The 114,686-nt window shown below is 36.0% G+C and overlaps 6 protein-coding genes across 10 annotated transcripts; 2 read left to right on the top strand and 4 right to left on the bottom strand.

Annotated features, from left to right (window-relative positions):
* Positions 1–4,333: 4,333 nt before the first annotated feature.
* On the top strand, positions 4,334–41,477 carry Znf214 (zinc finger protein 214). 5 transcript variants are annotated; one of them, XM_063256649.1, is made up of 5 exons: positions 4,334–4,763; positions 11,456–11,537; positions 23,249–23,395; positions 24,766–26,133; positions 27,785–41,477. In XM_063256649.1, the coding sequence occupies exons 1-5, from the start codon at positions 4,752–4,754 to the stop codon at positions 28,027–28,029; spliced, it is 1,854 nt and encodes a 617-aa protein (XP_063112719.1). In that variant the 5' UTR covers positions 4,334–4,751; the 3' UTR covers positions 28,030–41,477. The 5 variants fall into 5 exon arrangements, with proteins under 5 accessions (XP_063112719.1, XP_063112716.1, XP_063112717.1 ...); XM_063256646.1 differs by lacking the exon at positions 27,785–41,477 and having other exon boundaries at positions 4,337–4,763; positions 24,766–27,548; XM_063256647.1 differs by lacking the exons at positions 4,334–4,763; positions 27,785–41,477 and adding an exon at positions 9,944–10,143 and having other exon boundaries at positions 24,766–27,548.
* Positions 40,911–53,038, bottom strand: Znf215 (zinc finger protein 215). The gene is made up of 6 exons (XM_063256650.1): positions 52,620–53,038; positions 49,658–50,239; positions 48,713–48,798; positions 47,028–47,160; positions 46,522–46,596; positions 40,911–41,803 (listed from the first exon to the last, which is right to left on the bottom strand). The coding sequence occupies exons 2-6, from the start codon at positions 50,055–50,057 to the stop codon at positions 40,911–40,913; spliced, it is 1,587 nt and encodes a 528-aa protein (XP_063112720.1). The 5' UTR covers positions 50,058–50,239; positions 52,620–53,038.
* Positions 53,039–58,703: 5,665 nt separating this feature from the next.
* On the bottom strand, positions 58,704–59,636 carry LOC100715189 (olfactory receptor 2D3). The gene has a single exon (XM_003462442.4). It carries the CDS (start codon positions 59,634–59,636, stop codon positions 58,704–58,706), a length of 933 nt encoding a protein of 310 aa, XP_003462490.3.
* Positions 59,637–83,918: 24,282 nt separating this feature from the next.
* Positions 83,919–85,118, top strand: LOC100715470 (olfactory receptor 2D2). The gene has a single exon (XM_013144096.3). It carries the CDS (start codon positions 84,070–84,072, stop codon positions 85,015–85,017), a length of 948 nt encoding a protein of 315 aa, XP_012999550.3. The 5' UTR covers positions 83,919–84,069; the 3' UTR covers positions 85,018–85,118.
* Positions 85,119–88,702: 3,584 nt separating this feature from the next.
* Positions 88,703–89,650, bottom strand: LOC100724892 (olfactory receptor 10A4). Its single transcript, XM_003462466.1, has one exon. It carries the CDS (start codon positions 89,648–89,650, stop codon positions 88,703–88,705), a length of 948 nt encoding a protein of 315 aa, XP_003462514.1.
* Positions 89,651–100,221: 10,571 nt separating this feature from the next.
* On the bottom strand, positions 100,222–101,175 carry LOC100715751 (olfactory receptor 10A2-like). Its single transcript, XM_003462443.1, has one exon. It carries the CDS (start codon positions 101,173–101,175, stop codon positions 100,222–100,224), a length of 954 nt encoding a protein of 317 aa, XP_003462491.1.
* Between the last annotated feature and the right edge of the window lie 13,511 nt (positions 101,176–114,686).

Here is a 114,686-nt window from a genome sequence, read left to right as displayed (position 1 = left end):
GCAAATCCTGATGGAAATAACATGGTTTGCTCCTTATTGCCCTATTATTTAAAAAAATTTTGCTTTGCTTCTTATCATTTGTAGCAAAATTTAACTTTTTGGTCATTCTCATTTTAAAGTGACAATAAATATAAAAATGCTAGTCTCCTAAATGTCTACAAACAAAAAACTGTCTCAGAACATTTAAAGATCACGCCTCATTTCTGCAGCTAGAAAAACACTATTTCTCATAAACTAATCTAATAAGATACTAAGTTGAAAATATAATCTCTATCTTATTTTATTGTTCCTGTTGACCTGCTTGAGGGGTCAGCAAGGGGGATTTTCATGGGTGATGTCCCAATGTTAAAAAATGCACATGTGCAGGACATCAGAAACAACAGTAGGCATGGAGCAGAGCAGAGAGCACAAGAGCAAGAGCTGTCAGTGTCTTTAATGTATACTTCATATACAAGTTGTTATCTCATGTTTACATTCTGACATAGTGCATGCAGGTTTACCTGTGCCAAGTCGTGGTTACATACTATATTCCATTGTGCACCTGTGCTAGACAAGCACGGTCAAGTCCTCAGGTGTCCATACATGCCCTTGAGCTTTGAAGTCATCTGTTTCCTCACAGTCCCATAAGAAAAATTGAATCCATATTTATAGTATTTCACCTATTTTCTGATTATATATATTTAAGTAAATCATGAATGTAAAAAGAATACAGTACAAATGAGCATAGTAAGTTGAAAGAACAAGGCCAGCACGGCTAACATGGGATGAAGAGGAAGAATAATAGAATATGAGATCTGAAAGCTCAGAGAGAAAATGAGAAAAATGAGGAGAGTTTATAAAAGGCCATATAGGTTACTACAAGTACTTTGGCTTTGACTGTAAACTAGCAAGCCAATTAAGGGCTTCAAGCAAATTAATAATCATAATTATGTTTTAAGAGAATCATTATGGATAGTGATCGAGTACATGGGAGGAAGGCAATGGTAAATGTAGACCAGAAACGTAGACCAGTTGAAAGAGTGTAACTAACTTCATGTGAGATAAAATGATGGCCAGAGCAAGGCTCCTAGCAGTGAAAGTGTAAATTGGTCCTGCTGTGGATATTTAGGGTAGAACTGCAAGAATCTGCTGATGGAGCACATAAGGGATCTAAAAAAGGAAGAAAAAGAAGCAATCAAAAATGAGTCCAACATACTGATGTAGAAAAATGGACAAGTGAGATGGAGGAGATTGTGAGACAAGCAAGTTTGAGAGGAGTCTCAGCACATTTTTGGACATGCTAAATCTGAGATGTTGAAGATTCCAAAGGAGTCTAGAACTAGAATTTAAGTCTGAACTGGAGATGCAAGCTTTGGAGTTACTAGCCTATAGATGGAATCTAAAGATAAGGGAGAAGAGTAGATGACATGAACGTTTAAACCAGATACAGAGGCAAATACCTCTAATCTGAGCACTGAAGAAGCCTAAGGCAGGAAGATTGTACATCTGAGTGTTTCCTGGGCAATTTAGCAAGATCCTGTCTCAAAATTTAAAAGATAAGTAAATAAAAAGACTGGGGATGTTGCTCAGTAATTGTAGAGTGTCCCCAGATTTGATTTCTAGTATGACAAAAGAAAGAAAAAATGCCAAGTCTCATTCCTGAGCCCTTCTACTGTTTCTTTCTTTCTTTCTTTTTTTTTTTTTTTTGTCTTTTTTGAGACAGGGTCTCACTGTGCAGTTAAGGCTGGCTCTAAGCTCAGTTTGTAGCACAGGCTGGTCTCAAGCTTGCAACAACCCTCTTGCCTCAGCTCCCAAGTGCTGGGATTATAGGTATGTGCCATCATACCTGGCTGCACTACTGTTTAGAAGACACAGGGTGGGAATGTGACAGGAAACTGAGTTAGATAGAAATATTATAGACACACAGGGCTGGGCTCTTGAAGGAGCCAGTGCAAGAAGACCAAATCCCTTGCAAATGTGGGGGAGACAGACACCTCTGCTGTGGGCCAGACCTCAAGACAAAAGATCAAACAAATACACCCAAATCCTAAATAGGCCTCTGTCACTCTGAGGAAGCCAGGAATCAGCATCCCAAACCCCTGCAAGAGAAATCGCTATTCTTTAAGCAAGCCTCCTTGCTGCATGACTCACTTCCCCATTTGTTCCTGATTTAATCAATTTTAACTGAGTAATTAATCTTACTGGTTGACCATAGTTCTGTTCTGCCTCATGCCTGCTTGCCTTGTGAATTTCCATGTTTTCCCCTCTTTAGACCTTCCTGGCTTTGTAACTTTACTCTATAAAAGTCCCTAGAAAAGACAATCTGGCAACCCACTTGGGTCTCCTTCTGTCTTTCTCTCAGACAGAAGCTTTCTTTCTCTCAATAAATATATTCTGCTCTTAACCTCCATTGTTCCTAAAATTCATTCTTTGATTTTAGAGAACATGAACTCATACTGGACACATAGTAGGTTGGAAGTTTCATTCCCCTATATTAGGAAGAGCAGTAAAAGTGTTTTTAAGAGCCTGAAAATGAATGTTTAGAAATGAAAACCCAGTATATTGTGTCTAAACATCCAAGAGAAGAAAGTATATCAAGAGAGATAAATTGTACCCAATACTGCTGACAGAACAAGGTAAGACTGAAACTACCTACTGAATTTAGCAGCATAGAGGTTATTCATGATTTTTAAAAATTCATTTGAGTGGAATGGTGGGGAGAAATCTAATTGGAATAGGTTCAAGGAAGACTAAAAGGAGGAAAATTTGATATACCAGTCTACTTTTTTCAAGAAGCTTGGCTTAAAAAGAAGAGAAATGAGATGGTTGCCAGTGAGGGAAATGGGACTGCTACAGAATAAATATATCTGCCCCAGAAGTCACATATTGAAAGCCAACTCCCAACGTGATGGCATTAGGATCTGGAGTCTCTGAAAGGCGTAAAGACTGCAAAACATCACAACACACAAGAGTAATGCCCTTATCAAGAGGGCTCAGTAAGTTCAATGTGAGAATCCAAGGAGAAGTTAGCTGTTTATGAACCCGGGAGTGAGTTTTCATCAGATAGAATCTGTAAATGTTTTAAACTTGGACTTCGTCCCCAGAACCCTGAGAGGTAAGTTTCTGTTATGTGTAAACCACAGAGTTTATGTGATTTTGTTATAGCAGCCCAAAGACCCAGCCCTCAATAGGCCCTAAACAAAATTGTTTTTTTTTTTTTTTTTTTTTAAAGAGAACAGCACACTTGATTATTGATGGTGAAGATCTAGTAGAGAGGAAAGGAATGTTACAGGAGACAGGTGTTCTTAGAGTTAGGTTGGCATGTGACAGGAATAGGTGTAATCTAGTAACTAGGCAGGCTCCTTAACTAGGAGCACAGCTTTTTATCCTACACTAAAAAATAAACTAAATGGATGCTGATGCAAGTAGGTGTGTGAATGCATTACGAACAGTAGGAAGGTGTGGGGGATTTTCTTTGATTGTTTTCTCGAGGCAATTAAAAATACTTTAACCAACTAGGGACAGGAATGACAAAGCAGATAATTTTTGTAAATGTTTTGTGGATGTGAAAATATCATCTGTATTCTAGAGATACTTTTTAAATATATTTTCAAATCCATAATATTAATTATACTTTTTATCTATTACTTTTCAATGCTCTTACATTAATTCTGAGACAAATGTATTGAGTTTTCTCAGATTACGTTTATCAAGTTCTTAAATTTGTCTTTGCTGTATATATTTAGCATAATTGATGCTATTCTTTATAAACTGTGCCTCTTATCAGTAAGTAAAACTCATTCTTTCATTATTAATATTCATTAGTTGAAGTTTTTGGTCTTTTTTGATTGCCTAATACTTTTTAAAACATCTTACATATTTTGTAAATAAGATCAGTCTGGATTTTGGTGCTTGATTCAGGCTATTTCTCTTTCTATAGAAGTCATTCCTTTCACATTTACTGTAATGGCTAATAATTTGTCACATTCTTTATACTTCAGCTTGATTATTTTATATCAAGAGTTTCTCTGTTTCCTCTCTCATAATTTTTTGTGGGGTATTATTAGAGACACTTTCACAGTATCAGTTATTGGGGACCCCTGCCATGAGTCTCTAGTCTCCTGCCAAGTGTTACAGGTGGCAAGAAAGAATAAGAGACAAATAGGGGAAAACAGAGATCTTGGATGACCTGTTGTTCACAGGGAAAGAAAACCACAGAGGCACCTGAGCCTTGCATTACAAGGTTACACCTGAGTGAAGGACAATGGGTGAAGGGCAGTGGGTGTTTCTGGGAACAGTAATAGAGACTGCTACTGTGGGCTAGTATGAAGAACAAAGCCTTCTTACAAGGACAAGAAGACAGGGAGGCAATAAAGAAACTGTAGTTTCCCCAAGTGCCTTATCAGTCTTCAGCAGGTCAGGTCAGCAGCTTTACAGCTTCCAGCTGTGACCAGAAAAGACCAGGGAGTTTCCTGAGTTCCAATCTGGTTCAAAGAACAGGACAAGGACAAGCCTGGAGGTCCCCTAGACTCAATTTATAACCTCTGGTCCCCAACAGGGTATCTGTTTTTTTTTTTTTATTTTATTTATTTATTTACTTTTTTTTTTGGTCTTTTTGTTTTTATCGGTACCAGAGTTCGAACTTAACGACTGTTGCTTGCAAGGCAGGCACTTATGCCACTGAGCTAAATCCCCAGCCCCAGGGTATCTGTTTTTGGTTCGTTTATTATCCTTTCTTAAAGTGTTTCTTCAGATTAGAGAGACCTCGAGTGATGCAGACTTCGGTGAGTCCTTACAACTCTTTAAATACTTTGCACCATGATAGGTGATTTTATTTTGGCTGATGGATTGGAACCCATTTACTATACTAGACTATATTGTTATGGAACATATTCCTGACTTCCAGCATTACAAAAGAGAATTCCAATGTCATTTTAAAATAACTTACCTTTTCTGCCTGAAAGCTGATCTTTATATCTAGTGTTCTTTTACTCATCTAGGCTGAAATGTAGTGAACCTGCAGATTCAGGCCAGTGGACTATTTCCATTATTATTCGTTTCTTATCTTGTCAATCCTCCTCCTCCCCCTCTTTTTTGTTTTCCTTTTGGAACTTCTGTGTCTGTATGCTAGATTTCACAGACTATGTTTTATACCTTTTCTCTTCTTGATTTCCATTTCTATCTTTTTTTCTCTATAGTTTGGGATGTATCTTTAAATCATATAGCCTATGTTTTGGGTCAAAAGGGGCAGTATATTCTTTTAATTCAATTGCTAAAATGCTTTAGCTATGTAGAATTAATTTAACTCCAAAAAGTCTTGTTTATACTATGCTTGGTGGCTCCTTTTTGTTATTCATACTGTTGCAGGCAGCTGGGTTAGTTAGAAATATTATAGACAGTGAGACAAGGCTAGGTCCTCAATGGAGCCAGTGCAGATATCTGGCAACTGCGGGGCAGACAGACACCTTCTGCTGTGGGTCAGGCCTCAAGATAAAGGATCAAACAAATGCATCCACATCCTAGGGACTGATATTCTAATTAGTTCCCAATTACCCTGGAGTCACTATCCCATCCCCCTAGGGGAAAGGTCACAACTCCAAGAATGCCCCCTTCCTACGTGACTTGCTTCTGCATTTGTCCCTAATGTAATCAATTTTACCTGAAGTATTAATCTTATTGGCTGACTATAGTTATGTCCCACCTTATGCCCATCTGCTTTATGAGTTCCAGTCTTCCCCTGCCTTAAACCCATGGTTTTACTCTATGAAAGTCCCTGGAAAAGACAGTCCTGAGCAACTTGCTCAGGTCCCCTTTGTTTCTAACAGAAGCTTTCTTTCTCTCAATAAATATATTGTACTCTTCACCTCCATTGTTCTTAAAATTCATTGTTTGATTTTAGAGAACATGAGCTCGCGGATATAATAGGTTGGGAGTTTCATTCCCCCATATCAATACTATCCTGTGCCCTACAGCATTTATAGGAAACTCAGATGTACATTTTGTCTTTCTGACAACTGTATCCTCTTAGGCACCCCTCCCCCAAATCAGGTCTGCTTAATGAAGATTTTAAGTGGCAGCAGTTCCACATTTAGGAGGAAAACAAACAGCTCTCTATCTCTCTCGGCCATTGAATAGGAGCACAAAGCTGCCCACTTTCCTATGGAGACAATTGGATCAACCCTCTTGCTCTCTACTTTCTGTGATCTCTCAAACTCCACTCAGGGACAGTTGCCATACATAGTCACCTTCTTCTTGATCTCACAAAAGTCAAGGAATACCAATTTGTGCAGCAATCCTAAGGGGTCAACAGGTCTGAGGCCAAGGCTTTTTTCAAAAACACCATGATGGAGCTTTCTCAGATCTAGGTTCTTGTGATGTTTTCCATGTTTACGTCCAGTTCACAGGAAAGAGGTTGGTGAGGAGTTCCACACCAGGTTTCTTTCTTTTTTTTTTTAATCAGGTTTTTTTCTAATGTCTTCTAGTTATATATATATATATATTTTTTTTTTTTGATATATATATGTCCGGAACGAGTTCATGTTTTTTAAAATTGAAAAATGAATTTTAGGAATAATGGAGGTGAAGAGCAGAAATATTTATTGAGAGAAAAAAAGCTTCTGTCTGACAGAGAGACAGAAGGGGTCCTGAGTGGTGGTAGAACTGTGGGGAACCGGCGGTGGCTGAAAAGATAAGAAGTATGAAATATAAATGACCTTTATTTTGAGAATTCTGGGAGAGACCCCCCAACCCCCCTAGGGGTGCGCCATCTCCACTCCAGGTCAGGGCGCTCTCTCCGTGGAACACGTGGAGTGAGGCACATAAGTACCCTCGGCCTGGGGTGGCACCTAGGGGGCATTAGGGATGCACAGGTAGCCCATTGGTGTTTGTTTGGCGCCAGAGGTAGATTCCTAAGGGGGAGATAGAAGCTCCGGCTACAGTGTCTGGCCTGCGCCAAAACCCTTTCAAGTGGGTTGTCAGGGACTCTGTGTTTTGTAGGGATTTTTGTAGAGTAACCATGAGGTGAGGTGGGTCTAAAATTGGGGAAAACTGGGAACTCACAAGGTAGAGGGGCATGAAGTGGGACAGAGCTATGGTCAACCAGTAAGTTTGTTCAGGTAAAGTTGACCAAATCAGGGACAAATGGGGAAGCAAGTCATGTAGCAAGCAAGCATTCTTTATGGATCAGTGACTCTTCCTATAAGAGGTTGGAATGGTGACTCCTGGTTTCTCCAGGTGATCCAGATTTAATCCCTAAGGATTATATTTAAGGGTGTGGTTGCATTTGTTTTGTGTTCTGTCCTGAAATCTGGCCTACAGCAAGAGGTGTGTGTCTCCCCCAAGGTCATCAGACATTGGTCCTCTGTGCCCACTACTTCCAGGGTCTACGCCTGTCTGACTGCCTACAATATTTCTAACTAGCTCAGCTGCCTGTAACACTAATACTTAGATTTTTCTCTACAAAACCTGATTTAAGAGAAGCTGACAGCTTCGATCAGGGAGAACTCAGTCAAGTAGCCTTTACTGAGGATCTCCCCGTCCCCCACCACATTTTACACATATCTTTGACAGCCTCTTTTTCTATGATGGACTTTATGAAATGGGAGACTCATCTTTAAAATTTTTATTTATTTATTTACAATAAGCAATTATTTCCTTGGCCTGATATGTTTGACTTCATTATGAAAGAACCTGAAGCTGACAGGATACATAGATTTCCACCAACAGGAAGAAGCTTTTTCATTAACAGAGATGAAATGTCATATCTGAGTACGAGAGCCCTGCTCCCCACCCCACTCCACCCCACCCCTTAAAAAAAAAAGAAACCAGTTAAACTCCATGAATTACTAAAAGTCATCCCTCCAAACATTTCTAATTAGCAGCTGCAGTGGATGGAAAAAAAAAAAAAAGGAGGGAAGCAGCTGTCCATCATTTAGCAATCCTGTCTGTGTGTGTGAGACCAGGGGACAAGAGTGAGAATCCTGGATGTGTGGAAAGTGTAGATAATCTACCTGCCCTCATACCTGCCCCCTCCACATGAAAGTGGGAGAGTCATTTATATTTATATTAAAAAGCCCTGACTTTTCCCAGTTTCTGACCTTAGTATAGAAATGACATTATTAGGTATATGGTTGCAAAGACATTAAAAATTATTCTTAATTAGAATTCACTTAAAGCAAAATCTCAGGTTTCACTTCTCCCTTAAAATGAGTATTAAAAACTGAAAACCCTGTTATGATTCTTATATCCTGATACCAAATAATGGAGTCTCAAAGCACAGTATTTGAGATGAAGAAGTCAAACAGCTAATACCTAATATCTTTTTGGGCCAGAAGTATCTAAATTAAGTGGATGACCACTAATATTCTGTGGGTTGGAAGCAGAGTGTAGGGCTGTCCACCTCCCATGTCCATTCTACTGGTGAATGTCTGTGCATTCAGCACTTTACCAACTGCATTGACTTATCTACATTGAAAAACCTTCATCTTATAATCAAGAAGATAGAGGTAAAATTTTAAATTACTTGCCTAACCCACCATGTGACTGACAAAACATCTATAAAGTTTTGTCAGACAAGACTTCATTTGTTAAAATATTAAGTCATTGTCTCTGAATATTCAAGCCAGGAAAAGGCCCATAAATAATAATTTTCCAAATGTGGTTTGAGAGTCTAAGAAATTCAAGCGCTTATTTTGTGGTGGGGCTCAGGCAGACACACTCTGAGTTATTCACCTCTATTAAACATTCAACTGTAAATATAAACTTAACATTTAAAGTGCTTCCTATGTGTCAAGGAGCTACTTGAGCACTTATGCACTAACATTTAATTCTAACATGTGAAATATTGTTATGCTATTAGTAGACTACTGTTATTATTACTATTAACCTAACACAAGTTATGTGATTAAGGTTAAGTGATTCAGCCAAGGTCACATCAATAATAAGCGATGTATTCATATTAGAATCTAGAGATCTTTGCTTTTAACTACCCTACCAAAGCTTCCTTGCCTAATACTAGTTAGGACACTTCTGATACTGTAGTAGTTTGATGGACAGGGCTTAAGGGAACAGAAACATTTTCCTAATACAAAACAGTGGACTATGTAACAACTGAAAGCTCTTCAAACGCTCTGCTTTCTCAGGTCGCCAAGGAAGGGCTTGTTTACACTGCTTCACCTCTGCTTTACCTACACTCCAATCTTGAGTTTAAAAGCAATGTTAGCTACAGTCAGGACTATTAGGGTATCCATTCTGCCAAACGCACGGGATAGCAAGCCCAACTATACTTCGCCAAACAAAGGTGATCCTACAACAGGTGTTTCCTCGGCTTCTGGTGGAGAGATTTTATATCTGTAGTTCCAGAACTCTCTGAAGCCAGTTACTTCTTTTCTTGGGCTTTCTCTTCTTCTTCTTCTTTTTTTTTTTTTTTTTTTTGGTACCAAGGATCAGGACCTCACGTTTGCCAGGCAGCTGCTTGTGCCCCTGAGCTAAATACCCTGCCCTTCCCAGATTTCTTATCCACGCCCCCTCCCCCAGGCCCTAAACCCGTTAAACTTTTACATAGCCTTTTATTGTAATAAGATTTTTTTGTATGTCTTTGTCTTTAATTTAAACGTTCTCCACGTTCTTGGAACAGCGCTTACAGAGATGGCCTTAAACAGGATGGTGGCCACACCTGCAATCTCAGATTGGAAGGCTGAGGCAGGAGGGTTGCAGCGAGTTCGAGAGCAGTCTGGACTACAAAATAAATTGAAGGCCAGCCTGAACTGATTTTTTTAGAGACAGGCCAGCCTGTCTCTAAAAAACAAAAACAAAAACAAAAAAACCCAAAACCCAAAACCCATTTGTCATCCAAGGCGTTGAAGCGCCCGGAGGCCCGCCCTCCGACGAGGAAAGAAGGATTCGGGACATTTGGCCAATCAGGAGCCACGTCCTGCGGCGCTGTCGTTCCCCCGCCCCGCCCCTCCCACCCCCTCGGACACGCCCCCAAGTGTCTCAGTGCAGTGTAGTTCTGGGACTCCTTTTTGGGTCCAAGGGGCTGCGGTTCTTGTATTGTTTGGGCCGAGTGTGTAGTGTTGTTCCGGTGTCCCCTTCAAGGCTCGAAAGGCCGTGTGAGAAGCGGACCAGGACGGGCAAAGCTGCGAGTCAAGTGAAGGCGGTAGGAAAGTGAGTGGGCTCTAGAGAGGCGATTGCGGCTTAGAAATCCCTGTTCTCCGCGGAGGCGGGTCTCTCGCAGCCGCGTTCCCTGTGAAGGCGGAGGGTAGGGGGCAGAAGTGGGCTGAGTCCCAGGGCCTCCCAGGTGTTTGACTGGGAGACGTTGGATCCGACCGGGGACCTGGACGCTCACAGGAGGCCGCGCAGTGCTGGCGCTGAGCTCCTGTTCCTTGAGAGCTGTTCTTGCGCGAGTGTCCAGTACTACGACCTGCTACCCCGCGTCGGAATCCGACCTGTCTTGCGCATTAACGAATTTTTTTGGAAAGGGAACTTTTACTTTTTTCCAAGGACCTACCAGCATTCAGCAAGGACAGACCTGGATGGCAAAGGCCCATGTTCACACTTTATGGCTGAGGAAACAGACGTTGGAAGGTGTAGGAGTTTGGTCGTTAAAGTCCAACAAATGGTTGATAGTTGAGATTGTTCAGGCCCTGCGATCTTTATCCAGAAATTAGGTACAGCTGTGATAGTAAATCCAGTATTTTGCTGTAAGTGGAGGAGGGGAGTGGGATTATTTTCTCCTTAAATTTATTAAAATATAAGAAAAACTGTAAGAATAGAAACCACTTAAATTGTTGTTTACATTTTGATATTGTTATATGTGTAAATGAAGTCACTGATTTTAAATTAATAAAACCATGGGGCTTAGAAGGATTTAATTACATAGAAAAAAATCTGAATCCTTAGAAGAGTCAAATTGAAATCAAATTATTTTCGTGTGTCTTAGTTACTTTTTTACTTGTTGAGACAAAATACCTGATACCCAAAGTTAGGGAAGGAAAGGTTTGCTTTTTAGTTTTCGGGGGTTTTAGTTTATACTCAGTTGGCTGCTAGGCAGCGTTGCAGGTTAGCCCTTCATGGCCGCCTGCAAACAGGAAAAGCGAAAGCAAAACTGAAACAGAAAGACCCTCCTTCTTCCCGGCTGTAACACTGGCTCCACCCTTGGGCGGGTGAAACAGGTCCTGTCAATCTGAGCGCTAGAGGATGAACCAATCACAAACGCCAGATTCCGCAGCATCCAAAATTACTGGAGGCCTGGAGTCTGGATGGCAAAGGAATATACGATCTATAACAAACGCCTTGAAGAGTTGTATTCCTTGAAGTTTCCAGAGAATCAGAAATAAGTTACAAAGTGCTAGTGCTCATAGCTCTTCTATCTAATTGCTGAAGGGGAGCAGGAGATTTGGAGTCATTCACTTAGTGTGTGAGAAATTTAGTGAGGTTAGGAATTAAAAGTCATGCTTTTTTTTTTTATTTTCAACAGGCTCAGTATTGCACCACTCCCCCAAAAGAGGAGCACAAAGGAGAAAGGAATGCACACTCCTTTTCTGTTGATCTGATCTGTGGTGAGTAGGATTATCTTTTTCTCATTTATAATGTGCTCTGACTTCTTTATCAGTAGGTAGGTAGTGGAAGTGGCAGTGAAGACAGATGGATCAGGCTGCATAGAACATGCTCCTCTGTTGGAGAACAACAACCAGGCCACCTTTCCAGCATGCCCCTGGCTTCTATTTACTCAGTTACTGAAATCTGCAGTGCATATAATTCTTACTGTTCTTGGTGTTCTGAGGTAAAATTTAAGAACGTCTCCACGTTGAGTAATACAGCGTATGAGATTAATAATTTCCTAACCCACAATACACAGTGTGCCTCTGTGGATTCTAAATTAAAAAATTTTTTTTAACTGGGGATCAAACTCATGACTTCACACTTGCCAGGCAGGTACTTGTGCTGCTGCCCTGTATCCCCAGCCCTGCTGTGCCTCTGTGGAAGAGTGCTTGCTTAGCCTGTGCAAGAACCTGGATTTGATCCCTAGCACCACAAAAAACAAAACAAAACAAAAAGAATTTGAGGACATTAGTTGTAGGGAAGTGTAAGTAATGTTTAAAGTGAAGTGGAGGGGTATTCATTTTTGATGTCTTAGTTGCTCCTTTACACTACCAGGAGTCCCTATCACATCAAGCAAAGGCACCTATTATTGACATTTCTGTGTGTTTGTACTCTTTTGTCTAATACTTAGTGTATGTCCATACTTACTAATCCGATTATGCACTAATATGTGTGTATACATGTATGTATATATACTGTATGTCCATGTATATGCATAAGTTTGTTTATGCATACATAAAACATGTATTATAATATTTTTACATGTGTATGTATATAAATTGACTTGTGAAAAATAGGTCATGAGGGCAGGTAGTATTTTCAGATATATAGAACTGTATCTTGTATGTAGTAAGCAATGAGTAAATATTTGTTAAATATGAATGGCTGTTATTTGTATAATTTTTTTCTTGTTACATATAATTCACACTTTTACAACCATTTTTGGTAGCATGCGTTTTTAGGACTAGTTCCATTTTAGGCATATATCATTCTTTAAATTTTCTTTTATTGAGGAAAATTTAAGTATTTCCTGTTATAAACAACTTCTAGTAAATATTCAGTTTCTTAAGATATACTCTGAGAAATGGAAAAACAATGGATATAAATATTTTAGGCTTCTGAAAACTTAAGTTCTTTTTGGGAAATATTACATGAACTTCCAACTCCTATGACAATTGGAAATACCTGCTTTCTCTAAAACTTTACTAGCATTTGGTATTTCAAAAAAATTTGCCTTCATCGTAATCTCCCTTACTCTTTATTAAAATTGATCTTGTTTTACTTAGACTATCTGCATTCTTTTTTGATGAATTACCTATTGACATAATACATCACTGTTAATGGACTAAACTTTTAGTTTTCATTTGGTACTCTTTTATGTTTTTTGTATGCTATAAACATCTTTCTGAATTTGCCACTTGCCTTTTACTTTTAAGGGTTTCTTTAAGTAATTTTTAAATTTATGTAAAACAAAATACTGCTTCTTGCTTCATCAAATGTAAAACATAAAATTTCATTCTCATTTTTTATATTTTCAAGTGTCTTAAAACATAATTCTTAAATCTAAATTTATTTTAATGTGAGAAATGACAGACTATAACTTTTTTTTTCTTCCTAGTTACTGAATTTTTCTAGTAACATCTCCACTGATGATGGTATTTTCATATTCAAAATTACCAAACTTTTTATATTTACATAGCTACAACATAGATCACTTTTGAGGCTGCCTTATTTCCTAATCCATTTCTCAGTTCTTAACATTGGTATTTTTATTGTTTCTTACGTGTAGTGCATTTCATGGGCAGTAAGGGGGAATGTAGTGTGTCTTTTTTTACTCTGGTGAGGATGAAGAAAAGAAGGAAAGTAGATTATATGTTGGAAATACTCCTCAAAGTGATGTGATGATTTCTATTTTGGAAAAAATGAAGTAAAAGTTACATGTAATAAAGTTTTGACATTGAATATACTGTCAGTATGTTTTATCAGAGTAGACTATTAGTCAAAATATAAAATCAGGTATCAAGTTTGTTGCCTATGCTTGTTTCATGTCTACCACTTCTTGGTTGTGAGAACTAGACTGAGTATTTAAGCAGTTCCTCATACTTCAAATGAGAAAGCCTACTATTTATGGCTATGGTTAAATGAGATCATACATGTAAAAAAATACTTAGCATATTGTAGAGGTTGATTACTATTTAAAATTTTAAACTATATCCAATATAACTTTTTAGTCACTATGACATAAAAATCAATACCAAGAATCTAGCTTTTCTTCATAAAATTTATATCCATTTATCTCAACATCATTAATTAAACAAGCCCACAAATTTGACATCATCTTTTACCATGTTTAAAATTCTATGTCTTGAATTTGTTTCTGGGTTTTTCATCTTTTTTGTTGATATTTAGTCCTATGTCAAACCTATGGTATAGTTACAGAGGCTTTATTAGTTGTTTTTTTTTTTTTTTTTTTTGTCTTTTTCCTTTTTGTCGGTACCAGGGATCGAACTCACGACTGCCTGCTTGCAAGGCAGGCGCTTATGCCGCTGAGCTAAATCCCCAGCCCTGAGGCTTTATTAGTTTTAACATACCATTTTTATGGCTCATATTTAGATGTCTTCCAAAGCCTCATATGTTTATGCATGGGATTAAGGGTATATGGTACTGAATTAGCCCACTAATTGGTTTATCATAGTTGTGGTGTGGATAATTGGAAGGCATACCCTGGATATGGGTGATACCACCCAAAAGGCTTGTAACCTGGATAGAATATAAAGGGACAGAAAGAAGGCAGGGGATTGGTACTTCCTGCCTCCTGTTTGCTCTACCATGGGCTATTTCTTCTCTGTGATGCCTCTCTGCCATGCTACCCTGCCTTGGAGCCAGCCAACCATGAATTGAAACCTCTACAAACTGTGAGCCAAAATAAACATTTCATTTAACTTGTAGGTGTCAGATATTTTGTCTCAGCAATGAGAAGACCCCATTAGTGTAGTCTCCTCTTTTTATTACTATTTCACAATTTTCTTTTTCTCACAAAAAGTAGTTAGAAATCAGTTTGTGATCTTTTCAACTCTTGTATCAAAAATCTTGTTAATATCTTAATTGAATCACATTGAAAGTGAGATTTAGTATATATCATTTATAAATGATTAGCAATATATTCTTGTTACTGGATTTCATGTTAATTATAATTTTATTGTGATGTGTTACGTATATGCAAAAGTATATGAAAACATTCATGTACAATTTAAAATACAGTAATAACACGGATGCTCCTCCATCTACACCAGTATTCCTACCCTTTCTGGAGGAGGAGCAGTCAGTATATTAAATGTCACATTAATTCCTTAGATTTTTTTTTTCCTATAGTTTTGACTTACCAAGCCTGCATTTCCAAACAGAGTTGGTTTATACTTTTGAACATTGTACAAATGGGATCATTGAATCCATTTTTCTGTAAATGGCTTTGTTTGCATGTTAGATTTTTATAATGCGTACATGTTGATTCATCTAGCTATAGATCATTTTTACTACTCTGTACTACTTCATGGTATGAGTAACAATTTATCCATTTTAGTGTTGTTGGACCTTTTGGATTATTTCCAGCTTTTAACTATTACAACAATTTTACATGCTGTTTGGGACAACTGTGTAAGCTTCTGAGAATCTAGCTTTAATAGTAAAATTTCATAGATATTCATTTACCTTACAATTGCCAATAGTTTTTAGCTGATTTTCTTGGTTTTCCCAAATCTATACTTACACCCTTAACAGATAATCTTGCTTAATTGTATTGATGTACACTTTAACATTGGTGGTTTAAAACACTGAATTTCTCTTTGTTAGAAAAAAAAATTAGAGGGCTGGAGGTTTAGCTCAGCAGCATAAGCGCCTGCCTTGGAAGCAGGCAGTCGTGATTTCGCTCCTGGTACCGATAAAAAGGAAAAAGACAAAAAAAAAAAAAAAAAAAAAATTAGTGTTTGTGTGAATGGAAGGTTAAAAATAACAGTGAAACTGTAGTGATTATTTAGAAGTGGTTTTAATTTTTAATTCTATTTTAGTATTTATAAATTTATAAATTTATTGTTAGTAAGACAAATTAAACTCATTAGTATGCATTTCTTTGTTTGTTTGTTTGCTTTTTGAGACAGGGTCTCACTATATAGTTTTCAGGCTGCCCCTGAACTCAACTGTGTAACCCAGGCTGGCCTTGAACTCTTGGCAATCCTCCTGCCTCAGTCTTCCTGCAGTGCTGGGATTACAGGCTTGTGCAACCACACCCGGCTTTATTTTGTTTATTTTTAGCTAGTGTGTATTTCAAGGAAATTCATAAATCTTTGTTAAAATAACAAAGTAAAAATCAAATTGTTTTATTTTCAATTTTTTTGTGATATGAGATACTAGTGAGTTCACTTATTTTCCATACAGATACTAACTTTTCTTATTTATAACCCTGTAATTTGGGTTTCTGAGCATCCCACATTTTTTATTTATATATTATTTTGTATGTATAAAATGCATTTATTGTTAAAAGTTTTAAATTTTGTAAATATTTAAACTACTGCATATTAAAAAAGCACTAATTTTCTGATTCTTGAGTTCTTATTACTAATATTTTGTTAATAATTGTAAAATTGTAAAATTATACAAGGTGGTATATTTTGAATCTTTAAATGTTCTAGTACACCTTTTGTTTTGCATTAACATTTTGATGGTTTATGGGAATCTTAATTTTTTAATCATTTTTATTTTTTTGTCTTTTTTAGACGGTCTCTCTATGCAGTTCAGGCTGGCCTTGAGTTCACTTTGTAGCCTAGGCTGGTCTCAAATTTGCAACAATCCTCCTGCCTCAGCCTTCTGAGTACTGGGATTAGAGAGCATGAGCTACCACGCCCAGCCATTTTGATTTTTATATGAATTTGAGATATTTATGAAGAATCCCTACCATAAATATTCTACTATAATTGAAAATGTTTTTTCTATAATTATTTTGCTTTTATTTTAAAGAGAATAAAAAAACTCAATTTAAAAAATACAGAATTTCAAAACTAGATAATAGGATTAACAGTGGCTATTATATTGCATATTGTTGTCTTTAAAACAATGGCTCAGATTACCAAATATATGCTTTAAATCTATTTAAAGCAAGGTTTTGGGAGTATGGCCATTTTGCTTCTTCCTATGTATGAGCAAGGAGTATCTTTCCATTTTCTGAAATCTTTGATTTCTTTTTTCAGAGTCCAGTAATTTTCAATGTATAGCTCTTTTACTTCCTTTGTTAGATCAATTCCTAAGTATTTCATTTATGTATAGATCTTTTACTTCCTTTGTTAGATCAATTCCTAAGTATTTCATTTATTTGGATGTTATTTTGAGGGTATAGTTTCCATAATTTCTTTCTCAGTGAGTTTCTTGTGTACAGGAATGCATTTGATTTTTGAGTTCTGACTTCTGTCTAGCTACTACTGAATTTGGTTATTAAATCTAGAGGCCTTTTGTTGGAGTTTTTGAGGTCTTCTATGTAGAGTATCATGTTATCTGCAAATAACTTCTTCCTTTCCTATCCTTATTGCTTGTATTTCTCTTTCCTGTCTAATTGCTCTGGCAAATGTTTCTAAAACTGTTAAATAAGAGTGGTGCCAATGGACATCCTTGTCTTGTTCCTGATTTTAGAGTGAAAGCTTTCCATTTTTGTCCATTTAGTATGATGTTGGCTGCTGTTTTGTCATAGATGGCTTTTACCAGATTAAGGTAAAGGCCATCTTTTCCCATTTTCTGTAGGGTTTTTAGAGAAGTCCAACATGAATGAGTGTTGGACTTTATCAAAAGCTTTTTCTGCATCTGTTGAGATGACCATGTGATTTTAGGCTTTGGCTCTGTTAATATGTTTATTGTTTTGCATATGTCGACCCATCCCTGCATCTCTGGGATGAATCCCACTTTGTTATGGTGTACAATCTTCTGGATGATTTGCTATATTGTTTGCTAGTATTTTATTGAGGATTTTTGCATCTAAGTTCATTAGGGAGATTGGCTTGGAATTCTGCTTTTGGTTGGGTCGTTTTCTGCTTTTGGTATAAGGTAATTAATACTTGCCTCCAACAATGAATTAGTGAGAATTGCTTTCCTTTCAATTTCATTAAAGAGTTGGAGGAGTATAAGTGTTAAAACTGTTCCAGATTTTTTTTTGTGTAGAATTCAGCTATACATCTATCAGGACTTGGGCTTTTCTTTGTTGGTAAGTGTTTAATTGCATTTTCAAATTCATTAACTGATATGGGGTATTAAGGATTTTTATTCTATATCTTCCTGATCCACCATTGGTAATTCATGTTTCCAGGAATCTGTTCATTTCTTCTGGGTTTTCCATCCAATGAGAGTAAAAAATTTCAAAGTATGTATTGATGACCTTCTGAATTTCCACAGGATTTGTAGTGATTTCACCCTTTTTATTTATTTCATGAATTTGAGTTTTTTCTTTCTTTTTTTGGATAAGGTTGGCTAAGAATCTTTATCAATTTTATTTATTTCAAAAATTTTATTTCTTTTTTCAAAGAATCAACTATTTCATTAATTCTTTATATTGTTTTCTTAGTCTAAATTGCGTTAACGTGTGCTCTGATCTTTATAATTCTTTGGGCTTAGGGTTTGACCTTCTCTTCATTTTTCTAGTGACTTGAGGTGCTGCATTAGGTTCTTTGTGTTTGTTCTGTATTTGCAAAAATTCATTGCTATCAGTGTCCCTCTGAGGACTTTTCTTTGCATCCTACAGGTTCCTGTAAGTCATATTTGCATTTTTGTTTGATTGTAGATATCGTTTAATTTCTTGTGTAATTCTGTGACTCACTGGTTGATAAGGAGCGTGTTGTTTAATTTCTATGTGTTTATGGAGTTTCTGTGGTTTCTTTTGTCATTAATTTCCAATTTCATGCACTGGTTAGATAATATGCACGAGATAATTTAACTCCTTTGCATTTACTTAAGTATGTTCTATGGGATAGTGTATGGTCTATTTTAGAGAATGTCCCTTGTGTAGCTGAGAAGAATGTGTATTGTGATGTTGGGTGGAACACTCTTGTTATTTTCTTGCTGCTTTTTTTGTCTAGTTGATCTATTTCTTTGTGACAGTAGAGTATTAAGGTCCCCTGTTACAACTGTGTTATTGCTTATCTGATTTTTCATGTCTGTTAATATTTGTCTTACATAGTTGGGTGCTCCTGTGTTTGGTGCTTATATATTTATGATTGCCATATCTTCTTCTTGAATTTTTCCCCTAACAAGTATGTAGCGATCTTTATCTCTTGTGATCATTCTTGGTTTGAATTTCACATTGTCTGCAAATAGAATAGCTACCCTTGCTTTTTTCTGGGTTCTTGTTACATGGAGTATTGTTTTCCATCCTTTGACTTTGGCTGTGAATTTCCTTTTGTGTTAAATGTGTTTTTTTTTTAATGCAGCATATTGTTTGATTTTGTTTCTTGGTCCACTCTGCCAGGCTGTTACTTTTGATTGGTTGAAATAAGGCCATTTACATTAGTGGTTATAACTGATACATATTTGCTTGTCTTTGTTGTCTTATCTTCATGTTGTTGGTTCCCTACTTTTCTCCTGTTCAGTTGCTTGCCCTGCTTGGTGGTTTCTTTCAGTTTTTGAATTGTCATTTTTATCTCTTTCAACAAGTATCTTTCAGTATCTTTGTATGGTTGGTTTGGTGGTCATGAATTTCTTCAGTTGTTCTTTGTCATGGAAATATAATTTCTCCATTAATTTTGAAAGATAGTTTTATATATAGTACATCAGACAGGGTTCAAAGTCGTTTACTTTTAGGGCTTGAAATACTTCATGCTCTTCTGGACTTGAGGGTTTGAGTTGAGAAGTTGGCCATGATTCTAATGGGCTTTCTTTTATAGATGGTCTATTTTCTCTAACAGCTTTTAATCTGTTTTGTGCTGAATCTCTGGGATCTTGATTATTGTATGTCATGGTGTAGATTTATTTTGGTTATGGCTGTTGGGAGAGTTCTCTATGTCTCAGTTATCTGTATGTCAGATTCTGTTCTCATGTTTGAGAAATTTTCTGCTATTACTTCTGCAAATAGTTTTTTCTTTTTTGTCATTTGTGTTGACTCCTGCTTTTTCATTGACACCTATCATTCTTATATTGTTTTTATTTGCATTATCTTATAGATATTCAATTATTATTTCCTGGTTCCTTACTTTTTTACTTCCCTCTTTTTTTCTTTTGTTATGTACTTCAGTCTGGTCTTGTTATGTACTTCAGTCTGGTATTGATCTCACTTTGTAGCCCAAGATGATCTTCCTGCCTTGGCCTCTGGAATGCTGGAATTACAGGCATGCACCATCACATCTGGCTCATTAGTTTTAAGATATCTTTCTTTTCCTATCACTAGGTGCAATTCTGTCTTGAGAGTTTCAAAGTCTATCTTTAGTTTTGCTCTAGTGGTTTTTCTAGTTTTCAATAGAATTTTTAATTTCCTGAATATCTGCATGTTTCATGCATTCTATTTCTATCCTATGTTGTTTATTCAAGGTTTCCATTGCTTTCCTGTGAACCTCTTTTTTTTTTAATCTGTGGGGTTTTTTTAGACATGCTCAGCAATTCTTTCATTATGGTTGTGGTTTCTTTCTTTTTTTTTTTTTTTTTTTGTCTTTTTGAGACAGGGTCTTGAAGATCAGTTGGGCTGATCTTCAACTTTTTGTAGCCCTGGTTGATCTCAAACTCCCAGTGATCCTCTTGCATCAGCCCCATGAGTGATGTGATTTGGTTCCTTTTTTTAATCTGAGACATTATTTCTGATCTGATTTCCTCAACAGCCGCATAGAGCTGATTCTTTACTTCTGTTGCTGTCATTTCTGAAATTTCATGTGTGTGGTTTCCTAGTTCTTCTGTATCTTTGCCTACTGGACTTTTCTGGATGGGCTGGAGGTATGAGACTGCATTTTGCTTCTTCATCTTGACATTTTGTGGCTCAAAATTTTTTTATTTGTTTTCTACGATGATCCTTGTGAGTTTTGGTGGTAAGTAGCAATATCACTAGTATCAAGGCCTCTCTGGAAAAGTCTGTTCTTCAGAGATATTTTATCTGTATAGGAGATTCTTTGTTTCTGTCTGTCCCAAGATCCTACCTTTCCAAGTAATTGAGAGTGCAATACTGGTTTCTGTTTGACTCAGTTTCCAATCTTTTGGTTTAGGGCTATGGAGAGGTTATTACTCCACAGCTTCCCAATATTGATACCCAGGGGAGAACAACTAATTATAACAGATATGACATTCTAGCTACCATAGTACAATTAGCAGGAATGATAGCCATTAAGTACAGTTCACAAATTGATGAACTGTGGTAACTATTGAGTTTGTAATTCAGACCATAGGAGCAGTCTACAGTTGTAACAGAACCAATTGTAAATTAGGGGCTTGTGTGCAGAGTATCTCCTCTTAATTAGAGTGGATTTACCCTGGATTCATGGGAATGAAACAGTTGCCAAGTCTGTGGTGCTTCCTTGCCCCACATCCCATGGTGTAGGGAAATGGGCTAGGTACCTGTGTTCCTCCTGGCCAAGTTCTCAGAGTGACAAAGAGTCGATGAATGGTGTTTCTTGTCTCTCATTGGCTGACTGATATTCCTGGGAGAGTTGATGAGCAGGGCTTCTCTACTCCCATTCCATTCTCTAAGGTGCCTGGGGTAGTGGTTAGGCCATGGGCAGAATTTTTCTCCTGTCTGGCTCATCAAGGGTCTCCTAATTGGGAAGCTTAATTTTTAACCCTCTGCAAAGATTTTAAAATTTCTCTCACTTGAAGTCTGAATTTTAAATACTCACTATATGACTTTTAAAGTTATTTAATCTAGTTAAGTGTTAATTTCTTAATTCCATTACTGTGACTAATAATACCTTAAGGATTGTTATGAGAGTGAAGAAGATAACAGTTCTTATTTGCATAATAAATATCTGGGAAGTTTTTGCTGCTATGATAATGAGGATGTTGATGATATATCAGTTTAATTTCTTTTCATTTTATTGTAAACTCCTTAAAATATCTATTTACCATATACCTAGCACAGTATTTACTAAATATTTTTAGTTGAATTTTATAATTGGAAAACCTAAAATTAATTTGTTACATAACTAATTTATGGTCTTCCCACCAAAAAATGTTTTTAGGCAGTTCGATTACATATTATTTTTTCTCTTTTCCTTTCTAAAACTGTGTGATCACAATAAAAAGTTAAACTCATGAACTTGCAGTAATTAAATGAAAAGCCATAAATTTTAACAAAAATCTAGAAGGAATAGTGATAATAGCCACTTAAAGTGAAAGATACTGCATTGTAGAAAATCCACACAGGGAATGTAGCCAAAAAATGCACTGAGCTCTGATATCTTCAGGCTGAGGTTGCATCCAGACTGCTTATAGTAGATTGTTAAGGTGAAATGCAAACAATTTGCTCTCCAAGTAGGAGGTTAGATATTTGTTTTTCTGTAGTGGAGAGCACTCCTACAGTTTTCTGCCTTTTGACTCATACAACTGATAAGACACCACTTGAGAAATGATTGTAATTTTAATAAATCTTAAATCTTTAGTCTTGAAAAATTAAGATATTTGTGGGATGAGTCAGTGACTAAGGAAATAAAGTATAGATACAACTCCATATAACTTCTAAATAGTATTAATTAAAATATTATATCTGTATAATTAATTAATATCTTCAGAAAGTTTTTAGAGGTATGTATAAGATTAGAACAGGACACCAAGAAAAGGCACCATAGTATAAAAAATCTCTTAGATGTTAAAACATAATTGCTCAAATAAAAAATTAAGTATAAAAGTTGGAATATAAACTGTCCCCAGGTGGTAGAACAAAAAGCAAATTATAAGAGAAAATGGACAGTCAAAAAGAGACCATGTAATACAATGTTTATGACTAATAGGTGACTTAGTGGAAGTCCAGTGTTTTAAATGAATGAAATCAGAGGAGAAATGAGAAAATTTGATAGTACTGATGATCAGGAGTCTCAGTTGTAATGCCTACTGGACATAACTAAGGGATTAGTGGGAACAAAGATCCTAAAAGATAGTTTTCGAGAGGAAAACTAAGAAAAGATAACTTGCAAAGGCATTAAGAGTTAGAAATAAAAAATCAGTTTTAGAAACAAGCAGCTCAAATCTGAGTAAATTTTTTTCACTGTATAGTTCTAAACACAGCCAACTGTGAGGGGTTAATGAACACTTCAGATGCACGGTTATTCAAATGATTCCTGGCAATGTTCCTAATCAATTTTGGAGATTTTTTTTGAAATTAAATGGTGGATCTTGGAAGGGACCTTGCCTATTTCTCATTTTTGCTTTTTTTCATCAGGCTTATATTAATAGGTTTGATTAACCTCATTTGGTTAATTTCCTCCAAAATAAAGGACTAAATCATGAAAGAAGAGTAATATAATTTTGAAAATAGAAGTTTACAGAGTAGCTATAACAGAAGTGGGAAATTGTATTTAGCTATTTAATGTACAGATGTTATATATATATTTTTTTACATGTTTTGTTTTTCTTCCTTGTGGAGTTTTTTTTTTTTCTTTCCTGTTTGTTCTTTTTCTTTGCCATTTACATTACCTGCTAAATATCTTTTGTCTGTCTTCACACTTAGATTGCTGTTTGAGAAGCCAGATGGCAGTAACATTCGAAGAAGTAACTATTATTTTTACTTTGGAGGAGTGGAAATTCCTGAATTCTTTCCAAAAATATCTCTACTGGGAAGTCATGTGGGAGAACTACACAAATGTCATGTCAGTAGGTAAGGGTATGCCAGCCCACAGCAAATACATTTAGATTTTTTGTTTTTAACAAGCAGTTATGTTGAAAACTTCACTTCCTTGTCTGGTCTTTTATTGAGGTGGTAGAATAAATATTTTAAAAAATGTGTTTTAAATCAGATGAGAAAAACAGTTTGACGTTTGTTGTCCAAAATATATTTGGGATCAGAAGTGTTTCAGATTTGGAGTTTGTTTTAAAATTTAGAATACTTTACTACTTGAGCATCCCTAATCTGAAATTTTTGAGCGTGTTAGCATTTCATAGTTTTGGATTTCAGCACAGTTCAGATTTCAGTTTTGGATTAGGGATGTAACACGAAAAGGTAAAGTGAAATATTTCCCAAGACTTGTGGACCTATGTAAATACCTACATACTTACAATTATTTCTAGTTATCTTCTGAGTTTACCCTGAAAGGCCAGATGGCCATATATGATCAATTTTGTATGGTACTAAATTTGTTCTCCATATTTTGTTTTGTAATAAACTGGTTCAGATTTAGTGTTTTAATGATATTATTTTTTATGATTCCTATTGACTGATTAAATCTTCTATCATAGAGAGACTTGGTTGGGGCTGGGATGTTAAAAGATAAATTTAGCTATCTTGATTCCCATGCTTCCTGCCAGTTGGCTCAGTATCAGTGGGGGATAATAGGGATACCTTAACAGCTTCATACAAGCTGTCTCAGGTTCATTTACACAAGGGTGACCACAGGATTTTCAAAAGCAACAAGCAAAAAGCACTTTTTGTATTTCTGCTTGTGGCACTTTTGCTGTTGTCCTAGTGACAAAATTGGGTAGTTAAGCCTAAAAGTAATATAAAAAGAGGACGTTCAAAAATAAAAAGTAGAGAATTAATGAAGCCGTTTTACCTACCCCTTGTCTTTATTCTAGAGCAGAAAAAAAAGTATATTTTATTTATTATAATAATGCCAAAATAAAATAATAAAATTAAACTTCATTTTTCTTTTCTTTTTTTTTTTTTTTTGTCTTTTTTGTTTTTTTATTGGTACCAGGGATTGAACTCACGACCGCCTGCTTGCAAGGCAGGTGCTTGTGCCGCTGAGCTAAATTTCCAGCCCCTAGCCTTCGTGTATTATTTCTAACAGTGCCTGGTAACTAGATGCTCAAGATACGTTTGTGGAATGAATTAATGAGTAAATAAGTGAATACATTTATTAACTAGCAAAATAAATTTTAGGCACAGCGGAGTAACTAAAGTCATAATCCTTCATTTGTACTGCATTCTATTATGTAATCCTATAATTCAAGAGGTCATTGATATACATACTTAGAAATTTCTAAGCACAAACTTTATGTCATCAATGAAGTATCTGCTTATTTTTCTAGGAAACTTGAATGAGAGCTATAGACCACACGAAGAAATACTCAGATACTTAGAGTATGAAAATTTTCCTTGCTTGCAAGGCTGGATGGATGCTGGCATTCAGATATATGAGAATCAGAACTGTGAGCAAACCATTCAAGGGGGACATTCTAAAGACCCTTCTCAGTGTCAAGAGTTGTTCATTTTCTCTACACAAACACTAAGCTGTGGGAACTATGTACTGACTTTTGAAGGCAAAAATTCTAGTAGCTCAAAATATAAAAAGTGTATATCTTGGCAGTCCTTAAAAACAAAAAATAATCAAGACTATGTTAGAGAAGTCTATATGAATGATTCCTGTGGTTTTCAAGGGGACCAATACCATCTTGACACATGCAGAAAAGATCTTCCTATGGAAAAAAGCAAAAACCTTAGAGTTCAGCACTTTTATATCCCAAAGGAGGAAGCCTTTGCAGAGTATGCTGAGGGGATATGCCAGAATAACCTACGGAAAGATCCTATGCAAGAAAAATACGGTGAATGTAATAAATGTAAAGAAGTTTATTTTTGGAACTCAAAGTTTGTCCTGGACAAGAAAAATTGTCTTGGAAAAAAGCTCTGTCAACATTCTATCAGCACAGCATGCTCCTCTGAGAGATCAGATTTATACAGACATCCAAGAATCCATACAAGGAAAAAGCTGTATGGATGTGATAAAGTTGGCAGTAACTTTAGTCAGAGCTCAGAAATTCACTTTCATAAGAAGGTCTGTGCAGAGGAAATGTCTTGTATCTGTAATGCATGTGGTAAGAGCTTTAGTCAGATCTCTTGTCTTCACAGTCCTCAAACACCCCACAAAGAAACAAAACTCTATAAATTAGAGTGTGATAAAGACAGCAGTAGAAAATCATTACTTCACATTCATAAGAGACTTTGCATAGGAGAGAAGCCTTTTAAGAGTGATCAGTGCAGTAGGTGTTTGAATCAGAGTTCAGTACTTCCTGTTAATCAGAGAGTCCACACAGGAGAAGAACCGTGTGCGTGTGATGAGCACAGTAAGGGCTACAGTCAGAGCTCAGATCTTCAAATTCATCACTTAGAACAGAGAGGTAAGAATTCCTATAAGTGTGATGACTGTGGTAAGTGCTTCACCCGGCGCTCAAATCTTCAGGCTCATCAGAGAATACACACAGGAGAGAAACCTTATAAATGTCATGACTGTGGAAAGGACTTTGGTCACAGCTCAGTCCTGCGAGTTCACCGGAGAGTCCACACAGGGGAGAAACCGCACACTTGTCATGAATGTGGGAAGAGCTTCACCATAAGTTCAAAGCTTCAAGCTCATCAGAGAGTACACACAGGAGAGAAACCCTATAAATGTGAGGAGTGTGGTAAGTACTTCACCCGTAGTGCAAATCTTCAAATTCATAAGAGAGTACATACAGGAGAGAAGCCTTATAAGTGTCATGACTGTGGAAAGGATTTTGGTTACAGCTCAGTCCTTCGAATTCACCAGAGGGTCCACACAGGGGAGAAACCCTATACTTGTCAGGAATGTGGAAAGAGCTTCAGCAAGAGTTCAGAGCTTCAGACTCATCAGAGAGTACACACTGGAGAGAAACCCTATAAATGTGAGGAGTGTGGTAAGTGCTTTACCTGTAGCTCAAATCTTCAAATTCATCAGAGAGTACATACAGGAGAGAAACCCTATAAATGTGAGGAGTGTGGTAAGTGCTTTACCTGTAGGTCAAATCTTCAAATTCATCAGAGAGTACACACAAAAGAGAAGCCTTACAAATGTCATGACTGTGGAAAGGACTTTGGTTATAGCTCAGATCTTCGAATTCACCAGAGGGTCCACACAGGGGAGAAACCCTTTGCTTGTCGGGAATGTGGGAAGAGCTTCAGCAAGAGTTCAGAGCTTCATACTCATCAGAGAGTACACACTGGAGAGAAACCCTATAAATGTGAGGAGTGTGATAAGTGTTTTACCTATAGCTCAAATCTTCAGATTCATCAGAGAGTACACACTGGAGAGAAACCTTATAAATGTGAGGAGTGTGGTAAGTGCTTTACCTGTAGCTCAAATCTTCAAATTCATCAGAGAGTACACACTGGAGAGAAACCCTATAAATGTGAGAAGTGTGCAAGGAGATTCAGTCAGCGTTCCCATCTTCTCATTCATCAGAAAGTGCATATTGGAGAAAAACCCTAAATTCTGATGATTGTGGAAAAGGCTTTAGTCACAACTCTAATCTTCATATTCATCAGAGGGTCCATACAAGAGAAAAGCCTTAACAGTGTGTAAAGTATGGTAAGGGTTTCAGTCATAGCTAAGATCTTCAGATTCATCAGAGAGTCTATATGGGAGAAAAAAATCTTATAAATTTTATGAACTTCATAAGGGATTTGGTCTGAAGTTATTATTATTATTATTTTTTTTTTGTCTTTTTCCTTTTTATTGGTACCAGGGATTGAACTCACGACTGCCTGCTTGCAAGGCAGGCGCTTATGCCGCTGAGCTAAATCCCCAACCCCCCGAAGTTATCTTTACAATAACCATGTAAGAAACTTTGCAAGTCTTGCTCACTTAGTTAATAGCTTAAATCTTAACCTTTAAACTCAGTGCTTCTGGCAAAGAAAGCTTATGAAAAACACAATCCGAAACAACCATTTTTCTCCCAGTTAATAATTTCTAAGAATAATTTTCTTCAAAAGATCATTAGGACGATGAATATATATATGTAAAAGTACTGTATGTATTCTGTATAATGTTAAAATATGTAAAAAAATTTTAAAGAGAAAACTCTGCTTCATTGTAGTCTCTTTTTCCAGTGTATTTTAATGTGCAAGAAATGATGCAAAGTCTAACTTTGTATTTTTACTGACTTTAAAAACATTTGAGTCTTAGTTTCAATGGAAGCTGGTTAGCCATCTGTGAAACAGTGTCTTTTAAACTTCCCTGTTTTAGTCACTTGGCACTAAGAGAAAATACTCTACACTTCCAATTTAAGAAGAGGTTTATTTTCGTTCATGTTGTAGAATTTTCAGTCCTTGGGTGGTCAGTGTCATGGTGGAACGACCTGGACAGAGGAATGCTGCTCATCTTAAGGCAACAGAGAAGCAGAGGGAAGGAGCCGAGGAGGGAGATGAACACTTCCAGGTCATACCCCAGTGACCTGCCCCTTTTGACCAGACCCATCTATCAGCAGAGTCAGCTAAAATGTTCTCATAATCCAGCCATCTTCTACACAAGCCTTACGGACCATTTTGGATCCAGACCATGACACCTGTGAAGTTCCTAATAGACCACCACCAAAAAAAAAAAAAAAAAAAAAACCCACAAAATTTTACCCTGGTAAATAATATTGCTCAAATATATAAGAATTAACCATGAGATTGGTAGAAATAAATAGTGTATGCTGCAAAAACCACCTAATAAAAGAGGAAATCATTGTACAGACCCATACCTGAGAACATAGGAAAGATGTTATTTCTGTCAATGAGAAAAGTCGGAACTATTCTTCTGTTGAGGTTTGGCACTTTGTGGTAACTGTGATGCTCTCAAAAATTAGGCATGTACTGCATTTTGATGAGTTGAGAAAAATTTAAAATATGGAAAATGTGAGGTTGCTGAAGTTTGCAGTTTTAGGTAGGTTGGTAAAGAATGGCCTCCGGATAACATTTCAGGAAAGATTTAAGGGAGCAAGTTTGCTATGGAGCTATATGGAAAAAGAGTTTAATTCTGAGGATTTGGTAAGTGAAAAGGTTCTGAGACTAGCAAGGAATGTATCTGTAATGTACCACAGCAAAATAAGGGACAAGGAAAATAGGGAGTGAGATTAAAGGCCTTATAAGTCATTGTTAGGACATTTGATAGTTTTGTGAAATAAGCCATTGGAAAGTTTCACATGCCACGATCTAACAAATTTTAGTAGTACCTTCTCTGAGTTTTGTGTTAAGATTTGACTGAAAGTAGAGACCAGGCAGGAAGTCTAGTAGTCCCTAAAAGAGAGAAAGTATTAACAAGGTATCAGTAGTAGAAGTGAGAAAAATGATAAAATTTTGAATATAAGTGTATGAGGTGATTTTAAAACTGAACTCTAGTATTTTAATAACCAAGAGAAAGTCCAACGTTACAGATGTAGAAATTTGCTTGTGAAAGCTTGTGTTTGAGCATATAGTGTTTTAAGTACAGTGATACTCTTTTTTGTATTAATATTTTCATGATGGGGTTTTAGCTACTCTGAGAAAGCTAGAATATTTGTATCTAGAGAATACAATGCTCGAATTGTGCCATGGGAATAGTCATACCCATCCTTGAGGAGTCAAGGTTGGTTTTCCAGAGATAGTGGTTCTACTCTTAGTGGAGGATCATGGGAGGAAAAAGTGTTTCAAGAAATGTGAGCAGTTTTAGCAGAAAATACTGCCCAGTGATTAAGATTTTCTGAGTTCAGATGTGTTTTTATGAAGACAGAGCATATTTCTACACATTGTCACCACACTTAGATCAGTGTGGATTGAAAATAATATACATTGTCATCTAAAATTCTGGTAGAAGCATAAATCAGGCAAATCCTGTCAGAAATGCCTGTCAAGTTGATCAAATTGTAATACCTACTGAATACTGTACTAGGCTATGCAGAAGGTAAAGAACTACAAAATTAATCCAAAAGGTGATACTATAGTGTGCTGTTCATTTTGTGAGGCCCTAAGATTTAGAATAACATTACAGTGGGCATTAAAATCAGTTGTCATGTGGTGGTACATACCTGTAATCCCAGGACACTGGGAGATGAAGGCAGGAAGATTGTTAGTTTGAGGACAGCCTGGCAATCTAATGGGTTAATGAGAACCAAATGATTTAAAAAGGGAGAAAGATAGGGTTGTAGCTCAGTTTAAGGTCTTGGGTTCACTTCCCACCACTACTACATTCATGCATTCATTCATTCATCAAATAAATTAAAATGTTAACATCCTGGAAAATATTTTTCCTCAACAGCGTAGTATCTGAAAAGTTCACTGGGGAAGGATTCAGGATATGTTGTTGATATGAGATTGGGATAATCATTTGACCTTTGTGAGTTTTAGTCTTTGCTGTAAAAGAAAAACATTCGAGTCGTAAGGCACATCTCTGGAATAGTTCATGCCCCACAATTTTCACAGCACACTGATTTTGTTTATCTGAACATTTTATAAACCTTTTAATATTTTTGAATTATTTTGCCTTTTAGCATATGAGGGTTTTTTTTTTTTTTTCCCCTACGTTATTGGTTATACAGAGTACTGGGTTCACTGGAGATACAACTCAGCAGTGAAGCATCTGCCTACAAGCACGAGTCCTGGTACAACAAAACAGCCCTTAAGGTTAATGGATTCATTCTGGTAGCTTTGTAAGAGCACGAGCCCACATTCACTGTTTAGTCTCACATTTGAGGGGCAATTCAATGTATAATGCATTTTATCATATTTAACCACCATTTCGAGAGATCCCAAGAAGCTTATCTTGAAGGGCTGAAATCTCATGGGTCGGAAAAGGTCAGGATTTCTCAGACACCAAGGGGAGGAAGGGTCTGGTCCCATGGAGAATTTGGCCAAGCACCCTACCTTTACAATAGAAACCACACAGGAGCCTATAAAGAAGGGGTGCTCAGTTTCCTTGGAAAGTTTTCTGTATTGCATTGTACACACAGTCTTGACAAGTCTACAGAACCCTGGATCCTAGCGGCTGTGGCCCTTTTTGGGATGCAGTGGGATCAGCAGTTTGCAGGCTCCCAGACACTCCAGTTTCTGCCCAGTGTGGGTCGCTCCCGCTGCAGCCCTAAAATCTCACCCCAGCTGCGCTGGAGTGCAAGGCCATTAGGACATTGCCTCGGGTTTTGTTCCCGCCAGTGGCAGTTTCAGCCTTTGGAACTGCTAGTCCCCCTCGCCTATTGGAATGTCATAGCACTAGAAGAGGTTTAGGTTAGATTTTCTCCTTGTTCATTGGTGGGCAGAAGCTATGAACTTTAGGGGCACCCACTAAAGATCTCCCAGTGTCAGGCTTTGGACCTTCTCTTACCTCTGGCTGCAAACAGGAAGCCGGGAGCACTGGGCTGAGCAGATTTGTCTTGCCAGCTGGTCGGATCCATCTAATCTCGGTAGGGCTATAAATATATTCTATCCCAGAGACGCTGGTTTCCTCACACCCCCAAAAGAGCCATTGTTCACAAATGAAATACTTGGTGGTAGAGTAAGCTGTCATAATTTTCCACAGTGTTAAAATTACATAAAGCTGGACATGGCTTCACATGCTGTAATTCTAGTATTTGGCAGGCTGAAGCAGGATTATGAGTTCCAGGCTAGCCTAAGGCTGTAGAGTAAGACCTCATCTCAACCAATCATGAATCCAATCAACCACAAGTCATGACTGGTGTAGATGAAAAGTGAACAGTATTCATGCCAAAAGCACTATATTGGACAACTCTCTTACATTAGAATCTATATACCCTTTGAAGAATTTTCCCCTCTCTATTTCTTAGAATTCTGTACTTTAAATGTGAGGATATAAAAGTAACTCCTGGTTGGTCAGTCATAGTGTGAAGGGTTTGTGTTACCCAAGTACAATGAATTAAAGAGTCCTATGGAATTATTACATGGACTTTTTATTTATTTGTTTTTCATACCAGGGATCAAACAACCTTGCATTTTCCAGGCAGGCACTTTGCCACTGCTATATTCCCAGCCTGTTACATGAGCCTTTAAATATATACTTTTTTTGTTCTTTAAACTGTGATTGCAAACTTTAGGACATGTACATCTGCTTTGGCATGCAACAATTTTTCTAAATATGTAGAAAGGTCTCTGGGATACAGCTCACTGGCACAGCACCTGCCTGGCAAGTGCAAGATCATGAATTCGATTTCTGGTACCAAAACAAAAAACAGACAGTGGAGAGAGAGAGAAACAATTCCCCCCCCCCCCCCGGCCCCACAAAAACTACTGGCTAAATATGTGGAAAGAACCTATTCGTAGAGTAAACCCAAGAAAGATGACGCATTGTGCGATGGGAATGGGAATCTAGTATTTTAAAGTTTCTAATGTGAATCTCTGAGACCATACTACTTGATTACCTCTTTATAATCATGTGAACAGCTTTAATATCATTCTTCACTGTGCCAAGACTCTTTAATATTTTGTATTTTACTACATATTGGTCAGAAGACAAGTAAATACATCTGTAACATCTGTATCTCCTTAAAGTACAATGAACTCATGACTATTAGGAAAAAAACTAGTAACCTAATAAACATATAAAGAGATAATTTACTGGAAAATAATTACAATTAATTAATGAGTTAATGTATGTACAATTCTAACCATAATTTTTAAAGTATATTTTATTATAAACAAGCTACCCTAAATAATTGTGGAATAATGGGAGTGGATACCACATTTTATCAAATGAGTGTAGAACTGAAGAATCTGAAAAAGTATTATACACTTATGTATTTATGGGTAACAAACTACTCAAAAACTAACCAACAAGTTCTTATCTCCTTTGAGTCAGGGTTCCAGGTGTGGCTCAGATATTTCTGGCTTAGAGTCTCTTACAAGGGTATGGTTAAGGTATTATTTATGGTTGCAGTCATCTTAATAATTCACAGGTCTCAGGTCCTCACTAACCGATGGCTAGAGGTATCAGTTCATTCTCCATAGGGCTGCACTCATATGACAGCTGGCTTTCCCAGAGTGCAGACCAGAGAGAAAGAGCTGAAGACAGGACACCGCTGTTTCCAGGGCATGATCTTTAAATTTAAGTTCCATCACTTCTGCTGTCAGTATTCATTACAGGAGAGTCACCAAATTCATCACGCTCAAGCAAAAGTTCCTATTACAATGAAAATTGTAATAAGAACTCTAAAATCATTTACTTGTATATTTTGAGGTTTTTTGCAACATGGTTATTAGTAATATAGTACTTTTCTTTTTTCTTTTGGTTGTGTCTTTACTTGATTTGGCACTATTAAGGTTGTGTGCTAACATAATGAGTTTGGAAGGGTTTCCTCCCTTCAAATCCTTGCAATAGTGTGAGAATAACTGGCATCTTTAAAATTTTGGTACAGTTCAATAATGAAGACATGCAGTCCCAGACTTTTTCTTTGTTAGGATATATATATATATATATATATATATATATATATATATGAATATATATACCAGAATATATATATTCTGGTACTTGTTATGGGACTGTCCAATTTCTAAATTTCCTTTGATTTGGTTTTTGTTGTATGTCTCTAGAATGTATGCATTTCTTCTGACTTTTCTAATTTGTTGTTTAGTTATTTATAATAATCCCTAATTATCTTTTGTGCTTCTGTAGTAGTAGAAATAGATATGTTTCTGTTTCATCTCTGATACTATTTCTTTGGTTCTTCTCTTTTTTCTTAGTGTAGTTAACACTGTCAATTTTTTTTCAAAAAGTCCACTGTTTCTATTTTTGTCTCTATTTTGTTTATTTCTTACGTTTGTTACTTTCTCTACTGACTGTGGTATTCATTCATGTTTTTCTAGTTCCTTGAGTTGACATATTAGGCTGTTCATTTGAAATTCTTCTTTTCTTTAATGTTGGCACTTACTGCTATACAGATGAATGGAAAAAGAAAATGTATTTCTCTCTTAGTACTGCTTTTGCTGTGTCACATTATGGTTTGTTGTGTTTTCATTTGTTTCAAGACATTTTCAAATTGAAAACTTGGCATATTGGCTCTTGCCTGTAATCCCAGCATTTAGGAGGCAAAGCAAGGAGTCACTATGAGTTTGAGGCCAGCATGGACTACATAGTGACACAGTGAATTCAAGGCCACCCTGAACTATACAGCAAGACCTTATCTTGAAAAACAAAACACACAAAAATGCTTTTTAATTTAAAATAGTCCTTTAATGTCTTCACTGATCTATTGGTTGTTTAAGAGAATTTTAACTGCCTGCCGCATGTTGATACAATTTCTAAGATTCCATTTTTAATTTTTTTATTTTTCAATTGTTGCTCTTTGATCCATCAGTCTTTTTTTTTTGTGTGTGTGTGTGTGTGGTACTGGTGATTGAACTTAGGGTCTTGGGCATGCCAGGCAAGCACTCCTCCACTGAGCTATATCCCCAGTTCCTCTAAGGGTCCATTAATAATTGGGTTCTAATTTTAGTTCATTGTATTCATGAGAAGATTTATGGCCTGGTTTTGATTACAAGAGTGGTACACTCTTGTAATTCCAGCACTTGGCAGGCTGAGGCAGGAGAATTGTTGCAAGTTCAAGACCAGCCTGGGCTACAAAGTGAGCCCAAGGTCAGCCTGACCTGCATAGCCCTGTCTCACACACCAACAGACACACATATATCATAGCCTAATTTATATTGTACCTTAGAGAATCTTCCATTTGTTCTGTATCTGTGTGAAACATTTTGTATATGTCCATTAGATCCATTAAGTTTATAGTAGACATGACCAACCCATGGCCCATGAGCCACACAAAGCGCTGGACAGATAGTAATTCAGCCCCACAAAGTCACAAACTTTAACATTATCATGTAACTTTTACTGATTTTTTTCAAGACTTGCTTGCATGATGCTTGAGTACAGACTGTAGCAGACAACAGAATGCTGACCTGTTTTCGGTAGGTAGAAGAGCCATCTATGTTTTCAAGACCTTGATAGGATGTGCTCCTGACAACCACCTGATTCTTGGGGTCACAGGAAGATGGCTAAGCCTTCCCCCAGGTCTTGACAAGCCAAGTTGCTTGGAGAAAACTTTCATGGTCACTTGCTGATTCTCAGGGCCTCGAGGGTTGAGTCACTCAAAACTGACTGCCTGTCTGCTTCACAGGTCTCAGCAGTGAGTGAATAGGGCTTCCTTGCTGTCTTTGATATAGCAGAAATGTGGCAGCGTTGCCAGAAATTTTCTCTAGGAAGCCTCTGCAGGTTGAGCTGCTCAGGGAGGTCTACATGGGTTCCTGGGCAGCAGGAAAGTGGGCAGCACCATGTGGCTGGTTCACAGGGACAGGTCTGCTGAGCTGTTGGGAACTGCTCCTGCATAGCTTCACAGGATCCCACATCCATAGGGTATGCATTTTAATAATTGTTGGTGTCGCTCCCGGCCGGCAGGAAGAACACACGACAAGATCTGGCAGTGGCTGGGCTTTCTTTATTTTCCCTCTCCGTACAGTCTGCCCCGGGATTCTTCCCGGCCGAAGCCTCTACCGGTCCGCTCTCTGCGGCTCCTTCCGTGCTTCCTGAAGCCTCTACCGGTCCGCTCTCCGCGGCTCCTTCCGTGCTTCTTCTCTACAGTCTGTCCCGAAGCCTCTACCGGTCCGCTCTCCGCGGCTCCTTCCGTGCTTCCCGAAGCCTCTACCGGTCCGCTCTCCGCGGCTCCTTCCGTGCTTCTTCTCTACAGTCTGTCCCGAAGCCTCTACCGGTCCGCTCTCCGTGGCTCCTTCCGTGCTTCCCGAAGCCTCTACCGGTCCGCTCTCCGCGGCTCCTTCCGTGCTTCTTCTCTATAGTCTGTCCCGAAGCCTCTACCGGTCCGCTCTCCGCGGCTCCTTCCGTGCTTCTTCTCTCGTGGCGGGAGAGGCACTCACTTTTATAGGGTTACAGTGGCCAATCAGTTCAAAGCGCGCGATGCGGGCTGATTGGCTAACATCAGTTGTTGCTAGGCAGACTATCGTACAGAGCGGGTTGTTTACCAAGCAGGAAGTAGGAGATAAGCGCCATCTTAGCACACTCGATGGGAGGGGTAATCTAGCTCAGGCTTTGCTCTTTCTTACAGGCCTCACGTCCGCCAAGTAAGGCGACCGGGCTCAGCTGCGGCTCCCAACAAATAATTACTATCAATTCTCATTCATAGGATTGTTCTCATTTCTTCATGTTGTTTACCGATATTTTCTTGCATTTCACTGAGTTTCTTTAGGATCTTTATCTTACGTTGTTTCAGGAATTCCAAATGATTCCTTCAAATTCAGATCTCTTTTGGGAGAGTATTTTTCTTTGGAAGTGCATGTTTCACATTTCTTTTGTTTACATTGATGTCTGTGCATCTGTTGTAATATTTTTTTTCCGATTTTTTGGTGTAGTTTTTGTAAGAAAAGATTTATCATTTAGGTGAATGTATGTCAGTTGAATGGGTGCCTTGGGTTTATTTATATGGGAGTTCAAAACTACCATCTCTGTGTAGTTTCATCTTTGATTGATGTTATCACTACGTGTGTCTCAACAATGTGTACTGCAGCAGCTCATCAAGGTAGTTTTATGACTGCAATGGATATGACTCCAAAACTATGTGACTCCACAGAGTTGAGCACTGATAGCATTGGGACTTGTGATAAGTTCCACAGTCTCAGTGGTGCAGAATTTGGACAGAACTGTCCCTATTTTGCTTGGGGCATGCACAGGTGATAAGGTGGTGGCATTAGTAGACACAGTCCCTGGGCTGCAGAAGAGGAGGAACCTTTTCCTAGAATTCTCAGGATCAATATCAGAGAGACTTAGACATGTGGTAGCAGCAGCTACAGTTCTGGAAAGAGGATGGGACAGGAAGGAGCTCTGCTAGATTCTGAGTGGACACAAGTGATGCTAAGGTCTGTGGCTCCATACGTGGACTTGAGTTTATGGAGCACAAAGGAGAACTTTCTTAAGTTCCACAAATCACTGCAGTTAGTATTGAGACTTGAAGTGGTATTAGTTGTTGTATTTCAGTTGCAGGATCCAACTGCAGGCTCGATGGAAGTGGTACCAGGGCTTTTGGCACCAGTACTGTGATTCAAATTTTAGGAGCTGTAGAGATCGTCCTGAGGTCTTTCTGCACATGTGCAGGTAGTTTGGGCTTGTGGAGTTGGTATCCACTGTGAATGTATGGAGCATGGGGCAACTTTTCCTTGTTCCCATGGGTTAAGCACAGGTGTTATTGGGGGTTTTGGCTTGGGTTTTTATGGGCCTAGAACTGCAGTGGTGGGAATTCTGGTGGGGACAAGGCCTGTATTAGTAGTTACAGTTCTGGAGCTGAAACACATATGGGCACGTTCTCTGGTCCCCAGGGACAAGCTTGAGTGAAGCTAAGGATTTTGGTACTTGAAGCTGCATCCCAAGGCTGTGGTCTGAGAAGGAAATATTTCCTAGTTCTTACTGGGTAAGCTCAGGTGTCAAAGATGATTTGGGACATGTGTAGCAACACTCCTGGAACTGTGGAGCCTTTTCAGCTCCCAGTGGATCCATGTGGGTAAAGCCAGAGCTTTACAACAGGAGCTAAAATGCCATGGTTTTTAGCTTAAGCTGAGACTGTCCCTAGTGTTGTCAGCAAAGCAGGGGAAACTACTGGTCCTGAAGCTGCAAGATGCTGAAGGGGTTGCTTACTTTGTTGTGAGGTCATACAAGCCTGAGGGTTCAGCAGCAGGAATTTAGATTGAGTGTTAGTTGTGTTTAAGTGTGTGGGGGGCCTGGGTGATTGAGTAAATCCAAAGTGAATTCCTTGTTTGCAACAGAGGAGTCATTTTTAGACCAACCCGCTCCCCAAACTGGATTTAAAGCTTTTAAGGACTATGGATTTCTGTGTTCCTGACTGTGCATTGTACTCTATCCCTGGAGAAGTAAATGAATTCATCTTGTTTTTGAGTCCTTATCTGCTATTTACTCCCCTGTATTAAAGGCTCTTAATACAGGTTAAATGTGCCCTCCTAAAAAGAAACTTACATTCTTGCTAGTTGTATATGAATTAAATTTATTGATAGTCTCACTAAATTATTTTTATTTCTCCTTTACGTTTTCTATCTGTCCAGAATGTGGATTTGTTTTTATTAGGTTAAAATACAGTATTTCCTTGATTAATGGTTTAACTAGTTTTCTATGGCATGCTCACATTTTTTGGTTTTAATACATTAATGAATATTTATATTATATACAGGCAGCCAAAAAAATGAATACACACTTCAACCGTTCACTATGCTAATAAATGTCTGGATGCTAATTGCCACTACTTTGAGCATCTCTTTTTAATTGTAGCATCTCTTTTTAATTGTAGAGGCCAAAGGTAACCTGTATTAATTTCATTAATTTATTGGCTCAATAAATTTAGTTTTAAAATACTCATGCAAGGTTTTCCTTTCCTGTTGTATGCATATGGAATACATTAACTGTATATTCATAGTTAATGTGTCTGCATAAGGAATGTGCAAATACTGAGTTAACTTTTTTCAACAGTGATCTGAAGTGATAATTTTATTGAGAATTCTTACAGACACATTAAGTCTAGCTACAGTCAGTTTTGTCCAAAAGCTGTCTATTCCTGCCTGGACCACTTACACACTGTATTACTAGTAAGGTACCTGTTATTGCCCTTCAGAAACGGTGACAGCTACTTTAACTTGTTACTTCTACAAAATATACTTTGTAACCATTTTGTGAAATAAATTCTTAAATATTTGACAGAATTTTTAAAGAGAGACTGCTAAGTTAGAAATATTATAGGATAGATCCTTAAGAGTTAATACCAAGGATAAAAACACATTGCAGCTGTGGCCAGAGGGGTATCTGCTGAAAGCCAGGCCTCAAGGTAAAGACAGAATGACCAGACATGTTTCCCCAAAGATAAATGCTTACGCCTGGCCCAATAAAGTCTGGATAGACTTCATTCACCTTGGAGAGTGGTCACTCCTGGATCTATCCCTTCCTGGAAAGTTGTTCTTTCCATGTATACTTGCTATATAACTTGCTTCCTTATTGGATCAATATTACCTAAGTGGCTATACTTATAATCTTATTGGTTGATCATAACCTACATTGTACCTGCCCTATGATTTTGGTTCATAAAACTTCCTCTATGAAGTAGGTTCACTGGCAACCCACTCAGGCCCCTCCTGTTTCTCTCAGAAGCTGTCTCTTCCTTGATAAATTTCCAACTTTTAACCTGCATTGTTCCTTAGAATTCATTCTTTGATTTCGGGGAACATGAACTTGGTGTATCAAACATCTAGCAGGTTGAGAGCTACATTTATTTCCCCTGTATAATGTGAAAGACCTGTATTACTATAGGGCAGTTATATAGCTCTATAATAGTCTTCTCAGCCAGACAGGTTTTTTTTTTTTTTTTCATTTATTCAGCATAGTTTTTTTCTTCTTTTTTGAACAGGAATCAAACTCATGACTGTGCACTTGCAAGGCAGGCACTTACGCTGCTGAGCTCAATCCTCAGTTGTTCAGCATAGTTTTTGAGGAAAGTGTGTATACATATTCTCAGCTTATTCATTAGACTGTACCAGTGATCAACTATGTCATTAGCAAATGATTTTCCCCAATTTGTTTTCCTTTTATCATTATTTTAATCAGTTGTTCTAGAGTACTGAATAACTGGGATTAACAAGAACCTTGTTTATTCACTCTTACGGTGGATTGTAAAATCTCTCATAAGGCCTTTGAGTCTTTGCCTAGCAGTGCCCATATGTGAACACTTCCTCTTACTCAGTGCCGTCTTCCAGCTGATGAACTTCTGTGTCCTGAACACGTACTGCTGTCTCTCTGTAGCTTTGTGTTCCTTGCTTTTCACTGATCATTTCTCCTTTCTAACATGCCACCCACCATAACCTAGCTAATCTCCACTCTTTCATGAATCATTTTAGATATCTGCCTTTGATGGCACCGTAACATTCAAACAGTAAATAAGCAGGCATGTGAAAAGACAGCAGAAAAGGTATCAATTGCCTGTAAATATCCTGCAAGAAATAAAATAAAAACACAATCTAAAAAGGTACTTGAAGTTACTTTATACTGAAAATAGTATAATTTTAAAAGAAAATTTGGGCTAGGGATTTAGCTCAGCGGCACAAGCACCTGCCTGGCAAGTGCAAAGCTATGAGTTCAATCACTGGTACCAAAAAAAAACCAAAACCCCCCCCCAAAAAAGTAAAAAAAATACAAAAACACCACAAAAACAGAGAAAGCTTGACATGTAAGGATTTAAAAACAGAAAGTTATGCACAAATACCTGATAAAGAGAAAAGATAATGAAAGTGATGAAAATAGCATTTTTATCTTTTGATGACCTAAAAAAAAAAATTACAGTTTATAAAAAAAAAAAAAAAACCTCAGAATACCCTTTGAAAAGTCAGCATCCATTATAATTAACACATCAATAAGTGATTTGATGTTTCTGTATTCTTGTTGGGCCTCTCCAAAAACTTGCATTATGTTTGTTTACATATGAATTTCCACACCAATTTCTTGTATTGCATTTTGTAACATAACCATGTTCTGATGTAAAGGGTAAGCAAAAAACATGTCTCATCTTATCCTAGAAGTCCCCTGTAGTATACTTTTCCTGCTTTTGAATAAAGTCTGAACTCTTGATGAGAAGGTACCATCATCATTCACTGAGAATTTCTCTAGTATGAATGATTTTGGGAGGAAGATTAAGATATACCACTTGGCTCAAAGAACCATTTGGGATCTGAAATAGCTTGCAGCAGACAGTTTTGGTACACAGAGTATGAGGATACTTTATTGACCTCATAAAACTTGGGTAAATACAAAGTTCACCTCAGGATACAGATGTCTCTCCAGAGTGGATCTCAAAAAATACTTTTTAAAAATGCAGATTTCAAGAATACACACAAATGAACAACAACCCAATTTCCCATTGCAGTTGATAACTTCCTCAATTCTGATCCCAAAGGATATTAATGCTAAACATATTAGTGGTGGAATAAATGAGAATAACTGACAGTCACTGAAGTCTTGGCCATTAATTTAGAGACTTCAGTCCTTACAGGTGTTCTCCTATGTTATATTTGTTATGCACTTCTGTTTTATTGTGACCTTCTCATAAAGACCAATGGTTAATTAAATGTCAACTCCAGGAATATTTCTTGGATGCTTTCTAATATTATTTCATCAATAAATCAGGTGAATGCAAGAAACAATCCTATTTATGAACCAGAGAAAGGTGAAGGTAACGTACCAAAATGAGAGACAAAGATTTGTATGGTGATAGTATTTTAAAGTACAAACCCTAGTAGCTTCATTTGGGAGTCTAATTTTTCTCCAGTATTTTGTTACATTACTTTAGGAATACATTTAACAAATGGTTCTGTAAAATTATTATATTCATGAGATTCTAACTTCCATGACGATGAATGACTCCTCATCTTACTAAAGGTAATCCAGTGTTTCTTTCTTTCCAGTATTTACTCGAGTATGACGTTTTTGATGTTTAAGAAGGTTTGAACGGTGGTTGAAAGTTTTCTTGCAGTCCTTACATATGAATGGTCTCTCTCCCGTATGAATCATTTGATGTCGTATAAGGGAGGAACTACGGTTGAATGATTTTCCACAGTCAACACATTGATAGAGATTATCTCCAGAATGGAGTCTGTTTTCACTCTTACAGAAGGCTATTCCAGATGTATTTTCTTCAGAGGCCTTTGCTCGCATATGAATTTTTTGATGTTTTGTAAGGCTTGTGTGTCGGTTAAAGAATCTCCCACATTCATTGCATCTATAGGGTTTCTCTCCAGTGTGAATGATCTGATGTCTAATGAGGGATGAACTTCGGCTAAAGGCTTTCCCACATTGATAACACTCATAGGATTTCACTGTAATATGTCTTTTGTTGGACTGAATAATATGTGTATTAATGCCCAAGGCATTTTCACATTCATTATATTCTGAATGTGGCTTATCCACAGAGTCTGAATTAAACTTGAAATTAGTTGTAAACTTACGGCCATTTGGGAACCTCATTTCTGTTGATGTTTCTGGTTGTATATCCCAAACAGAGTTAACTGACATAAAGCTTTTCTTATTGTCGTTATACTCAGAGTCCCCTTCTTCACTGCCAACTGTCATATGAACAAAATCTTCTTGTGACAAATTTGTGTCTTGCTTTTCCTGGTTCCTATGAAACTGATCCTTACCTCTCCATTTGTGGAAGGCACAATGTACATTTTTGGCAGGCACTGTCATAATTATGCCATGAACTGATTCTTCTAAAGAAACATTCTGCTTTAGAATTGAATCTTGGTTTTGTGAAATAGTGTCCATGTCTAAAAAAAAAAATCAGATAAAATAATGATAGGAAACTACTTAATGAGGAAATAGAGACTCACGTATATAAGGATATGCATGTATCAGGAGTCTTAAGTACAGAATGAAAATGTTATGTGAACGCGATGAATTGCAAAGAGAGAAATTTGGAAGAATTAAACAGAAACCTTGGAAATAAGGAGTTCAGTAAGTCAAATGAAAATACAATTGAAAGGCTCAACAATAGATTAGATCAAGTAAAATTATAAAGCCTGAAATTGAATACAGGTCTTTTGAAATGTCAGAAAAGAGAAAAAAGGAAAAAAAATACAAGAATGACTCAAATGAACCTTCAAGACCTATGGGATACTACTGAGAAAATATCCATATATCTAGAATATCAAAGCCAAGGAGCAAAAGTTAAGGGCACAGAAAATCTATTTAGTAAAATAATATCAGAAAATATCCTTCTATTGGGAAAGATATGAACATCCATCTGCAGAAATTTTACAGAATCCCAAATAAACTAGAAAAGATCTTCACTGTGGCATGTTAAAGAATGTCAAAAGACCAAGACAATGAATTTTAAAATCTGCAAGAGAAAACTGCCAAGTCACATTTAAAGTTATCCCCATCAGACAAGTAACAGACTCACCAACACAAAGCTTATAAACCAGGAGGGAATGGAATTACATATTCCATATTGTGAAAGAAAGTAACTGCCAACAAAACTGTGCCCAGCAAAAGACAAGCAAAGATCGCCTAAGACAAGCAAAAACTGATACAATTCATGACTACAAGACAGACCAGGCTTCAATGGATCTGAAGGGATTCCTGCATCCAGAAGTGAAAGGAAGATGAATACCATCACAAAAGTACATTAAAGCATAAGATTATTAGAAGAGCAGAAAAACAAAAAGAGAAGCCAGACAATAATGAATAATCAGTACAATAAACCATCAACCCACAAAGATTAAAGTGGAAAAACAAAGAATAAAGACATCTAGAAGAGATTCAACAGAATGGTAAAAAATAAGTCTTTACCGTTCAATAATGACCTAGCATGTAAATGAACTACATTATTCAATTAAAAGACATAGATTTGCATTTTAAAAATCCAACAATATGCCACTTGCAGGAAACTGACTTTATCACTAAACACTAAAGACAAAGTGAAAAGATGACAAGTGATATTTCAGGCACAAGGAAATGTAAACTAAGTGGTAAAAGTTGTTCATGGGTCTGACAAAAGAGATATTTACATGAAAACTGCACAAAAAGATAAAGATCACTATATAATAATCAAAGGATCAATTCAATAAGAAGCTATTACAAGGGACTGGGAATGTGGCTCAGTGGCAGAGTATTTGCCTAGCATCTATGTGGTCCAGGTTTCAGTCAGCACAGTCAAACAAACAAACCAAAACAGAAAAGAGATATGATGGTAAACCTTTATGTACCTAATGCTGAAGCACTCAATAAAATAGATATGAAATGAAATCTAAAAGAAGAGACAGATTCTGATACAGTAACAGTGAAGGATTTCAATACCCTATTTTCATCAATGGATAGATCATACAGCCAACAATTTAACAAAGAAACATCAGTTAAATTATACTGTGGGTCAAATGGACATACAGAACACAATCCAACAACTGCAGAATACATATTCTTATCAGCACATGTAACTTGCTCTAGCATAGACTATACATTATGCCAGAAAACAAGTCTTAAAAAATTAAAAAAAAAAACACGAAAACCTAAGAAAACTTCCTCTGAAATCATATCCTATAACCTTTCTTATCACAATGGAATAGACTTAGAAGTCAAGAACGGAAGAAATTCTAGAAATAAAAATGTAAAGTGAATAACATATTTTGAAAAATAGTGAGTCATTGAGGAAGTTAGAAGGAAAATAACCTTCTTGAAACAAATGAAAATGGAACCACCTTACTAAAACTTGTAGGATACAACAAAAAGAGTACTGAGAGAGAAATTCGTATCAATGAGTAGTACCTATATAAAAATATATTTAAAATAACCTAATATTGCATTTCAAAGATTTAGAAAAGCAAAAACAAACCAAATTCCAAATTAACAGGAGTGATTAAGATAACAGCAGAAATTCCATACTAAAAAAAGTAGAAAAGATAAATCAAATCTGAAAAAAACGAGCAACACGTGCTTAGCTATACTAACTGAAAAAAAAGACTCAAAGTTAGAAATGAAAGAGGAGACATTAAAACTGGTACCACAGAAATACAAGGATCATTAAGAAAAATTACAAACTGGAAAACAGAATAAATGATGAATTCCAGGATATATACGAAATACCACAATTTAACTACAAAGAAATAAAAAATCTGAATAGAACAATTACAATACTGAGGTTGAAACAGTAATGGGAAGCCTCCCAACAAAGCTCAGAATCAGATGGTATCGTTGTTGAATTTTACCAAGTTTAAAAAAGAACTAAGTGTCAATTCTTCTCAGAGTATTTCTCAGAATTGGAAGGAAAAGAGTCCTTCCAAAAACACAGAAAAATCAAGATGCAAACAAACAAAAACAAAATAGTAACAATAACGATAACAACAAAACAACAGCAATATAAGATTTCAAACCAAGATGACAGGAGTTTAACAAGAGTTGTTATATTGCATTGTTATCTTCAAAACAGAATTGATCAAACCATGTAATTTTCCTTTGATCAGTCTTTCCTTACTGTATCTATTGTAACTTTTGGATTTTATTTACTCTTTTAGTTTCTTAACCTAGCAAAACAATACAGTGTTTACACATGCAAGTATGATTTATTTCATTTATAAATAGCATTATCTGGTTAACAAAGCTAGTCAAGGACACATGCACAAGTGAAAACCAAATACTAATAAGAACACAAAGGCAAAAATTCTCCACAAAATTCTAGCAAATCAAACTCAACAGCACATAAAAAGGTCATTTATACCAGTTGGTTTTATCACTGGGATGCAGGCATGGTTGAAGATACACAAATCAATTAACATAACACATTAAATCCATCAAATGAAAGATAAAAATGATATGGTCATCTCATTAGATGTAGAAAAGCATCTTATAAAATTCTGATCAACTTAGTAGATACAGAAAAAGTATCAAGTAAAATTCAACATCTTTTCATAATAAAAATTCTGTACAGAATAGGTATAGAAGGATGATATATTGAATAATAAAAGCTATATATAATACACACATGGTCATCATACTGAATGGGGGAAACCTGGAAGTATGTTTTCTAAGGAACAAGGTAAGAGTTATTCTGACCAACTTTACTTCAACATATGCCACTTAATTCTAAGTGGCTAATGAGGGCTTCTCACAGCATGCCAGCATCAGTGTATTTAAACAAATGGCCGCTTACTTCCAAGAGACAGAAGCAGAAGCTGCCAGTTCATTACAAGCTGGACTAGGAAATGGCAAAGTATCACATCTGTATATTTTAGTGATTAAACTGCATTACTGCTGCCTGAGACTCAAAAGTGAAGGAAAACAAGGTCTACAACTTTAGGGGATGAGTGAGAATGATTTTGTTACCACCATAAATAAACTATAATTTTTAAATTATTTAGGAAATAAAAATTATTCTTACTGAAGTAAATGCCAGGTGAATTAAGGTATGATGTTTAAATGATGAAATCAGAATAAAATCAGGGAATATGTTTTAGTTTTAGGATGGAATGATTCTTACCTATAAAACTGACAGGCATAAAACAATGGGGTTACAATGAGATGTACAAGTTTAAAAATATGTATGGAAGACTCATTTTTATACTGTTTGACTAGGCAATTGCTCAAGGTACTACAGTAGATAAAAAGAACAGGTTGTAAAATGGTGCATTTTGGGAAAAACCTTGAGAATATTCCCACATTTTATAGAAATCAAATCTTTTGAAATCACAGAGATGTATCAAAAGACAAATCTTTAAAAAAGAAGACAAAACCCAAGCCTCTAGACATTATGGCACATGCTTATAATCCAGCACTCTGAGAGGCTGAGGCAAAAGGATTGCAACTTCAAACCCATCCCGGGTTACTAAGCAATATCCTGTCTCAAAATAAAAAAGGGCTAGGGATATACCTCAATGCAAAGGTCTGGCATCATGCAAAATAAGAACAAAAGCCTCAAACAAACATGTTACTATTGTGTAGCTCTAAGGAATGAAGTAATGGGTGAATTACATTCTTCTTCATACTATTCTGTGCTTACTAACATTTATCTCAACTTTATATTCACTTGCAAAGTGTCAATAAGAACAGATTATGAGGAGGGTAGGGAGTTAATGCATAAAAGGCTATACAATCAAAGAAGGAAAAGTAAAAGATTATTCGAAGCTACCTTAGTATAAAACAGGTTTTCTTCTGCTTCAAAAAAAGAATAATGTTCAATGTTAAGCTAGCTAATGTATGCTTATTTAGCTAGACAGTGTTCTCAGGGTGTTACATGCCTCAACTCATTTAGTCCTCACAGCAGGTACTTTAAAGTTACAGGTAAGGCGTTGTCCCAAGTCACATAGCTTTAGTAACTGTTTGTGGGCCTAACCTAGGGCACTATTTTACCACATAAAAAAGAGCTTGTGAACAAAAGGCAATAATATTCCGTTCTCTTACCCCCTCATAGTTTAGGTACTTTTGCTGTCACCTCCACAACAAATAATTCAAACAGTAACTTTCTACAAATATTTTGTATTTGCCTGGTTCTTACCCACAATGGTCCTTCTTGGGATTTCTCCTTCCATTATCCATCTTTTTTTCTCACTCTGCAAGTCAGGGATCTCAACTGCTTTGGAAAATAAGTGAGCTGTTAGTTGAGAAAATCAAATAACCATAAGAAACCCTACACATATTTTATTGGGAACAGAATTCCATTCCAATGCAGTAGCCTAAACTTCTGAACACAAGGCCAAAAAGTGGCACAGACCCAGGTATTTCTGGCTCTATACCAAAAAGGACTTTCAACTAGACAGAACAGGAAGATCTGCTGTTATAAAACCTGAACATAGAGCCAAATGAACATAACAGCTTCAGCAGTTCTAACTTTTTTTTTTTTTTGTCTTTTTCCTTTTTATCGGTACCAGGGATCGAACTCATGACTGCCTGCTTACAAGGCAGGCGCTTATGCCGCTGAGCTAAATCCCCAGCCCCAGCAGTTCTAACTTTAATAGCTGATTCTACTAGTAGACAATGTAGATAAATGTAGTCAGATGCCACCTTTATGCAGTGAACTCAGGTTCCTGTAATTCTCCAGCATCACATTCCTGTACAGGTTCTTTTCAGCAGAGTCCAGTTGTCCCCACTCTTCCTCACTCAATTCCACAATCACATCTCTGAATGTTACTGGTTCCTAAAACATTAAGTTTATTGTAAGTAAAGGTCACTCCTAAGAATATTACCAGAGGTAGAATGAATTTGGAAAAAATACCATGGGAGCCAGAATATACAAGAAATTGATAGAACAATTTTTGGGTTGAAAGTAATAAAGAAGAGGGGGCTGGGGATTTAGCTCAGCGGCATAAGCATCTGCCTTGCAAGCAGGCAGTCATGAGTTCGATCCCCAGTACTGATAAAAAAAAAAGTAATAAAGAAGAAATTATATTAATTGTAGTAAGGGCCAGTCAACTCTATGACGGTTGCAGAATGGAAAGGAAGTGCAGTTCTTACTTCCATCTACTTGACTTTGAGAAGAAAAGGACAATTAAAATAACTGTGGAATAAAACACTCCGAGAAAGCACAAGGAATTTACAGAAAAGGAGTTAGGACAAGAAGAGTTTAAGGTAGATTTAAGAGAAATTTGTCATGAAAATGTAGGCTCTGATTAGAAAAAGAAAGGACATTTTCTCTAATTCAGAAACATAGCCTGTTCTCTTATCATCAGACCTCATAGTACAATGTCACCTCATCAGACAGGCAAGACTGATGATTACTGATTAGTCATTAGTATGTTAGGCTCCATTCATTTGTAATAATTATTTCTATTTGCAGTGATCTTATTTGCTTTTATTTGACTGTATGCTTCTATCAGAATGTTATTACCATAAGGCAAAGACATTGATCTATTATTAACATTCATAGCTGTCAGAAAAGGGTCTGGCACGTCAGGCTTAAATATTTGTTAATAAGTAAATTCTCTTAGCTCACATTATCAATTAATTCACTTCTCTCTCCAGAACTTTCAACACTGTCTTGTGTTTTTAATGACACTGAAATGTATAAAATTCTACCCTTCTTATCCTTTCGAGTCAGTCTCTGTAAGTTGTATACATTTGTTTTGTCTATTTCCTCATCTTCTCTTTCTGCAACTCAAGGCTACCTGGCTTCCCTTCTTGTGCAGTCTAGTGAGTACTTAGGTTGTATTATTTTATTTTTGAAAATATTTCTTTTTTAACTTCTCATAGTTTGTTTTAGTGATATCGTATTTCCTTCTTCCATCATTGTTTCTTTCATTTCAGTATCCTTTGATTTTTTTTTTAACTCTTTTTAGTAAATCATATTGATCAGGATTCTATTCTTGGGCCTGCTCCACTTTTAATTCTAAACATCCTATGGTAAGGCTCAAGCTTCAATTATTGTGTATATTCTCTTCTTTTTTGGTACCAGGGTTTGAACACACAACTTCACACTTGCCAGGCAGGTGCTGTACCACTGATTTATGTGCCCCACCCCTATCATCTATATTCTTGAGGGAGCAGGTTCACACGGACTACAAAAGGCTAGGACAAAATATTTTCCATAGAGTCTATTACCAATGAAAATAGGTGTAATGTTTCATGGGAGAGTAAGTGACTCGAGCATGTCCTTGGATGGAACTATGTTTGACAAAAGTTAAAAGGCAAGTAAAAGGAAGTCATATTAAAAAAGAATATACATTCCAGCAAAAAGTGGGATCCTAACTCACTTGAGGCTTGCCTGTTAGTGAGTCAGCTTTCCTGTTTTCCTCCTTGGTGTTGCTCTTCTGAGGGGAAGAATCTTTGAAAGGTATACCTGAGTAAGATGAGAGAAAATGTTAGGGAGCCAAATTCTACCCTAGAGCCATTTTTGATGATTACAGCAGAGGGTTTAACATAGGATTCATACAAATCACCTATGAATGATTAAAACTCTGAAAAAATAATGATGTCAGGTACCATTAGAAATGAGAATCTAATTATTAAGTACTATTGTTTTTTCATTATAGATGTCCCACAGGGACTTCCAATTCAATATACTATGTGGTTAATGTATTATCCCCTCTACATACATACAAAATTTGGTACTTATATCCCATTCACAGAACACATGAGTTCACACTAAACTGTATTCTACCTACACCTTACAATCAGCCAATAATTCTTTTAGGTATAAACTACTCTGTTTTGCTAATGATCCCTCATTTTCTATTATAATAGCCTAAGTGGTTTCCTATTTTCAGAACCCTCAGCGCCATCTTTTTCATGAGAAGTTGGTAAAATTTCTGCATAGGGCTACATAGTAAATATCTGACACTTGTAGGCAATAGTCTATTGTGCAACTACTCAATTCTAGTCATAGAATGAATACATCTATTGACCAAAAACCAGTAATGGACATGGCTATGGTCTAACAAAATTTATTTCCAAAATTATTTGGCTCATGGGCCAAATCCTGCTCTAGACTGATGTGAAATGATATATTTTTAACAGACAAATCAAACTGTGCTACTTTTCTACTTAGTGTGAGAGATCTAGTTCTATATTTTCATGACCTACAGAATAAAGTTCAGGCTTTCTGCTGCAGTAACTGAAAGACCTTCATGACCTGGATCTTGATACTGTCTAGCTTCAGAAAAAGATAATTTTTTTTTCAAACTTTTCTACAGTCTTACCCTTGTTTTTGAGCATTTCAGTGACATCCTCTATGAAGGTCACCACATCTTTGCTATTCTTGAGATGGTGTAAATTTACCCAAGTCCTGAGTTCTTCAGGGAGGATTGCCAGGAACTGTTCCAGCACTACCAGTTCCAAGATCTGTTCCTTTGTGTGAATTTCTGGTCTCAGCCATTGATGACAGAGCTTCCAGAGTTGGTTCAGGGCTTCATGGGGCCCAGAGGCTTCGAAATACTGGAAATGTCTGAACTTCCGGCGAGACACTTCAGAGTCATGTAAGTCTATAACAGGGAGGCTCTCCTGCTGCCAAGACATATCTGCTCTTAAGACCTCACTCTGTTCACACAGAGCCAGGTTTTGAGGTTCTGAGACAGTGATGAACTTGTTCAGAGGCTCCATCTTCCTAAACCAAATGCCCACTGTAGTTCAGATTTGTCCTGCTAAGGGATTGCAATACTTCTCAAATTTGGACTAAGCACTCATGTACTTTACACATTATGGTCTGCATCAGTTTATATGATACTAAAGAGAAGAGTTCCAGAAGCTTCAGACATAAATCCAAAATTTAGCATCCTGAGAAACTGAAAACAAAATAAAACAAATTTGACACATAGAAAAATAAACATCTATTAGCACAGTTAAAAGATAAAATTGTATAATGATCATAAAATTTCCTAAGAAAAATAAATACTATATAGAGTTTTTTTTTTGTTTGTTTGTTTGTTTTTTTGAGACAGGGTATCACCGTGCAGTTCAGGCTGACCCTGAGCTCACTTTGTAGCACAGGGTGGTCTCCAAAGTGCTAGGATCTCCTGGGTCAGCCTCCCTAGTGCTGGGATTATAGGCATGCGCCACCACACCTGGCTTTAGATTTCATTTTTGTTTTTCCTTAAACACAAGTACAACTAGTAAAAAACAAGCACAATGCTATAGAAAAAGAACCATAAAAAAAAAAAATCAATGAACAAAATGACCCCTTAAAACCTGCTGGTAGAAAACTCTCAAGAAGAGTAACAAGTCCCAGCAAAAACCTGAACTATGCCTACATACTTTTTAAAAAATATTTTTATCGTAAAAAGCAAAACAGAAAAAAGGATAGAAGTGATACAGAATTTTTAAAAATAGTAGGAAATTAACACTAGCTAATGTGCTGCATATTGTTATCTGAGAAGTAATTGTTCAGGTTATAAGATTTAGACATACAAAATGATCAAACAAGCAAGCAATGACAGCACAAACTGTTCTTTTTGATGATCTAGTGGAGATTAGCAGTACAGTTGTCTATCTTTCCTGCTCACTCAAGAAATGCAAACTAAAACAACACTGAGATTCCATCTCACTACAGAAAGAATGGCTGCTATCAACAAATCAATGGATAACAAATATTGGCGAGGCTGGGGGAAAAAGGAACTCTTCAACCTAAAAAAACCCAGAAAAACTCACAGGGCATATGTCAAAAGCAAAATCAAAAGAAAAAAGTAGAAATAAAAGGAAGCATCTAAGAAAGAAATGATTGATAAAAAAATCAAGATAGCTATGGTGGCAATAAATATACTAGATAAAAATTTAAACTCAACTACATAAAACTTGAGAGACATCCCAAAATGAATAAAAAGCTTAAAGAGGATGATCTAAATCATATCAAGCAAATACGTCATTAAATATATTACATATACTTAATATATTCGGGGATATAGTAAATATATAATGAATTAATAGTAAGTTAGATGAAAGAAGCAGTACAACTCACGAAATATAACTGTCATTAATCAAATTACATACTTGAAAGAAAATTATAGCAAGTCTTAAAAACCAAGAAAACAATGACAGAAATGACAGATTAGGCAACTTTCTAAATCCTAAATATTCTACATCAAAATCTACAGCATAGCTCGAGTTCTGTTGTTAGTGGATGACAAAACCTTCCTTATATATAATTAAACAAAAAACAGATGATTAACCTTTCAGCTCAGGAAGTAAGAAGAAGCAACGAAATCTTCTGGAGCTCAGCTCAGGAAGTGAGAAGAAGCAATGAAATCTTCTGGAGGAAATTTTCAGGTTAAAATCATAAACTAATGAATTTTTCAGTGTACATAATTGTAAAGCTAGAAAAATAAGTAGAGATGATCAGGATGATATGAATGCACGTAAGATTTCTGAGGAGAAACAGTTTAGAATAACAGTTTTGAGGATAGAGGGTTTACGGTATATAGGCATGACTGAATAGCTTTAGTGGCCAATAAGCAATGGACACTGGAATAAGGACAGTCCCAAACCGCTAACTTTAAACGTCATTCTCTGAGTCTCTGAAGGTGAGACTTAGAATAACGTTAAGACAATGAGTCAGTACCTCTGGGAGAGACCAGGGCTGCGCAGTTTAATAAAAAAGTTAGCTTAATATAACCAGGTGCCGTTAGTTTGATGGATCTTATGGCCTTAAAGAACTTGAAGAGCTGCTAAGTATGGCAAAAGGAGAGTGTCTGTAAAGGGGGTTGACTTTAATAGTTTAGGTCATGGGTAGGGTAGAAGCTTAAAACAGGAAGAGCCTTGTGAGATTAACTCAGGTAAATAAAAGTTTGCAAATTAGTGTTTGAAATACATAAGGGGTTTTACCTGGAGGCTTTAATGTTTTACAGAGGTGGTTAAGAATGATTGTGAAAGCAAAGCAAGAGGAAATTAAAGGAAAACTCCTGTGTCTTTCCCAGTTGATCTGTCCAGTCACAGCTGGTATTTCCCATAAAGCTCCACACCAGCCATTCCAGATCATCTCATCTAGGATGGTCTACGCATCTGGAGGATGGGCCCGTTACAGAACAGAAGAAGGGGCAGCAGTGAAGCCAAATTCCCGGCTCAGCAGAACTGGATCCAGATCCAGTTTCGGATCCTAACCCCCTTAATCTCGAGCTCTGTTCTTTCCCCAGCCCATGCGGCCCTCCCTGTACTTCCCGTCAGCTCACCTACCTGGATTCCAGGGCAGAGCCCGCGGAGAGCAGAGCTGGAAGCTGCCAACTGCCAGCAAGCTGAATCTGTGCATTCAGCGTGGCCCCCCTCAAGCGTGATTCCAGTTCTGCGCACTCACTTCCCCAACTGCCCGTGACCCAGGTGATACTTGTGAGCACAGCTGTTATCCAGGGCCTGGTGCCAGAGTCGAAAAGAACTGCAGCAGTCGCTGTCCTGGCTGCTGGAAGAAGCTGGTAGCTGACAGTCACAACCGACCAAAGAACCCTGGGCCTCACAGGGACTTTAAACAATCCACAATCCACATACTGCTATGGCGCACTTTTGCGCATGCGCATCCGGTGAGGACGAAGCCTCCAGAATCCCTTGCGGCCAGCTCTGGATTTGGGCCTAATTGGACGGCCCCATTCCCAGACCCCGCCCCTCCCCAGGCCTCACCTTTACTTGGAGAAACCTGGTAGAGAAACTTTGATCTGCTAAAGGATTTGTGTCTTTGCTCTGGTGAATTGAAAGAAGGCCACAGACTTTCAGCAGTTTCTTTCTCCTGGAAAAACTGACCCAAATTTTCCTTACTTTCTCCTTCCTCCACTCCCCTTAACCTGGAACCCTACAAAACTGACACAATTTCAAAGAGATATCGTCTTGTATATAGCATAGTCTTTCCTGATTTATCAATTTACTGATTGGTTCAGCTTTTCAACGAGGTAAAATATTTTAAAGACCTAAGTTCGGTTTTGGCTTCCAGGATGTGAGGTACCATGAAACATTATCTGTTAGGCATTTGGGTTTAATAACCTAGAGTTGTCTTGAACAAAACACACAATATTTGTGTCAAATCTGGATAGACGGCAATTCTAAGAGTGAAACGAGATTGATAGAGCCTGGGGGAAAAGGCTTGGATTTGGCTTGAGGAGTATCCATAACATGGTTTAAGACAGGTAATTTTCAACTTAAAACCAAAAATTAAATGTATCAGCAAAGTTAAAAGAGGAGGATGAGTCTAAAATGCAGGAGGAGTTCTAGAAGATGTGAGGATCACCAGAGAAAGAAAGTGTGTGTCTCAGAAGGAGGGGAATGACCAAAAGTACTGGTTATGTGATAATATAATTAGCACTTGTATAGACAAGATATGTACATAGTGCTGTAAGAGTAAAACAAAGACAGTGCAAAGTGATTAGTCAGGAGAGCTCCCCACGGGAAGCTTCAAATCTAGGCCAGGGGTTGGTGAAGGTAAAAAAAGATGAGAAGTAGGGCATTTTTCCAACCTACTTTGGATTCTTTACTGTCATAAATTATATGTCATTGCATTTAATCATCATCATAACACTAAAGGTAGACATCCTTTATATCATTTGTTGATATGAAGAGATGAGAAAACAGAGTTCAAGTTCAGATTTCTTAATACTTGTTCTATTGCTAGTTGCACTGTGCTTCAAATTTATATAACCTTTATGAAGATTTCCAGATTTGTAGAATATTTTCTGGAATCAAGGTATGATGGGTGATACAATTAGCTTACAGGGATTTGATCTTTATAAAAGTCATATTTAACTAGTTAGACCAGAACTTTTAACTTAAAAAGGCTCAAGCATCCTATACAGCAAATTAAGAGATAAGGGAAAGAAAAAGGCACAAAGAACAGGGCTGATTAGACTTCCTATCATGTCTCTTGTAATTATAAAGTTTCTGAGTAGATATCCTAAAAATTCACTGAAGGTTTGACGCTGCTAGTTAAATAAGGGTTATTTTCAGGTCCTTAAGGCCTCATTGACAGTCTAGTTATTTTTTAATGGTACAACTTTATAATATATAATATATATTATACAATATATAATAATATCTCTCTATATAATACAATATAGAACCATTATAATAAAGTGAAGGACCCTCAAGCCATATGGGACTGTTTAAGATATATAAGCTTGTTTTGTGAAAACTCTATTCCCTGTCGTTAACATGAAATTCTGGATTAGAACTGGTCTTTACTTAGATACAGAGAAGATCTGCCCTGATGTAAGCCAACAGTTTTTCTTGATGACTAATTTTTTCATTCAGCAAATTTTTATTGAACACCTAGTATGTGGCAGATACTATGCTAGGCATTGGAGGTATTGGTAATGTACTAGTAAGTATGACCGGAAGAGGAGAGCCTTATCATTCAACAGAAGTATTCTCCATGTTAAGCTATTATTTTTTTTTTCATTTCATGTTTTGTGACCTATCCTCAGAGCACTGCATTGTATGGATCATGAGTTATATTGGGTCAATCTGGAACTTGTAGATAGTAATGATATTAGTGAGCATGATTTGGTGTCATGTGTCATGTGTCATGGAAATTTGTCAATTTTTTACTTCTGATCATCTTTTCTTTATAGTCTATGTAAGTCTTGGAGATGGTGGGAAACTTTTACTTTGCAAATAGGCTAACAATACCAAGAATTCAGTTATTTGTCTCTGTTCCAGTGACATAACAACATATTACTTGGATTCAGAAAATTAGAGACATTTTCTTTCTTTCTTTCTTTCTTTTTTTTTTTTTTTTTTTTTTTTTTGCCGTACTGAGGATTGAACTCACTACCTCACGCTTGCCAGGCAGGCACTTTTGCCACTGAGCTAAATCCCTGGCCCCGAGACATTTCAAATAGACTTTAAATTAAATCTATTACATGAGAAAACAACAACATTTTTCTTTATTAAAATAGGCTTTTTAGGGAATTTGTATAAGCACAAAAAATTAAGAAAATAGTACAGATTCTCATATACCCACAATCAGAAATCTGATATTATCATCTTACATTATTAAGCTGTATTTGTAACAAGTAATAACTTTGCTAGTCTTATTACCTAAAATCCATAAACTTTATTCATATTTCTTTAGTTTATATGTTTGCTTGTTTTATTTTTTATCATTTGTATTTTTTTTTTCTTCTTCAGTTTCTTATTCAAGATACAACATTTTTGGGGCTGGAGGTTTAGCTCAGCAGCATAAGTGCCTGCCTTGCAAGCAGGCAGTCATGAGTTTGATCCCCGGTACCGATAAAAAGGAAAAAGACAAAAAAAAAAAAAAAAAAAAAAAAAAAAAAGATACCACATTTTATGTGACCATTATATCCTTTTAGGTTTCCCTTGTCTGTGATGGTTTCTTGCTTTCCTTGTTTCTGATAATGTTGACTGTTTTGTGGAGTTCTGATCAGGTACTTTTCAGGCTCTGTATCAGAATTTGCTTGATATTTTTTCACAATTAACCTGAGATTACAGGTTTTGGGAATGAAGATCAGAAGGATAGAATGCTATTTTCATTATAGCATATTAAAATTACAAACTATCAGCATAACTAGTCAGCAGTTAAACAACTTGATTGTCTAGCTGAAAGTAGTGTTTGACAGCAAACCAAAAAAAAATTTTCTCCCCTTTCTTTCTTGAAGAACCAGCATATATAGCAAAACCAGCTTCCAGGCTTAGTAGCTGCAGCAGCATTATCCAGTGCTTATGGCACGGTGGTGCTGTCTGTGCAGATTGTGCCATCTAGTGCTGAATGGCAGTCAGTTTCTCACGGACTAGTTTTATTATATGAATTTGGCCTGTGGTTCTAGCTGCAGGACCAGAACTGGCATTATTTTGATATTTCTCATCTTTAGCTTAAAGTTGCATGAAAAAACTCTGAATAGCCCATTATCTTTATTATCATTTCTGGGTACACATACTAAATATTTTTTATTACAAGTTTGCTGCACCTTTATTCCTTATCTCCTTCCATAGCAAGAGAGGTGGTTGTTTCAAGCAGGCAGGTTTTTATTGGTAATGTGAAGCTCCACTGGCATGTTTTTTTGTGGATGAATGTGCCTCCGTATAAGTTATCCAGTGCTGCATAAAAACACTTCAAATACATGTACCTATAAAACAGTCACTACTTTCTGTTGTTCAGGATTCTGCAGGTTTGTAACTTATACAATGGAGATGATAGTTATAAGTAATGGCAATATTTAAGATATGACTGTGGGAGTGAATGGCTAAATTATCGAAGAAGTGGGATCCATGAATATGAGTATTCAAAATATTTGGCCATTACATTCAATGAGAAAATTAAAACAATCAGGATGTATAACAGGCGCCATAAGTAGGCTGGGCAGAATGTCAATGAACTAGGAACCAAAGGCTTCAAGGAAAAAGAATGACTCAGGAACCAAATATAAAAATTAAAAACCTCACCATTTTAGTTTCTCAGCCTTATTTCTTTCTTCTCTTTCATGCTGAAACTTCTCCAAATTAGTGCCCACACTTTCTGATTCCATTTTCTTACTCTGCATCCCTTCATTGAAATTGATCTAATGTGAGTGGCAACTAGCACCCAGAGTCACCAATTCAACCTATTCATTCTCTGTCCTAATTATTGGATCTCCACTGGTACATAAGGGTTTTTTGCTGATAATTGTACCCCAGATTGGATTTGGCTATTGTGGTACTATTCCAGTAATTTTAAAAGGATAACAAAAATTTTTTAAAATACATATTAATAATTATTATGTGTCAGCCATTTACTCAGAGTTGGATAAAATAAGATGAAATAATAGGGTAGTAGCCAGTTTTTAAATGAATGCATGAATTAAACAAGGAGTCAGTCCAGATTCTAGATGCTGTTCACTGAGGAGAGTCAATTCTGGTGTAGAGCTACTGGGATCTGTAGTTTCTGGACCCATTTATGGGAACTATAGAATAATTACCATAAGACACCCTCTAAATATGTGATTTAGAAACCTCTCTAAACATGTGACTAATTAGGAGTCGGGATACAAGAAATAAGTAATTCTCAGGCTGTTTAAATGAACCAGAGTTTTATGAGAACCTGAAGTGAACTCTGGAATTGGCCTTTCGAAAGATGTTAAGCCATAATGAGCCTATAGAGAGGTCAGCCTAGAATTGGTCAGTTTTTTATACTATAATTTCTCTCTTACTTTCTAAAGAAATATTTGTTGATAAACTGGGCTCATTGAAAGGAAGATACCTAGGATGAATATAGAGCATGAAGGTGTATTAGATAAAGGAAGGAATTAAAACACAAACAACTGGGCAGTGCAGTGAGAACTGAATTTGGACAAATTAAATGAATTCAGTGAGTTGTGATAAAGAAGAATAATAAAAAATACTTTAGGAGTAATACTTGAGAAAAAGTTGAAGATATCGGAAAATTGACTCTAATTTAACATGAGGAAGATCTAATAGTATAAACTGCTTACATATATAAAAGTGATCAAAGAGCTCATATCATTCCTAGACAGAAAAATGCTGAAAAAAATTATCCAATAGTCCTCCTATGCAGTAGTCTCATATTGTAGTTGGAGTAAACAACTGCAGAATTCCCTTTATACTCTGATAGTCTATATTTATATGATATTTGAGATTGTCATTTAAATTCATTTTTTGAGTTTCAGAAGAAAGTATCATAAACTAAGAAGTGTATGGCCATCAATATCTTATACAAATTGATACCTTCTTAGGTATGAAATCCCAGTATTAAAGATTCTTCTAGATATTGTGATTCTTTTAATCAGGGTCTATTCTAGGGTTTATATGACAAGGACATCCAAACTTGTAATGTCTTTGATGTAAGAATCATGCATGAAATTCACATTAGATATTATTTCAGATTAATATGATATAAGCCTCATAGATTCATTTGTATTCACACTTAAGACATGCCCATTGTGCAGCCATCTGGCCTCTTTACTCCTCTTTGGGGCAGTATTCTGTCTTCTGTGTTTTTTTCCTCCTTAAAAATAAAGCATCTTCCCTTAAATAAGACAAAATAATTAAAAACAACAACAACAATAAAAAACAAACAATCAGAAAAACATGTTCATGAAGCTGTATTAGCTACACACTTCTCAAAATAGCACCTGATATCTTTCATAATCAGAAAATAACTTCTCACCTTTTTATTTCTTCCTTATGTTCCAGTGTAGAGTGGAAGGTTCAGGGTTTCTGCAATATGTCCTTCATTTTGGTGCCTCTTCCTGAAATAGTCTAATGCGTATCTGCCTGTCATAAACCTGTTACCGTGGCTCTAAATGTCAGACTCATCAGGGTACTCTAAGATGGTTTTTTTCCAGATAGTTTCATGAGAGCTCCTTTAACATCTTTGTTTCTCAGGCTATAAATTATGGGGTTTAACATTGGAGTCACTACTGTATAGAAAACGGATATTATCTTATCCCGTTCTTTTGTGGTTTTAGAGTTTGGCCGCATATAGGTAAATATTCCAGACCCATAGAAGAGAACAACAACAAGGAGATGAGAACCACAGGTGGAGAAAGCTTTGAATCCCCCCTCCCCAGATTGCATCCGGATCACAGTGGAGATGATATTCCAGTAAGAGACCAGGATAAGGGAGACAGGAGCTAGGAGGATTATCACACCCATAGTAAAGATGGCCATTTCTGTGCTGTAAGTGTCTGCTGAAGCCAGCTTCAAAAGGGCAGGAGGCTCACAAAAGTAGTGGTTGATTATATTCTGTGTCTTGTAGGGAAGATGGAAAGTAAAGATAGTATCAACCAGTGACACTAGGGCCCCACTGGCCCAGGAGCCTATCGTCAACTGGAGACATATCTGCTGAGTCATGATGGTGGAGTAGTGCAGGGGCTTGCAGACAGCCACATACCGGTCATAGGACATCACTGCTAAGAGTGCACACTCTGTACACCCAACCAGAAGGAAGACAATTATCTGTGCCATACATCCAAAAAAGGAAATGCTTTTTTTCTTTGCAAGGAAGTGGATCAGCACTTGAGGGACAATGCTGGTAGAAAAACAGAGATCTGCAAAAGAGAGGTTTCTAAGAAAAAAGTACATGGGGGTATGAAGCCGCAAATCTATGAAGATGAGAATGATGATGAGTAGGTTTCCAAATACAGTCAGCAAATAAATGATGAAGAAAAGAATGAATAACAGAATCTGGGTTTGAAAGTCTTGTGAAAGGCCCAGGAAGATAAACTCATTTACTGAGGTTTGGTTTTCTTTTTCCATTGAGATTTATTCCCATTTACTGATTGGTATAAACAGAAAGAAAAAGGTTGTGTTGGGCTTATGATGTCAAGTCCCGCAGAAGACATTCATGCTAAAATTGACACAAAATTGGATATTTTTAGCTTTTTCCTATCCAGCTTGTTCTGAAAAGAAATGGATATTTAAATTCTTATTGGTTAGTTGCAACTTAAATCAACTTCATTTCCCATTAAATTTTTTTTTGTCTTTTTCCTTTTTATCGGTAACAGGGATCGAATTCACGACTGCCTGCTTGCAAGGTAGGCGCTTATGCCGCTGAGCTAAATCCTCAGCCCCATTTCCCCCTAAATTTACCTGGTAATGCCACTGATCACACAGGACCTTGTGTAATGTTACAAGATTTTGGATCAAACTAGTCAAAGTCGAGAAACTTTATTGAGAATCCTTGCCACGGAGTTTTGTCAGCAATGTAGCTGTACACAAAATCAATACTCAAAAATCAATAGCATTTCTATACACTAACAACAAAATCACAGAGAGAGAAATCACAGAAGCCACACCCTTCATACTAACAACCAAAAAAAAATTGAAATATTTAGGAATTATTCTCAAGAAAGAAGTGAAAGATATATACATATATAAGGAAAATTATAATACACTGAAAAAAGAAATTGAAGACGATCTCAGAAAATTGAAAGAGATCCCTTGCTTATGAAAAGGAAGACTAAATATGTGAAAATGGCCATTCTCCCAAAATTGTTATACAGATTCAATGCAATCCCATTAAAAATACCATCAACATACCTCATAGATCTAGAGAAATCACTTCTAAAATTCATCTGGAACCAGGAGAAACTTGGAATAGCAAAAACAGTTCTAAGCAGCAAAAGCAAGTTAGGAGGCATCACAATCCCTGACTTGAAGTTATACTACAAAGCAACTGTAGTAAAACCAACACTGTACTCTAATAAAAAGACAATGGAATAGATTAGAAAATACAACCACAACTACAAACGCACTCAACCACCATATCTTTGATAAAGGGGCCAAACAGTTTCCCTGGAAGAACGACAGTCTCTTTAATAAAAGGTGCTGGAAAAACTGGCTCTCCATTTGCCGAAAACTAAGATTAGACCCGTGCCTATCACCATGTACTAAATTAAAATCTAAATGGATCAAAGATCTGAATATTAAAACACTAAATCTATTAGAAGACAAATTGGGCAAAAACCTTGAAGACATAGGAGTAGGTAAAGAATTCATGAACAGGATCAAACCACATGGGAAATACTTCCCAGAATCAACAACTGGCATCATGTCTTATTAAAGCTTCTGCACGTCAAAAGAAATCTCTAGCATAATGAAAAAAAAAAAAAAAAACCTACAAACTGGGAAACCATCTCAGTGAACTATCCCTCAGACAAAGGATTTCTGTGTAAAACATATATAGAATTTTTAAAAAGACCCCCAAAGTTCAAGGATCCAATCCAAAAATGGGCATCTGAGGTGAACACACAATTCTCAGATGAAAAAATACAAATGGCAAATAAATACATGAAAAAATGTTCATCATCATTACTCATTAGAGAAATGCAAAGTAAAACAACCCTGAGATTCCATCTCACTCCAAAAGAATGGCCAGGATCAAGGAAACTGCCAACAACAAATGCTGGAGAGGCTGTGGGGAAAGAGGAACTCTCCTGCACTGTTGGTGGGAGTGTAGACCGGTGCAACCATTGTGGAGATTTCTCAGAAAGCTAGGATTGGAAGTCCCATTTGTTCCAGCTATTCCACTTCTAGGCATATTCCTAGAAGAACTGAAAACATCATACCACAGTGATATTTTTATAGCAGCACAATTTGTAATAGCCAGATATTGGAAACAACCTAAGTGCCCATCAACTGAGGAATGGATAAAAAAGTTGTGGTATTTTTATACAATGGATTACTACTCAGCTATAAAGAATGATCACATTGAGATATTTATAAATAAATGGACGTAGCTTGAGATCATACTCATAAGCAAAATAAATCAAACTCACATGTATAAATACCGAATAGTTTCCCTAGTGTAAGAAATGGTAAAATACATAAAAGTATGTGGCAATCATGATTCCATGTTATGTTGCTTTGAAGCCTTATAATGGTTTCATTTATTAAGTGGAATGGTTTTATTCTGGGTTGTTTGATTTTATTGTCTGTGATGGTATGAACAGCTATTTTGAAGAAAACAAGACATTGTAATAGCTAGTGATGATTTAATATCATCTTGTTTTGAAGTCCCACCAAGCTTATGTTCTTCTATCTCCATCGGTTTTCTCATGTTGAATGTTATTGGATTTTATTACATGTGATAATATAAGCATTTTTTATACACAAGGAGATAATATAGTAACCATTGTTCTTTTTATATTAGTGGGTTCTGAATACCCTGTAATACTTTCATTCTCTTAAATGGTTTCACACTGTCTTTTTATGTTTGATACTATAGTATATCAAGGTATACTGAAATATTTCAAAGAAAGAGACACTATGGTAGCTACTGTTATGTCGGATTGTCTTGTGGTGAAATACTATGTTGCTTAAATTGTTCTGTTTTGACCTGTGTTGTTATGTCCTCTTTTATCTTAATCTTTTTTTTAAAAAAAGAATTGTATATTATGTATTGTATATTGTGTATATATTGTGTATTGTATTTTAAAAAAAGAATTGTATATTTAAAAAAAGAATTGCATATTGTAACTCCCAAAATAACCAAGAAAGCATAAAAAATGAGTTATAGTTAAATATAAACAGAAAATGGAAAATAAAAAATAGTCAGTTAAGAAGGCACAAAAGGAGAATGAAAAGAACAAAGATGGGTGTAAGAAATGGAAAGTAAATAAGATTATAACTTAAAATTTATCAGGTTCTTAATTACATGAAGAGTAAATAGACTAAATATTCTAATTAAAAGGCAAAGATTGTCAGTTTAACAAAAAGGAAAATCTAGTTATATTTTGTCTACAAGAGATACATTTTAAATATAAAAACATAGTTTGGTAAAAGCAAAAGATAAAAAAATGTATAACAGGTAAACATGGGTTTTGTAAGAAAACCAGAAAGACCTTACCAAAGTCAGAGAGAAAATTCTAGCTCTAATTACAGAATATAACTGGAAATAAGGGGTAGTTTGGACTGACAAAAACATCATTCATCACAAAGACAAAACTTACACTTTAATATGAAAGCACTTAATAACGGAGCTCGAAAATATGCAAGAAAAAACTGATAGAATTGGAGGGTTAATTAGAAAAATTCACAGACAGAAACATTTGAATGCCTCTCTTGATAAATGCAGATTAGTGAGAATATAGAAAATTTGTTTTGTGTTTGAGAACACAGAAAATTTGAACAACATTAACAATTAATTTGATGACAGGGATGCTTATAGAACCTTCTATTTAATAAGTGCAAAGCTCATATTTTTTTCAAATGCAAAAGAAATGTTCACCGAAGATAACTAACATATGCCAGTAATAAATTTAAACCAATTAGGACTAAAACCATGTACAACATACTTTTTGACCACAATAGAATTAAATTATAAAACAGTAACAAAAATCTGTAAAATCTACAAGTATGTGGAAATACTTCTAAATAAACCATGACTAAAAGTGGAAATCAAGTAAAATTGTAAATATTTTAAACTGATAATGAAATGTCAATATATTTAACAAATCAAAAATTCTTTTACACTTCTTTTGGCGTTGCTAGGGAATGAACCCAGGTCCTTCAAACTGAACACTTTTACAATTTTTTATTTTTGAGATAGTCTCATTAAGCTTCCAAGGAAGAGCTTGAACTTGATAGGTTTTTGCCTTAGCCTCCCAGAGTTTGGAATTGTTGGTATGCACCACCACACCCAGTTTCTTTTAACTTTTACAGAATGGTGACTGCTACTTTGCCTCATCTATAGGGGGAAAAATAAAAGGAAAAAGTCAGGTTTTTTTTTTTTTTTTTTTTTTTTTTTTTTTTTTAGTGAAGTCAGCTTAAACCATGAAGAGTCAAAAGAAAGTGAAAGCGCATGGATATAGAATTCTGAAAGAATAGAGCACTATAATCAAGTGAATTCTCACTACGAATGCTCAGCTAAGGTAACATAAATAAATTTATTGAAATGATTCTTCATATTAACAGATAAAAATGGGAAAAACTATCTTAGTAGATGACATAAAAAGATAGTGGATAAAGTTCACCTATCATTGTTGGTAAACAGTTTTAGTAAAACAGGACGTTAAGTAAAAAAAAAATTTGAAAAGTTTTAGTATTTTTTATTATAATACATATTACTTGAAATTAAACACTAACATGCTTGAAGGTGAAATATTAAAAATAGTTACATCAAATTTTGGGTTAGTTAATGCATAGAAATTAGCAATAGAAATTAGAAATGAGAGGTCTAATTATTAAAAAAAGACAAAGTTATTTATTTACGACTGATAGAACTGTGGGGGACTGGCGGTGGCTGAGAAGATAAGAAGTATGAAATATAAATGACCTTTATTTTGAGAAAGGGGGAGAGACACCCCCGAGCCCCCTAGGGGTGTGCCATCTCCACCCTGGGGTGGGTGATCTCTCCATGGAACACATGGAGTGAGGCACATAAGTAGCCTCGGCTTGGGGTGGAACCTAAGGGGGCATTAGGGATGCACAGGTAGCCCATTGGTCTTTGTTTGGTGCCATTTCTAGGGGAGGTAGATTTCTAGGGGAGGGGGAGATAGGAGCTCCTTGGCTTTACCGCCTACAGTGTCTGGCCTGGGCCAAAACCCTTTCAATGACAGCTTTCTGATTGGGAAGCTGGATAAAAATTTTAAAATTTATTAGAACCAACAGGAAATCTTCAAACAAAATAACTGCCATATATACACATGTATATAGTATATATATATATATATATATATATATATAGTTAACACGTGATTATGGACAATTTTTATATATATTAATCTAACAATTAGAAAATTAATTTAAATGGATATACTCTCTCATAATGTTTAGGAATAAATTTAATACAATACATTAAGCTATAATATAGGAAAGTCATTATGCATAAGTAATTTACCTAATCTCTAAATGATAAATTTAAGAATCATAAAAATGTCAATTTTTCCCATCATTGATTCTAATATATTAATGGTCCTAATAATTGTCGGCTCTGGAGATTCTCATCAGAACTAAGACCAGACAAAGACATTTACCTTTCAACAAATTCCTCTCACATGATTTTTATGTGAATATTCTCTGCATGATCCATTGAGAAACATTGCTCAGTAATAACCTAAGAATTAAGTGCAATTACAATCATATAAGAAAATAAGTGTTAAAAATATCATCTAATCAGTAGGGAAAAAGTAGATTAAAATGTAGTTAGGCCTTGGTGTGATGCCTCTAATCACAGAACTCAGGAAGTTGAGGATGGTAGAGTTCAAGGTCAACCTGAACTACATAATGAGACCCTGCCAAACAAAACAAGACAAAACAGGGGATGGGGATTTAGCTCAGCGGCATAAGCACCTGCCTTGCAAGCAGGCGGTCGTGAGTTTGATCCCCGGTATCAATAAAAATGAAAAAAGACAAAAAAAACCAAAACAAAACAAAACAAAACAAAACAAAAAAACCAAAACAGAACAAAACCAAACAACAAGACAAAACAAAACAAAAAAATTGATTCTCAGCCTTTTGGCTAAAATCAAGTATAAAATGGAGTTAGGGTGTTTGGCTGCCTGTTTAGTGAAAGATTCTTGCCCTAGTATAAATTACTGTACAATTATGGCAGTGGTCCAGCATGGCAGAAGACTAAAGTAGGACCACTTACCCTAAGGACCACTTCCTCCTTCTTCCCCTTTGGCCCAAATTGCAACTTCCTTTCCCATTTGTGTATGTGTGAGGGGGAATTCCAATCAGTTCCTCACAAGTCATCAATTACCACCCCATCCACACCTTGGAATCAGAGGTCATATAAGCCTCTGCCCCTCTGTATCTGGTCAGAGGAAGAAGCCAGCCCCAAGCCAGTTGTGCGCTCCTCTCCAAGTCCTCAATAAAAAGGCCACTTTATCTTTTTTTGCTTCTCTATTGCAGCAGGAACTCTAGCATTTAGAAACAAAACAGTGTTACAACTATTCTTATTCTTCAAAATCCAAGTAATTAAGTACCTCCATATAAACCAAAACAAAGAGATACACTAAAATTAGTGGAAGAGAAGAATGTAGGTGAATATTTTCTGTAACCTTTGAGTGAGAAAGACCTTATAAAGATATCATGAGCTGGACAAGGTGGTACACGCTTGTAATCCCAGCACTCGGGACTGACACAGGTGGATTGCTGTGAGTTCAATCATAGTACATACATAGTAACATAGCAAGACACTGTCTCTACCCTCTCAAAAGAGAAAGATGTCATGAAACCCATAACCATTAATTTATGGTTGGTATATTTTAAATAATTTAAAATAACAATTTAAAAAGAATTGGTTAAGAATAAATTGTTAAGTAAATACATAAAACAATAAAAAAGAACACATAAATGTAAAATGTAAGCAACAAATAGAATAATTATTTAACATATCAAAAAAATTTTCAAGAATAAAAGATCTCTGCAAGAAAAAGACAGAAAAAACTTTGATATATGTGTGTATATACACAAAATAGATAACTATACTACTAATCTCTTAGTTGATCAAAAAGAATAGATTGTGCTTTCATTGTTTGATTGGCTGATCAGTTTTTCATGCTAAAGTCTTGGAATCTGAACAATATACTATATTACTAGTGTTAATTTCCTATTATTTTGTTTGAAATTCTGTATCATTGTTTTTATTCTTTTGGTTGTTGTTTCATTTTTAAAATAAAAAAAAATTAACAAGCAATTCAAAGAAGAGATGCAAATAACCAAAACAAATAAGTAAAAACTATGTAAAGAATGCTCATCCTCCCTTAAACACAAAGAAATGTAAGAGGGAGGAAAGAAGGCAAAGAGAATAATTATGATTACAAATAGGTATCAAATCCCCATGACAAATGTCATTATTATATACTGCAAACATGTGCTAATAAAAAATGTAGAACAAAACCACAATTAGTTACTATGTCTCTGTCATTAGGTTAGCCAAAATGAGATAGAATACAATCACTCATTATATGTTTTAGAATAGGACAGAACATAGGCATGTGTGACAAATCTCTTTTGAAAGCAACTTGAAAGTATTAAGAAAGTACAAAATGAATTTATTTTTTTTGAACAACCCTAAATAAATAAATAATTGTAGGTATACATGAATCTCTGTTTCAATCCATGTGAAAAGATTTCCAGAATAAAAAGAAGTGACATATTAAATAAATTATATTTTTCTTTGTTTTTATTTTGGTACATGGAATCTAACTCACAACCTCGCACTTGCTAGGTAGGTGCTTACACCACTGAGAGAAATCCTCGGCCCATATTTTTCTTACCTAATAGAATCTTTATGGCATGAGAGACATGGTAAATCTGTAGAATGGATATTATAACACAAAAATCATAATATGAATGTAAACATTAAATTAATAGAAAAATTTGCCTTATTTTTGGTAACTACATTAAATGACTGCAGTAATGATATTGCTATTATGATCACCTTAAGCAGCTATTAAATTAAGTAGGTCTGTATTTTCTATAGAAAGATGTTTAACATACTGTTGAGTTTAAAAAGTAGGTTGCAAAATATAGTATGTGTATGTATGTGTACAGAGAGAGATGATTCAGTATTATCTATATGAAGTGTAGGTGTGTGTATATGTGTGGAAAGATGATTCCATATTATCTATATGAAATATAATGTGAGTATATGTGTGCAGACTTATGGATGATTCAATATCTATATGAAGTATAATTCTGTGTGTATATGTATAAAAACATAGATGGCTCAAGTTTATCCTAATCATGTTAATAAATTTAAAATCCAATGGACACTTAGAAGTCAGATAGAGATTGTGCAGTATATGCAGTTATATCCCTTATCCACAGGGGATATATTCCAAGACTCCCAAAGGATGTATGAAATGAAGGACTAATACTGAACTCTGTAAGTATTATGCTTTTTCCAATACATACATGCTTATGTACCTAAAATAAAGTTTAATTTGTAGTCAAGCATGGAAAGAAATTAATAATAGTAGCATAAATAATTATTAAAATGCTGTAATAAAACTCATGTAATTGAAATATCTCTCTCTTGTAAGAGTCAAGACAAGTATTACTGTTTTAGGACTGCAGTTTATCATGGATAACTAAAATCAAGGATAGTGAAACTATGGTTAAGCAGGAACTACTATGTAAAGAATGCAGGATTTGTACATTTGTGTGCAATCTATACATAGATTGATTGGGAAAGAATGTAGTTGAATATCAAAACAGAAAGCAGAGTAATAAGGTAAGGGAATTAAATCTGATGAAATGTAGTTATCGCAAGTGACACTGCAAGTGTATCAGGCATAACTTTTCTTTCACACTCAGAAGATTTCATACAACATTGTCAGCTTTCCTAATAAATTCAGTAGTGGTATTTCTCTGTCTAATATGTAAAGAAAGTGAGGGAGAAAAAAAAGTAAGAATGTGAAAAACAGAATAAAGAGACAAGAAATTAGAAGAGAGCAGAGAAGGAAAGCTGAATATAGATGATAGGGATCTGGAGATGTGGAGAGAAAGCAGAAAGGAGAAAGAGAATTTAGGAACAGGTCTGTAAATGGAGATGTTTCCTTATACTGACAAAAGAGGCAAAATATCGTTTATCTCCTTGAGGCCCAAATAGCATTGTAGTAATAGAGCCTTTCCAGATACCTTTTCTTACTGAGTTTTTTCCCCCATGCACGCACATAGCTCTATACATTGAAATTCTTCCTTGTCATACACACAAAGCACAAATTACACATATTCTTAGCTTCACACACACAAACAATCTCACATAACATGCAAGCATTTAAGTAAACTCACACAGGTATTACATATTCTTTTATATGGTATCCTGATGGCCACCAAATCTTTCAGCATTAACAGGGAGGTTAGGTGCGGAGGTAACCAGATACTGTCCAAGGCTGAGTTATGTAGAACCAGTAAGCCTAACTTGTATGAAAATAACATCTGAGAATTGAGTATGTGATGACATCAGTGGTGGATCTAGTATCTTCCTCTCTACTCAGAGGATAACTTTAATTGTAACTACTCTCTTCTTTGAGACGCAGGCCACCGGGACATGGGATGCATTCCCTTCACGCTGATTGTAGCTGGACCTACTCTCTTCTATGTGCCTATTCTCACCAGTAGATGGGACATGTTCCTGTTATATCCCTTTGCCCAGAATGTACTTAAGAGAAAGCTCTTGCTAGGACTTCTCAAAGAAACATTTTAAAGAGATGGTGGGCAAGGGTAAGTTGAGGGAAGCAATGAAAACAAAAAGTCTGATAGTAAGAGGGAAGGGAGAACCAGGCACAGCTGCTTTCAATAGTAAAAGGAAAGTAATATAGGAGGCTGCAACCTCTGTGATATTTCCTGGATTAGCCTCGTTCCTGAAGGAGAAGGTCTACGGATGAATGGGATTCTACAGAAGAATGGGAATAGAATGGTTGTCTGGAAGTGTAGCAAGGAAAAAAAAGATGCATGGGATGGCAACATCATGCTCACCTCCATCTCCAAAAAGTTCATAAAATCATACAAACCGAGGCCATAGCCTTTTCTCTCTCACCTCAGCATCTCAGGTAGACAAGAAGCAGAAACAGCACTGTAGGAGTCATCAAGGAGGAAACCATGGATCTAACAGGAGGGAGGATTTTTGTTGTCTGCTGGTGTATACCTGAAGGACAGCACCACTTGTAGACTGGCTCTTGGGCAATTCTTTCTAATGTCTGTGAGTTTGACCTCATTCCAAACCTTTTTGCTTTATGTGATTCACTGTGAAAACTCCAATTCTCCTAGGTCCCACTTCTGAACAGAATATTTTCCTTTGAGGACATAATTAAAGGTGAGGTCCTGAGAGTTAAACAGGGAATTCCCTGGAGCTTTAAACGCGCTCAACTTTATTACTTTTCCATCCTCTGAGACATCCTGGGGACACTCTGTTATATTTGGAATTGCACACTAAAGTAGTCAAATCATTCCTCTCTTTCATATCTTACGCAAATATTCAAATGGTATCAGCAATTTAGGGGTTTAGCTCAGCAGCACAAGTGTCTGTCTGGCAAGTGCAAGGTCGTGAGTTTGACCCCCGGTACCAAAATGGCATCAGCAGATAATGAGCTCAGGGCTTCATAAGTAATTTAATTTCTGTTTTTGACTTAAATAGGAATAAAAATGACCATACATTGGATGCCTGGGTACTGACTTTCCAGTGAAGTAATGCGATTTGTACTTTCATTTTAGCTTTAATGATTATTTTTGTATCATGTGACCACCTTAAGCAGTGGGTATAATTTAGTTAGTACTGTCTTCTGATTATCAACATGATTGTGTTGCTATATTAAAGTCAAAATTTTTTTTTTCTGAGGATAGTATACCGTCAGAGGGCAGTGGTTTAGAATGAGGCTTTTGTTTCCTAAACCATTAAATTTTGACTTTTGTGTGGTCTCAGGAAAGTTGAACTATTTCTATAGTACTACCACGCTAATGAAAAATTCAAAACAAAGTGAGTTTTTGTTTAAGTGATATATCCACATCATCAGAATACTAAAACTATATAGAGAAAAATGGCAGAAGAATAGAGTTATCAGATATTCAATCATGGGATATCTAAAGAAACACTCTGAAGTTGCCAGTGGCAAGTTTCAGCAAGTCATCATTTGTCACATTAATATATATTATTAACTTGATTATTGTTTTTTGGTTTGTGCCTTGCTTTATACATTACTTGTAGTTTACTTTTGGTTCAATAGCACATACAATCTAATTCATCAAACAGGTGGATTTTATTCCATGGTGTAAATATAGCATGATTTATTTAACCATATCCATATTAATGGACACACTTTATTTACAATCTATAGACAGTAAAAGTGTCACAGTGGACATTTTTGAACATATATCTTTGTGTTCTTGTCAGATATACTATAAAGATAAGCTTCTCAAGACTTCATCAGTAAGACTAAAATTGTGTGCATTTAAGATACCAATACATATTATCATCAATGGCCTTCCTAAAAGTTGCAATAATTTACACTCATTAAAACTGCATAAAAAGTCCCACTTGGTTACTAATATTTGCTATTTTCAGACTCTTTGGTTTTGCTACTCTATTAGATAGAAAATGATACCTGTTATACCTGTTATTATGAAATATTCCAGTTATATTTGAGGCTGACCAATTTTATTTTCATTAATAATTTTTATTTCTTTATTTAGTGAGTTGACTATTCTTTCACCCCTTTCTTTTACTGAGCTGCTCAACTTTTGTTGTTTTGCAAAAGCTTTCAATGTTGTAAAAAAATTTAGCTTTTTGATGTTTGTCTTGGGAATATTTTTCTACTTTGCTAGTTAACTTGTTAAATGTGTTTTTGTATGAGATGTGAATTTGATAATTTAATCAAGACAAATGAGTCTTATCATTTACAACTTTGAGCCTTTGTATTATTATTTGAAGAATTTTATTGTTGAAAGTTGTACTTTTGGGGGGCTGGGGATAAAAAAAAAAAAAAAAAAAGAAAGTTGTACTTTTTTCTTTTCTTCTTCTTCTTTTTTTTTTTTTTTTGTCTTTTTCTTTTTTATCGGTACCGGGGATCAAACTCACGACTGCCTGCTTGCAAATCAGGTGCTTCTGCCGCTGAGCTAAATCCCTAGCCCAAAAGTTGTACTTTTAAAGAGGTACCCATTTTTTCTTTTAAAATTTTCCTTATCTGCCTACATATATACCTTGGTTTATATTTTTATAAGTCTAGTGTTTATTTTGATGTAAGGAATGACACAGAGATCTACTAGCTCACTTAGCAGCCTTATGGGAAAATTCCTATGTTGTAGTCAGGGACTGTACACAGAGAACAATTAGATCAAGACATCGAGTTTATAATATTATTTTTATAGTGGTCACTGGGAGTTAATGCAGGAAAATGCAGGAAATCTATCCACAACACCAAAGACATGATTATTTAGTCAAGAGCCTAAACCGCACAGCACATGTCCCACACAAGTCCAGATAAAAACCCAGGGCTCAGGACAATGCCTCCCACAAGTCCAACTGGAGGCCCAGAGCCCACAAGAAGGACTCACGCCAGTCTCTTTTACGGATCCGTGCCCAAGGGTCAGCGGTGGAAGCCAGAAAGTCTATGCCAGCAGGATGAAGGAGCTGTGCTAGTGGGATGAAGGTTCTACGCTGGAGCCGAGAAGTCACACTTACAACAAAGACCAGGGCTGTCCTGAAAGGCACCACAGCTGTCCTCAGCGACACAGAGGCCCCGAGCTCCTCCGACGACAAGCAGTCAGGTACATGCCAGGAAGCAGCATGACGAGTTCATCCTGGAGACGAAGCAGCACATGTCGTCCCCTCCGGAGCCAGGAAGCAATGCTCGATGTGAGGACCAAGGCTTCTCCAGGAGAACCAACAGCCCAGACAGCAACTCGTAGGAAAACCCACAATGCCTCCTTAACGCCTCAACCCTCAACACCTCCCTTCTTCTCCACCTATTTATCCTGGCAACTTTCCTCAGGTGGAGCATCTTTGCTCAGTACCATGCTGATGTAATTCAGCTGGCTTTAAGTTGACCACCAGTTCTTAATCCAACAACATCCTAATAAATCTAAAGTGTCTTTTGTACAACATACTGAACTGGATTTGGTTGATTTTCATATTCTGGCATCTGTTTTTTTTCTTTCCATTTGTTATTTTTAATTAATGTTTGTTATTTAATTAAGTCTATTGGCATATTTTAGGTATAAATAATGATCACATTATAGGGAAGTCATACCTCTACGTGATATATCTTGATTCCTCTTTTTTCTCATTGCCCTCCTCTCTTCCCCTCCTTAGTCACAAAGCTTTGTTTCCATTTTATCCTTCTTTTCTCCTTTTACTTTTTCTTTACTTCCTCCCCCCTCCTCTTCCTAGTTTCCTTTTCACTTTTTAACAGTTTCTTCCTATTTCATATCATTTGTACATTTTGGTCCTTATTTACATTTTCAATCTCTTATACCAGAAAAATAATGTGATATTTATATATGTGTCCAATTTATTGCAAACTGTGCCATTATAAATGTGGATATATTGGTGTGTTATGAAGTTTTTAATTATTTTGAGAAGGTACCAAAAAGGGGAATGCCTAGGTCAAATAGGACTTCTAGTCCTAGTTTTGCCTTCCACAGTGGTTGCATGAGTCTACACTCCTACCAACAGCATAACGGTTTCTCCTTCCTCTCACCCATCTGGCATTGCCAGAATTTGTTATTGGTTATTTCTATAACTATTTTTTTCTGGAGCAAGATACAGTATCTTGATTTAATTTGCATTTCTTGAGTAACGTGATGTTGAACATGTTTTCAAATATTTATTTCCCATTTGTATTTCTTCTTCTGAGAAGAGTATATTCATCTCAAATGCCCATTTTTTTGGATTGGGTCTTTAAATTTGGAGGGATCTTATTTTTTTCACTTCTTTGTTTTAAATATTAGTACTTTGTCAGAGGCAGAACTGGCTAGAATTTTTTCTTACATCATGAGTTATCTTTTCATTCTGTTGGTGATTTCTTTTGCTGTGCAAAAGCTTTTTAATAAGAATGGGATTTCATTTGTTGATTCTTTGTTGTATTTTTCATGTAGTCTGGGTTCTGTTCATGAAGTTTCTGCCTACACCCATATCTTCAAGAGTTTTACCCATTTTATCTTCCAGTGGATTTAGTGTTCTGTTTTAATAGTTAGATCTATGATCCATTTTTTATTTTTTCAATTTTATTTTAAAGATAATAAAACCAAACAAAATGAAACAGAATACAACCAATCAAAACAAAACAATGAGAGTGATATAGGAATTCAAAACAAGACAATAGGAAATCAATAATGGCTAACATGATATATCTTTTTATCTTCAAAATACCAGCTGGATATTTTCCCAGAAATACTGGAAAGATCATGTCACAGTGATATATGTGCACCCATTGTTCATACCAGCACAGTTTGTGATAGCTAAATCTTAGAAACCACCAAAATGCCCATCAACTACAGAGTGGATGAAAATGATGTGGTACTACAAAAAGGATGCTCTTGAGGCCTTTATTGGTAAATGGAGGCAACTTGAGAGCACCCTCATTAGTGAAATAAACAAGACTCCCATTAATAAATATCACATGGTCTCTCTAGTGTAAAAATACCTGACCACGAATAATGGGATCCAAAAAGTATAACAGATATTATAAAAGTGAAAGGGAAGAAAAGTGCTCTAAAGGACATAATGGTATCTATAGTATGTAAGACAGATGACCATTTTATTAAATTTCTGTTAGATCATTGAACAGAAGGATTTGCACTGTCAATGTTTGAGTGTCTAGCCACTTTTTATGCTTTGATTTTGTAACTTTTTTTTTTTGTCTTTTTCATTTTTATCGGTACCAGGGATCGAACTCACGACTGCCTGCTTTCAAGGCAGGTGCTTATGCCGCTGAGCTAAATCCCCAGCCCCTGATTTTGTAACTTTTAATAACTATTGTTAAGGTAACAATATGTAATGTATCAACTAGCGATTTTTATGATAATGTTTTTTCAATTCTGTATTCTACTTTTATCTCTTTTTTAAAATTTTCTTTTTGTTGTACCCAAAAACGAGACCCCAAAATGGTATCCAAAAAATGGGGAAAGACATGTCTTTTAAAGTAAAACAAGTGCATTTTTTTTTTGTCTTTTTCTTTTTTATCTGTACCGGGGATCGAACTCACCACCACACACTTGGATGGCAGGTGCTTATGCTGCTGAGCTAAATCCCCAGCTCCGAGTGCTGTTTATTTATGCTGGCACCAGGGACAAAGTGCAGTTGGAGTTTACAAGGCTGTGTGTCTCGCTTAAAATTTTTGACAAACTTTTATAGAAAGTACAATTAAGAAGACTTTTGTTTCCCTTTGCTTGAGCACAGAGAAGTTTCGCAGGAATTTACAATCCTTTGCAGAGGGGAACAATGATTAACATATCAATCAGGTCAGATTCCCAGAATTTACAGTCCTTTGCAGAGGGGAGCAATGGTTAACATCTCAGTTAGGTCAGATTCCCAGGAATTTACAGTCCTTTGCAGAGAGGAGCAATGGTTAACATCTCAATCAGGTCAGATTCCCAGGAATTTACAGTCCTTTGCAGAGGAGAGCAATGGTTAACATCTCAATCAGGTCAGATTCCCAGGAATTTACAGTCCTTTGCAGAGGAGAGCAATGGTTAACATCTCAATTAGGTCAGATTCCCAGGAATTTACAGTCCTTTGCAGAGAGGAGCAATGGTTAACATATCAAGGGGCTGGGGGTTTGGCTCAGCGGCATAAGCGCCTGCCTTGAAAGCAGGCAGTCGTGAGAGTTCGATCCCTGGTACCGATAAAAAGGAAAAAGACCAAAAAAAAAAAAAGAAACATATCAATCAGGTCACCCAGGAAGATGGCACATACAGAACAGTATGATGGCCCTACAGCTATTTTATAACAATGTGGTAGGTGCCCCAGGGTGTCCGGTTGTAGAAAATAGTTGTGTTTGTGAAGGGAATTAACAGGTAATTTGGTCATATAACTTGGGCATTGGGAAACATCATATAGGATGACAAAGGCTCTTTTTGTTAGTGCACAACACTTTTCTTTCTTTCTTTAAATAAATTAAAAAAAAAGCCATACACTCAGGCATAATATAATCTAACAAAACAAAACAAAACAGAACTGAACCAAACCAAACCAAAAATGAATATGATGTAGATGTCAAAACAAGGAAATTAACAATGGCTACCACCTTTCCTTTTCAGACATTTCCTCCCCATTCACCTTCTCAATATGTACTGAACATTTTGAATTCCACAAACTCCTTTTTTTTTTCTCTTTCACTTTAAAGGGAATAAAACAGAGCAATAAAACAAATAGAAACAGTGATAAAACAGTAGGAAATGTAGAATGGTTACTAAAGTTCACATTGTTGTCCTTTAAATATTTGCTCATCTTTAGGCTTGCAAAGTCAATCACCCAATACAGTTCCTCTGAATCAGCTGGTTGCCCATGGGCAGTAGCAGGAGGGAGTGTTCTCCTCTCCCCAGCCTGCACACTGGCTGACTCACAGGCTGGGGCTTAGCTCCTTTCCTTGTTCTTGCTGATCCATCCTCCAAAAGGCTCCCAGGAGGCACTTAGTTTCCTTCCTTGTTCTTCCTGATCCATGCTTTGAATGGCTCACAAGCTGGATTTTACCTTCTATCTTGGCTTTCCCCAATCCATACTCTGAATGGCTCACAGGCAGAAGCTAAGCTTGCTTCCTTGTTCTTTCCAATCTACGCTCCTAATGGCTCATAGTGGTGGGGGGATTAGCTTCCATTTTGACTTTCCCTATCCACGTGGATCCATTTTCATGTTAGTTTAGTGCACTGTGATAGACATGGGTCTAAGCTTTAGTCTTCAGAATATGGGAAGCCTGTTTTCCCCTACTGTTTATTAAAGCATTTAGCTTAGTTCTAGTGAAGGTGTCCAAATCCTTTGCCAAAGATAAAGTGGCTGAGTGTGTTTGGAGTTGTTTCTATATCTTCTAATTGGTTCCATTAATCCTCAGGTCTGTTTTTTTTTTTTGTCAGTGCATGCTGTTTTTATCATAGTAGGTCTGTAGTAGAATTTTTCAAATTGGAGATTATAACACTTCTTGCCTTGCCTTTGTTGCCCAGAGTTGGTTTTGCTATTGTAGGTGTCTTCTGGTTCCAAATGAATTTTAGGAATGTTTTCTCTACTTCTGTGAAGTATGCTAAAGGCATGTTGATTGGGATTACATTAAATGTGTATAACAATTTTGAGAGTGCATCTATTTTCACAACATTGCTTTTTCCTACTTAAGAATTTGGTTTCTGAATAAGGACCATGCAATTTAAGTTTCCCCCATTTATAAATTATTATTAATTGATTTTCCTGAGGCAGAAAATTGACTTATTTTCCTTAGTAGATACACATTATTACAGGTGTTTCAAAATTTCTTATTTCTTTTCCTTTTTTTTTTTTTACCACTTTTTTATCTAGAGAAAAAAAGCAAAACAGAAAAAAGTGTAGAAATAATACAGAATTTCAAGAAAAACAGCAAGAAATCACTAGTTGATAAATTACATATTATCTTAGAAGTGGTTGTTAAAGTTACAAAATCAAAGCATAAAATTAGACAGTACAAACCATTTTGTTTGGTGAGTTGTTTGCTTACTTTATAATCATACCTCATTTCCATTGACTGTGTAATCATCGTAATATGTGAAATGCTTTTATTCTATCCTTCAAAATATAATTTTTGGCATTTTATACCATTGCTGTCATTATATATATATATATATATATATATATATATATATATGATATTTTCTTAAATCCTTTCTTTGTTATTTTTCTATTAAGCTCATCTAAGTCAAGTTTCCATGTGTGCATCTATTCTTTTTCTTCTAAATGCAGTGGAAGTTCTTTGTGGACATGTATTACATTTTCAATTGTATTACTTCCCCATGAAGTATATCCAAATTACACAATACATCTCCAACAGCAAAGGAATGAAAATAAGAGAAAAATATTGTTCTACATAATTTGTGAAAAGGCAATGGGTTAGAGCTGTGTTACATGAAGAAAAAAAGGTTGAGAATACTTTGTCCTGAACTATGTCTTTTTTTTTTTGTTGTTGTTATTTTGGGTGCTTCTTTTTTAATTAATTATTTTTATTCATGGTAAAATATAAAACTACTTTTTAACCACTTTAAGGTATACAATTCTGTGATGTTTAGCACACTGATAACTACTAATTCAAGAACATTTTCATCACTCTAAAGAAAACCCTGTGTTGTTCAAGAGTCACTCTCCATTCATCTCTCCAGCTACTGGCAACCATTAATGCTGTAAGACCGGTGTCGCGAAGAAGACCCCAAGGACTCAGCTCTCATGTAAAAACAAGGGGTTTTATTTTCCATGCGCACGGGGTCCTCCAAACAGGTGGGAACGGAGAACCCCTTACTCAAGCAGGGCTGTGCCTTTTAAGGCCTAAAACCGCAAAGCAAGCAAGTGTTGTTACAGAAGCCAATCATAGCGATTAGAGCAGGGCTAATTGTGAGCTGTCCTCAAGGGATTGGGTTTCTTTGTGGGGCGAGGGGGTCATCTCGCAAGAAGGGGTGGTGCTTCTTAGGTCAGGTGTTTGTCCCATGACTGAGAAAACAGCCTGTTTTTCTCAAATGGCCCGGAAACACTGGGTCCTGTGGGGGTGGAGCTGCACATAGTTTCGAAACTCGCACCACAAGGCCTCCTGAATAGAAAAGTCTAACAGCAATTAACACCCTTAATTACCTTACTTTAGCACCACAACCATTCTATTTGTAGAGGGCAACAATGGTTAGCATATCAATTAGGTAAGGAGAGCATTACAGAGGAGAGCATTGATTAACATATCAATCCTTTGCCCAGAGGAAAAGGAAGGCATACATTTACAGTAAGGCCAAGTTACAGGTATTGCTATGATATAAACGAAGCTATTTTTGTGAAGAATGTACAATCTAATACAATCTGATGTAATGAACACAATTTGTGATGGGGCTACCGGGTAGGGAAGACCCGGGTTGTCAGGAGCTATTACCTCAGGCCTTTGTTTTATGGCCTTTAGGAAGTTAAAACTTAACCTAGTTAGATTTGAAGGGAGAAGGAGAGGGGAAGCAGCAGATGGAACAAGCTTTCTTGGTTTCTTCAATGCTTTCTGCATCTGTGTCTTTTCCTATTCTAGGTGGTTAATATGAATAGAATCATTTGTGTTGTTTCTTCTAATCAGAATTTTTAAGGGTTCTATGTTGTACCATATTTCAATACTTTGTACCTTTTTATGAATGAAGATTACTCCATTATAGGGATATGCCACACTTTAGTTATTTTTCAGTTGAACATTTGGGGTAACATTGCTATGAACATTCACTTCAAAATATTTATTTGGACATTTACTTTCAGTTTTCTTGAGTATATCCTGAAAGGGTTTTGGCCCAGACAGGACACTATAGCCTGTAAAGCCAAAGAGCTCCTATCTCCCCCACCCTTAGGAATTTACCTATGGCGCCAAAGACCAATGGGCTACCTGTGCATCCCTAATGCCCCCTTAGGTTCCACCCCAAACCGAGGCTACTTATGTGCCTCACTCCACGTGTTCCACGGAGAGATTGCCGACCCGGGTAGAGATGCTGCGCCCCAGGGGGCCGGGGGTGTCTCTCCCTGCATTCTCAAAATAAAGGTCATTTATATTTCATACTTCTTATCTTTTCACCGTCGCCAGTCCCCCACAGTTCTATCATATCCTATGAGTGGAATTGTTGGGTCATGATAATTTTATACTCAGTTTATTAAAGAGCATCGTACTGATTTCCACTCCAGCTGCATCATTTTACAGTCACTATAGGAATATATACTTGTTCAAATTTCTTCAGATCCTCAGCAAAACTATCTCTCTTTTTTCCTTCCTTCTTTGTTTCCTTCCTTCCTTCCTTCCTTCTTTCCTTCCTTTCTTTTTTTCTCCCATCTTTCCTTCTTTCCTTCCTTCTTTCCTTTCTTTCTTTCATAGTCTAAGTCATTTTTTCCATTTCGATGACACTGGCATTTCTCTGTGGTTTTAGTTTACAAGGCCTAGGGGATAATTATGTTGGACACCTCTCTCGTGTCTTTTAGTTACTTGCATTTCCTATATTGATAGTGCTTGTTCAAGTCTTCTGCTCACTTAAAAACTGAAATGTCCAACTTCTATCAATATGTAGAAGAATTTTATATATTCTGAGTATCAGTTCTGCTACCAAGAAATTAAAATAGAACATGTATAAGTAGAGACAAATTATAAAGAAAACGTTATAAAATGTTAATAACTGGAAAATCTGGGAAAGGGAAGTATGAGAGTTCTTTGTAGTGTTCTTTTAACTGCTTTAAAAATCTGAATTTTTTTCAGTGTATGAAATTACAAAATAACAGTTTATTAGGCATAGATTTTCATATGTATTTGAATTGCTTTCTTTTGGTAATTTTAAAACAAATTGATGGGGAAATCATAAAGAAGATGGATTGCAGCCATACAATGAACTAAACTGACCTAATACACTATTCTGCCCATTCAGGTTTGTTAGCGGTGATTTATGCTACGTTGGCTCTTTCTCCTAGACTGGTGCTTCAGAAGCTGCAAGTACAAAAGTGGGAGTTCTGCCAGAGTCTCAAGTTTTCAGAGTCTGGCTTGTGCCACTATTATCCACACTCAGCCCAACGTTAAAAATTCTGCTTAGTTTGTTTTTCAATTGATTTGTGTTGGATTTTTTTTAGCATCTCATTTGGGTTGTTTAGGATTCTGAAAGTATATAACAAATTTCTTGAACAATGTCAAACCAATAATATCTTTCAAAACTGAGATATTTATTCATAATGCTGATCCCCTGCCTTGATGACAACAATAATTGTATATTATAATTATATATTAATATAATAGCTCAAAGTAGTACCACAGGCAGATGTCTTGTCATTGTCACCTTCCAATTCTGCAAATGATGAACTTTCTTTAATTATACAGAAAATACGATAGGTCTGAGTTTCAAGTTAGTGTTTTTTTTTCTTCCAGAAACGAAATGTTTAATTGCAACAGTACAATGTTCCCCCTTCTGTCCTCCTTATTACCATCTGGGAGTCTTCTGAGAGGAATTATAGCTCAGGATACAAACTAATGATTCAGAATTCTCCTGAGTTCTCCTGAAGTTGAGCTGCTCCAGAGACTGCTTCTAGAATCCCCTCTTCACAGCTTTGTCTCCTTTAAATAGAAACATTAATGTACATTTTATCATGAAGTCAATGGTAAGAACTTTGAATGGAGCAGAGGATGTGGGAAATGTGGGGGTTCCCCTTCCTCCCTTGTCCTTAGTGATGATTAGAATTTACTGAGCTCTGCTTTTAGGACAAGATGCTGGTCATCTCCACTTTCCCACGGTGCATCCTGTGTACTTCAGCATTTTCTCCCTCCATGGTGGCATGCCTTTATTGGCTTTGGCATGCTAATTTGATCTATTTCTTCTCCAGATAAGAAAATTTGGTAAGATCACTAGAGGGGAAGGAAGGGAACAAAAAAACCATAATGTAGCCAAGAAGGTACAATTGACCATGTACTGGAAGTGAACTTGTTTCACCTGCATTGATTTTTAAAATTAATCTAATTTTATGAAAATAACTTACTTAATGAGGCTAAACATTCTGTAATAGATCTGGTCATTTTTGGTAATGGTCCATTTTTACATACCTTATCAAATCATAATTGCAATGTAAAATTCTTAATGAAAAATAATCCTGGTCCTCATCTTATGTAGAGACAGACAGAACTTCCATAGATTGGGTTTTAGTTAATTCCTCTGTTGAGCTGGGCTTGGAGGATAAAGAATAAGTGATTTTAAGTGCAAAGGATCTTGGAATCAAAAGAGAAATTATGTGTTCTTCTGTTGTTTCCTTATGGGCTTATTCAATCCTTTGTTTCTAAAATGTGTGTCAATTAGACAATGAATATTTCTGTGATCTTTTCAATCCTCCTTCACATCCAATAACATATTTTAGTTTTAGAGAAATGAACTCACAGTTCCTGTTAATCCAGAAAAAAGGTAAAATTAAGAGGCAAAAGGTTGACACTGAGAATGATTTTTCATTTAGATTCTGCTTGACCTTGCAGGTAGATTCTCAGTCATCTGAGGAAACATTTTCTCTTCTACATTTTCACGGGAGAATAACATTCTTAATGACAATCAGGAAAGTGAGGGATGTTGCCTTCTGATGCAGTGCTATTCATTAAGAGGCCACATCACCTGACAAGTCACAAACCAGTAACACAGATTCACTCACCTCTCTGTCTTTTGCTACTTTGACTTGATTCAAATCAGTTGAGAAAAACTATGCTAGACAGTTATGTACCATGATTGATCTTATTAGCTGGAAATAAAAGTTTTACAGATGTTGTCCCTACTGTTAAACATTTTTTGGTCTCAGAGAAATATTTGTTGAGAACCACTGTAGAGGTAAGTACATGAGACTGTAAACACACTTGCATATCTATGATAGATTAGATATTTGTGGTGAGGATGATTGTGTTTATGTCTGTGAGTTGGGATTAAACTGGAGAATAATGAAAGATATTGAAGGAGAAATTCCAGAGCATGAATAAAGGAGAGAGGGTGGCTTGTTATAAACTGGGCTTCTTTCAAATAAGTGACATCTGTTTTGGACTTTACTGTTTGCTTTAAACCTTCTGCTTACAAAATGAACAAGCCCCTAAAACATCAAAGCAGTTAAACAGAACAGTAGGACTTTCTTCTGATGCCACATCCTAACTTTAAGACTAAATAAGTAGTTTTTCATCACTTTAACTTACAGATCCATCTAGATTTTAAGGCTTTGTTAATCGATTATGTAGGATGTAATACTGCCTCTTGATCTTTTCTCTTTCTTTCTTACTTTCTTTTTCTTCCTTTCTTTCCTCTCTCTCTTTCTCCCCCCCCTTCCTCTCTCTCTCTCCTTCTTTTAGAAAATTCCTTTAGCCTAGGAGTTTCTTAGCCAGGATTTCAAGGTGTTCTTCAATTTGCATGTGAAATGCTACCTCTGCATTTTAACTTTCCTCTAAATGAAATTGGCATTTGCTTCTACTTTAGGTTATCACTGGTAACAGTGTTGGAAGAATGTATGACTTTGTCAGCAACAGAAATCCTAAGTATTTATATATCACATTGTAGTTGTTGGATATCTGCAAATATTTAAGGTCATAATTATTTTGAAATAAAAGTGGTTGTTGGACCCACCTCTTTTAATGTCATTCTGCAAGGCTGAGGCAGGAGGACTGCAAGTTTGATTTAGCAGCTCAGTGTGACACTGTCTCAAAATTTTAAAGAACTTAAAAATGCTGAAAATGTATTTTATTAAAAGATCCCAAGTTCAATCCCCAGTATTGCCCAAAAAATATTAATGAAGACACATAGTCTTTATTATTAAAGCACATATGTTACGGCTTACACACTTGTTTTCTAAAACTATACTGATAATTATATTTGATGTAACTATTTTCCTTGGTAATCATTGATACATTTAAAACTTGAAACATTAACAATTATCAGATAAATAGTTGATAATCTACCCTTTGCATAGAACTGTAAACTTTACATTTTAACTATCCTTTACTTTTCTAACAACTATATAAAATTTTGTAACAGCCACATCAAATTTTTTTTTTTATTGGTACCAGGGATCGAACTCACAACCGCCTGCTTGCAAGGCAGGTGCTTATGCCACTGAGCTAAATCACCAGCTCCAATCTCTTCATTGACCATGCAGGCATTCTATATATCTCTACTATTTTTACATTTTTATTGAGACTGTAATTATTGAATGAGGTGCTCTACTATGTTTTATCAAGTACACAGTAAAAGCTTACACTGTTTTAAAGGCGTTTTTAAGTTTGGGGGAGGGATAAACAATGATAACACAAGGTAATAATAGATGATGATGGGCTAGATGGGGGGTACTAGTACTGTTAAAGCAGAGCCAGACATCAGCCAAGTTGATGACAAATGAAAATTATTGTTTATTGGTTGGTCTACTCTTTTAGAATTTTATTCACAGTTGAGATTTGCTTCACAGAGCTCCAGTGGAAGCTGCAGATAAGATGTCAAGTGTATTGTTTAGCTCCCCAATTCCTTTAGGATAGGCTATGTTCTCTAAGAAGCATATTGGTTATACGGAGTATTTTGGCTCTCTTTGAATTCTTATATCTTCCTGGCTGTCTTTTTAGGGAAGAGACAAGATCAGCTGCATGGCTAAAATATTTTTTAATACATTAGCACAGTCATGAGATGGAGATGTGGCAAGAGCACCAAAAGACACAGAGGACTGAATTGATGATAAGCTGCAATTGCTCGGCATGACTTTATGGATACCTCTGATCTTCATTCATTGCCCTATTTTTGAAACTGTGGTAATCGAAAAAAGGAGGATGGTTCATTTTTGATCTATTCTACACTTTCCAGGGTATACAAATAGGGAATATAACATATCATACAGTACTACTGTGCAACACTGCGAATGTTCCCAGTTTAAGCTGCCTGATCATCCTCTAAAGGAATTATAAAGGGAATTTGTTGAAATGTTGTAGTAATTGGGGCTACATGTAAACCCTCCAACTCTGAATTAGATAATTTTATAGGTTATGACCCCTTATGTTTACATATGATGACTTCTTGCTGAAAAGGGAGACAAACTATGAGACAGACAAATCAGACACAAGTGGCAGAATTCCTTCTTCTAGGACTCTCTGATGACCCCAACACCCAACAGTTGCTATTCACCTTATTCCTGGGTGTCTACCTCGTCACAGTGCTTGGAAATCTGCTTCTTGTGTCCCTTGTTCAGGCTGACTCCCAGCTTCATACGCCCATGTACTTTTTCCTCTGCAACTTGTCTGTGGCTGACCTCTGTTTCTCTACAAACATAGTTCCTCAGGCCCTAGTCCACCTACTTTCCAGAAAGAAGGTGATTTCATTCACACGATGTGCAGCTCAACTTTGTTTTTTCCTCATTTTTGGTTGTACACAGTGTGTCCTTTTGGCAGTGATGTCCTATGATCGGTATGTGGCAATCTGCAACCCTTTGCACTACTATAGCATCATGACCCGGAGGGTGTGTATCCAGTTGGCCACAGGATCATGGACCAGCGGCATTTTTGTGTCTGTGGTGGATACCACTTTCACCCTAAGGCTGACCTACAAAGGCAGCAACAGGATTGCTCATTTCTTTTGTGAGGCCCCTGCATTGTTGATTCTGGCATCCACTGACACTCGCACTTCAGAGATGGCCATTTTCTTCATGGGGGTTGTGATTCTTCTTATACCTGTTTCCCTAATTCTTGTATCCTACAGTTACATCATAGTGACTGTGGTCAAGATCAAGTCAGCTGCAGGAAGGCTCAAGGCACTTTCTACCTGTGGTTCCCACCTTATGGTTGTCATCCTTTTTTATGGATCAGGAATCATTACCTACATGACACCCAAATCTTCTAAACAGCAAAAGAAACTGGTGTCTGTTTTTTATGCAGTGGTAACCCCCATGCTTAATCCCTTAATCTACAGCCTGAGAAACAAGGATGTGAAGGGAGCACTGAGGAAAGTAGCTGCAAGGAATTTCCCAAATAGGCTTGAGGACATTCGCTGACTCAGAGACCTTTCTGACTTCCTACATGTTAAACTTGCTGGGTAGTCTGATTCCTTGAGGAACTGTATGTGTTAAGACTCTCTTCCTTGAGCCTTGTATATGAGCCCACTCTTTATTCTTCAGCACTTTCTTTGTGGAAGAAGCATAACAATTCAAGGACCAATGGTACAGAGGATCTCTTTTCTTCTGTTTTATTCTTTGACACTCAAGATTCAGGAAATTCCCTGAGAAACACTCATATTTTATAGACCTTGTAATAAAAGTTCTCTTTTATATGTAATTTATACATACATAATTCATCTATCCAAGATCTTACACCAAGTATTTTAGTACTTTCAAAATTTTTTTTAACTTGCTTTTTTTTTTAGTACAGAGGATCGAACTCACAAACTTGCACTTGCCAGGCAGGCACTTACAGGACTGAGCTAAATCCCCAGCCCTCACATTTCTAAAAAACATTAAATAATAAAAATTTAAAAAGCATTGACTTTTTGCCATAAATCCTATTTGTATGTGCATGCAAGTGTACTTGTATGTGTATTAGAGGTGGGTAATGAAGATCACAAATATAATGGACCTGACAGCTCTTCTGTCCATATCACTGTACTTTCAGATATATTAGGATCTTGCCTATGAGGATGCACATTCATAAGTGTGAATATATAGTTTTGTAAATCAACAAGAAATAATTGCATATCACAGGGCTGGCTAAAGTGAGAAGCTGTAATCAAATCTAAACCCGAAGGTCCAAGAAGAGAGAGCTAGGACCTAGAGAGAGTAACTGTATGCAAAGTATACCAGGCAAGTGCTGTGGACTAGGTTAGATGTAGGTGAGCAAGCCCTGGGGAGAACGACTTCAAGCTTAATTTCCACTTTCCTTCTGAGCCTCGCTGTTGTATTACAATTACAAGTCAGAGTACAATAAAAGGCAACAAACATCCTGAAGAACATAGCAAGGTAAAAAAGGACAGACTACGAATATGTCAAAGGAAGCTGAAGATGAAGAGCAAGGGATTGTTCTTTGGCCCTCAGCATCTACTTGCTCTTTGTCCAGGGGTTAATTCATGCTCCTATTACAGGGAGCACACACAGTTACATCAGCAAGTGTATTGTAGCAGTGAGTCACACCTCTTGATACCTAAAATATAGCTTCACCGGGATGACTTATACTAGGAACCTGGGAAGAAAAAGGGTGAAAAAAGCAAATAATTAATAGGAAACATACCTGCTATAGTTTCTGATACTGATTACTAGATCTAAACTGATAATTATAACTTTTCTTTCACTATCTTCCATGAATTTATTTTCTGTCTTACTCTGCATTTTCTAGTGTTTATCTCATATGGTGATTTAAAACTTTTTCCCTTAAAATTTGAGCTCTTGATAATCTCTTTTTATTGAAATTCTGCAGTTTCTTTTTGACTGCAGAAGTATGGTGAGATATCCCAGTGACTCAGTTGGGTCCCCAAATCAATCACCTATACCACCAGTATCTTTCGGCAACCAAATTTGTGTTTAGAAATAAAATCAGTCACTTCAGGCAACAGTGATTTTATCTATGCCTGCTTATCAGTTCCATGATAAAAGGACCACAATACCAGTGAGAACCTGTTTCTAATTCATTAAGGTTCTCAGTGATTCAAGACCTTGGTGAAGATGTTTATTTTGGGGATAGTAGGAATCTTAAAGGAGACAAACCTAAAAATGTAGAGGTGGGTTACAAAAAATCTGCAAGGGGTTACTTGCTCAATAATCTAAGGAGCAAGTCCAATTGTATCCTTAGATTTAACAATCTTTGAATTCTACCAGTTGTAGAAACAGCACCATATATTGACAACTACTTAAAAAAGCATGTACTTCATTGTATAAGATAGCACTTCTTAGCTGGTGTGGTAACTGCGACTTTAGAAGGTCAAATTTGCAGTTCTACCAAGTAAAATGCTTCTGCTTACTGTACTTGAATGGTGACATAAATTCAATGGACTTGAGTCTATTGCACTTTATTTCACCATAAGGAAAGGAGAAACACTATGACTGTTTCTATGAGGACAAAATACTGAATTCTGTGTGATAGATGTGGGCCAGTGTAATCAATGTACCAAGAGGATCCAACTGTTTCATTTAGTAAATTATGTTCATATTAAAGTTCAGTTTTAACAATTGTAAACAATAGTTTAACGACCACTAAATATGATATAAAAGATTTTCTTTGTTTTTTTGTCTTTTTGCTTTTTATCAGTACCGGGGATCAAACTCAGGACTGCCTGCTTGCAAGGCAGGCGCTTATGCTGCTGAGCTAAATCCCTAGCCCGATATAAAAGATTTTCATTGCCATGAAAAGTCTATGGTGTACCCTTTAGTTAATGTATTCATTTTCCTCCTACTCTCTAGCAATCATTTGATCTGCTGTTACCATATATTTTCTTTTTCTAAAATTTTATTTACATGTATTCCAACTATATATATATATATATATATATATATATATATATATATATATATACCAGGGATCAAAGTCATGATCTTATGCCTGTCAGGCAGGCACTAAAGTAAATCCCTACCCTCCCCAACAGTATATTTTTAAGTCTGACTTTTATATAACATGATGCTTTTGTGGGTATATCTTATATTCATTAATTATCTCTTTTTATTGTTGAGCAATAGTCCATTGTAGCTCTCTATCTCAATTTATGTACCCATTTACCAGAATAGGGTATTTTTTAAATAGAGTTGGTGGAAATGATATACTTATGCAGTAAATATTGTTGTACTCTTTAATTGTATGTGAGGTATTGGGAATTACACCAAGTTTTACTGCCTCTACCCAAGGTTGCTATTTGTTAAGAGTGATATTATGTTCACTGAGGAAAATCAGAGTCTGTTGGTTGAATGATATTCAAGCTTGAAAGGAACAGTTGATTTCATCCAGTTCCAATATTGAAGAAAACGTTGAACAAACAAAGCATCTTTGAGTTGTTTACAGAAGATTCCCATAATTAATTTATTTATACTTGACTGGAGAGTTCTTTATTACATGCCTGTCAAGCAGCTTTCATAACCCATGTGAATAATTTGAGATTTAGGCAGTTGTCAGTGTGGAGTAGCCTTTCTCCCAGGGAGGCTCAGAACAACTATGGAAGAACAGGCAGCACTCAATTGCTACTCCTCTGAACACATGCACATTACAAGACCTTGAAGGTGTGAAGAACATTTCATTGTCTGTCTTACTAGAGTCTAAATTCTATGAGGCCAAATATTTGTTTTGTTTACCACAGTGTTGTTAGGGAATAGCCTGGGCCTGAAATGTGCAGATGGCTTAATAAAACTTTGTTTATAAAAATGAGTAAGAGAATAGAAAAGTACTCATTGTCAATAGTAAAATTATTTTAATTACTTTATACATAAATATACCATAAAAATATTCAGCTAGGATTTTGGATAAATAGAAGAAAGTAAAGCAGAAGATTATAAAATGAAATTGGTAAAGAAGTTCAAAGTTAAAACAGAAGAGTGGATTGTAGTGGACTTTTTAATTTTCAGAGGATCTTAATTTATGTAAACCAGCAGCATCCTTAGAGATACTGGTACCACAGTCTCACAGAATAAGAGCCTGCTATACACTGTTTTTGACAATTTTATTTTCTTCCCTTTATCCTGCTTTTCACCGCTTCAGTTTCCAAGCTAGTCATAGCTTCTGAAGGCCCATAGCTCTGTGGATGACCCGCCTTAGGGCAGCCTTCACTTCATTGTTTCTTAAGCTGTAGATGATGGGATTCAGCATGGGAGTCACCACTGTATAGGATAGTGATAGCAGCTTCTTGTTCTCAGGAGAGGTGCTAGAGCGGGGTCGAAAATATGTGAGAATGGCTGTGCTGTAGAAGAGGGAAACAACAAGGAGGTGGGAGGAGCAGGTAGAGAAGGCCTTGTGTTTTCCCTCAGCTGATGGCATCTTGAAGATGGTGGAGAGGATGCGGACATAGGACCCCAGGATCAGTAAGAATGGGAACAGAATAAATAGGACAGTTGCTGTCAGGGCCTCCAATTCGAACAAAGAGGTATCAGCACAGACCAGTGCAATGACAGGTGGGCTGTCACAGAAGAAGTGGTTCACCTTGTTGGGACCGCAAAAAGGAAAACTAAAAATCCATGAGGTTTGCACAGTGGCTACTGGAAACCCTGAGAACCAAGATGCAGCTGCCAGTTGGGTACATGACCTGAGGCCCATGATAACTGGGTAGTGCAAGGGATTGCAGATGGCCACATAACGGTCATATGCCATGGTGGCCAGGAGGCAGCACTCAGTGGCCCCAAAGAAGAAAAAAAAATACATCTGAGTGGCACAGCCAAGGAAGGAAATGGTTGTGTCTTGACTGATCAGGGTCGCCAGCATCTTGGGAATAATGACCAAATTGAAACCTATCTCCAGGAAAGATAGGTTTCTGAGAAAGAAGTACATAGGATTTTGCAGAGCAGAATCAGCTGTAGTGACCATGATGATGAGGACATTTCCCATTAGTGTAACCAAGTAAATGGTCAAAAATAGGAGAAACAGGAGAGATTGTAGCTCAGAGGACAGGGTAGAGAAGCTTATAAGAACAAATTCACTGACAGTTGTCCAGTTTTCCCACATCATGCTTCTGTCCAAGATTTTGTTAGGAATTCAAATCCCACAAAGGTAAAAGAAGTCTCCATGTGTCATTTATATGTCTATAATGCCTAAGGAGGAAAATCTGTAGCTTCATTCTCCACCTTTTTGTTATGGTTGCTGAAGATCAAACATCTTTCCTCTCCAAAACTTAAAAAAGAAAAATTGATCATTGGGTTCATATATTTTAGATTTCCACTTTTTCTAGTCTAGATTGAGATAAACCATATACAACCATATACAATCTATATATGTCTCAGTGTTGTTCTATGGAGGAATCCAAAACCACAGCTTCACTTTGGGTTTTATTCTATCTCAGTTTAGTAATCAGTGGTGCTAGGAAAGTCAGGTCAAGTGCTTCTTAATAGATGCATCTTGATGCATAATGAAAGTTATTGATGTCAGGTCGAGTATCCTCTTAAAAAACAGAGAGGGAAGGAGAAAAATCAATAATTACCAAATAATACCTAAGGAGATGTCCTAAATACACCCCAACCTCAAGAATTTCCTACTAAGGAAGGATTCACTGTGTCATAGGAAGCGCTGTTTCTACACTCATAAAAACTGCAGTGTATGCTTTGTTTTATTTTGTTTTTTCTCTTTTTCCTTTTAAATAAAATTAAGAAAAAGAAAGAAAAAAAAACTGCAGTGTAGAGACTAAAACACATAATGTAGAAAAGGGCTTATTATTGTCTTAGGTCAAATGATCTCCACTTGCTGTATGGAATCAAAGTAATAAATTCAAGAGTGTGTCAGAATCATGACCAGAAGTCTAGCTATGTTAAGTATACAAGATTCATCAGCTTCTCTTTGTTAATATGTATTCTGACTTGAGAAATTTGAATCTTACATTTTACATGTTAATATAGTCTAACCCACATACGCAGGTATGATCAATAAGATAAAATTTTATGAAAGAAAAAAGCGTTTATCATTTTCAAAATCGAGACTCCAGAATTCTTTCTGATAATGATAAAGTTAAATAATAAATAAATATGAAGTGCTTTGCACGATGTCTAGCATATTATAAATGCCCAGGAAACCTAAAATCTGCTTCTTATCCAATTCATTGCCCCAATTCCCTTTAGCCTCTTCTATTCAACTCTAAGACAAAACGGTAATTTTTTTCTAGTGGAACATATAAAGAATTATGTTAGTAGAATTTATCATTATGTTATGTAATAATAAGAGAAATGGGAAATAATAAAATAACGAGTGAAGCATTTGAAATGTAAATAGTCTTAGAAAAACCCACATCAACTTGGTGATATTTGACTGAAGTCCTAGGCAGAAGCAAGAAGTAAGGACGGGATGAGTAAAGAGGAAAGTAAGGGGCAAAATGGGGCACATTTTAATTTTTTTGCTGATTTGTATTCATTTTAAAACTCAACCAGGGCATTGCTTCTTCTATGAAAACTTCGGTATTACAACCATTTTAGTAATAAGAATGAACATTTATGGATATTAAAATGTGCATACTGTTCTATTTTACATGTATTATTCTATTTGATTTTCATAACAACGTGAAGATGCAGGTACTGTTAGATGAATTTTACAGGCAAAGACTCTGAAGCACATAAATTTGAGCTATTTTTCCGAGGATAAGCAACTAGCCTGTACCTGGTAGCAAGATATGTGATCTGGGTGGTCTGACTCCAAATAATAGATGTATTCATCAGTTGACACTTTCATCCAATTTTTCAGAATGACAATTAGTATGAGCTTACGAATAGTTGCAAACCAGAGTATCTGGCAGAGGGTAGTAGAGCAAGAGCAGAGAAAGACAATTTCTTAAGATGGACGGAAAATTTTAATATTGGAAACTGCAATACATTTCAATAGTTTTTAATTTATAATAATCATTTATTTCTGTCTGGTATTCTGGATATTCTTCTGGGTAAGAGCAGAAACTGTGTTACTTAAATTTTTAGCACAGTGCCTAGAAAAGTAAATGCCCAGTAAATTGTTTTTGAATGAGTTAATGGATAATGAAGAAAATGTGGAAAATAATTAGGGAAAGATTGGTATAGACATAGGCACAGTAAGCCTCATTCATAAGGTATGTAGGCACAAACAGAAGAATATTGCACAATTAGCACAGATTTAAGGAATGCTAAGAGACAGGAATTTCTCCTAGGACTTCCCTCTGTCTCTCTCTCTCAGTCTCTCGCAGTCTCTGTCTCTCTCTGACTCTCTCTTTCTCTTATGCCCTCCTATGACAGAATTAAGGAATTATTTCTTTTACTTTTCCATAACACTTTGTGCAAACCTCACTAGAGGACTTTTATAATTGTGAGCTCTAATAATGACCCAAAATGTTTCTTAGGATGGTCAAGACCCTGAGGCACATCACTTAAGCCACATCAAAACAGGTTTATGCCAATGTTTTAAACTACATTTTTGAGGTTAAGCTGTATATTTTTGCCATTGGCAACCACAAATAATTTAAGACATGAAGTAGATATAAGAATACAGGTGTAAGTACTGTCCTCAGGAACATATCTTTTTAATGTGGTATCATAATCTCATGTAAGAATTTATCAGATGTGTTAGTGAAACACAGATAAACCACATCCACACTCACTCATTAACCTGAGCTTCAGTGTCAGCTTTCTGGTAGATTGCTTTTTGTTCATCTTCACCTACAGTGGGGATAAGTAATTCCTCTCTCTGGGCATTCATCATAGCAGCTAAAAATATCATTGCAACTATATCTTTGTTTCATAATTATTTTACAATTGTGTCCTATCTGCAGCATTCCATGGAAACACAAGCCAAATCATATCCATATTACATTGCCTAGTATCATGACTAACAGAAAACTCCTGTAGAATCACTAATTAGCATTCATCTATATGAAACTATTTCCTTGTTCTAGTTTACTGATATTTATCTTACAAAGTTAAGAAGGTTCTATGTTATGAATTTTTTAGGGAGTCTCCGATGGAATAAAGGAATCACTATTTTTAAGTTTCTGTAAAAAACTCCTTTAATACTTTAAATTTGATAAGAAAGAAATAAAAATAGAATTAAAAGCTATCTAAATTATCCATTCTTATTGTTGTAATATTATTTTGGAGATTACACAGTTTCCATAATATCATAAATACAATAAACCAAAACTTCTGGCAAATCATTTTTGGGTAAATATAAAACACTGCAATAAAGTACAGGTAAAACCTATTCTGTAACTTCTGAGACCAGAGGAAAAGTCAAAGCATAACTGAGTTTGAGAATTTCCTGAGGACAAGAAACAAGATGACTTTACACAGGCCAACATGTGACAAAAAACTGGGAAGAAAAGTGTTCTCAGTCTCTAAATCTAGAAGTTTGCAAAGGGTATGAGTACATGATCAGTTAATAAATTTGAGAGAACTTACATAATATGACTAGTAGTTTTTGACTTTTACACAAGTTTGCCTCCTCCGTTTCGTTTCAAATAAAATTTAATAGAGAATGGCAGTACTTAAATTCAGTGAGGATTTGGACTTAGGGACTCAAAGTTTTACCTTCTTCATTTTTACTTCTTTTCTGTTTTATGAAATAACACTCTAAGCATAAGGTTATAAGACCTAGGGATCCAAGTAATACAGTGTGAAAACGTGACGTAAGATTTTGCATCTGTCTCCTTCCTACAGTTGCAATTCTATATTTTCCTTCATTTGTCTTGATCTCTTTAAATTTTTGTTCACATTTCTTTACCTCCATATGGTCTATTCTTATTTTATCTTTAGATGGTCTGTTTAACTTTCACCTCTCTTTTCTTGTTTTACTTTTTCATGTTTGTCCCCTATTAAGGGACAAAGTTATGGGAAGATTTTGAAGAATGATCTTCCTGTGAATATAATTAAGTTTATAAGGATGTTATCAATGTAGCATAGTTCAGGTAGTATTTATCTTCAGGTTTGCACAGCACACAGTTTTCGATAGTTGTAATTATGACTATTTTATGAGAAACACTGAAAGAGAAAGAGAGAGTCAGAGAGAGACAGAGACTGCGAGAGACTGAGAGAGAGAGACAGAGGGAAGTCCTAGGAGAAAGCAAAGCTATGGGGAAGCTTAGTTGAAGTTGCCTAGTCAGTTGCATCTTTCTGTCCAGAATGACACCTTTTAGGGATAACACTCTGAAATTTCTGTGTTTTGTTTCAGTAAGGAAAAACAAGATATCATACTTAAGAGAACTTTGTGAAACTACCATGAGTGATTGTTTTAGATAAACACAGATAAGATGGCAAATAATATGGTGTCACAAATTTAAAATTCTGGTCATTATTATTATTATTGATTTTTACAGTTGTGAGACACTGACATAACATTCCCTGAATACAGTTTTGTGAATTGTAAGACAATAATTTTAATAATGCCCAGTGACATGACAGAGTGCAACCACATTGAGCATTCTAAGGCACAGTACATATATTATTATTGGATTCTATCCTTTCCAGGTTCCTTAGTCTGTCTTGTACAGAGCCAATGCATGAGATTTCAGATATATTTCTGAAAGATGAGAGATTCTCAGAGAGATTCTCAGAGGTGAGAGATTCTCTTTATAAGATATTTTAAATCTATGTTCAAACTTCTCATTCTTTACTCACCTCTTTGCAAATGACATCCATCTGCATAAACTCCAGAGAAGCCCTGGACTAGGTCATTCATTCACTCTAGAGCAGCCTTGGCCTATTTCTGAATAAGTGATGCCAGAAGACTCTTAAATTAAAAATTTCAGAGAATCCCTGGGCTGTATCTGTGTCAGTCGTTCCAGAGACTCTCTGGGATTTGCTTGTCTTGGTACACATTGCTGATAGATTGTGCTTTGTGCTTGTTGTCACATTCCCCAAGAAGTTTCATCTCAGGGGTGGATCAGTGACACCAGGTAAATCCTAGGCTGTAACTGAGTCAGCCACTGTAAAAAACTTTAGGCCATGCAGCATTGGCACTGCAAAGATGTTCTGAGTTGGGCCTATGTCAGTCACTCTAGAGGGTTTCAGTCTGGTTCTCAGAACTACTTCAATACCTGGTATTTAATGTAGGAGAGCAATCCCTCAATGCTTCCTCTTCCTCAAGTATCATTATAGATCCCCTTTCTGACAGATATGAATTTTGGGGAATTCCCTGGAGTGCAAATATTCATGAAGGTTCTGCAATCTTATTAATTGCAGGAAAGTCATTATTTCAGCTATAACTTTTCTTGAAGTTGTAAGGCTATAAGAGCAAAGAGATGAAACTCAGTGGCCTATCTGCCCTCCAAGATGTGTACCCTAGAGAAATTTGAGCAGCATACTAGCATTTTTTCACATTTCGTAGCACTTTCACTTTTCACTGGATGAGTTTTCAGTCTAAACTAATGGAGCATATTAATAAGGAACATAATTGCTTGGGGAGATTATTATCTCTAGAAGAAAGTCTGGCAGTCTCAAAGTTTGAGCCCTTCTGGAATAGCAATTGAAGTGTAGGGAATGAACTATAGTCAGTGCTTTGGATAAAATTTCCTCTAGGGGATAAAAACCTTCTTGAAAGGCTCAAACAAGTATCTGAACATTCCTTTTAAGGTTTTTGGAGCATGTTTGGTTGCATATTCTTTATGAAAAGCAGTAGTGATAGGTGATTTGCTTGTTATTGTTTGATTTCTAGCCAGTGTTTGTACATGTGAGTTAAAAGTTCTTCACAGAGAATATTTAATATAATAACATTTTTGTATCACTCTTATCGACATATCTCGAAGTGTTCTTTTTTAAGATGGCATGCTCACATTGATGATTTCCTATCATTTTGACTCAAAAACCAATAATGCTTTTATTCTTGATTTTGCTTGGCATGTTCGTGTTCTACAGCAATAATCCACATTCTCAGCACAAATGATTATACCTATGGGCCTATGTATGAAAAAGAACAGCTATTTATTGTTTCCCCTGGTAATCCTTTTCTTTGTCTAATAAATATGCTATACCGTGTCATTTCTTATGATTACTAGGGATTGCAACCAGAGATAATGTAAGAGCAGATATGGCTACCTGACGTCTTCCTATCATTTTAAAAATTCTCTTCCTCTATCTTATTGTATCATATGTAGCAGTATAACTCAGGTTCCAATGACAAAAGAAAAAAATACATAGGATCCATTGTCATTCACATAAAAATATTCATTGGGGGCGCTGACATGTAGCAGGCACTAGGAATTTAGTAGTAAATACCCCTTGCTTCCCAGCACATAAAGTAAAGAAGGGAAAACTAACATCAAAGAAGCATACAAAACCATGAAATTACAACAGTAGTGTAACTAAAAGAAAATGATATAGCTGTAAAAATAGCGCTGTTCTTTCCTCTCTCGCAGAACATACAGTGTAACTGTGAAGTGTTTAGATAATAATTTATTAAGGTTATTATGAACAGCAATGATAAAGGTTGGGTATAGTTATTATTTTTGATCAAAAGAAAAACCTTTAAGAAGTAAATGAACAGTTATGATTTCTCAGCCCTCAAATGGTGCCTCTATGTAAGTGTGATTAAAGAAATACCTATCAAAGTGCTGTGTGGTTCGGAGTCCACTGTGACAAATAAGGATACCTTAAATGATGGTTTCAATAAAGATATTTATTTCTACTTATGTGTTTCTGACAATTAGTACTTATCCTTAAGAGGTGTGTTCACATACTTATGTTGGAATCAAATCATTCATGGCCCAGGCAGGTTGTTGTATACCTGTAATCTAAACTACTCAGTAGCTGAGACACAGGTCTCATTCCGGCCTGGGCAACTTAATGAAAACTCTGTTTCAAAATGAAACAATCAAAAGGGATGGGATGTGGTTCCTAGTACTTTCTGGATTCAGGCTCCAGTGTAAAAAATTTACTTATGGAATGATCCAGAAAAATCTATCATCAACTCACATTTGTGGGTGAATATTGAATTGGGATAGGATACTATTAAACTGTGTTCTATATTTAAAATTTCAACATTCATTTTTTTCAGTACTCATCACTGCACTGTCCTCTCAGCCCACTTGGAAGAATATAATGAAAAAATTCCCTATGTGATCTTTTTCAAGCACCAGCACTAACTAGTATAACTTCTCTTCAAAGGAAAGTTTTACAGTTTTGCACAATTAAGCCTGTGAAAAAGATGGGTTCTTTCTGATTCCTGAGATGGGTTTAAGCCATTTTTCTTATTGCCCTAGTGAAAAGCACTTGGTGTTTAAAAAAATGCTACTCTTTGTAGCAACCATCCTCTTCTTTGTCCCAACGTTTTAGGTACTTCCTTTCTGGTCATTAGCAAAATTATTAAAATAAATGTAAAAAAATTTTTATTTTAAAAAAATAAAAATTATTTAGCTTTTATTTTTGGCCTTCTCATTTTAAAGCTGGCTAACATCAGTACTAATCTCATACCCTGAACATTGGGGTGTTTTGAAACTTCCTTCACCAAACTAATTAATCTGCACTCCTAATCTTAGTCTTGAAAAGTTTGGAGAATGAACGAAAAGATACAAATTTTCTTTCAGAGAACAGCTTGTGTGGTCTTTAGTTAAACTGCCATGGAGTCCTTGGTTCTATCTAAAAATCTCCTGATCCTGGTCTTTACTGTCTGGATTTCTATCAGCATGCTGGCCTTCTGAGCTCTGACTAGAATCTCCCATCAAGCTCAATTTAAAGCATTTTAGGGCTTATCTGGCCAACATTTTCCAGCTTTTTAAACCTTTTCCTGCAAACTAGTTTTGAAGGTTGACTAGAATCACAGTAAGAACCCCATTCCTGGTACCAATTTCTGTGTTAGTCTTTTTAAACTTTCTGGGACAAAGTAGTTGATATTTATAGTTTGAAGGAGGAGAGATTTATTTTTTTGCTTATGATTTCAGTCTATGGTTGTAGGCATGGCAGAAGACAGCTGCTCACCCCAAGGCAGCCAGGAAACAGAGAGAAAAGGAAGTAGCTGGAGAGGGAGATATATTCATATACCATTTCAGGTTACTTCCCCAGTGACTTACCTTTTCCAACAGGTATCAACTCCTAACAGCATATTTAGTTATGAACTTATCAGTAGATAACCCAGTTATGTGTATAACATCCTTACAATCCAGTTATCTTACAAAACTCCTTCTCTGAACACATGAGACTTTTGGGGGATATTCTAGTTTTAAACTATAATAGGTACTAATTTTTGTTCATAGTAATGTTCTCGCTTTGAAGTTGGGTATATTGACACTACCTCTAACTGTACTTTCTCATAATATTTTTAATGCAGAGTTTTCTATCACATAAGGTTTTAAGGAGTGCTTATGTTGTATTAAAACAGAAACAAACATGTGTAGTTCTCATTTCCAAAGAGTTACAGGTACTTTGGTGGAAGAAAAACATAAAAGTAAATGCACAAAAGTGTGTGTAAAGTTTTAGTTATCCATTGTTAAATTGGAATGACTACATAGGAAAGAGAATATTTTATATTGCCTGAGAAATCACAGCAGGACTTTGAAAGATGAGGTAAATATGGCAAAAGTAAACATGCCTTTGAAGAAGTAAAAATAGAATGCCAATATCATCTTTGCTAATTATATGAACTATGAACTCAGAATACTGCACGAAATGCATGCCTTTTTTCTCCTTTATCCTCATATATCTTCATTATTCTTCAAAATTTTTTTCACTCAAAATTTCCTTGGTACAAAAACATATTAAATAAATAAAATCCCACATATTTCATGAAAATTATTGGTTAGGCTATCAAAAAAGAATCACACTGAAATTTCTGGTGGCAGTTGAAAATGGTACAATTATTTTGATAGGAATTTGCCAACACTGTAGTTAGCTTTTGCCCAAGAAATCAGGCTTTAGGTTTCCATCTGTCAGATGCCCTAACAAAACTACAAAAAGGCATACATATAAAGCTGTTCATTTAATAATAAGAGATCGATTAAATGAATTATGACATGTTCACAAAATAGAATGCTATGAAGTTATCAAAGGAAAGAGTCATCTTTTTTGTGAAGTCAATTAAGATCTCTCAGTTTTGATGAAAGCAGCACTATCACTGAAAAATGTATATCACTATAGCAAAGCATAAGGACCTAAATAAGGAGTTGAGAGCTCATGAAAGCTCAGATAATTTTTCCTGGGAAATATCTACTAAGGAAGAACATGATTATTGAGTTTATAAAGACATACATGAGAGTTACTGATTTCACATTTGTTATGGATTAAAAACTGGTGCTCAACTTAATGACAGCTGAATTAATTCAGCCTGGTGCCGAGCAGATGGTCCACCTGAGGAAAGTTGCCAGCATAAATAGAGATGTGGAGAAGATGAGTGAGGCACTGTGGGTTTCTTTAAATGTTGCTGTTTGAGCCATTGGTTCTCCTGGAGGAGCTCCTCATGTCTATCCTCCCCAGTGTGAGTTTGACCATTGTCATTGGAAGAGCTTGGGACCTTGTTGGTGAGAGTCACTGTGGTTCACTTTGGTGGGGGCTCTGCTCCTTACACTGAGCATTGCTTCCTTGCTCCAGACGGAAAGACGTGTGCTGTTTAATTTCCAGGGCAAACTCGTCATGCTGGCTTTCTGGCATGTACTCAACTGTGCTTATTGTTGGAGGAGCTGGGGACATTTGTGCTGAGGATTGGTAGTGTGCTTTTCAGGACAGCCCCAGTTTTTATTATGAGTGTGAGTTCCCGGCTTCCGAGTAAAGCTCTCAACCTACCAGCACAGCTCCTTCCCTCAGCTGGCATAGACTTTCCACCACTGACCTTTGGGTCTTCCCAGTGCAGATCCATAAAAGAGACTGGCATGAGTCCTTCTTGTGGGCTCTAGAACTACAGTTGGACTCATGGGAGGCATTGTCATGAGCTCTGGGTCTTCATCTGGACTCATGCAAGACATTGCTGTGGAATTCTGGCCCTTGGCTGAATATTTTGTCTTTAGTGTTTTAGATAGATTTTGTATACTTTCTTGTGTTAAACTTTGGGTGAGCATCATAAATAATATTATAAACTCTGTGTCCAGATTATAATTGTTCTCTGCACAACCCTGAGTACAACAATATTCCTCTATGAATACTGAAGATCAATAAACTTAAAGGAACATCATGACTGCATCCAGGAATAAGAAGTGAAGTGAGACAGTCTGGAGAGCTATGCAGTGGAAGGGGTAACAAGATTTTCTCTCTGATAAATGAAGGGTCAGATTTGGCAAAAGGAGAAAGTTACAAGATGACTGTTGAGGAGTTTTGCCCTTTTTCAGTGTGTATGACTCCAAGTTAGAATTAGTGGATGTTTAATGCTACCCAAAGTGCACGTTACACAGTAATGTACATATCTGGAAACACTCGGCCGCAGAAGTATTGAAATATCAATTGAAGCAACAAGAAAAAGATCATAAGGCTACAAATGGCAGAGAGAAATTTTGGAAGCTGATAATAATAGATTTAAAAATCCTTCTGCTTTATTTTCTTTACCTAGCTTTCTCAAAGCCACTTCAGCTTTCACCCAGTAGAGTTGTAAAAACATGCATAGACCAATCTCAAATATGAGACTGATGGTTCTTCATTATAAACTTTAGGTTTACTTCTTAATATCTAAAACATACAGATTCTGAACGCCATCGGCTTATAGAGGGTCTTGATTAGGGCACTTTTGACCTCATTATTCCTCAGGCTGTAGATAATAGGATTCAACATGGGAGTCACAATAGTGTAGGATAATGACAATAATTTCTTATTCTCAGGAGAATCTCTTGAATTGGGCCGAAAATATGTGAGACTTAAAGATACATAGAATAGGAAGACAACAAGGAGGTGAGAAGAGCAGGTAGAGAAGGCTTTACGCTTCCCTTTAGCTGATGGAATCTTGAGGATGGCAGCAGCAATGCGGGTGTAGGAAGACAAGATCAGCAAGCAGGGGATCATGACCACCAGAATGGTTCCAACAATGGCATAGATCTCAAACAGGGCTGTGTCTGCACAGACCAGCCTCAGCACAGGCGGGCTGTCACAGAAGAAGTGGTTCACTTTGTTGGAGGCACAGAATGGGAAACTGAAGAGCCATGTGGTCTGCACAGTGGCTACAGGAACTCCTGGAAACCAGGAGGCTGCAGCCAGTTGGGTACGTGTCCTTTGATTCATGAGGACTGGGTAATGCAAGGGACTACAGATGGCTACATAGCGGTCATATGCCATAGTGGCCAATAGGAAGCATTCAGCCACCCCAAAGAAGAAGGAGAAATACATCTGAGTGGCACAGCCAAGGAAGGAAATGGTTGTGTCCTGGGAAAGAAGAGTTCCCAGCATTTTAGGGACAATGACTAGGTTGAGGCCAATCTCCAAGAAAGACAAGTTCCTGAGGAAGAAGTACATGGGAGTGTGCAGCGTGGGATCAGCCAAGGTAACCAGAATGATGAGGCTGTTTCCCATCAGGGTGGCCAGGTAGATGATGAGAAATACCAGGAAGAGCAATGACTGTATCTCAGTAGGTAGGGAGGAGAAGCTCATGAGGATAAACTCACTTCTTCTTGTCCAGTTGCCTCCAGTCATAGGTCCAAATCCTTCATATCATCATGGCGAGAAATTCTTCATAGAAATAATCGTATTCTGAATATGTTTTTACAGTTCTTACTTTTCTTACTGTTAAGGAATTAGACAAGGTTAGGATCTTGGATTTCAGATTAATCTTTAGAAACAGTGTTGTCAAATCAGAATTACGAGTCCCATGTTGAAACTAAATGATGTTCCAGAGAACTTCTAAACTTTTGAGAAACATGGCCAATGTTAATGATCTCATTAAAAAAACATATAAAAGTGCATTTCCCAGAATCTCTGGAATCATGCACTTATATATGTATATAATTGTAATGCAAAAATAAATTATGTAATGATTTTCTGGTCTTCACGAATTACCGTGTAGAATCTGAAAGGTGATTAAGTGGCTAAGACATATAGAGAACAATTTACTTGTGTATCTTTGTTATTTATCTGTCTTAGCTACAGATTTGTTCAGTTTGTTTAAATATTTCACAGTTGTAAAGTATGTACTTCTTGCTTTAATAAAAAATTAAAAAATGTAGGAGCACCAGCTCCTCTTTAGGAGGAAATGGTTATATGTACTGCTATGGATATTTAGAGTTCTTCCTTTACCCCTTTTTTGAACAGTGAATGATTTTTGTCCAGTATTTTCATTGTCACATTTCTATTCTTTCTGTGAGGACTCTGATCTAAGAAAAATTAAGGAACAGTAGTTAAGGAGGAGAACTTGACTCCAAACCAAGTCTGTTAGATTCCAAATATCATCTGATCCAATAAGCCATGGTTTCTTGGAGTGTTTTGGTTTGCTGCCCAAGAGACTTGTTTCAATTTTTATAATAAAGAAAAGAGCCAAGTGAATCAGCATCATTAATGATAAGACATTCAGGATGTTGTCTATACTCAGCTGGATCCCAATATTTTATTATGTGTTAGTTAAATATCAAAAGGGTTTCTTTTCTTATTTGGTAATCTTGAATGCTGAATTTTAATGAAGATAAAGATACATACTGTAGTAGATAAATTAGCTAAGAGATTGTGATAAAGGAAAAATATGGACATAGCTGAGGAGTTATCATTAAAAAGATAATATATTAGGAGCAGTAAAGACTAGCATTAACACAAAGTAAAAACCACACAAGTATGTGGTCAATGTTTTGTACATTTTGCATCGGTATACTTTCCTTTCTATGCTAAGGAATTTGCTCTGTGTTCTATCTATTAAGAAACTCACCTTAATCTTCAAATTATGGAATGATGCTTTCACACATTGGTCATGGAGAAAGATCACTCTCATTTTGTGAGACTAATGATGTGATGAGGCAATAGAGGAGGGATCAAGAACTCTGTGTCTGGTACCAGGAAGACCAGGGGCTATCTCCTCCTTACTATCGGTGTTCACTAATAACTCCTTTTCAAGCCATATGGAAAATACAAAATTACTGGAGAAAGGACAACTGCTAGTTAGATCTCAGTGAATAATTTGTCTGTCAAGGTTATATTTAGCATTCCAGGCATCTGGAAGGAAAAAAAATAATCAGCTTTAGAAAATAATTATGATCAAACTGATGTAATATTTCTTCAAAGCATATAATGTCTATTATTTCAAGTTTAGATCATAAAATGACAAATATAATTTAAAAAAATAATTAATGGGTCAAAGACGCAGCACAAAGTTACACTCAGTGAGAAACTCCCCCATCACTGAAAGGCAAAGCATCTCTGTCTTTCCTAGTAAGTAAAGTGGAGAAGTTATGGGAGATGTGCAGACACGACAGCTTGGATTAATGAGACTCATCTAAGGCATCAGAGTATTTGTTTTTCTACTGAAAGAAGAGTCCAGAAGAAGCAGAAAGGCATTGAATTGTTTCTACTATTTACTTTCAGTAAGCCTCATAAAATATTGAATATCGAATAAAATCTCATAAAAATGAATCTTAAGGGGCCGAGGATTTAGCTCAGTGGCATAAGTGCCTGCCTAGCAAGTGTGAGGTTGTGAGTTTGACCCCCAGTACAAAAAAAAAAAGAAAAAAAAAAGAAAGAAAAAAGAATCTTAAGGTAGACATAGTCATGAACGGAGAATAGTTCATGATTTGATTTTTGAATTCACAGGCTGTGGATCACAGTGCTTCAAATGTATGGAACATGAGTTAATAAATTAGAGTGGAAGTTTGAAAAGTTATGCCCAAATTATTGGGAAAAATTATGATATAATAATGATGAAATAAAACCCTGAAAATATCCACTTAATAAATATTGTTGAAAGATATGAGAAATAAACTAATATTCCAGTAAATACGAGAGTAATAGGACACACCCCTGATTTAAAGGAAACATGACTTTTTAAATTGAAATAATCCTAAGTAGAAAACAAAATAAATTTTAAAATATGTATACAAACATGTCTTTATATTAATTCAAGTTAAAAAAATTTTGGAAATAGAGAAAAATATTGTTATGTAACTAGATTAGAAAAATGATTAGAATAACACAAAACAAAAAATACTCAAACTACAATCATGTAAAAAGTAAAAAAAGTTCATTGCTATTAATATTTAAGGAAATACATTTACATGTTTCATTCATTATTATTGCTAGTAGTAATAATAGTAGTAGTAGTGGTAATAACAGTGATAGTAGCAATAGTAGTCCTGGGTGCTGATCCTAGAGCTGTTGTACTTAGCCACATCCCAGGTCTTTCATTTTTTAAAAGTTTGACACAAGATCTTCATGGGTAGCTCAGTGACTAAGGCTGGGCTCTAACTTGAAATATTCCTGATTTAGCTTCCTAAAGTGATGGTATTACAGGCTTTTACCACCACACTGGGCTCTTATATAGATACTAATTAAGATTACAAGGATATATCAATATATACATATTAGAGTGGTAAAGTAATTAGTGACCCCAAGTGCTGCTGCTGATTAGATAAACTGGATTGTTCAGAAACTGTAGATATAAGCGTAAGCTGTACAGTCACCCTGGAACATAGTTTAACAGTTTGTTAAAACAAGAAAGGTCAAAAGTGCCATATAACTCAGTGAAAGTACATCAAGATATTTATTTCAGAGAAACAAAATATACCTTGAAACCACAAATGTGTATTTATAGCTGCTGTGATCATAAAATTTCCAGTCCAATAGTAATCCAGAGGTCTGTTAATGGATAAAATGATCAATTAAATTTACAGTAATATTTCTATATTCTGGTACACTTTTTCAGCAGTAAAAAAGGATAAATGATTGATATCATCTAACAACCTAAGTACATTTTCAGAAAGCTATGCTGAATAAAAAGGCACATAGTATATTGTTGGATTTATGTAACATATTTTAAACAACAAAGTTATAGAAATGGAAAACAAAGAGTGGGTACCAATGGTTACACAGGAGCTCAGGGATGGAAGGGAAGTGGGTATGCCTATGGAAATCCAGCATGAGGGATTTTCAGAGTAATGGAATATTGCACAACTTGAGGGCAGTATTGCCAATATTTGAACTGTGACATTGTCCTACACTTTTTAATGATGTTATTATTTTTAGGTAAAGCATATATAGGCTCTCTACATATTATTTTCCAATATCTGTGTGCAAAACTACAGTAATTGTTTAATAAAAAGTTTAAAATATAGAAAAATTAAAATTCAAAACTATTCTTTCAAAGTATACATGATATTTTAATAAGAGGCAAAACAATTAGTTTTTCAAAATAAATCTCCATTATGGGAGTCTATTGAATGATTGGAAATATTTCCATCACTATGTCATTTAACTGACAGAAATGATTGTATTTTTCATCAGACTTTTATATTTACTCATGTAAGATGGCCAAATGAATTTTCTAATAAATTGAAAAATATGGTCAGTGCAGTGCTGCAATAAGCTTAGAATACATGTTTTTAAAAAGACAATGATAATGACATAAAAAGTCAACGTCTTCTGATTAATTTATAAGAAAAATTGTTTTGGGAAAATTGAAAATTTCAGCAAGATATTGGATATTTCTTTGTCAGTATTACAGAATCAGTGACAATAGAAGCCTAGACAATAATGATCTTTGACTGTTTGTATCTCTTTGCATATTGTTTCTTTATAGCAATCAAATTAAGTACTGATTCTCATTATGATTAAAACTTTTTTTTTTAAATCAGTAATGGGGATTGAACTCACGACCACACGCTTGCAAGGCAGGTGCTTATGCTGCTGAGCTAAATCCCCAGCCCATGATTAAAACTTTTATAATTTTGAACATATATAGAATTATATTGAATTCAGAATCAGATCTTCAATTAATGTATTACAACATATTAAATCAAAAAATTTAAAAATAAATATTATAAATCACATTTTTCTAATATATTAGTGTGAATATTTCCTTTTATATCAAGATGTTTTAGAAGGAAATTATTATTCTAATAATAAAATGAATATAATTAAAAGCCTATGAAATGTTTACTTATTCCTTAAAATTCTGGTGGTATATATTTTATAATAACCATATTTATAATTTTTTAAAAATTAAAAATAACAACAAGTTTTTCTTATGGAACACTAACTGAAAAAACACAGTACATGTATGTCTATAGAATACAGATCAAGCTCATATAGAAATTTATTATTATGATGACATGACAAATAGTAATAATAGATTACTATGGTTTCCAAATCAAGCTTGAAAAAAGGTAGGAACAGAAGTGCAAAAGTAATGGAATTAAAAATATTAAACAAGTCTAAAAGTAATGTAGAAAGGAAGGAAAAGGATAGAAAAAAATGCAAATTATACTGTTAATGTCTTTTAGTGAATCAAAAGGGAAGCTTTGTGCTTGTATTGGTTAGAGAATTTTTTTTTGTCTTTTTCTTTTTTATTGGTACCAGGAATCAAACTCCCAACTGCCTGCTTGCAAAGCAGGCGCTTATGCCACTGAGCTAAATCCCCAGCCCCAATTAAAGAATTTTTATGGCGTATCTTGTACTCTGAGTTATTACTTTAAAAATAATGACACGTTGTGTATTAGTTATTGCTATTTTATCATTTGTTATGAAATTTTGTTTGACATTTTTTCCATAAAATAAAAAAATGTAATGCAAACAATTTTATTGAAAAATATAGAAAACACAATTAAAAGTATTAGGGCTGGGACTGGGGATTTAACTCAGTGGCATAATAAGCTCTTGGCTAGCAAGTGCAAGGTCATGAGTTCAATCCCCAGTACCAAAAAAAAAAAAAAAAACAAAACAAAACAAACAAAAAAAAAACAATATGGAGAAATTAAAATATTAGAGCTAAGAAATGGAAAATAAGAACAGAAGGATACTTTTGTAAGTAGAAAGTAACGTTCTGAGTATTTCTATCATAATTTGTTTAATGTATAAATACTTTCATTTTAAACATTATGAGGTGACTAATTTCTGGTAAAAGCAAGGATTCAATGTTGAATTATAAATATAAAAATAGAAACTTCAGCAAAACTGTAGAATAAAAAGGTTTTTTTTTTTTTTTTTTGTCTTTTTTGAGACGAGGTCTCACTATGCAGTTCAGGCTTGCCTTGAGCTCACTTTGTAGCCCAGGCTGGTTTCGAACTCACAACAATCCTCCCACCTCAGCCTCCCGAGTGCTGGGATTATAGGTATGAGCCACCACGCCCGGCTTAGGATAAAAATAGTTTTAAACCAGCACAGTTACGTGAATGAGTTTTTTCCAATGTTCAAAGAGCAGATAGGTCCAGAGTTACTTTAACTCCAGAGAGAAGAGGGCTTTATTTGTTCTGTAATGATGATAATAAGGAATGCCATCTTTCAGAATATAAATATGATACAGACAATCAATCTTGGTAGCATAGGTACAAAAGTCTGAAATACAACTCAATTCTACTAGTCAGTCCAAATTTTGTATTGCTATAATGCATTTGCTAAAGTAGAATTAATTTCAAAAGGACAACGATCATGACTTTTCTATATTCATAAAAAATGAGCTAGACAAAGTCATACTGTATCCACAAAATACAAATGTTTTAGAAAAACAGTGTTAAAATAGATATGAACTTAAGTGCACTTCCATGTTAATAAATGTCTGAAAGAAACTGAATTCCATAAAAATTGTGAACAAACTAATAAATACATTTACAATAACTCTAAAATCAATAAAAAAAGAAAAAAGAAAACAGTACATGCATAGTAAAATATTTCATATCACTTAATAGTATTTAATACTTTTGCTCATAAAATTAAAATATTTTATTCATTCTGCACATATATTGCAGTGTTGAATTAGGGAGATAACATGATAGCAATGTGTTTTTAAGCAGAATTTTATGCAGCTCATTAGCAACATGTGGGAAAAAAGTATGTTGCTTTTTCACCTTAAAAATATAGTAAAATATATTCAATATGAACAATGATAAGTATAAAATGAGATGCAATTGAAAAAAATTGTTTTATTCAAACATTTAACATCACAATAGCATTTGCTTCAGCATTCAAATGATCTTTCTCACCCTGTAGTCTAAGTCAGAATCGAGGGCCAGATATTTAACTCAGCAGTACAAGTGCCTGCCTGGCAAGCGTGAGATAGTGAATTCAATCCCCAGTGCTTAGCTCCCTCAATGACAACAACAACAACAACAAAAAAAACAAAATCAGAATCCATACAATGAAAGATTAATTTGATCATGAAAAATTAAGATGGTCTAAGCATATAAAACCAAAAATAAAAATAAAAATGTAAGTTACAGATGTAGATTCTATCTACATATTAATGATGTGACTTTTCACAAATTATGCAAGAGAAAGGTAAATTGTAATCATTCAGTTCATAGATTCAAAAAACAAATGACTGAAAAATATGAAAAAACTTTAAATCTCAGAAAAAAGAAAACTTTTAATAAAGAAAGCATTTTTTTTTTCTATTTTTGATGGGGAGAGGGAGGCTACTGGAATTGAACTTAGGACCTTATGCCTTTCTGGCAGGTGCTGACCCAGTGCGTTATATTCTGGTCCCCATCCTAAATTTTAAAATGTGACGATGCTTATTTTGAGCAAAAGTCAAATAATGTTAACATTAAAAAAACTGTAGCTCCAAATAATAAGGCATTTCATTGTATGTTTCAGAGACAGAAAGAATAATTTCACATCTAAGATTTTAAAGTGTGCCATTAAAGATATCATAGTGCTCCTCTTTGGTTTATGTATGATAAAATTATTAAAATGGATAAATTATAACAAAAATGTAAATATATGAAAATACCAGGCTAGTTAAATAAAACATTACATTTGCACCATAGAATTGCAATAGGTTAAGCATATATTAAAGAATATTAACCATCATAAGAAATATCCTGTATCATTTGTAAATTGGTAGAATAGACTACAAAATAATATACTGAATGTAATTCATTATAAAAACTTGTATACATATACATACACACAAGTATTCATTCATGTATATTTTATATATGTATACATGTAGAAAGCCTTGATTGTATTTATTTATTGGTATTTTACTGCTGCAATTACAATTTTTTATGTGTCTTTTTCTTTTTTATCGGTACCGGGGATCGAGCTCACGACTGCCTGCTTGCAAGGCAGGCACTTATGCTGCTGAGCTAAATCCTCAGCCCCCGCAGTTACAATTTTTTAGATTGATTCTTCACACTTTATCTTTTTTACATTGTGCATATTGAAATATGTTGCTTTTTATTTAGAAGAAAATTGACATGTTAATAAATACTAAGAACAAGAGAAGATAAATGACAACTTGTTGAAAATATCTCAATAATGGCAGCAATCAATAAAAAGCATTTTTACACTTGTTATAAGCTATTTAAATAGTTTAAGAAGACAATTTCTCCAAAAAAATTCAGTCAGAAAATATAAAGATTTAATTTACCAGGTAGTAGCTACTACTCAATTTTTCTAGTAATAAAAGTAAAAATTAAAATTAAACACATTAAATTTCTTCATCAAATTTAAAATGTTCCAGAATAAAATACTAAATGCTAGTAAGGGATAGTGTAGTAACCAGAGTCTTTTTTTTTTTTTTTTTTTTTTGGTGCCAGGGATTGAACTCATGACCTCATGTTTACCAAGCAGGCACTTATGCTGCTGAGCTAAACCCCTGACTTCAGAGTCTTATTTTTTTTTTTCATTTTCTTTTTTGTCTTTTTCGTTTTTATCGGTACCAGGGATCGAACTCACAACTGCCTGCTTGCAAGGCAGGTACTTATGCCGCTGAGCTAAATCCCCAGCCCCCAGAGTCTTATTTTTTAAGGCTGCTTTGATTAATACAAGTTTTTGAAAGTCAGTTTGCTACAAGAGCATGAAGACAGATTTCCACATTACACTGAGGAGCTCCTTCTGGCAGAAGCCGTGGAGGCAGTGATTTGTGGTATAACTTTAGCAGTTAACCATTACAGTGATAAACTGAATATAATCATTAGTGTAGATGAATGAATGATTCAATTACAAAGTCAGTATTTAAGAAAATATTCTAAAATTATTAATTTTGAGGAACATTTAATGCTACTTATATAGTGTTTAATTAAAAATAGCGCGAGCAAATAATGATGAATTTCCAATTTTTAAAATGTATGCTATATAAAAGAGTAAAAGTATATATATAAAATTTAGAAGTGTTTTGATTAAAATGGTAAAAAAAGAGAAGGTGTTTAATTTTACTGTTATTTTTATGGATTTTTATATTTCTTTTTTTTGGTCTTTTTCCTTTTTTATCAGTACCGGGGATTGAACTCATGACTGCCTGCTTGTAAGGCAGGTGCTTATGCTGCTGAGCTAAATCCCCAGCCCCTAGATTTTTATATTTCTACAGTGAGCTATGTTTGCTATGTATTAGTAAAATAAACATAAAAATGAAAATCATGATCAAGCTAGCAATATTTACGAAGCATGTAGCAGATTTATGCTTTGTGATCTGCATTCATATATTCCTTTTCCTTACAACTTTACATAAATGACATCATCATGTTCTCCACATTGGAGAGGAATAAAGTAAAATTTAAGAGTTGATATATACTTTTCTATATGAGAAACTTTGTATTTATAATTCTAAACTTTAGGTTTTGAACAAGTCATGCTGATGATAGTACATAAAAAATGACAGTCTAAGTGCCTTCTGTGGGTTTCCACATTGTTTTTCTTTCCTCTTCTGCATTGTTGTTTCTTACTATACAGAAAATGTCAGTTCACTCAGGCACTGCAGTTACCAACGTATATATCATTCTATAAATTTATAGAGTGTTAACTGTCTTAGTCTATGGAAAGTAGCCCAATGCCTGTCTAGAATCTGCTTTTTACATGTGTTTTGGAACAATTTTTAGATGTATGAATACATGAATTCAATAAAGTTCATTGTTTCTGGAGATTCCATTCACCACAAGAATTCTTACTTTTCTCAGTGATTCTTCTTTGTCAGAATTTCACTTTTATGAGAAATTCTATTTTATGATAGATGTGTAATGTGTGGAGCTGTGTAGGGCATTAGAATGGAGGAGTTAGCAGAGTTGAAGGGTTGGTTTGGCTTCCCATAAAACTTCTGGTAGCTACTAGTGAGGAGGAGTGAGTGTCCTGTCTGTGACAGAGTTGACATCGCTGAAGCTGGTGCTCCACTCCAGCCAACAGGCTCCTAGATAATACCCCCAGGACTTCTGCAGAAGTTCTCCTTTGCTATTCATTGGCTGAGCATCCCAGGATTGAGTCTGCTCTTCTAAAATGTCCATAGCCATATAACTATCTTTAAAAAGTGGTGTGCCTTGATGTCCTCTACTTCAGTAATGTTCCAACCAGGCAAGACTTTTCTGAGTTAATCAGAGTAAAATGAAAACTTGAAGGATATTTTTTATGCTCTGTAGAGACGGCAAATTCTAGAAGCCTCCTGATCCAGAAAATATCAACAGGGTATTGGAAAAAGCATGTTTTTTGTGGCTTCAGGTCTCACTGATGACATAGAGAGGGGAAAAGGAGGCTGAAGTTGAATGGAATTTATGAGATCTTCCTGGTATGGATAGAGGAATAAAATTGGATATCCCACACAAACCTGCCCAAAGCTTGTCCAGTTCAGCAATTGCACTTGCGCACAGTTCCCCTGTTGATTTGGTCTTGGCAAAAACACTTACCTGTTGGGAAGGGGCTTCTTATTTGATCAGTTCTGCCTGGTATTTGTGCTTCATCCAAGTCCTTTGGTAATCCTACAGCTCTATCTTTATTTTAGAAATCTGAATTCCTTCACTAGCTTTACTAGCTGTTAATTGTTGTACCCAGATGCTACTCTGCCTGTGGCAGATGAGTGAGCACACTGTGTGGCTTGACTGCACTCTCTGTCCTGACCTTAGAATTCTTCCCAGCTGTGCCTCTTTTTTCCCTCAGGCTTGGCTGAAGGGAAATTCCCCAGGTATTGTTTGGTTTACCTAAGTGCCTTTTTCTTCCCTCTCTCATGGGGCCTGACTTTTCTTGCTGTATTATTTTGTAGGAACATGATGTATTTTAGATAATGGAATAAAAGAGAAAGTAGCATTGTGTGTAGAAAACATTCGAAAAGTTTGAAGTCAGAATGACCTAAATTCATTTTTAGTTCTGGAACTTTCTGGCCCCTAACATTCAGCAACTTTGTTAAACTTCGCTGTGCTTCAGTCCATACTGCTCTAATGCTTCTACCCAAACATAATGCTGGTCTGGAACATACTACAAAGTATTTGACCAACATTTCCCAAAATTGTCAAGATTATCACAAAAAATGTCTGAAAAATTGGCATAGTCCAGAGAAAAGTCCAGTAGACACAATGATTTTACATAGGGTGGTAACCTGGTGATTCTGGAAAATAAGAAGAATCTTAGGAAAACACTAAGATAGTCTAAATTAGGTATAATTTTTAATCATAATAATGTATCAGTATTAGTTCATTAATGGTGACAAATGTACTATAATCAACTGAGGTGTCAATAATACAGGGAATTGTAGGTGAAGTATTGTATCGTGACAGGGTTTCTTTAAAACTCAACCTCTTCTAAAATTTTTCATAAATTTATTTTTAAAAAGTTAAATTAAAGAAACCTTATGTTCATAATGCAAAACAGAAAATGCATATACTTATGACAAGAAAATTATAAATATAAATAAACTATTATTAGAAAATTTATTTATTTATCTATGTAAGAAATCAATAATAGTTGGACAAAAGAATGGGGAACACAGAGTTCAGTATTGACAGGGATGTTTGCTTTTATAGCATATAGTTTTAGGTTTAAATTTCCGACTTTAAATTTTGATTCAGTTTTAATGCTTAGATTTTTTTTTCTGAACAGAACCTCAGTTGCACAAGAAATAAGAGCAAGAATCCAAATGGTATTATATCAGACCAGAAAGCTTCTGTAATGCAAATGAATCATTTAGTAGGGTAAAGAGACAAGCTACAGGATGGGAAAATGTTTTGCCAGCTACTCTTCAGACAGAGGACTAACATCTGGGATATGTAATAAATTAAAACATTAAATCACACAAAAAGCCAGTCCTAAAATGACCAAGAGAAATGAACAGCCACGTTACATAGGAAAAAGTAAAAATAATCAACAAATATATGAAGAATGTTTAGCGTCTCTGCTCATTACAGAAATGCAAGTAATAACCATGCTAAGAGTCCATCTTACTCCAGAAAGAATAGCAATCATTATGACATTGTACAATGATAAATAGTGGTGAGGCTGTGATGAGGAAAAAAAGTATAGTGTCAGTGGGCATGTAAATGAGTGCAAAATTTATGAGAATCGCTATCAAGATTTCTCAAAGAAATAAAATTAGAAATTCCTGAGACTCAGCTGTCTCCCAGTTATGTATCTTCTGCCAAAAGCTTAAAATGTCATACTGTAGTGATCCATTCATGCCAATTTTTATAGCAGCAGAATTTGTAATATCTAAATCCTGGAAGCAACTTGCATATTCATCAGCAGAACACTGGACAAAGAAAATGTGATATCAATATAAAATGGAGTATTACAGGGCTATAAAGAATGCCAAATTTGAGATATTTGTATGAAAATGATACACCTGAAAATATAATGTTGAGTGAAATAAACCAGATGCACAAGTTTAAATACCATATGCTGTCTCATTTAAGTGAGTCAAAGTACAAACAAAGGGAATAATAAAGAATTGGTAGAAGGGGAAAAGGGGGTGGATCTCTTGGAAGAGGGAAAGGATCCAAAGAAACAAAGCAAAGTCTCAAGATTGGGGAAAGGGATATAAGTAGAATAAAGATTACAGGAACATGACTGAATGAGTGTAAACCTCACAGACTGTATCATGTGCTAAGATTAATAATATCAGGGCTTGGGGGCTGGGGATTTAGCTCAGTGGCATAAGCACCTGCCTTGCAAGCAGGCAGTTGTGAGTTCGATCACTGGTACCAATAAAAACAAAAAAAGACAAAAAAAAATATTAAGGCTAGGGGTTTAGCTTAGTGGCATAAGTGCCTACTTGGCAAATGCAAAGTCGGAGTTTGATTCCTGGTACTGATAAAAAATTAATGATACTAACAATATGAAAATTGGAATAGAGTAATTAGAGGTGGGAGGAAAGGGGGAATAGAAAGGATTTAAAACAGACATGAGCTGTATTTACATGTAACTACTCCCCAAGATAATTGAAAAATGTATGTGCTGAAAACTACTAACAAAAACGCTAGGAAAAGATGGCAGATCAGTAAGCAGCAGGACACAGAGTCTCTATGAGAAAGACAACCCAGATGCTGGAATAAAACATCCTGGAGAGGTCTGGACAGAGGGAGATGGATCCTCTCAACCCAGGAAGAAATTAAAGGGAAAAGAGCTGGTCAAACACCTAGTTTTGGGGCTACCATTAGAGTAGCTAAGATTAGCGACCTTGGTGCTCTCACTGGAGCCACCCAAACTCATGCTGACATGACTCACTGGAGCTGTGGTTGTGCTAAAGTTAGGGGTCACCCCAATAGAGAATGGAGCTGGGGAGGGACCTGCACTAACCTGTTGTGAGTGCTTGGAATAAGACCCTCCCACAGGAAAGGGGTGACCAACTGGACGACATGTTGGAATCAGGCAGGATGTGAACAAAAAATGGCAGTGACTTCAGTCAGTTACTCACTACCCAGAACAGATTGGTGGGATCTGCTTGGCCTGGGTCATGCACCTGGCTGGGACCCAATAAGACATCTCAAATTGATCCCATACACATGTCACACACTAATGTGGTGAAGGCCCCTGCAGGTTGACTGGCCTGGAGGGAAGGAGCCAGCATACAACACCAATGCTTCCACCTCAGTGACCAACTGCAAACTGGAGAGGACAGACATCCTTAGCACTTCAGAAGAACCATAAACAACAAAAGGGGCTGGGACCTCCACTATACATCTATAAGAAAGAAATCAACAACATGACTAGAGAAAGAAATAGAAAAATCCCATAGCCCCCAACCCTGTGAGTATTGATCCAGGAGAGGTAAATACAAAAGAGACTGAGAGCAGCAAACATTCAATATCAGACACAGCATC

This window comes from Cavia porcellus, unplaced genomic scaffold (genome assembly GCF_034190915.1).
Source record: "Cavia porcellus strain 051 isolate PalLab524CR breed Dunkin Hartley unplaced genomic scaffold, mCavPor4.1 scaffold_9, whole genome shotgun sequence".
Taxonomy (NCBI): Eukaryota; Metazoa; Chordata; class Mammalia; order Rodentia; family Caviidae; genus Cavia; species Cavia porcellus.
The sequence above is the reverse complement of the archived record's forward strand: the minus strand, read 5'-3'. Positions and strand labels throughout refer to the sequence as shown.

Bases quoted from the DNA above. Each gene is read 5' to 3' on its own strand.
- Znf214 (XM_063256646.1), top strand. The intron at 11,538-23,248 runs GTGAGTAGGATT...CTTCACACTTAG, and splicing joins TTCTGTTGATCTGATCTGTG to ATTGCTGTTTGAGAAGCCAG. The intron at 23,396-24,765 runs GTAAGGGTATGC...TTATTTTTCTAG, and splicing joins CACAAATGTCATGTCAGTAG to GAAACTTGAATGAGAGCTAT.
- LOC100715751 (XM_003462443.1), bottom strand. From the start codon at position 101,175: ATGACTGGAGGCAACTGGACAAGAAGAAGTGAGTTTATCCTCATGAGC.
- LOC100724892 (XM_003462466.1), bottom strand. From the start codon at position 89,650: ATGATGTGGGAAAACTGGACAACTGTCAGTGAATTTGTTCTTATAAGC.
- LOC100715189 (XM_003462442.4), bottom strand. From the start codon at position 59,636: ATGGAAAAAGAAAACCAAACCTCAGTAAATGAGTTTATCTTCCTGGGC.
- Znf215 (XM_063256650.1), bottom strand. From the start codon at position 50,057: ATGGAGCCTCTGAACAAGTTCATCACTGTCTCAGAACCTCAAAACCTG. The intron at 46,597-47,027 runs GTGGCATCTGAC...TTTCCAAAGCAG, and splicing joins CCTGAGTTCACTGCATAAAG to TTGAGATCCCTGACTTGCAG. The intron at 41,804-46,521 runs GTAAGAACCAGG...TTTTTTTTTTAG, and splicing joins CCCAAGAAGGACCATTGTGG to ACATGGACACTATTTCACAA.
- LOC100715470 (XM_013144096.3), top strand. From the start codon at position 84,070: ATGAGACAGACAAATCAGACACAAGTGGCAGAATTCCTTCTTCTAGGA.